The 136,041-nt window shown below is 44.1% G+C and overlaps 3 protein-coding genes across 4 annotated transcripts in view; 1 reads left to right on the top strand and 2 right to left on the bottom strand.

Annotated features, from left to right (window-relative positions):
• The window catches only part of pfkfb2a (6-phosphofructo-2-kinase/fructose-2,6-biphosphatase 2a), a 40,440-nt gene extending 5,091 nt beyond the window's left edge, over window positions 1-35,349 (bottom strand). The window contains exons 1-13 of one of the 2 annotated variants that reach the window (XM_083768413.1): window positions 35,258-35,349; window positions 24,350-24,475; window positions 22,709-22,805; window positions 19,220-19,286; window positions 18,565-18,639; window positions 18,153-18,209; window positions 16,095-16,219; window positions 12,821-13,028; window positions 12,303-12,449; window positions 10,140-10,244; window positions 7,220-7,349; window positions 4,306-4,368; window positions 2,304-2,368 (exon numbers count right to left, since the gene is read on the bottom strand). In XM_083768413.1, the coding sequence (XP_083624539.1) occupies window positions 2,304-2,368; window positions 4,306-4,368; window positions 7,220-7,349; window positions 10,140-10,244; window positions 12,303-12,449; window positions 12,821-13,028; window positions 16,095-16,219; window positions 18,153-18,209; window positions 18,565-18,639; window positions 19,220-19,286; window positions 22,709-22,805; window positions 24,350-24,461 (1,251 nt within the window). In that variant the 5' untranslated portion in view covers window positions 24,462-24,475; window positions 35,258-35,349. Of the gene's footprint in view, window positions 1-2,303; window positions 2,369-4,305; window positions 4,369-7,219; window positions 7,350-10,139; window positions 10,245-12,302; window positions 12,450-12,820; window positions 13,029-16,094; window positions 16,220-18,152; window positions 18,210-18,564; window positions 18,640-19,219; window positions 19,287-22,708; window positions 22,806-24,064; window positions 24,095-24,349; window positions 24,476-35,257 lie in introns of those variants that run through there. The other variant, XM_083768414.1, reaches the window with a different exon arrangement.
• A 10,616-nt stretch (window positions 35,350-45,965) lies between these two features.
• Window positions 45,966-121,156, bottom strand: dlgap4a (discs, large homolog-associated protein 4a; the record flags this gene model as incomplete). The annotated part of the gene is made up of 17 exons (XM_083768410.1): window positions 45,966-46,304; window positions 47,550-47,702; window positions 48,566-48,657; window positions 52,826-53,089; window positions 54,042-54,241; window positions 56,970-57,067; window positions 58,733-58,865; window positions 59,389-59,887; window positions 83,875-84,112; window positions 105,400-105,553; window positions 110,649-110,726; window positions 115,525-115,796; window positions 116,159-116,347; window positions 117,806-117,978; window positions 119,022-119,346; window positions 119,891-120,190; window positions 120,878-121,156. 17 exons carry the CDS (start codon window positions 121,154-121,156, stop codon window positions 46,068-46,070), a joined length of 3,684 nt encoding a protein of 1,227 aa, XP_083624536.1. The 3' UTR covers window positions 45,966-46,067.
• On the top strand, window positions 95,264-95,965 carry LOC310861301 (dnaJ homolog subfamily B member 9-like; the record flags this gene model as incomplete). The annotated part of the gene is made up of 1 exon (XM_083768702.1): window positions 95,264-95,965. The coding sequence occupies one exon, from the start codon at window positions 95,264-95,266 to the stop codon at window positions 95,963-95,965; it is 702 nt and encodes a 233-aa protein (XP_083624828.1).
• Window positions 121,157-136,041: the final 14,885 nt, after the last annotated feature.

Consider the following 136,041-nt stretch of genomic DNA (forward strand, 5'->3'; position numbering starts at 1 on the left):
ACAATAAAAAGGTCAGTGCAGTAGAGTAGATGAGTCATAATTATTATGGTATCCAAAATATAGTCTCGTGTGCAGGAAGGACAAAAGGGAAGTAATCTGAATGATCCAATGTAATTATGCTGAGAACATGTGACTAGCCTGTGTGTGTGTGTGTGTGTGTGTGTGTGTGCGCGTGCGCACGTGTGTGTGTGTGTGTGTGTGTGTGTGTGTGTGTGTGTGTGTGTGTGTGTGTGTGTGCGCGTGCGTGTGAGTGGGTGGCAATGCTACTGGAAAGCAATTCATTGTTATGGTTGACGTACGCAGACATGACACTGTTTATATGCTCACTGCCTGGGGAATCTGTTCAACCCATTAAGACCTGAGGCCCATTCTACAAATTTAGCGTACTGTGACCTGGAAACTGTGATCCATGCTTTTATCACCTCTCGACTCGATTACTGTAATTCCCTGTATGTATCATGGCCTGACTCAATCCACTCTGTCCCCCCTACAGATGGTCCAAAACTCAGCTGCAAGACTTTTGACAGGAACCAGAATGCGCGAGCACGTACCCCCAGTTCTGGCCCAACTGCACTGGTTACCAGTGAAACACAGAATACATTTAAAAATTCTACTGCTCGTTTTTAAAGCCCAAAATGGCCTTGCACCGGAATACATTTAATTGTGACCTGGATTCTGCACCTCCAGGGTACTCAGGTCAACCTCCCAATTGCACCTTGCTGTCCTCTCAACGAGCCAAAAAAACAAAGGCGACCGGGCCTTCTCAGTAATTGCCCCCAAACTCTGGAATAGTCTCCCACTACACATCAAATCCAGCCCAACCATCGTCCATCGACAGTTTTAAATCCTCCCTAAAAACTCACCTTTTCTCCATTGCCTTCAGCTCCTATAGTCCTGTGAATGTTTTAACCTTTTTGGAATTAGTAGGCTATTTTGTTGTTTCATGTTCTTTAAAATGTTGTTATATTGTATTTTTCTTATATGAAGTATTGCTAAACGTTTATTTAAAATTTGTATTTTATGATGACATTTTTATATGGAAAGCACTTTGGGTCAACTTCTGTTGTTTTTAAATGTGCTATATAAATAAAAGTGACTTGACTTGACAAATGTCTTCTAAATACAGTTTTCTGAAAAACTACATCAGCGCTTCTCAAAACCATTTCATGCCAAGGACCCCCAAAATGATACGCATTTGGCCGCAGACCTCCATCACAAACTATTTTGTTCCAGGGACCTCCACAAGCAAAGTATTGGAGGATGACTTAATATAAAACTATTTTTTGATTATTACTCCTTCAGATTTGATCAAAATGTCCCGCAAATCGGTACACGAGATCTCTATAGTCATGTGATCAAGACTTCCCCTTTGTCCTTCCTGCACGTGAGACTATATTTTGGATACCATAATATGACTCCTCTAAGTACGGAAACTGTGCCCGCATATTTCCACTAGGCTTTTTTCTAGTGAGTTTTTATGTGACATTTTAATTATTTGTTTTAATTTAAACATTAATGTGTTTTATATAAACAGGTAGTGACTGAAATATAAATCATGTAATAATAATCTCCTAATAAAGTAAATAGAGGCCTCATATAATCTACAGTAGATGTTATAAAAGTGCACAGAGTGCGCAGCGCCAAGAGTTACTGGGCTCAACTCTTACAAAGGAAGTTGTGTTTCACAAGAATGTGTGCCGAGGAATGGATGGAGCTTAGCTGCCCTGATCTGCCCTGCCAATGATCATAGACATAGATCACCAGATATGGATCATAGATCACGAGACATGGATGAACTTCCAAGAGGAACAACTCATTTTTTTGATGTGCTAAAGTTAAGAGCTGATGATTCACAAAGAGATGTTGTTGTGTTGTTTTTATTTGTTATTAACCCATTCTGAACGAGCACCCATTTTGGTGTTGGCATCATGTTATGCTTTAGCTATTGAAAAATAGCAGATCTACAAGCTCATAGCGCGCCACCGAGTGGCACGCTACGAGCTTGTAGGTCTGCTATTTTTTTTTAAATCGAAGAACGACTGACATTTCTAGAATCTGATCTCAGGTCAGAATGGGTTTAATCAGACCAGTGTGTGTCCAGTGGAAACCTCGTATGAATCTGATCTCAGGTCAGAATGGGTTAAACTGTGCTAAGAAACTACACTAAAAAGTTGTGTCCCGCACTGACAAATAAGCAGATCTATGAGCATGTACTGTACATCTGTTTTTTTTTTGTTAGTTCTTTTTTCGTATTGTGTAAAAAGTGTAAATCAAGTGTAAGAGTAATGCAGGCACAGACTCACTAGTGGTCGGTCTCTGTGGGTGTTGACCGCCTCCACTTTCAGGTCAAACATGTCCACTTTACAGCCTGGCAGAGACGGAGGACAGACAGGGGACAGACGGGGGGACGGGGGACAGACAGACAGGGGGAAATAGTCACAGTCCAGGTAAGGAAGGAGCAGTGTTGTTTTGGGCAGCACATTTCTATTTTAGTTTTAGTCATAGTCTCTTGAATAGTTTTCACTTAGTTTTAGTCACATTTTAGTCACCTGGAATGTTCTAGTGTTCAGTCTAGTTTTAGTCGACTACATGTCATACGATTTTAGTCGACTAAATCTACAGTTGATTTAGTCGACGAAAATGTGTTATACAATCTCGCTGCGACGCGTTGTGAGATTGTATATCTGCTATTTTCAGCATGCAACCCAGCATAAAACTGGATCTCTTGTCCACTAGTCCCTTCCTAACATTTTAGTCTAGTTTTTATTTGTTGACGAAATTGTCAGTATATTTAGTCTTAGTTTTAGTCATCATAGATTCGTTTTTATTAAGTTTTTATTTAGTTTTAGTCAGTGAAAAAAGGTAGTCGACGAACATTTTTCATCTTAAGTTTTAGTCGACGAAAACAACACTGGGAAGGAGGTAGGCGGACAGACAGACAGACAGACAGACAGACAGGCAGTAAAAACAACTATAAAGCGACTAATGAGGTGTTTTTATGTCCTTCAGGTTGCTGATGTCTTACCATAAGCCACGGGGGTGAGCTTCAGAACCGTGTTTCTTACCATAAGCCACGGGGGTGAGCTTCAGAACCGTGTTTCTTACCATAAGCCACGGGGGTGAGCTTCAGAACCGTGTTTCTTACCATAAGCCACGGGGGTGAGCTTCAGAACCGTGTTTCTTACCATAAGCCACGGGGGTGAGCTTCAGAACCGTGTTTCTTACCATAAGCCACGGGGGTGAGCTTCAGAACCGTGTTTCTTACCATAAGCCACGGGGGTGAGCTTCAGAACCGTGTTTCTTACCATAAGCCACGGGGGTGAGCTTCAGAACCGTGTTTCTTACCATAAGCCACGGGGGTGAGCTTCAGAACCGTGTTTCTTACCATAAGCCACGGGGGTGAGCTTCAGAACCGTGTTTCTTACCATAAGCCACGGGGGTGAGCTTCAGAACCGTGTGTCTTACCATAAGCCACGGGGGTGAGCTTCAGAACCGTGTTTCTTACCATAAGCCACGGGGGTGAGCTTCAGAACCGTGTTTCTTACCATAAGCCACGGGGGTGAGCTTCAGAACCGTGTTTCTTACCATAAGCCACGGGGGTGAGCTTCAGAACCGTGTTTCTTACCATAAGCCACGGGGGTGAGCTTCAGAACCGTGTTTCTTACCATAAGCCACGGGGGTGAGCTTCAGAACCGTGTTTCTTACCATAAGCCACGGGGGTGAGCTTCAGAACCGTGTTTCTTACCATAAGCCACGGGGGTGAGCTTCAGAACCGTGTTTCTTACCATAAGCCACGGGGGTGAGCTTCAGAACCGTGTTTCTTACCATAAGCCACGGGGGTGAGCTTCAGAACCGTGTTTCTTACCATAAGCCACGGGGGTGAGCTTCAGAACCGTGTGTCTTACCATAAGCCACGGGGGTGAGCTTCAGAACCGTGTTTCTTACCATAAGCCACGGGGGTGAGCTTCAGAACCGTGTTTCTTACCATAAGCCACGGGGGTGAGCTTCAGAACCGTGTTTCTTACCATAAGCCACGGGGGTGAGCTTCAGAACCGTGTTTCTTACCATAAGCCACGGGGGTGAGCTTCAGAACCGTGTTTCTTACCATAAGCCACGGGGGTGAGCTTCAGAACCGTGTTTCTTACCATAAGCCACGGGGGTGAGCTTCAGAACCGTGTTTCTTACCATAAGCCACGGGGGTGAGCTTCAGAACCGTGTTTCTTACCATAAGCCACGGGGGTGAGCTTCAGAACCGTGTTTCTTACCATAAGCCACGGGGGTGAGCTTCAGAACCGTGTTTCTTACCATAAGCCACGGGGGTGAGCTTCAGAACCGTGTGCAAAGGGCACTTCAAGTAGGGCAGGTCATCTGTAAGCGACACAAAATGTGACTCAGTTATGCCAGCAGACGTGGTCAGATGTTCCACATGACGTCACTGTTGGGCAGAAACCTTGTATTTCCAAATAGTTCAACTGTTTATGTTGCATGTGTACTTTATGTGTACTTTTATCGTACAAGATTGCCCCACAAATGTAGTGTGCCATTGTCCACTATTTTGGCATTTCTTCCATTTAACCCATTCTGACCGGGCACCCATTTTGGTGTTAGCATCATGTTATGCTTTAGCTATTTAAAAATAGCAGATCTACAAGCTCATATCGCGCCACCGAGTGGCGCGATACGAGCTTGTAGGTCTGCTATTTTTTGAAAAATCGAAGAACGACTGACATTTTTAGAATCTGATCTCAGGTCAGAATGGGTTCATCAGACCAGTGTGTGTCCAGTGGAAACCTCGTATGAATCTGATCTCAGGTCAGAATGGGTTAAACTATGCAACTTTGTCTAATGTGTATGGTCGAGTACCTGCATCGAGTGATCTTGGTACATAGAATTTGATCTATTGAAGATTCTGACCTTCAAATGTACATCATTTTTGTTTGTGATTGTATTGCTGTATTGTTGTATTGTTCTTTCTGCTTTGGCAATGTAAACGTATGTTTTTTCTCATGCCAATAAAGCCCTTTGAATTGAATTGAATTGTATGGTACAGTATGGTCATACAATATGACTTACAATTGGGGTGTTGTATTGTCTCCCTGCTCTTCTATTGAGACATGTCAAAGGTCATGTCTCACCTAGCTAGACACAGGATCTGACACGAACTTTGACCCGATGGTCAACTTGGTCAAGGCTCAATTCACCCCCTGAGCAAGTAGGCCGGCTCTATTAGCTTAATCCATTCTGACCTGAGATCAGATTCATACAAGGTTTCCACTGTGGACACACACTGGTCTGATTAACCCATTCTGACCTGAGATCAGATTCATACGAGGTTTCCACTGGACACACACACACTGGTCTGAAATAACCCATTCTGACCTGAGATCAGATTCTAAAAAATTTCGTTCTTCGATTTAAAAAAAAATAGCAGACCTACAAGCTCGTATCGCGCCACTCGGTGGCGCGATATGAGCTTGTAGATCTGCTATTTTTCAATAGCTAAAGCACGACATGATGCCAACACCAAAATGGGTGCCCGTTCAGAATGGCTTAATCCATTTAGGACTGACGTCGAAAATGTAAAAATGTCTTCTAAATTCTGACAGTTTTCTGAAAGATGTTATTCTATCAGTGGTGCTCAATATTTCATGTCAAGGACCCCAAAAATGTATTTGACTACCACCGACCCCCCATCTGAAAATATGTCATTCCAGGAACACCCTCAGAAGATTCGAGTTAAAAACGTTGGCTCTGAAAGAATATATATTCAAAGATTCGTGCCAACATTTTCACGGTTTTTCAAAAATAGAAGACCTACAAGCTCGTAGAGCTTGTAGGTCCAAAAGGGGGTTAAGTGTGTCTGTGGGTTTTCCAAATATTGAACCAATGAATAATAATAATAAGTACATTGTTGGACCCATTGGAAACCGACAATTTCCTAGTAAGTAACAGTTCTGGACATACAGTATAAGGTTTCTACTCGTCGGTGACAATAACCAGATTTATGTATTGTCGTATTATATTTGACCTTTTAAATACAAATTACACTTTTTCTCCCCGACATTAACCCATTTTGGGGCAGGAACCCCTTTTGGTGTTAGCATTATGCTATGCTTTAGCTATTTAAAAATAGCAGACCTACAAGCTCGTAGCGCGCCACTCGGTGGCGCGCTACGAGCTTGTAGGTCTGCTATTTTTGAAAAATCGAAGAACCACTGACATAGAAACATAGGCTTTTTCAGAAAACTGTCAGGATGTAGAAGACATTTTTAGAATCTGCTCTCAGGTCAGAATGGATTAAGGGCACATGCACAGTGTGTGCCATCAGAGAAGTGTGTCGTCAGCTTAGCTGTGTAGGCGAAACCCTGCAGACTGTGGTTTTAAAATATAGCTTTTAAAATACTCCAAAAAACACACAACCCACTTCCTGTGTCCTTCCTTACTTGGCAAAAAAAGAAAACCTCAGGACAGCACTCTGACCAACACTGAGACTATTTTGAGAACACCCTTATTTTCCAGTTTGTACGTACAGCAAATTAATTGTGTTTGTCACTCCGTTTCATCTGACAAAATATGTTATGTCGTGGTGGAAAATGACTGAATGCTCGTATTTGTTTTTGTTTTATCTTGTGTACATGTGGGGAAAGCATTCTGTTCTACTGAGGCTGTGTGCGCCAATACAAGGTCAACATTCAAACAGTAAGCCTGATATGGTATTAGGACAGCTTCCCCATTTAATTTTCCTCAAGGGCCATATTTTGACTACGGTACCAGGCTGGGGGCCGAGTCGGCACGCGCGAGGTCGAGGTCTTGCCCTGAAATTAATGATCAGGGCAAGACCCCAATTGACATGCAGAGGCTACTGACCCCAATTTAATGCCATTTATAGCTGGGACCCCCCCCCCCCCCCCCCCCCCTGTAGGTCTGCTATTTTTGAAAAATCAAAGAACGACTGACACAGAAACATAGCTTTTTCAGAAAACTGTCAGGATGTAGAAGACATTTTTAGAATCTGATCTCAGGTCAGAATGGGTTATTTGAAAGTGAAAAGTGGGTAACTGGGTCTCTGTGGGTTTTATAAACTACATCCATTGAAAATGGGTTCTTTTTTCCATTTCCTGAAATGTCACAATTGTTTTTGGACGCACAAGGTTTCCACCAAACAGCGATAATGATATTCAACATGCATACATCAAAGACATGGGTTTGTAGATCTAACCTGCGCTCTTGTCCAGGAAGTAGGCCAGCAGGCAGCGCATGACGGCCTGGTGACAGATGACCAGAACGTTGCCCTGTCTCTCCAGCTCCATGATGACCGGCTCCAGCCTCTGGACCAGGTCCTGGTAGGACTACAGAGACAAGAGGTCTACATAAGGTCCTGGTAGGACTACACAGACAAGAGGTCTACATAAGGTCCTGGTAGGACTACAGAGACAAGAGGTCTACATAAGGTCCTGGTAGGACTACACAGACCAGAGCATATAGAGAGCAGTGGTTTTCAACTGATTATGAACCAGGGACCACCACCCTGACTGAGAATCAACCTGGGGACCACCACCCTGACTGAGAATCAACCTGGGGACCACCACCCTGACTGAGAATCAACCTGGGGACCACCACCCTGACTGAGAATCAACCTGGGGACCACCACCCTGACTGAGAATCAACCTGGGGACCACCACCCTGACTGAGAATCAACCTGGGGACCACCACCCTGACTGAGAATCAACCTGGGGACCACCACCCTGACTGAGAATCAACCTGGGGACCATTGTTGTGTTGGGAGGGGGGATACGGTCGTGGTGTGGGGGAAAGAAATTGACCTTCCATATTAAACTCATGTTGCTGTTCATTGTAACTTACTATGAGTAAGCAGACACTTGCGATTGATTATGGGCACATTTCCTTATAATGGTGACTCAACCAGGCAATCCGGTACGGTTTCCCTTGAGATTCTAACTCACTTTTCTGTGGAAGTTCTTGACATCCGTCTTCCCAGTAACTGACAACATTGACGCGTCATCATTTGTCACCAGATCATTTACTGCGTTGTTTCTCAACTTTCTCTAACCCTAACCCAATACAATAAATTCAAATACGAATCTACATTACCTACATTACCTACATTACTAAATGCATGGTCAGGGACCACATGCAACAACTTGACGGACCACCTGTTGAAAACCCATGATATAGAGAGTATGCACATGCATGATTTTCCCATCAGGACACTCCCCCCCCCCTCATCTAGGAAAAACTATGCAGGGCATTTCTCGACAGAAAGTAGCTCACAATGTTTCTATGGTGGATTTTTATGAAACAAAAACTTTGCAGATAGAGGATAATTCAAGCTTTTCGTACAGCTGCAATGTTGGTGAGTTTAACGTTGTTTAATGCAATCAGACAGGACTTTTCTGTTTGGATGAATGGGCTGTCAAGGCCAGAAAGTAGTTTTTTGCCACTCAGTGGGCGTTCCCGCATAACTTCCAGGTACGATGATGTCACACGCATACCCTCTATAATCAGCAGGGAGTGGCCTACATAAGGGGTTCCCAAAGTCCTCTCATACCCTCTATAATCAGCAGGGAGTGGCCTACATAAGGGGTTCAGCATACCCTCTATAATCAGCAGGGAGTGGCCTACATAAGGGGTTCAGCATACCCTCTATAATCAGCAGGGAGTGGCCTACATAAGGGGTTCAGCATACCCTCTATAATCAGCAGGGAGTGGCCTACATAAGGGGTTCAGCATACCCTCTATAATCAGCAGGGAGTGGCCTACATAAGGGGTTCAGCATACCCTCTATAATCAGCAGGGAGTGGCCTACATAAGGGGTTCAGCATACCCTCTATAATCAGCAGGGAGTGGCCTACATAAGGGGTTCAGCATACCCTCTATAATCAGCAGGGAGTGGCCTACATAAGGGGTTCCCAAAGTCCTCTCATACCCTCTATAATCAGCAGGGAGTGGCCTACATAAGGGGTTCCCAAAGTCCTCTCATACCCTCTATAATCAGCAGGGAGTGGCCTACATAAGGGGTTCCCAAAGTCCTCTCATACCCTCTATAATCAGCAGGGAGTGGCCTACATAAGGGGTTCCCAAAGTCCTCTCATACCCTCTATAATCAGCAGGGAGTGGCCTACATAAGGGGTTCCCAAAGTCTGGGTCGCGGGACACCCCGACGGTGGGGGTCGCAAAATATTTGTTTTACTCATTCAACAGAATGAGTGAAATACATGATTACAAATATATTGTATACATAAAGTGTTACAAAACCCCTACATAGACCCTAGGCGGACAAATACGCACCAAATGTGCACACAAAAATGACCTCCGGGTATGGTTGGGGTCACAGGACAATGGATACATTATTTTGGGATCGCGGGCTGAGAAGTTACGGAACCCATGGTCTAGAATAGATCAGTGGTTCTCAAACTGTGGAACCCATGGTCTAGAATAGATCAGTGGTTCTCAAACTGTGGAACCCATGGTCTAGAATAGATCAGTGGTTCTCAACCTGTGGAACCCATGGTCTAGAATAGATCAGTGGTTCTCAAACTGTGGAACCCATGGTCTAGAATAGACCAGTGGTTCTCAACCTGTGGAACCCATGGTCTAGAATAGATCAGTGGTTCTCAACCTGTGGAACCCATGGTCTAGAATAGATCAGTGGTTCTCAAACTGTGGAACCCATGGTCTAGAATAGATCAGTGGTTCTCAACCTGTGGAACCCATGGTCTAGAATAGATCAGTGGTTCTCAACCTGTGGAACCCACATGGTCTAGAATAGACCATGTGGGTTCCCACATGTTTTTGGAGGGTGCGTAGATGATGATAGCTCATTGTAGTCCTGTGACTGTGTCTTTTTTCTCTGACGTCAATTGCACCCAAACACCTGAACTTTGAACAGTCAGTAGATTTTCTGTGGTCTGGGGTTTTCTGAATAATTAGCCTCAAAAAGTGGTCCACTGGCAAACTGATTTGCCTGTGGAAGGTGATCAAGATCTGGATCTATCCATTAAGAAAATGCATTTCAAACAATATTAACACATTGATTGCCCGGTATAATCTTGACAGAAAGTAGCTCATAATATGGCTACGGTGGAACGGTGGTAGTGGTATTTAAACAGTCCCCTTACCTCTCCTCCTGGGTAGCGGTAGTGGTATTTGTCCTGGTCCCTCAAAGCAAACTCCTCTGGGTATTTCTCCTCGATGGTGTGGTAGGTCATCTCCTCACACACACCCTGGAACACACATCAACAGGACTCTGTCAAAGCCACACACACACACCCTGGAACACACATCAACAGAACTCTGTCAAAGCCTCACACACCCTGGAACACACATCAACAGGACTCTGTCAAAGCCTCACACACACACCCTGGAACACACATCAACAAGACTCTGTCAAAGCCTCACACACCCTGGAACACACATCAACAGGACCCTGTCAAAGCCTCACACACACACCCTGGAACACACATCAACAGGACTCTGTCAAAGCCACACACACACACCCTGGAACACACATCAACAGGACTCTGTCAAAGCCTCACACCCTAGAACACACATCAACAGGACTCTGTTAAAGCCTCTCACACACACCCTGGAACACACATCAACAGGACTCTGTCAAAGCCTCACACACACACCCTGGAACACACATCAACAGGACTCTGTCAAAGCCACACACACACACCCTGGAACACACATCAACAGGACTCTGTCAAAGCCTCTCACACACACCCTGGAACACACATCAACAGGACTCTGTCAAAGCCTCTCACACACACCCTGGAACACACATCAACAGGACTCTGTCAAAGCCACACACACACACACACACCCTAGAACACACATCAACAGGACTCTGTTAAAGCCTCACACACACCCTGGAACACACATCAACAGGACTCTGTCAAAGCCTCACACACCCTGGAACACATCAACAGGACTCTGTCAAAGCCTCACACACACCCTGGAACACACATCAACAGGACTCTGTCAAAGCCACACACACACACACACACACCCTGGAACACATCAACAGGACTCTGTCAAAGCCTCACACACACCCTGGAACACACATCAACAGGACTCTGTCAAAGCCACACACACACACACACACCCTGGAACACACATCAACAGGACTCTGTCAAAGCCTCACACACCCTGGAACACACATCAACAGGACTCTGTCAAAGCCACACACACACACCCTGGAACACACATCAACAGGACTCTGTCAAAGCCTCACACACCCTGGAACACACATCAACAGGACTCTGTCAAAGCCTCACACACCCTGGAACACACATCAACAGGACTGTCAAAGCCTCACACACACACCCTGGAACACACATCAACAGGACTGTCAAAGCCTGGGAGGTGGACCTTATCGTATTTCTGTACAATGTATGAATTCCCCAAATGCTCAAATGTAAGATAACTTCGCCATATCACAAAGAAAGTGGGAGAATTTACTAAATTCCCATGGCTGCCAGTTCGGGATCTGGTTTGGCTTTTCAAAATAAGTCAGGAAATCTGGAAATCTGGCCCTAGATCTGTACATTAAAAACACTGGTCGCCTCTTTCAATTATTATTATTATTATTATTATCATTTCCCAATACAGGAGCAAATTAAATAATAATAATAATAATAATAATAATAATGTTATTTACAGTATATAGCATCTTTCATACATAAAATGCAACCCAAAGTGCTTCACAACAAGAAGCGGAATACCAGAAAACAAAAAGCAAGTCAGTACAAGAAAATAGTATACAAATGAATAAATAAAATAGCAATACAATAAAATAAATCGCCCTTTTAAGGTGCAGCAGTAGTACCCTAAATAATAGTCTGAACGTTGTATTTGGAATTAGAATATGCACATTATTTGAGTAAGTAAGCAGCCTTGCCGAGCCATGAGGCCCATAGGGGCAGGAGCCTATCTCCTGTTTCTGTAGCGTGAGGCAGCTTGATGTACAAGTACACCCCCTGGACATGACGCTAGTATGTCGCAGGGACTTACCCCCCAATCCAACCCTTGATGCTGAGTGTCAAGCAGGGAGGCACTGGGTCCCATTTTTAGAGTCGGCCGGGTCATACCAAAGACCAAGGACCCAGTGCCATTATTTGAGTGATAACACGTTATATATTATCTGTTTTGCACAGTGAATACAGGAGTGTCTTGAGACCATTTGAGAAGCAGTGGCCTCACCGCATCGATCTCATTGAGGATCTTCCACTGCTCATAGGGGACTCCCAGCTCCTCTGTATGTATGAGCCTTTACTCACCGCATCGATCTCATTGAGGATCTTCCACTGCTCATAGGGGACTCCCAGCTCCTCGGCGGTCTGGATGGTCCGTCTCAGCTGACTGGTCCACACCTTCAGGTCCGACAGGCGGTGCTCGTCCACAAACTCCCTCAACGCCGTGGCAAACTGACCGTGATAATAATAATGAGTTATGAAAGGTTACTGTAAAGTGCTTTACATATTGGAGCAGCAAATAGCAATACTAGTTAACCCATTTTGGACCCCATTTGGAAAACAAATTAATCGACCTCAGTCCAAAATGGATTAAGGCCCTGAGTTCTGTCTGGCTTTAGGGCCCTGGTTGTTGTCCGTCCGTCTCTCACCTGCTTGCCTCCATCGGACAGCTGTCCGTCTGTCTCACCTTCTTGCCTCTGTCGGACAGCTGTCTGTCTCACCTTCTTGCCTCTGTCAGACAGCTGTCCGTCTCACCTGCTTGCCTCTGTCGGACAGCTGTCTGTCTCACCTGCTTGCCTCTGTCAGACAGCTGTCCGTCTCACCTGCTTGCCTCTGTCGGACAGCTGTGCGTCCCCTCCGATGCGCCCCTCCACGTTGTGGTGGGACTCCCCGTGGCGACACAGGTAGATGGAGTGGGAGTGGACGTGGATGTTCATCAGGTAGTAGACGATCTTACTCTGGATGTAGTCCTGGACGCGGTTCACCAGGAACCTCCGGCCCACGTTCATCACCTGGATGAAGGACAGCTTCCTGCAGGGAGAGAGAGAGAGAGAGATACTGATCACCTGGATGAAGGACAGCTGCCTGCAGGAGAGAGAGAGAGAGAGAGAGAGAGAGAGAGAGAGAGAGATACTGATCACCTGGATGAAGGACAGCTGCCTGCAGGGAGAGAGAGAGAGAGAGAGAGAGAGAGAGAGAGATACTGATCACCTGGATGAAGGACAGCTGCCTGCAGGGAGAGAGAGAGAGAGAGAGAGAGAGAGATACTGATCACCTGGATGAAGGACAGCTGCCTGCAGGGAGAGAGAGAGAGAGAGAGAGAGAGATACTGATCACCTGGATTAAGGACAGCTGCCTGCAGAGAGAGAGAGAGAGAGAGAGATACTGATCACCTGGATGAAGGACAGCTGCCTGCAGAGAGAGAGAGAGAGAGAGAGATACTGATCACCTGGATTAAGGACAGCTGCCTGCAGAGAGAGAGAGAGAGAGAGAGATACTGATCACCTGGATGAAGGACAGCTGCCTGCAGAGAGAGAGAGAGAGAGAGATACTGATCACCTGGATGAAGGACAGCTGCCTACAGGGAGAGAGAGAGAGAGAGAGAGAGAGATACTGATCACCTGGATGAAGGACAGCTGCCTACAGGGAGAGAGAGAGAGAGAGAGAGAGATACTGATCACCTGGATGAAGGACAGCTGCCTGCAGAGAGAGAGAGAGAGAGAGAGAGAGAGATACAGTGTTTCCACACCTGAGCGGAAAACGGCCAACGGAGGAGAGCGTTTCCGGGAATCTGTCCGTCGTGGCAGTCAGCCGCGGAGTTGGAGCTTCTTTTCCATCCACCAGCTGTCTAAAAACTCTGAAAAGAAGCTGTGGACAGCTTCTTCTGTCCGCGGCTCTTTAATAAGTGTGGCAGCACCTAGAGAGAGAGATATATAGAGGGCTTTGATTTGAACTAATTTCACAATTAGAGGGTATAGCCTCCACTCGAGTGGGACAGGGATGGATTCTCTGGGATGTTTCAGAATCAGAACGACAGACATTCCTGGTTCAGATGTAACGGCTGGAGTCTGGAGGGGGTGTTACAGAAAATTACAGTCATCCAAAAAGAACTACTTTCAACCACATTCTTACCGTCTTAACACTCTGTGTTTACCGTTTCCTTTCGGAGTATATCCCTAAATCATTATGTCATTCCATGATGCTAAGGCTACTGTTTTTGTTTTTAGTTTTCTTTTTAGGTTCAGGAAACCCCAGGGATCATTGGAGGTGTTTCAGGGGCCCATGAGCCCTGAAGGCTCATGCATACTACAGTTTTAGGTGATAAGCTGCTACTCATCTTTTGGGTGGGAACGTTTTCACCTAAATGGTGGTTTCGATACTAGGCGCTCATAGTCCATCACCTAAACAGTGGTTTAGGAGGGCCCCGCCTCCCCCCGGAGCTCATAGTCCATCACCTAAACAGTGGTTTAGGAGGGCCCCGCCTCCCCCCGGAGCTCATAGTCCATCACCTAAACAGTGGTTTAGGAGGGCCCCGCCTCCCCCCGGAGCTCATAGTCCATCACCTAAACAGTGGTTTAGGAGGGCCCCGCCTCCCCCCGGAGCGAGCCAGGGTGAACGTTAGTACAAATCACACCCGTGTGAAGTGAGGGGCCTCTTGTCGTCGTACATCATCCAATAAAAATGTAATATACTTCATGAATTCATTTGTCAACTTATGTTATTATGATTTTAACCATGATGCAATGTTTTTTTTTTAAATCATCTTTTCACCATGATCATGTAAGATGACCTTGATGATGAATTTATGTGATATATACACACACCGGTATATATACACACCACATATGACGTAAATTCTCCTTTCATTGTCAATGGCATTTAATGTTTGTGTAGATCAGATCACTTTAAATAAAACACATGAGTTTGAAAGGAAACTCCACCACACAGAAAAAATAAAACATTCTAGTACAAATAAACGTCTGTCTCCCCCTACTGGACAACGCATGGATGGATGCCAATGCTGGGCAAAACCTACAATCTGTTTAACACGTTACCCATTCTGACCTGAGATCAGATTCTAAAAATGTCTATTACATCCTGACAGTTTCATTATTAACCCATTCTGACCTGAGATCAGATTCTAAAAGTGTCTTCATTTAAAAAAAAATAGCAGACCTACAAGCTCGTATCGCGCCACTCGGTGGCGCGATATGAGCTTGTAGATCTGCTATTTTTCAATAGCTAAAGCATAACATGATGCCGACACCAAAATGGGTGCCCGGTCAGAATGGGATAAAGTCCAATAACCAGAATTTACTTTAGCCTTACGTAACTCTGGCTTTGAAAATGAAATCTGTGAAAGGGCCTCTTCTTATTAATAGAACTTATTTTTTAAACGTTACTAAGTTTTGCCAACATATCACAATTTGTAATAATGATTAATTAATTCTTTATTTAATTTATTTAAAGTGGTTTGCGAGATCACAGTGATTTTTGACAAACTGCTTCTAATCCGTTCGCCGTCGAGTCCAAGTGGAAGTTTCTGCCGAATGTCAAGAAATTCTCTCAAAGAGATCCTGAGATAAAAGTTAGAAATGATGGGGTGGCCGTTACACGAATATACTGTATGTATGCACGTACAGTATTCATGCATACGTATGCATGCACAGACATAATGTCAGAAAACATAATGTCACAGCTGTCCACAGGCAGAGTTAATGTTTAACCCATTTTAGGTGGGAACCCCTTTTGGTGTTTTAAGTAAGTTTAGCTATTGAAAAATAGCAGATCTACAAGGTCATATGGTCTGCTATTTTAGAAAAATCGTGGTGCAAATCTTTGAATATATACTCTTTCAGAGTGAACGTTTTTAACTCATATCTTTGCTTCTGGGAGGAGGTCCCTGGAACAACATATTTTCAGATGGGGGTCGGCGGCCAAATACAGATATTTTTTGGGGTTCTTGACATGAAATATTGAGCACCACTGATATAGAAACATTGGCATTTCAGAAAACCGTCATGATTTAGAGGACCTTTTTATTTTATTTCGATGCCTAAATGGGTTAATAATAACGTCTAAGAATGAGTGTCTTACTTGTCGTGTTCATCGGGATCTAAGGGTTGATATGTCACTTTGTAGCATTCTATTCTCTTCAGGAAGTCTTCCATCACACTCTCTCTGTCTCTCTCTGGGTAGTCTGGACTGGACACCTTCACGTCCTGACCGGGGGAAAAACACGTATACGGACATTTATCATGTCGTATATTAACCCACTCTGACCAGAGATCAGATTCATACGAGGTTTCCACTGGACACACGCTGGTCTGACGAACCCATTCTGACCTGAGATCAGATTCATACGAGGTTTCCACTGGACACACGCTGGTCTGACGAACCCATTCTGACCTGAGATCAGATTTAAAAAAATGTCAGTTGTTCTTCGATTTTTCAAAAATAGCAGACCTACAAGCTCATATCGCGCCACTCGGTGGCGCGATATGAGCTTGTAGATCTGCTATTTTTCAATAGCTAAAGCATAACATGATGCCAACACCAAAATGGGTGCCCGTTCAGAATGGGTTAAGATACTGTCAGATACTGACGGGGGGAAAAACATGTATAAGTACATTTATCATGTCGTATATTAAGATACTGTCAGATACTGACCGGGGGAAACACATGTATAAGTACATTTATCATGTCGTATATTAAGATACTGTCAGATACTGACCGGGGGAAACACATGTATAAGTACATTTATCATGTCGTATATTAAGATACTGTCAGATACTGACCGGGGGAAACACATGTATAAGTACATTTATCATGTCGTATATTAAGATACTGTCAGATACTGACCGGGGGAAACACATGTATAAGTACATTTATCATGTCGTATATTAAGATACTGTCAGATACTGACCGGGGGAAAAACATGTATAAGTACATTTATCATGTCGTATAAGTGAAGGTGGGGGCCACATGCGGCCCCCACCTTCACTTAATGTGGCCCTCACAGGCTCAGGTTAATAAAAATAATATTGGTTTCAGATGTTTAAAATTCCACAACATGCAACATTACATGACCCGCTTTAATTACTTCAGTCTAAATTAGTAGCTCATTGCTCAACACAAGTATAATTAAAGGCATTTCAAATTACATAAAAATGTTAATTTCCAGGATTTCAATTCAAAAATAGCAAAAATTCAAGATTTCAATTCGAATATAGCAAAAGATATAGCCGATCTACAAGCTTTTGAGCTTGTAGATCGGCTATTTTTGCTAAGACAGTAATATATGGCCCTAGGGAGTGAGTGTGGAAATATAGTGGCCCTCTCCATCGTCAGAGATGGGCAAAATACATTGAAAATGTATTTTGATACAAAATACAAATACTGGGTCAAAAAATGTATCTAAATACAAAATACAAAATACATCTTCCATCCCAGCGAAATACAAATTACAAAATACAGAAAAAGTATTTCAAATACGTATTTCAAATACATGTATTTCAAATACTGCCCATCTCTGATGGGCAAAATACATTGAAAATGTATTTTGATACAAAATACAAATACTGGGTCAAAAAATGTATCTAAATACAAAATACATCTCATTTCTTCCATCCCAGCGAAATACAAATTACAAAAAGGTATTTCAAATACGTATTTCAAATACATGTATTTCAAATACTGCCCATCTCTGTCCATCGTCAAAGTAGCTCACACCTGTTGTTACGAAGGAACGTAGTGCCTCTCTGACATCACAGCCGGGACGTCAGGGTGACATCACCCCTGACATCCCAACACACATAAATATGATTGCCTACCATAGACTGGTGCCTACGCAAGTTACCACGGATTAAGCTGAGACGGACCCAGATCACGTAGCAGACCTCGGACACTATATCAAGATCTGCTACCGACCGCCGGTTCTACACTTGCGCTCAAGGAGAGAGATTTCTGTCTCTATCTCCTCGGCATTATCCCCGACCAGACACGGCCATATCTGGGTCTCGGTTATACCCGTCGTATACTAAGATACTGTCAGATACAAGTCATAACTAAACGATTAGATTATTTAACGATGCTGTAAAAAAAATAACGGCCAAGCGATTGTTCTAGAAGAGTAAATGTAATATTATGATTTACCAATATATTTGTAGCGATTACTTCAGGGTCATCACATATCGACTCCACGAAAAACACCTGCAAAAGAAGGAAACAGTCTTGTTTAACACATTTTTGTTGTTTTAAACATTATGTTATAATTTAGCTATTGAAAAATAGCAGATCTACAAGCTCATAGCGCGCCACCGAGTGGCGCGCTACGAGCTTGTAGGGCTGCTATTTTTGAAAAATCTTAAAAATGTGGCTCAAAAGTGATTTTTTTAAACTCGGGTCTAAATGGGTTAATACATTTACAAACATAATTCGAATTTGATTAAGTTTATGCAGACGATACTATTGGAGATGTGTAAAAGCTCGTGCTACACGGGAACAGTTAGTCATTATTATGATGTGTAAGTGATTATAAAAATATAAAAAAACGCTCCATTCAGACCTTGTATTCATGTTCCTGTGCAAAATGACGGATCATTTCTCTCCGTTCCCTGGTTGTGTTTGTCGCATCGAAAACCTGACAGAAGAACATGAAACATTCTAGTCGGGATTATTTTTGTAAAACCATTTTACAAAATGGCAGATCGACAAGCTCACAACACACCAGACGTGAGCTCGTAGATCAGCATCTTTTGCCATTTGTCTGTGGACATAAAGTGCAATTTTTCTTTTGGTTTTTTTTGTGAAAATGTTACTACTGTGACTATTATTAGTATATGGTTTTGCTTGTTTTTTTTAGGGGGGGGGGGGGGGAGAAAAAAAAGGCATGTAAGCACTTTTATTTTATTATTTTACTTGAATATTACATTGTTCAGTAGAAATAAGACACATGAACTGTTTTGTTTGAAAACCTGTAAATATATTTTTATTGTTATTATTTTAAGTTAACTGACAAAAGGGTAGACGTAAGCCTAGGTTCAGTCTATACCTTTTTTTTTCCAGAATAAGAAAAAGAAACTGATGAACTAAGAATGTTTTTTGTATGGAAAAAAACAACAACTAATAAACTAAAACATATAGGGCTTTGTGTGAACAGTGGTGAACCGACATATAGGGCTTCAGTGGTGAATAATAGTGCACAATGATGGTGAACTCACAGCGATCTGCCCTCCCTCTTCATCCAAGTAAGATTTGACGTCCTGCAGCGCCACCAGGGCACACTGTCTGTAATTACAACAACAATGGCATGAGATCTATGAAACACATGGAATGTTAGGAAAGTGCCCCATCTTGTGACAGAGCAGAGGTACTACAGATACATGTTGGCATTTCGATTGATTGAAGTATTTATTAACAGTTTGCAGAATTTCAGTACATTTCAAGCACAACTCAATACAAAAACTGTTGACAACAGTGAGTGGACGACCCAATAAACACTTGTTTACAAAAGGGTCCACCTTGTTCAATTCATCATAACATTTAGAGACGTACAAATATACACTTCTATATAGCCAAAGAACAGGACAAACAAGATGCCTTCTTCATACCCTGAAGAAGGCAACTTTTGTTTGTCGAAACGTTGGTAAATAAAAGTATTTTTGGCATCGGGACGACGAGTTGTCTCTCCTTTCTATTTTAAAAAGGGAAAATAAAACCTATACAGTGAGGGGGGAAAAGGGGTGGGCGGTGGGGGGGGATTCAGATTTTACGGGGGCCAGTTTCGAATTGCAGCCATCCGTAGGAGCCCTTTGAGAGCGGTTTCGAAGGAGTCAAGGGATTTGCATCTCTTAATGACTGTTGGGGTGTTCCACATTTTGGTGGCACAGGAGCGTAAATAATTTAGTCCCTTGTTTGTGCCGAATCTGGGTTGTACATGGTTCGTTGCACTCCCTCTGGTGTTGTGGGTGTGGACTTCGTTTACATTAAGGAAGTATTTAGACAGGTACATGGGTATCTTGGTGGTGTATCGAATCCTGTGAACCAGACCCAGTGCAAGATGCTGTACTGTGTACTCTGACAGTCTTTGTCACCAGAATGCTATCTGGAACTCAGAATCAATCTATCTATTGTCACATCACATATTTCACATTACAAGTAAGGTGGGTGTAATTCTTGGCTCATCATTGCAGTTAAAAAAAGATAGAGAGAAGATCATATATAGTGCATAATACATGTGTATGACTGATCTGCATGATACAATGTGAGTGCATAATAAAAATAAATAAATAGGTCATGAATGTGCGTGTATAAATATAAATTCAGGTCAGTCTGTGCGGTATATCATCAGACTTAGCTCTTGTTCAGCAGTCTTAATTGCTGACAAGTTAAGACTCTGTAAAGAACACCTGCAGTATGCAGACACATTCTCACCTTGAGTTTCCTTTTTCATATATTCTGATCTAAATAGTGCAAATGAACGCACTCAGATCAGCTAAGACGAGGAATGTTATGTGTCTGAATGCTCCATAAAGCACCCTGGACAAACACATCCCAGACTCTTCTCCCTCCCGGCTCCCAAACGGTGGGACAAACTCCCCAACTGCAGACTCACTTTAACCCATTCTGACTTGAGATCAGATTCACACGAGGTTTCCACTGGACACACACTGGTCTGATTAACCCATTCTGATCTGAGATCAGATTCTAAAAATGTCAGTCGTTCTTCGATTTTTTTCAAAAATAGCAGACCTACAAGCTCGTATCGCGCCACTCGGTGGCGTGATATGAGCTTGTAGATCTGCTATTTTTCAATAGCTAAAGCATAACATGATGCTGACACCAAAATGGGTCCCCGGTCAGAATGGGTTAATGCTGTAATCTGCAGACGCTAACTCTTCAAACTCCAGCTCAGCTCCGTAGCACCCAACATAGTTATGATGACGACCAATTGCAAACATAACGTGGTCTGACCATAATGTTGAAAATGTATTTTAGACAGCATGTTATTTAGATAGATTGAAGGTCTGCTATTTTTTTTTTTTTTTTTAATCGTGAAAATATTTATTTCAGAAAACTGGAGGATTTCGATGTCAGGCCTAAATGGGTTAATAATTTGATAGTACCGTAATTTCCGGACTATAAGCCGCGGCTTTTTACCCATGATTTGAACCCTGCGGCTTATACAACGGTGCGGCTAATCTATGGATTTTTACAGCTAACGCAGAGCCATCTCAGGCTCTGAGCTAACGTAGCTGCGGCTTATAGTCCGGTGCGGCTTATAGTCCGGTGCGGCTTGTATATGGGATTTTCCCTAAATTTGGCTGGTGCGGCTTATATTCAGGTGCGGCTTATATTGAAATTACGGTATATTGTTTAGACACTCGCGTGACAGCATTACGTTTTACTGTCTCCCCTCGAGGCTCTACTACACACATCCTCCTAATACCTTCTATACCATTGTCTTAAAAATCGATTAGCTTTGTTTACACAACATTTCAATCCCACTCACAGTTATGCTACATTTGCCTTATAATTAATAGGATTTTTATAGAGCTTTTCCAAGTGCTCAAAGCGCTTTACAATGATTCATTCATTCATTCATACATTGGAAGGTGAAGCAGCGAACAGTCGACGCCGCGACGTCCTCACTTCCCACATTCACACAACAATGGTGGAAGCTCACACCCACCGACTCATTGGAGGCAATCCAGGGTTCAGTGTCTTGCCCAAGGACACTTTGACATGATGTAGACACTGGTACAGGCCGGGATCAGAACCGCCAACCCGTGGCTCATTGGATGGCCCTGCTCTACCTCCTGAGCCACAGCCGCCCCGTTTAGAGGCAGAATACGAAATCTAATAGGCTATAAAAATGGGAATGCGTGTCCGGGACGGGAGGATAATATTCCCAGAAACCTGGCCGTGGATATCCATGTCGTTAAATAGAATAGCTGCAGTTCAGTCGCTTTTTTACTTTGGAAAAGAATAAATCACTGGTAACGACAGAGTAAAACAATGACACATTTATGCCTGCTGTCTGGTAGGCATCAGTCTGCCCAGAAAAGGAAAAGTCATGGAACCTTCTGAGAGCTTCCTCAATTATCAAATTATTAAAGATAATTGACTTCGTCCAGGCTGACTGCTCCAACGCGCATGTGTTAACTTGGGTGTCTGCTAAATTGTATATGTAAACTGTACAAAATGAGGCTCCGGGTCCTTGAAAAGGACTTTGAGTTGTGTTTTGATTGATCGATTGAAATATTTATATAGATAGACGACCCAATTAAGCATTACACTTGTTTACAAGAGGGTCCACCATGTTCAATTCATCAAAACATTTAGAGACGTACAAATAGACACTTCTATATAGTCAAAGAACAGAACAGGATTTCATCATAAAGGAGGTAAAAAGGGAAAAGAAACATATACAGTGAGGGGGAAAAGGGGTGGGCGGTAGGGGGGGATTCAGATTTTACGGGGGGGGCAGTTTCGAATTGCAGCCGTCCGTATAGGTGCCCTTTGAGAGCGGTTTTGAAGGAGTCAAGGGATTTGCATGTCTTAATGACTGTTGGTAGGGCGTTCCACATTTTGGTGGCATAGGAGCGAAAATAATTGAGTGCCTTGTTTGTGCCGAATGTGGGTTCGTTGCACTCCCTCTGGTGTTGTGGGTGTTGTGGGTGAGACCCAGAGACAAGCAGAGGACTCACTTTCTAATCTGCATGGCCTCTTGGTTGTCATGTCTGAAGAAGTCGTAGGACTTGTAGGACTGCACCATTTCTCTCCTGTAAACCCCCAGGTTAAACACTGTAAGAGAACAGAGCGAGACAGAGAGGCCCACTGGGTCAGTGAAAAGACTAAGACCTGCTGGACTCCTAGCCCAGTGGTTCTGGGCTAGGAGTCCAGTAGGCCCACTGGGTCAGTGGAAAGAGTAATAAGACCTGCTGGACTCTAGCCCAGTGGTTCCCAAAGTGTAAGACCTTCTGGACTTCTAGCCTAGTGGTTCCCAAACTTTTTAGCCTGTGCTTGTGACCCAACAGAGAAATTAGATGTTTGCCCGGGACCCCAAATGAGTGAAAATAGCAGATCTACAAGCTTACAACGCGTTGTACGTAGATCGGCTATTTTTACTACTTCTTCAACATTAGTTTTATGGAATGTCATTGATTGTTCCATATGTTTTTAAGTCATGATTTCTTTTGGGGTTTTTTGGTTTTTTTTTTTTTCTTATTTCTTATTATTAAAAACAAAATGTAGGAAACCCAAAGGGACCCATAACAATGTGCCTGCGACCCAGTGTTTGGGAACCACTGCTCTAACCTACATGCATTTGACAATGAAAAGACCTGCTGTGATGAACAATAATGTACTGACAGAGGAGGCCAAACCGGTTCCTCTGCATTACCTACCTGTGGACTACAGTGTACCTGTAAAGCAACCTTTGTGGTTGAACTTGACACTCACAGATACTCTTCCTGCACCAATATCTATGTTATGGACAGTGTATACTGTATGCCAGTTGATGCTCATAGGGGTTAATTATTATATAATAGTCCAATCGCAATTATTTCGTCATAATCGTTAATCGTGTAAGCTTGTAGATCAGCCATTTCTGCCATTTCTTTTTTACCTTTTGAATAAAATGTATACAAATACCAGTCATTTATTTCTCAGTTATTTGCCATATCTGCACTGTGCACTTTTTATTCATATTAAATGTTCGAATTTCCAATGCAATAACACAATTCAATCGTTAATCACAATTATTTGTGAGACAATTGTCAACTTAAATATGTAATGGTGACAGCCCTTATTTCTAAACCTCATTTACATTATTATGTATGGAAGGAGATGCTGTATATACATATACATACGTATGTAGATTCTTCATTTTTTTCCTTCCCTTTGCCATTGTGTCTACACTGAGGGTATTATTGTATTATTGAGGTAGAGTGTGTTTGTGTGTGTGTGTGTTTCTCTATACTGTGCGTGTGTGCGTGTGTGTGTGTGTCTCTGTACTGTGTGTGCGTGTGTGTGCGTGTGTGTGTGTGTGTGTGTGTGTGTACCTTTGGTAGGAACTCCTATCCAGTTGAGGTAGCGTGTGTGTGTGTGTGTGTGTGTGTGTGTGTGTGTGTGTGTGCTGACCTTTGGTAGGGACTCCTATCCAGTTGAGGTAGCGTGTGTGTGTGTGTGTGTGTGTGTGTGTGTGTGTGTGTGTGTGTGTGTGTGTGTGTGTGTGTGTGTGTGGGGTAACCTTTGGTAGGAACTCCTATCCAGTTGAGGTAGCGTGTGTGTGTGTGTGTGTGTGTGTGTGTGTGTGTGTATGTGTGTGTGTGTGTGTGTGTGCTGACCTTTGGTAGGGACTCCTATCCAGTTGAGGTAGCGTGTGAGTTTCTTGGACATGTAGGTCTTCCCTCTGGCCGGCAGGCCGATCATCACGATGACCGTAGGAGAGTTAGTCATGTAGGAGGCCCAGGCTGCACACACACACACACACACACACACACACACACACACACACACACACACACACACACACACACACACACAATTAATTTAATTCACATTAGCCAGTCTACAGTACAAGCTCACAACGCGTACAGTAGACCCCCGTTGCGATGGTTACAAGGATTGTGATGCTCATGTACAGACAGACGTAATATTATCAAAGTATTCTGAGGCACCCATTGGTGCCATGGCGTCCACTTTGAGAAACAGTACAGTACAGTACAGTACAGTACAGTACAGTACAGTACAGTACAGTACAGTACAGTACAGTACAGTACAGTACAGTACAGTACAGTACAGTACACAGTATAAACATGCGTCCTCACATGTGCAAGAGGACATTCCATTCCATGTGTCATGTGAACACAAACACACACACAAATGTAAAGGGATGCCAGCCCCCGTCTCAACAAAGATGTCTTTTCATGGTTATTAATTAATGCACAGCAGTTCAAAATGAGTTCACATGAAAGCACTCGATTAAAAGGTTGTTTTTATTGTGTTGGGTACAGGGCCGCAGGCAGCAGCATTTGGGACCGGGAGACTTCTTGTGAATTAGGACATTATGCTGCGACATTAACCCATTCTGACCTGAGATCAGATTCTAAAAATGTCTTCTACATCCTGACAGTTTTCTGAAAAAGCTATGTTTCTATGTCAGTCGTTCTTCGATTTTTCAAAAAAATAGCAGACCTACAAGCTCGTAGTGCGCCACTCGGTGGCGCACTATGAGCTTGTAGATCTGCTGTTTTTCAATACCAAATAACACCAAAAGGGGTTAAGAAGGCTCAGGACAAAAACACATTTGTGAAGCAAATAACATGATAAAAGTTTAAATTAGTCTTTTATTGTGTTATGTGAAAACATGCGCACACGCACGCAGTGTTGTTTTAATGTGCTACTGTCTTGTCTCTTGCAAAATAGGAATGTAATCTCAGTCAGGCTTTCCTAGTTAAAGTTATATAAGAAATTAGAAGAAAACATGAAAGGAGGCACAAAGAAAAGATGTGGTTAAAGTCTTGTAAAACTCCAGCAAGCTGGTTAATATTTAGACATTTCCATCACATGATCCTCAAATCATCCCCACCAGCCTGTTAATCTTTCTCCTTGTGTTCATGACTAGAATATGAAATATGGAAAATAGTATGGAAGAAAAGAAATATAAAATAATAAACCAGGGACTGTGGTATACAGTAATTTTAGAACAGTTATATGGTGTTGAGAAGGTGGTGTATAAGTGCTCCTTTGGTTTAGTTTTTTCTTTATTTTTCACAAAATGTTATTATTTTAGTTTATTTTGTGTTGTGTTGTGATGGAAATCATTGCGTAATCATTGCGTTTCTCTCTCATAATAAAAAAACGACTTTCATGGTGCATATCTGAACTCCATGTATTGGAATAAATTAATTTGAATAGCCATTAGATCAATATGGCGTCCCACTAAGCACTAGACGTTGATTAGCTGTCTGGTTTAGAGATAGCCTTAAATTAGCCAAGCTACAATAGTCTCGGAAATACAGACATGTACAGTTACAGTTAGCTTGCTCATCCTCTCCCACCCACTCCCCCATCCCTCCCCCAACTCTTTCTGGACAAGCATACTGTACATGTACAAATTGTACAGTACAATCCAGTACAATGAGTCCCTTGTTACTGAACAAACACCCTGTAGCAATGAGTACATCATATACAGTAGAGTAATTTAACACTCATTTTAACTCGTCACTTACCTAGATGTTATTTAACCCATTCTGACCTGAGATCAGATTCATACGAGGTTTCCACTGGACACACACTGGTCTGATTAACCCATTCTGACCTGAGATCAGATTCTAAAAATGTCAGTCGTTCTTCAATTTTTCAAAAATAGCAGACCTACAAGCTCGTAGCGCGCCACTCGGTGGCGCGCTACGAGCTTGTAGATCTGCTATTTTTCAATAGCTAAAGCATAACATGATGCTGACACCAAAATGGGTTCCCGTTCAGAATGGGTTAAAAAGTAATACATGCACACATGCATGAATTATTGTATTTATTTGTTTAGAAATTGTAAAAACAATACAGAAAACCTGTCCATATAAAAAGGAAAATGCCACGAGGAGGCAATAAAGCCCAAACTAAGGGCTTCTACCTACAGTATGTATAAAACACAAAATAGAAAATGAGTAGAACATGATTTGTTCTACTCATGTAAATCAGACAATATAGCATGATGAAAACGAGCCCTCCTCTTCCTTCAGCGTTTAGGTCATGGAACGGTACGGCGAATATAGTAAACAGGATGTTGACGCAGTGAAACTGGTACATGTGGTCCCATAGGTGAAACTGGTACATGTGGTCCCATAGGTGAAACTGGTACATGTGGTCCCATAGGTGAAACTGGTACATGTGGTCCCATAGGTGAAACTGGTACATGTGGTCCCATAGGTGAAACTGGTACATGTGGTCCCATAGGTGAAACTGGTACATGTGGTCCCATAGGTGAAACTGGTACATGTGGTCCCATAGGTGAAACTGGTACATGTGGTCCCATAGGTGAAACTGGTACATGTGGTCCCATAGGTGAAACTGGTACATGTGGTCCCATAGGTGAAACTGGTACATGTGGTCCCATAGGTGAAACTGGTACATGTGGTCCCATAGGTGAAACTGGTACATGTGGTCCCATAGGTGAAACTGGTACATGTGGTCCCATAGGTGAAACTGGTACATGTGGTCCCATAGGTGAAACTGGTACATGTGGTCCCATAGGTGAAACTGGTACATGTGGTCCCATAGGTGAAACTGGTACATGTGGTCCCATAGGTGAAACTGGTACATGTGGTCCCATAGGTGAAACTGGTACATGTGGTCCCATAGGTGAAACTGGTACATGTGGTCCCATAGGTGAAACTGGTACATGTGGTCCCATAGGTGAAACTGGTACATGTGGTCCCATAGGTGAAACTGGTACATGTGGTCCCATAGGTGAGACTGGTACATGTGGTCCCATAGGTGAAACTGGTACATGTGGTCCCATAGGTGAAACTGGTACATGTGGTCCCATAGGTGAAACTGGTACATGTGGTCCCATAGGTGAAACTGGTACATGTGGTCCCATAGGTGAAACTGGTACATGTGGTCCCATAGGTGAAACTGGTACATGTGGTCCCATAGGTGAAACTGGTACATGTGGTCCCATAGGTGAGAGATACATGTGGTCCCATAGGTGAAACTGGTACATGTGGTCCCATAGGTGAAACTGGTACATGTGGTCCCATAGGTGAAACTGGTACATGTGGTCCCATAGGTGAAACTGGTACATGTGGTCCCATAGGTGAAACTGGTACATGTGGTCCCATAGGTGAAACTGGTACATGTGGTCCCATAGGTGAGAGATACATGTGGTCCCATAGGTGAAACTGGTACATGTGGTCCCATAGGTGAAACTGGTACATGTGGTCCCATAGGTGAAACTGGTACATGTGGTCCCATAGGTGAAACTGGTACATGTGGTCCCATAGGTGAAACTGGTACATGTGGTCCCATAGGTGAGACTGGTACATGTGGTCCCATAGGTGAAACTGGTACATGTGGTCCCATAGGTGAAACTGGTACATGTGGTCCCATAGGTGAAACTGGTACATGTGGTCCCATAGGTGAAACTGGTACATGTGGTCCCATAGGTGAAACTGGTACATGTGGTCCCATAGGTGAAACTGGTACATGTGGTCCCATAGGTGAAACTGGTACATGTGGTCCCATAGGTGAAACTGGTACATGTGGTCCCATAGGTGAGAGATACATGTGGTCCCATAGGTGAAACTGGTACATGTGGTCCCATAGGTGAAACTGGTACATGTGGTCCCATAGGTGAAACTGGTACATGTGGTCCCATAGGTGAAACTGGTACATGTGGTCCCATAGGTGAAACTGGTACATGTGGTCCCATAGGTGAAACTGGTACATGTGGTCCCATAGGTGAGAGATACATGTGGTCCCATAGGTGAAACTGGTACATGTGGTCCCATAGGTGAAACTGGTACATGTGGTCCCATAGGTGAAACTGGTACATGTGGTCCCATAGGTGAAACTGGTACATGTGGTCCCATAGGTGAAACTGGTACATGTGGTCCCATAGGTGAAACTGGTACATGTGGTCCCATAGGTGAAACTGGTACATGTGGTCCCATAGGTGAAACTGGTACATGTGGTCCCATAGGTGAAACTGGTACATGTGGTCCCATAGGTGAAACTGGTACATGTGGTCCCATAGGTGAAACTGGTACATGTGGTCCCATAGGTGAAACTGGTACATGTGGTCCCATAGGTGAAACTGGTACATGTGGTCCCATAGGTGAGACTGGTACATGTGGTCCCATAGGTGAGACTGGTACATGTGGTCCCATAGGTGAGACTGGTACATGTGGTCCCATAGGTGAAACTGGTACATGTGGTCCCATAGGTGAAACTGGTACATGTGGTCCCAGAGGTGAAACTGGTACATGTGGTCCCATAGGTGAAACTGGTACATGTGGTCCCATAGGTGAAACTGGTACATGTGGTCCCATAGGTGAAACTGGTACATGTGGTCCCATAGGTGAAACTGGTACATGTGGTCCCATAGGTGAAACTGGTACATGTGGTCCCATAGGTGAGACTGGTACATGTGGTCCCATAGGTGAAACTGGTACATGTGGTCCCATAGGTGAAACTGGTACATGTGGTCCCATAGGTGAAACTGGTACATGTGGTCCCATAGGTGAGACTGGTACATGTGGTCCCATAGGTGAGACTGGTACATGTGGTCCCATAGGTGAAACTGGTACATGTGGTCCCATAGGTGAAACTGGTACATGTGGTCCCATAGGTGAAACTGGTACATGTGGTCCCATAGGTGAAACTGGTACATGTGGTCCCATAGGTGAAACTGGTACATGTGGTCCCATAGGTGAAACTGGTACATGTGGTCCCATAGGTGAAACTGGTACATGTGGTCCCATAGGTGAAACTGGTACATGTGGTCCCATAGGTGAAACTGGTACATGTGGTCCCATAGGTGAAACTGGTACATGTGGTCCCATAGGTGAAACTGGTACATGTGGTCCCATAGGTGAGAGTATTTTGCCAGTCAACCAGAATCAAGCGACTATCCATTTTAGGAAAGTGGAATAGGGCTTGCAAACCTCGCACCTTTGGTATGCAAATTGGGTGGGTGCACCATTTTGAGTGATGAGTCACTACTATGGCCAACGGACAGACAGACAGAGACAGAGAGAGGGAGAGAATAATAGATCCATAATATAGAGAGAGAGAGAGAGAGAGAGAGAGAGAGAGAGAGAGAGAGAGGGAGAGAGAGAGAGAGAGAGAGAGAGAGAGAGAGAGAGAGAGAGCGAGAGAGAGAGAGAGAGAGAGAGAGAGAGAGAGCGAGAGAGAGAGAGAGAGAGAGAGAGGGAGAGTCACACTCAGGCGGCAGTGAGATGAATGCGCCGGTGAAACGTTGTTAGTCCATTATCTATTTCTGATTATTAATTATTACCTTTATGGTGAGAAGCCTACTTGTTGTATTTCACACAACAGTATTGGCTACTCAAGTATGCTTAATAAATCCCATTTTGGCGAACTGAAATGGCTCTAGCACTGACTGTGCACTAAACACTCAAACACCAACTGTATACACTTGATGCAGATCTAATATGTAGGGCTTGTAGGCCATCACAGTCACAATGGCGCCGGTAGGCGTGACAGCCTACCGTGACGCCAGCCTTGCAAGGCCTATTGTGCAAGTGTCCACAGAAGCCGTCCCTGAGCTATGCTAACAGACCCATCACGACACATACAGTACTGCAGTACTGAACAAGCCTTGGCCTGACTCACATTCCACACTACATACTGTACATGACATACTGTACACATCCAGGGCCAAAACATCTCTACAGCAGGTGAGAAGCCGTTTGTACTATAGCGTTGTTGTCGTCAGGTAAAAACCTCTTATCCCACTATTTTAACTGCGTTTTATTTTTGATAAATAAATGCCCTACGTACGTGATCATACTACAGTGTCAATCAAAAGCAAGGTCAAAACGAGCTTGTGGATCTGCTACATATGAGGTTTTCACCCCCCCCCCCCCCCCCCCTCATGTTTTATTTCTCAGCTATTAAAAAATAGCAGACAACACATGCCAATTATCTAATGTAATCCTGGGCGCTACACTTCCTCTGCCAGCGGACTGACCTCATGCCTCCTTCTATGCATGAGGAGTCCAAGCTGCTTCTTTTCACCTGACGGGGGGGAATTTCCCCGGCCGGACGTAGCGTGTGGAAGGAACGCGTTATTCTGACCAGTTCCTTTCCCCTCCATCATCAGGCGCCCCGGCTGGCCAGGGGGAGGTAGTTTTAGAGACCAGGATTACTGCATGTTTTTGTGAGGTTACCTACCCTAGGGGACACGGGGAGAACATGTGAGGTTACCTACCCTAGGGGACACGGGGAGAACATGTGAGGGTACCTACCCTAGGGGACACGGGGAGAACATGTGAGGGTACCTACCCTAGGGGACACGGGGAGAACATGTGAGGGTACCTACCCTAGGGGACACGGGGAGAACATGTGAGGGTACCTACCCTAGGGGACACGGGGAGAACATGTGAGGGTACCTACCCTAGGGGACACGGGGAGAACATGTGAGGGTACCTACCCTAGGGGACACGGGGAGAACATGTGAGGGTACCTACCCTAGGGGACACGGGGAGAACATGTGAGGGTACCTACCCTAGGGGACACGGGGAGAACATGTGAGGGTACCTACCCTAGGGGACACGGGGAGAACATGTGAGGGTACCTACCCTAGGGGACACGGGGAGGACATGTGAGGTTACCTACCCTAGGGGACACGGGGAGAACATGTGAGGGTACCTACCCTAGGGGACACGGGGAGAACATGTGAGGGTACCTACCCTAGGGGACACGGGGAGAACATGTGAGGGTACCTACCCTAGGGGACACGGGGAGAACATGTGAGGGTACCTACCCTAGGGGACACGGGGAGAACATGTGAGGGTACCTACCCTAGGGGACACGGGGAGAACATGTGAGGGTACCTACCCTAGGGGACACGGGGAGAACATGTGAGGGTACCTACCCTAGGGGACACGGGGAGAACATGTGAGGGTACCTACCCTAGGGGACACGGGGAGAACATGTGAGGGTACCTACCCTAGGGGACACGGGGAGAACATGTGAGGGTACCTACCCTAGGGGACACGGGGAGAACATGTGAGGGTACCTACCCTAGGGGACACGGGGAGAACATGTGAGGGTACCTACCCTAGGGGACACGGGGAGAACATGTGAGGGTACCTACCCTAGGGGACACGGGGAGAACATGTGAGGGTACCTACCCTAGGGGACACGGGGAGGACATGTGAGGTTACCTACCCTAGGGGACACGGGGAGAACATGTGAGGGTACCTACCCTAGGGGACACGGGGAGAACATGTGAGGGTACCTACCCTAGGGGACACGGGGAGAACATGTGAGGGTACCTACCCTAGGGGACACGGGGAGAACATGTGAGGGTACCTACCCTAGGGGACACAGGGAGAACATGTGAGGGTACCTACCCTAGGGGACACGGGGAGAACATGTGAGGGTACCTACCCTAGGGGACACGGGGAGAACATGTGAGGGTACCTACCCTAGGGGACACGGGGAGAACATGTGAGGGTACCTACCCTAGGGGACACGGGGAGAACATGTGAGGGTACCTACCCTAGGGGACACGGGGAGAACATGTGAGGGTACCTACCCTAGGGGACACGGGGAGAACATGTGAGGGTACCTACCCTAGGGGACACGGGGAGAACATGTGAGGGTACCTACCCTAGGGGACATGGGGAGAACATGTGAGGGTACCTACCCTAGGGGACACGGGGAGAACATGTGAGGGTACCTACCCTAGGGGACACGGGGAGAACATGTGAGGGTACCTACCCTAGGGGACACGGGGAGAACATGCAAACTCCACACAGAAAGGCCCTTTGGCCAACCCCGCCTCGGGTATGGGCACTGATGACGCGGAGGAGGATCTGCTATTTCTGAAGACAAATGTATGTACTGTACCACGATGGGGCGCTGCTGAGGCTGAGAGGGACAGATACTGTATGTAAAAATATACCTTGTCGTCTGCACAGAGACCACAAGGTTGCTCAACGGAGACGCACAAGTCAATAAAGTTAAAATAGTAAGAGGTGCTCCTGGATCAGACGGGATAAAACATCACATAACAAAGGAGACCGTGCAGGCGTGCACTCATAGTTACCCCATTCTGACCTGAGATCAGATTCTAAAAATGTATTCTACATCCTGACAGTTTTCTGAAAAAGCTATGTTTCTATGTCGTCAGTCGTTCTTCGATTTTTCAAAAATAGCAGATCTACAAGCTCATAGCGCGCCACTCGGTGGCGCGCTATGAGCTTGTAGATCTGATATTTTTCAATAGCTAAATCATAACATAATGCTAACACCAAAAGGGGTTCCCGCCCAAAATGGGTTAAAAAGAGGTAAACCAACATGTTTCCACCTCACTCGGTCTTAGAATAGAACTATGTTAAAAAGTTATGTTTAATGACAAAATCTCATATTATTTTATGGGGGTCTCTCCTTGGTCAAGTCAATGTGGGGGTCCTTGGCATGTTTTAGAACCACTGGTACAGTACAGGATAATAACTAATCCAATTCACATACAGTAGATTAAAGATTATTCAGAGAGTAACTGTTGGGTTAATGTTAAACCTAGATTATATTATGAGACATTAGCCTTTAAAAAAAGAGTCAAAGACACCCATGATGTCTGCTATGGGAAGAGAAGGCACGCCTCGTTGTGTCATGTGGCATCAAAGGTGACCTTCCCACATGCTGATGATCAGAATCTGTTTCTTTAACCTTCAAAACCAACAGGAGGGTACAGAATACTAGCGATAAAAAGGAGAGAGAGAGAGAGAGATTAAAACTGCAATTCAAACTGCTGCAGACAAGAAAGCGTGGTAAAAACAGCAAAATATCCCCAGCTTGCCTATAGCACCATCCCTGGAGAACGTTGCCACCTCACGTAATCTCAGCCGGGCCACTAACCCATTTTGACCTGAGATCAGATTCTAAAAATGTTTTCTTTTTCTGAAAAAGCTATGTTTCTATGTCAGTCGTTCTTTCGATTTTTCAAAAATAGCAGACCTACAAGCTCGTAGCGCGCCACTCGGTGGCGCGCTATGAGCTTGTAGATCTGCTATTTTTCAATAGCTAAAGCATAACATAATGCTAACACCAAAAGGGGTTCCCGCCCCAAAATGGGCTAATCAACACACACCCATGGCCTCCACTTCTTTGAGACATGCACCGCTGTACGTCAGTCAGAACACGCATAACTAGATTCAGCAATAGCTTCTTTCTAAATCCATCCAGCATAAATTATGCTGCCTGCACCTTGCACTTTAGTTAACATCCTGTACCTCTACCTTGATGAATTACATACAGTGTATTATGTACATGACACTTCATTTATGGACTTTAAAGTGATATGATAGTAGTATATGCCTCCTAAGACGAATGCTAGACCTCTCCTCCAACAAAGGTCTTCTAGAAATACCCGCGACCAAGCAGAAAACAAAGGGTGACCGGGCATTCGCTGTGGTAGCTCCCACCCTATGGAATGCCTTGTCCCTGGCGTTGGAAAAATGCTGAGTCAGTTGACGGTTTTAAGAGTCTCCTAAAGAAACTCACTTATTTGGTAAATATTTCTCCCGTGTACCTTTGACCCAATTCATTTTATAGCCCTATGTTTTTGTTCTGCTGTATTTGTTTTAGTTCTGCTCACTGCACCACTGTATTATTATATTATTGTCACAACTGTGTGATATGTTCCTTGTTTTTTTGTTCCTTGTTTCCTTGTTTTTGCTTCTATTGTTTATACTGTTAACTGTTCAGCACCTTGTAACTTTGTTTCGAAAGGTGCTTTATAAATAAAATGTACTTACTATAATGGACTTTATATATATATATGGACTATATATCGCTTTTTATATTATTTTAATTGCGTGTTGTGTCTTGTGTTTCTATGCAGTGAACAGTGTTTGAATGCTTGCATACAGTGCCAATAAAGGGATTGTGATTTCCGAAAACAATATCAGAAGAAGAAATTAATCAGAATCTTTGAACTGCCAATGTGTTACGATGCGGTCTGGAGGTTCAATAAGTAACAAAGACATTATCCCAGATGATGTGTTAACATTTCACCTTGAACGGAGCACACACACGCACACACGCACACACACACACACACACACACACAAATAGAGAGTATGCACATGCATGATTTCCCCATCAGGACACGCCCCCCTCATCTAGACTGAGTGTGAAAACATTGAGCAGCATGATGAGTGTTGGAGTTTGGAAGCGCTCCAACCGTCCTGCGTACCACCCGTTTCTAAATTATCTTAGAAAAATAATCAAATGCAGGGCATTTCTTGACAGAAAGAAGCTCATAACGTTTCTATGGTGGATTTTCATGAAACAAAAACTTTGCAGATAGAAAGAGGATAATTCAAGCTTTCCGTACAGCTGCAATGTTGGCGAGTTTAAATCAGACAGGACTTTTCTGTGTGGATGAATGGGCTGTCAGAAAGGCCAGGAAGTAGTTTTTTTGCCACTCAGTGGGACGATGATGTCCAGGTATGATGATGTCACGCACATACCCTCTATACGAACAACAGACTTACAGCATTTCTTCTCGTTGGTCCGGGGTTCGGTTCTCTGGGGTTCGGTTCTCTGGGGTTCGGTTCTCTGGGGTTCGCTTCTCTGGGGTTCGGTTCTCTGGGGTTCGGTTCTCTGGGGTTCGGTTCTCTGGGGTTCGCTTCTCTGGGGTTCGGTTCTCTGGGGTTCGGTTCTCTTGCCTTCGGAGCCGTTTTCGAGGACGGTGCTTTTGGGCTGCTGCTGCTGGATGGCAGCCATGTTGGAACCACTGGTCACCTCCTCTCCTGTGACACACACACACACAGAACCACTGGTCACCTCCTCTCCTGTAACACACACACACTGCTGCAGAGGAACCAGGAGACGGTCAGTTAGGTCAGAAACTCTCTCTCTGAGAGGTATGTTCTACTTGCCCCAAAAATAAATAATAAATGGTGCATTTATATAGCGCCTTTATCCAAGGCGCTTATAGATTGTGCATTACATTCACCCATTCACACACCGATGGTACCAACCAGCACATCGGGAGCAATTCAGGGTTCAGTGTCTTTGCCCAAGGACACACGACATGTAGACAGGAGGAGGAGCCGGTATTCGAACGGATCATTGGACGACCTGCTCTACCTCTTGAGCCACAGCCGCCCGCCCATTATATATAATGACAGGTAAAAATGTATATGAATGTCTTATTTTAGGTGTAGCAACAGTGGAAACAGCACATTATAGGTAAACAGTGTTCTTATGTTAAATTCCACAGACCAGAGAGCTGTGGCCACGTGGTGGTTGCGTCCCCTCTCGAGCAAACACCTGTTCATCTGGATTAACCACCTAAGCCTGGTGTTTGTTGTTGTTACAACTAGAGGAAATACTAGCACATCTACGAGCTCCCAAACGACAGCAACGTAATGTTGCTTGAAGCTGCAGGACATCTCCATAACCGGCTGTGTAAAATGTGATGTGTAATGTCGAACATCATATTACTTATTACATAATATTTGTAATTCAATAACGTAACACGTCATTTGTGGTTTTGCTACAATACACAGTAACTTCGTCAGTGTTAAAGGCATAGTACAGTAGCCTACTGCATGTAACTTTAACCTGTGTTACAAAACAATAAATATATATTTTAAGTTGACAATAATTTACTGGAGTAGTGTGGTGTTGGTAACACACTATTTGTGTTTTCACTGGTTGATTTGATAGACAGGGAGGGATGTTTTTGGTACAAGTTGTACCAAAAACATCCCTCCCTGTCTATCAAATGTTGGTGTTTTCACTGTGTTGTTTTGGTTGTACCGTACAACCAAAACAAAACAGTGAAAACACCAAAATACAATGAGAGGATTGATTGACGTATTTATTATTAACAGTATTTGCAGAATAGGTAGCCTAGTACATTTCAAGCACGACTCAATACAAAAACTGTTAACGACACCATAAAGTGTTACACTTATGTTTACAATAGGGTCCACCATTTTCAATTAATCCGAAACATGATCAGGACAAAGTGTAAACACCACCACGCTGCACCATGTGGCTATATACAGTAGAGACGGAAATGATTTTTTGCTATGGAGTTTGTGTTCATTACTATAAGGGTCTCACATCTCTCCATCCCTCCAGCTAAACAGATGCATTTTCATGTCGTTTCTTCGTGTCAGACAGACTCATCACATCCAAGTTCGGTTGTTTTATCCTGTATCCTGTCTGTGTGAGACTGTGAGTTGAGTTCACTCTCCTCCTGATTTGGATCAAATTGCGTACATCCTTGTTTATGTTTACTAAAGAGTTTGGACTCGGGAGAGATCGCTATAATCGCTACAGAAGCCCCATAGCTGAACCTCACATCCATAGACAGCCCACAGCCTAATATACACCATTGGTTCTCAACCCCTACAATAGCAGATCAGATCTACAAGCTCACAACAAGGCATCACAACAAGCCAGATATAACTGCTATTTTCGGCAAGCACAACTAAAACCACCAATGCATTATTATGTGCATAATGTTAATGTATGGCTCTTTTTATTATACATTAGCAAAGAATCCGATATCCTTGTTTTAGCCATTTTAATCTATAATAAACCACTAATGTTGTTAAAAATAGAACACATGGACAATAAATATGCGAGCAAGGTGGCAGGCTGAGCAGAGATGTATTAAAGGAAATGCTTGACAGCTAAAAACAACACAAATAAAACGCCAAATATAACGTTTAACTCACCAGTATATGTTTAGGGTGGTGGAATAATGTGTTCTGAATGAGACTAGTGTCTCTTTGCACTGCTGGAGTTCCTATTTGTCACAAACCATCATCATCTTCTTCGTCATCACACCACCCAAAAAAAAAAAAAAACATTCTAGACTTTAGCTGCGTGCCGGACGGTGGGTCGCGCAAAACCGAGAAATAGCCGATCTACAAGCTCACAACGCGTCGCGCTGCGACGCGTTGTGAGCTTGTAGATCGGCTATTTCTTTCTCGCCCTTCCTTTAAGCTCCTCCCTCCTCCCGGCGTCTTGTCCATAGAGAGGTCTTGTCTACGATCCCATAACCCGGGAGGTTCTGTCGCACTGTGATTGGTCAGCGTGGGTTGCCATGCAAACGCGTACAGGAGGGAGGGGGTTTGATACTTTGATCTGAAAATGTAAATTATTATCTATGGAAATAAAATACAAGATCACGTTGGTGTGTTATTATTGTGTACGTTTTTCTTTTTTTTTCCCCCTCCAAAAATGTAATAATAAATATCACAGTGAAATAAATACAATCTACAATGAAATAAATAAATAAAATCACAATTATATAAATTATATATTCTCATATTGTGTGTTTTAATTTATTTATAATAGCAATTGTGAGACTGGAGCATTATAATCAGCCTCCCATTGTGTCGTGTTCCAGACTGCCTATTTATTCTGCTAATTATTTTGTTCATTCACTTATAGTAGCCTAATAGACTTTATCCTGCGCTGGTTTTAAGGTATCCTGACCCGATAATATACAATATTTTAGGCCAATACAAAAGACATACCAAAGCCTGTCGGCTGCCTGACTACCTCGCATCAGAGGGCGCTGTTTTTCCTTTTTTTGACGATGGGTTATCCCAGCCAGGTGTGGTCAAATAGCGCCATCGTGTGGTAAGATGAAGGTGGGCCTACTTTTTAACACTTTGTGAGGAATGTATTGTATTGTAATGTAAATCATGCACAAATGTCACATTTTACACAACGGGTTATGGAGATAATACCAGGAAGCTATCATTATGTCCTGCAGCATTATGTTGCTGTCTATGGGAGCTTTCATACAAGCATCGGCAAGCATCTAAAGCGCGTTATGAGGTTTTGTAGATCAACTATTTTCACAAATATTTATCTGTAGGAATTGAGTCAAACAAAATGTAATGCACAATTATTGGAATGAAAACAGAGGCATCATGAGAGCTCAACGTATTTCAGATCAATCTGAATCTGGATTAATTATTCAGAATGCAATTTATGTTAAAAACAATAATTATTTCTAATATGTTAAAACTAACTAAAAGCTGCGACCTGGGTTAGAAACCTGCAGAGGTGGACAGTACAGAAAGACTGACTAAAACTAAATCAAAATGTGCATGAATTACATGTAAAATTATGTCCCACAAATTGCATTGCAATCACAATTCTTTATTATCTGAAAAGAAAGAATCCTCACAGTGTCGCTATACCTAATACACCAGAACATTAAACAACGCCCCACCTTTCATTCAGTGTGCTTGCTTTGTAAAACAACACCCAGCCAGTTTAAAAGATCATCTAGAATGATGTCATTTTTTTCTGATACAAGGTCCATCCATAAATATAAGCCACCTTCCATATATTCTTTCTTTTCTTTCTTTTTTTTTCTTTTTTTTACAAAAAAACTAATTTATAACAACTGCTATATCTTCTCAATTAGATCCATAATACTCCCATTCTTTAAGATCTATAGGGAAATAAAATTAAAAAATAAATATATGTGGGATAATCTTCCCATGTCACTAATATACAACACCAATAAAATAATTTATAGACGTGAGGAAATTAAGGGTTTCTCTGTCGAGCCACAGCGCCATGCGGTGACGTATATTCTAGGCTTTATTACCACCTTCTAAGTCAAAGTTTGTTCCGTTTGTGTAGCCCTTTTTTTGTAACAGCGGAAGACCTGGTAAACTATTCAGACCTCATGGTAAACAAGCTGTTATGAAGATCCCTGATCAGCTCATGATCTCACAACCATAAAAAAAACCTTCCACCATTTCCAGAAAATAACAGATCTACAAGCTCACAACGCCGATATCGGCTGTGTGTGTCCAAATTCTTTTGAAAATAGGGTTTAATTGTCTTAACTCATCCAAGTGGTATACTGTATATAGACCTATGTTGGGGAAATAAAGGGATCCAGCTTTGAAATTATATGGAAAATAATTTCCATCCTTTGTCAGACACTATACATAATACAAGATAGAATAATTTCTTGTATTTCAATTTGTATTTATTCCCTCATTTTCAGGTTGGTATTGGAATTGTGGTTGGGGGTTAGGCAGAGGTGTAATTTCAGGGGGAAAAAAATCTTCCTATAGAAAATCTTCCTAATAGTTCTCACTAATGCTCATTATAAGATGGCAGCATTACTGTCTTCTCACTGTGAGGAGGGTTGTGGACAGAAATGTATTGATGGATTGAACAACATGGTTTCTAGTTCAGCATGCTAAAGGCTGTAGTTTATTTTAGCTTGGAATCTCCATCAATGTCACTGAGACACAGTGAGCAGACGGACATTGTGCTACATCACAAGGAGCATTAGTGACGACCAATATTATGAGATGATATGGTTGAAACCCATTGTGAGCTTGCAGATCTGCTGTATTTACTGTAGTACGCCAAATACCAGTATAGTACATTTTTTCAAAATGTTTCATTCATAAATAAATACACAAAAATCCTAGTGTTGATTTACGAATTAAACATTTTGAGAAAACGGTTCACCTTTTCCCAAAATAGAGACTCCAGGTTCAATGTGATGAATGAATGTATGGTTGTGTGTGTGTGTGCGTGTGTGTGTGACTGTGTGTGTGTGTGTGTGTGTGTGTGTGTGTGTGTCACGTCATATGTACATGAGTCGAGAAGCACCCAGCACTGATGTAAAAACCAGAGTAACCTGCAAAACATGGTCAAAGAGGTGGAAAGAGAAAATATGCATAAAATAACTGAGTTGAGGTGAAACGTGAACTCTAGGGGACGACGTGGCAATTGCAATCTCCAAAAGACACCCCTGGGGTTTATAGGGATAGATTTACATAACGCCTTTTTCCATTTTAAATATATCTTTTTCTGTTACAGAGATATATGTGGATCTATTCACAGTCGTTGATGTCTGAGGCCTCTCAAAATGCAAAATCACATGAAACTCAACCCATTCTGAACGGGAACCCATTTTGGTGTCATCATGTTGGCATCATGTTATGCTTCATCTATTGAAAAATAGCAGATCTACAAGCTCATATCGCGCCACCGAGTGGCGCGATACGAGCTTGTAGGTCTGCTATTTTTGAAAAATCGAAGAACGACTGACATTTTAAAAATCTGATCTCAGGTCAGAATGGGTTTAATCAGACCAGTGTGTGTCCAGTGGAAAACCTCGTATGAATCTGATCTCAGGTCAGAATGGGTTAAAGATGGAATGCCGTGATTGTTTGCCCTCCTTAAACATGATCATCAGGTCACTCTGTCTTTAAAACATTTAGCCTATACCGATGTTAGTCTTCTTAGATGTAGTACATTTCGGTCCATCTTACCATAATCCATAAATATGTTGCATAAGCATAATATATAGTCTATACACACACAGGAATAGCATTTTTACAGCGGGCGACAGCCTGGCATATCTTCCATAAGTGCGTTATTTGTCTATGGGACTGCATGGCGATAGCAGGCGAAGAAGCCATAGTAGAAAAGTGGGTGGAGGACTGTCGCCCGAAAACATGTAAATAGTTTATCTTTGGACAACATGGCGATTCTATCAGGTATGCGACTCATTTGAATTTGCACTTTTTCAGCATCACTTCATCCTACATTTGGGTTTATTTTTGGAGCAGTTCTTGAGGCCTATTCATACATACTATTCATACTGGTGATTAGTAAAGAGAGATGCGTTTGGGGTGAGCAGTGAGTAGCTCTGTGGTCACCTTATCAGTCCTAAAGAGTATGAATAGGCCTTTATACATGCCACAATGCTATTGAGACCCTATGGTATAGTTTCAATGTAAAACAGAACTAGTGGCATTGATGTCTGAGTCCCACTTCTGGTTTTCTACTAAAATAAGATCTGGAGCTTTTCTGCATTTCTCTCCTTTTGACAGATAAGCACGTGTATACATAATTATACCATCATGTATATGGATTTCTCCCAAACAAAAACATCATAAGTGTGGTTATGTCTGGGGGTGATATTGAGATGTTCAACTTGTGTGGAAAGGAATCAGATTTCAGCAACAATCATGAATAAGGTAACAAATAAGACACATATGGTTTGTAAAATGGGCCATGCATCAGTATATCACACATTAACATCCAATGAGTCTAATGATGATTCATTCATAACGATTAATGTTTCCAATTCACTTCTCTATATTTGTTAACATTAACAAATATAGTAGCAATGAGTGCAATATAAAACATTGATGACCAGAACATATATAGCAAAGGGGATGTTTAATGAATGTTCTCTTTGGACAATGAAATGTACAATGTGTCCATTGTATAGGATGTGGTACAAATAAAAACTAATACAAAAAAAAATCAACAACCCAGCTCTATGTCAGACAGCATTATTCCCAGTTCTAATTCACCTACGTTTTGATTTAAAAAAAACAGAGTGGTGGATGTCCAGTCCAACCACCCCCCCCCCCCCCCCCCCCCCCCCCCCCCCCCCAATTCTCATATTCAGATATGAAAAGATATGGGCGAAGATGGTTTCAACTTTTATTTTTTTTATATCTAAAAACACACACCAACATACTGTAATGCTCACATCTATGTAAGTTCTATAGGGGGTGGGGGGGGCTAAAAACTAAGTGTAATCTCTCTCTCTGCTTCCTAAAACGACACTATATAAATGCTACCCAAAGTGAGAAGAACACATGCAGCTGGTGTGTTTATGGGTTGAGTTAAAAAAATAAAACCTTTGGTCAGTGCCATGGCAATGGTCGTGATCCAATAAATTATAAACCCCATTTGTTTAGGCACGATAGCCAGTCATATGCAGCACCATGAGTTCCAAAGTCCAAACTCACAGATTTTTTTTCTTCTTTTTTTTTTTTAAACGTACGAACACTAAAAATCTAACATCAGTGAAAATGTACCGTGGTCCTTTCATCCCACCATGGACAATGTGCTTCTGCGGACAACAGGGAGCAGAGTTCAACCACTTTAAAGACGGTCTGAAGCTTACACTGATCCAGTGGCTATAGCACTAAAAGGGTCTAGTTCACCTAAAAAATGCACTTTACAGTATGTTCCAATCAATTACACATTGATTTCATGGACATTTCTTTAGTTCATTTCGCTTTCCTAAGCCAATCATTTGATAACCGGGGTCATCATCGGTCAGTAGGAGACTCCTCCGCCAGTCATCAAATTATTAGCTTAAGGAAAGCAAGAAAAACTAAAAAGCATCCATGAATTGAAGGCTTCATGGGGTGTGTAATTGATGTGAAATAAGTTTTCTGTGTGAACTCCTCCTTGAAAGGGTAATTTTGTCGTCGTTTTGTTTCTTTAAATCAGGGCCCTATGTTTTGTTTTAGATAACTTGGACCACAAACAGTGGGTGTTAAAACCCATTCTGACCTGAGATCAGATTCATACGAGGTTTCCACTGGACACACACACACTGGTCTGATTAACCCATTCTGACCTGAGATCAGATTCTAAAAAATGTCAGTCGTTCTTTGATTTTTCAAAAATAGCAGACCTACAAGCTCGTAGCGCGCCACTCAGTGGCGCGCTATGAGCTTGTAGATCTGCTATTTTTAAAAGCTAAAGCATGACATGATGCCAACACCAAAATGGGTGCCCGGTCAGAATGGGTCAAAACGGATTGGAGTTGGTCCTTGTTGGCTTCTCTGGACACGCTGGACACGTTCCAAAGGGTGCAAGCAGGGACCAAAAAATGGCCACTCATATCCAACTCTTCATTTGTGGTCCGAATGATCTAAAAGTTCCCCTTTAACTTAGCCACAGCCTCTTCCTCAACCATAAGGGTACTTAGTTTTTGTCAACAAGAATCATGTAAAAACCGTAGCTGTTGAGGTCAAGACATTTGTCCAAAAAAAAAAACTAGTGGTTAAATAATAAATAGTGGATGGTTTTGGACAGTTGGCTTTGAGCGCTCACCCTGAGAATTACACCCCACCCCCCATAAAACAAAACATATCAAAAGGAACCAAGTAAATAAAAATTAAGCAGCCTTATACAGTAGGAAGTCCTGCAGAAGCCATTGTATCGTCGTCTACGACATCCGTTTCCGTTGAAACTGGCAATTTAGTTCAAGTCAATTGAACACTCGGCGTCTTAAATCACGTCTCCCCAGTTGACTTTGAATTCTAGTTTCTTATTCATTTATTATTGCTAATTCTATTGCCAATGCCAGTAACACCCTCCTCCTCCCTCCCAACCCCAATTACACGTATACTAACACAGTTGTGTTGTTGTGTGGGAATGCTTTAAAAAGAGTGTGAACGTTTTGGTCCCCTGCATTACAACGGATGCAGTGAAAAACGTTATGGTCATTTTCCACTACTAAGAACATAAGTGAACTGTGCCGTAAAAAATATATGTCCATACGATACGCTTACGAAATTGGGTTTCAGAGTAAAGGTTCTCGGAACCTAATTTTGGTGATTCCTGCTTCAGGAGTGCTGCAAACCCAGAACACAGAAGTGATACACAGAAGTGATAATGATGTTCAGTCCAGGATTAGGATCTGGAAGTGGTCCGAGTAACCCTTCGTAGTGGAAAAGAACCATTTTAGACAAGAATGCTTCAAATCAAATAGAAGTGGGATAAACCTGGGGGAGGCGAGGTGAATGGAAAAGTACAGGAGCGTCGAGTCAAAATGAGCAAAAACAAAAAAATCATATATTCCTCCTTGACTACCCCAACCTCTCTCACAACAACCCCAACCTCTCTCACAACAACCCCAACCTCTCTCACAACAACCCCAACCTCTCTCACAACAACCCCCCACTAGAAAAATAAGCAAATATAAGACCACGGGTCAAGTGGTCTTCCGCGGAACAAACAGCGTAGTGTGTTTGTGAAAAGAATGGATTGTGGATTTATTTTTTTCATTCTTTTTCTTTTTTTTTTATGATTGCATCGAGTGCTTTATAGTATTATCATGACAGTACAAGTTACTTGGGTCTATAATGAAAAGGATAAAAAGAAAACTACCGTGGTACTTTGAACACCGACCGTTTTTTTAGTATTCCTAATTAAGATGATCCACTTGGGAAGATGAAAGATGCTAAATTACCAGAGGATTGTGATTATTTATTTATATTTATGCTACTGCCGGTTCCTCTGGATTTGAAAACCCCCAGAGTGCGTCGTCAACCATCAACACCATCTCATGTTTCGTACACCGTTCTCAAACTTTTACATTTCAAGGACCCCACCGGAACTGAGAGCGTACAAATGGAACAAAAATGGACCTTCATTAATTGTATGCTCAATAAATGGTTTCATTTGTATGCTCAGGAGTTACAGACTCATTATGGGGGGTCCCGGAAACAGTTCCGTAAAGCTTTGCACAGGCCACGCCCCTACCCGATGACTGGCAGCCTATCGCTTGACTTAAGACTGTTGCACGATGGCATGTCGCAACGCCAAAAACAGATCTATAAGCTCGCCATTTTGGACCGCAATCGTTTCATGTACTTAAGATTATTTTTCCTCAATAATAGGGGGATAATGTCTTGTCATTTTTTGTATACATCCATGAATCAGCTTAAAGAAAACTAACACAATCGAATTGTTTATAATAAACTAATAATTTGTTTGATTAAACTGTTGCGGCCGCTATAGTAGTGAGCTTGTAGATCTGGCATTTCTGATGCTGTGACTCTCCCCTCATACGACAACGTATAAATAAATCAAGCGAAATACAAACAGGAAGACTCTGTGGACATCGAGTTCACCTGCAACGTGGGTCCTGAGTGTGTGTGTCTGTGTGTGTGTGTGTGTGTGTGTGGTAGCTCAGCTCGTGAACCAGGCGGTCCGAGGCGGTAGGCCTGTAAGAGTTAGGACAAAGGAAGGAAGGAAGGTAGGAAGAAAGGGGACATGGATTTTCTTCGTGTCTTTAAGTCCAAGACACTCGCACATTTAAGACAGTGTTACTCTTGATATATTTAGGGGGAGATAATAACAATAATAATATAATAATAACTGTGTCAATAGTAATAACAATAGTATTAAACATCTGTCTGTCAAGGGCCTTTATTTTGTGGGGTTTCTTTCTGTTCCGTGGTAGGGGTGAGAACAGGGGGGGGGTGCATTGTCCCGAACACCGTCTGTCTCTGCCCCCCTCCCTCCCATTATGTCCCCCCACCCATGTCCCGTCTGCTTGGGGCCAACCCCCCGCCATGGGGGTCCAAGCCATGGAGACTAGCCCCCCAATCCCACCCCCCTTTTGTGTTTTATTGTTGTGTTTCTGGTCACGCAAGGTTTGGAGTGAGTACGAGAGAGGAGGGAGGGGGGCGAGGAGGAGTGGCTAAAGGGTTTAGGAGGAGGAGTTAGGGGCGTGTCCTCCTCGTCTCAGAGGCGGGTCTGGGCCTCGGGGACGTAGATCTCGATGCTGTCGGCGCTCTCCGTGGCAGAGTTCTGTCGCACCGAGGCGGCGCGTTTGGCCGCCATCAGACGCTTGCGGGCCTCCTGGCGCTGCTTGTCGGCCGCCGTGGAGTCCACGCTGCTGCGCTCCTTGGCCCCGCCCGCCGACAGCTTGGGACGCCCCGACTTCTTTGGCACGGACGACGGGAGCGTCTTCTTCTCCTCCTGAGAGGAAGGAGGAGAAGGAGGAGATGCTTCACTTAAATCCTCATTATCCTTGCCAATATTAAAAAAAACATCTAAAGAAATATCTTATTTCTTCCTCTCTGTAGATTACATGTTTTACTTTGATGCGTTGTATTTTCTTTTGTGTTGTTTGTTGTTGTATTGTTTATTTCCGTTATTTGTGCAGTCTGTGTTTTTGCACAGCTGCCCCCCTTTGCCAATTTGTAGACTTTGATCGTTCTTTATGAACTTTTAATCTGTTTAAACCAATGACCTCTTCCATACAGGAAAGGATTCCAAAACAGCCAGCTGGATTCTTCCCTTCCTTGCATTGTATTTTTGTTCTTTGATTATGTTATTGTCTATGTTTTGTACTACGTGCTAAATAAATAAACCTAAACCTAAAAGGAGAAAATAAATAAATAACACCGGGTCATTTTGAATGTAGTTGGGAACTGTTTTCCCTCACAATGTTTTCTAAATCTTTTGTACTGCTGTACCCTGAACAAGACTCTGTCGTGAAAAGACCTGTACAAATCAAGGGTACACTACAATTATTATGAATCAACAGTGAATCAACACAATCTATAGTCCATTTCACAGTATTCACACTAGCGTGGACGTTTCCCAGACTTGAGACGGAGGGGCTGCATGCATGAACACAAGATGTCTGACACACTACAGAACAGACATAATGAGGCAGATTTCACGCTGCCAGCTCCTTTGTGTTAAGGACACAGTTCAGTGCAAAACAGCTCTATGAGGGAATGTGAGAAACCAATCATCTGTGTCTAAAGTCTCAAACTAAGATCGAGGTCGTTTCGAGGAAGCAATCTGATTGGTTGAAACGTGGATCAAACCAGCACCATTCACCACCTAATGAAAACAAAGAATTCAGCTGCTCTGTTCTCCCAGAGCGCTAGCAAACTCGGTGGCTATAGGCTAGCTAGTTTCTTGGGACATTTGTGGTCGTAGTGACTACATCTGTCATTAAGAATATATATTCTTTCAGCGATTTTCTTATTTTTAAGGGTAACTGTTTGCAATATTGAGGGTGTGGTTTAACGTGATTATTGCCACTTCAGTGATGCTTGCGGAACTCGACTTCGTCTCGTTCCTTACCGCATCACTGTCGTGGCAATAATCACGTTAAACCACACCCTCTCGTGTAATATTGCTTAATTCCAGAATGAGACTCAATAAAGTACGTAAACTAAAGTGTGTGCCGTGGGAAGGTTCCACTACCTTCTTCTGTGGTTTGTCAGGAAGCTGCCAGTTGTTGGCTTTCAGTTGGTAGAGCTCATCAAACTTCAGGCTGATGTCTTCTATAGTGAGCTGCAGGAGGTCCCAGAACCCGGCCAGGTCCTGGGCCGTGGGGCGCGGGTTGGACTCCAGATCCTAAACAAGAGGATTTTTATTAGTCCATTTTATTAAGACGTCACACAGGAAAAACAAGTTACATCATGTTCATTATGAGAAACGTTGATGTGTCCTTTATGTTGGCATATAGATATTACAACAATACATGAGGAGTATGAGGAGTTATCAGATAGTTATGGACTTACAGTATGTGAGAAAGCTATGGAGTTATATCAGAAGGTTATGAAGTGTGGTCACAGTTAAAGGTGGGAGTTGTATCAGATAGTTATGGAGTTCATATTTAAAGGTGGGAGTTGTATCAGATAGTTATGGAGTTCATATTTAAAGGTGGGAGTTGTATCAGATAGTTATGGAGTTCATATTTAAAGGTGGGAGTTGTATCAGATAGTTATGGAGTTAATATTTAAAAGGTGGGAGTTGTATCAGATAGTTATGGAGTTCATATTTAAAGGTGGGAGTTGTATCAGATAGTTATGGAGTTCATATTTAAAGGTGGGAGTTGTATCGGATAGTTATGGAGTTAATATTTAAAGGTGGGAGTTGTATCAGATAGTTATGTAGTTCATATTTAAAGGTGGGAGTTGTATCAGATAGTTATGGAGTTCATATTTAAAGGTGGGAGTTGTATCAGATAGTTATGGAGTTCATATTTAAAGGTGGGTGTTGTATCAGATAGTTATGGAGTTCATATTTAAAGGTGGGAGTTGTATCAGATAGTTATGGAGTTCATATTTAAAAGGTGGGAGTTGTATCAGATAGTTATGGAGTTCATATTTAAAGGTGGGAGTTGTATCAGATAGTTATGGAGTTCATATTTAAAGGTGGGAGTTGTATCAGATAGTTATGGAGTTAATATTTAAGGAGTTATAGCAGATACTCACCAGGTTCTCGTCACAGAGGCCTCTGAATTGCTGGAACTTCTGTGCCATGAGAAGCTGGGCGCTGCCCACCGCACTGCGGATTGTCCCCAGAACTACAAACACAAACAGAGATAATGAGAAGCTGGGCGCTGCCCACCGCACTGCGGATTGTCCCCAGAACTACAAACACAAACAAGTAAAGTAAGTAAGTAGCCTTGCCGAGCCATGAGGCCCATAGGGGCAGGAGCCTATCTCCTGTTTCTGTAGCCATGAGGCCCATAGGGGCAGGAGCCTATCTCCTGTTTCTGTAGCCATGAGGCCCATAGGGGCAGGAGCCTATCTCCTGTTTCTGTAGCCATGAGGCCCATAGGGGCAGGAGCCTATCTCCTGTTTCTGTAGCCATGAGGCCCATAGGGGCAGGAGCCTATCTCCTGTAGCCATGAGGCCCATAGGGGCAGGAGCCTATCTCCTGTTTCTGTAGCCATGAGGCCCATAGGGGCAGGAGCCTATCTCCTGTTTCTGTAGCCATGAGGCCCATAGGGGCAGGAGCCTATCTCCTGTTTCTGTAGCCATGAGGCCCATAGGGGCAGGAGCCTATCTCCTGTTTCTGTAGCCATGAGGCCTATAGGGGCAGGAGCCTATCTCCTGTTTCTGTAGCCATGAGGCCCATAGGGGCAGGAGCCTATCTCCTGTTTCTGTAGCCATGAGGCCCATAGGGGCAGGAGCCTATCTCCTGTTTCTGTAGCCATGAGGCCCATAGGGGCAGGAGCCTATCTCCTGTTTCTGTAGCGTGAGGCAGCTTGATGTACAAGTACACCCCCTGGACATGACGCTAGTATGTCGCAGGGACTTACCCCCCAATCCAACCCTTGATGCTGAGTGTCAAGCAGGGAGGCACTGGGTCCCATTTTTACAGTCTTTGGTATGACCAGGGATTGAACCCCAACCTCCCAGTTTCAGGGCGGACACTCTAACCACAAGGCCACTGAGCTGGTACAAACACAAACAGGGACATGGAAAAATAAAATAAAAAAATTCTTCCCCCCACATTCTTGTCATCAGGCACAAACATCATTATGTGGAATGTACTAGTGTACCTCATTGGTGACAACGAGAGCTAAACCTCTTATAAGCTAAGTTTTATAGACCGTTAATCTGCTCACAGTTACCGCAGGAACAGGCCCTGGATGGAGTGCTAACGAATGGAACTTGGTGTCACATGGACGGACCACATCAGGAACCTGGACCTCTTACGGGGGCCCAACGCGGGGCACGGAAAGAAGGATCAGGGTGTCTGGGCACCGCTGTCAGGCACGAGGAACTAGTGGCACGCAAACTGACAGTGTGGGAGAAAACTGACAGTGTGGGAGAAAACTGACAGTGTGGGAGAAAACTGACAGTGTGGGAGAAAACTGACAGTGTGGGAGCAAACTGACAGTGTGGGAGAAAACTGACAGTGTGGGAGCAAACTGACAGTGTGGGAGAAAACTGACAGTGTGGGAGAAAACTGACAGTGTGGGAGAAAACTGACAGTGTGGGAGAAAACTGACAGTGTGGGAGAAAACTGACAGTGTGGGAGAAAACTGACAGTGTGGGAGAAAACTGACAGTGTGGGAGCAAACTGACAGTGTGGGAAAAAACTGACAGTGTGGGAGAAAACTGACAGTGTGGGAGAAAACTGACAGTGTGGGAGCAAACTGACAGTGTGGGAGAAAACTGACAGTGTGGGAGAAAACTGACAGTGTGGGAGCCAACTGACAGTGTGGGAGAAAACTGACAGTGTGGGAGCCAACTGACAGTGTGGGAGCCAACTGACAGTGTGGGAGAAAACTGACAGTGTGAGAGAAAACTGACAGTGTGGGAGAAAACTGACAGTGTGGGAGAAAACTGACAGTGTGGGAGGCCAACTGACAGTGTGGGAGCCAACTGACAGTGTGGGAGCCAACTGACAGTGTGGGAGCCAACTGACAGTGTGGGAGCCAACTGACAGTGTGGGAGCCAACTGACAGTGTGGGAGCCAACTGACAGTGTGGGAGAAAACTGACAGTGTGGGAGAAAACTGACAGTGTGGGAGAAAACTGACAGTGTGGGAGGCCAACTGACAGTGTGGGAGCCAACTGACAGTGTGGGAGCCAACTGACAGTGTGGGAGCCAACTGACAGTGTGGGAGCCAACTGACAGTGTGGGAGCCAACTGACAGTGTGGGAGAAAACTGACAGTGTGGGAGAAAACTGACAGTGTGGGAGCCAAACTGACAGTGTGAGAGAAAACTGACAGTGTGGGAGCCAAACTGACAGTGTGGGAGAAAACTGACAGTGTGGGAGAAAACTGACAGTGTGGGAGAAAACTGACAGTGTGGGAGAAAACTGACAGTGTGAGAGAAAACTGACAGTGTGGGAGCCAACTGACAGTGTGAGAGAAAACTGACAGTGTGAGAGAAAACTGACAGTGTGGGAGCCAACTGACAGTGTGAGAGAAAACTGACAGTGTGAGAGAAAACTGACAGTGTGGGAGCAAACTGACAGTGTGGGAGAAAACTGACAGTGTGGGAGAAAACTGACAGTGTGGGAGCCAACTGACAGTGTGGGAGAAAACTGACAGTGTGGGAGAAAACTGACAGTGTGGGAGCCAACTGACAGTGTGGGAGCCAACTGACAGTGTGGGAGCCAACTGACAGTGTGGGAGAAAACTGACAGTGTGGGAGAAAACTGACAGTGTGGGAGAAAACTGACAGTGTGGGAGCAAACTGACAGTGTGGGAGCCAACTGACAGTGTGGGAGCCAACTGACAGTGTGGGAGCCAACTGACAGTGTGGGAGCCAACTGACAGTGTGGGAGCCAACTGACAGTGTGGGAGCCAACTGACAGTGTGGGAGCCAACTGACAGTGTGGGAGCCAACCCAACCCAGGCCCGGCACAGCCAGGAGGGGAACAAGGTGCCCCACATATATAGACACACTGCGGCACAATTAAGACTAAAATGGTACAACCAAAGATCCATATCGGCTGCATCCCTACCGGCCGTTCAAGTCACTTTTGCACCTCCTATTAAAGTTCTCAAACTTGCCAAGTTGCCATAATATGCTAAAATGTTTTATAAAATCAATCGGATTATCACACGATAGCTGAAGCGTCAGGTTTTTGTCATGTTGCACTGAGCTGTCTCGTTAACCCAGCTGTCTGCGATGAATAAAACCTAATCAATAATCAACGTCACCAAACGATCCATGGTGATATATAACTTAAACGCTACACTTCAGAGGAAACTAAAGCGAGGGAGCTGCAGCAGCTATTCGTGTTTACTCACTGTCGGGAATCCATTAGAATGATTGGAAATGGAACATTAATAGCCTGTGAGTTACATACATCCTTTACTTCGATAAGTCTGTTGTGCTCCGTTCTCACTTTCACACTGAAATCCGGCGCCGCCATTTAGTGGCGTTTTTTCTTTTTGTCTGGCGTCGGGCTTAACATTATGGTAATTCTTAGGGTCGGGCCGAGCCTCGGGCCGACCCAGTTAGGGTAGGGGCAGGCCATAATTTTTGGGCCCGTTGAGAACTTGACCTCCTATTTGCATAAAAGAAATGCACAAATAATTAAAATCTGTTGATAGCAACGGGAATGGAGGCTTTAAGTCCATGTGGCTTCTAAAGCCATTCTTCGTTACTCATTCATATTTCAGACACTGCCGAGGTAGATTCATGCCTGAGAGACCAAGAAGAATCAAGAGAGAGAGAGATGCGTCCATTACAGCTGAACCCAACCTCACTCTCCCACTATAATGAGATGCTGCTACTGCTGCCGTCTATCAGCGGTAATGAGGCCGTCAGGATCTGTCCTTTCTGTTCTCTACTTTGACAGGAGACTGTCTGACCCAGAGCCCCTCCTGTGACATCTCTCCCATCTCTCTCTCTTCTGTTCTCTACTTTGACAGGAGACCGTCTGACCCAGAGCCCCTCCTGTGACCCAGAGCCCCTCCTGTGACAACTCTCCCATCATTGTGGATCTGGGACATTGTCGTCCATGATTAAGGGGACACAGAGAAAATGTGAAGGCAACTGTAACTGCAGAACTACTATGGTTGTCTGTACTCTGTAGTACAAGAATCAGTCCCAGACTGTATGACTGGAAGCATTTGAAAATGGTGGGAGACACAGTGGCAACATGTCTCTTCCCCTCCTCAGACTCTAATGGAGCTCTTACCCTCCTCAGACAGCACCAGGTCTTTGGTCTCTGCCTCAACATGTCTCTTCCCCTCCTCAGACTCTAAGGGAACTCTTACCCTCCTCAGACAGCACCAGGTCTTTGGTCTCTGCCTCCATCTGTTGACACCAGCCCTCCATGCGGGCCGTCTCTGCCTGCAGCAGCTTCAAGAAGCAGTTCCCGTCCCGGAAGCAGGTGGGCGTGGCGGACGCCGATGGCGACGGGTCGGCACCGGTGCCGCCGTTGTTGTTGTCAGGCGGACAGGAGCCCACGCAGTTCCCCGTGCCCAGGCTGGGGTCCGGAGGGGGCAGGGAGGACGGGTCCAGGGCCGGGTCAAGAGGCTCTGGAGGAGACATGGTTAGATTAGTTTAGTCACAATAAATAACTCAAACTAGAATTGTAAAAACATGTAAAGGACCACCATTTTTAACCTCGTCTCCATATAATTGGTCCTCACTAATGCACATGAACTTATAGAGCGTCGCAGTCCCGCCCCCCCTCGAGAGACCCGGAAAATAAATTTTCCTCATAGACTTTTCAGAAAGTATTTATGTAAAGACGTTTACGCCGCGGACAAAGACAACTCTTGTCGTGAAAATCATGACAACAAACAAACATTTTCGGGGCAAACAAATAATTAGAAAGTAGAAAAAAACAGCAGGTTACAACACTTTTTGTTGTTTTTATTCTTTGTAATTATTTGTTTGGTCCAAAATATTGTGTGTTGTCATGATTTGTCACGATAAGAGTTGGCTTCATACGACGCTTAAAAGGTCTTTAAATAAATACGTTTTGAAATGACTATGGGAAAAATGCATTGGGATTCATTTCCTGGGCCTGGTGTCGCCATGAAAGGGGGTGGTAAAAAATTCAATGGTAAATGGTGCATTTATATAGCGCCTTTATCCAAGGCGCTTTACAGAGATTGTGCATTACATTCACCCATTCACACACACATTCATACACCGATGGCAGCGTAAACCATGCAAGGCAACCAACCAGCACATCGGGAGCAATTAGGGGTTCAGTGTCTTGCTCAAGGACACTTCGACAGTAACTCTGGGGGAGCCCGGGTTCGAACTGGCAATATTACGGTTACCATCCAGGCACTCTACCCCTGAGCCACCGCCGCCGGGTGGGACTGCGACGCTCTATAGAATCTCATGCCAAATAAAAATCTTGAAACTAAACTAAAACTATGCAACTAACCGAGCAAACACACTGAAATTGATGAACCAAAAAGGTCAAAATGAAATAAGAATGAAAACCCAACAAAGATGCAAAGCTGGACTAACCTTGCTGCGAGGAGCAGCTCCCTCTGGGGGTCTCCGTGGTGGGGGTGCTGCCGTCGTTCTCTCCGTTGGGCGTCTGATGGGCGTTGCTGCAGTTGATTTCGGACGTGGGCAAGGCGTCGTCCTGGAGGTCATCGTCCTCCTGGGGGTCGGGGTCTGTCTCCGTGCTCTGTCTGGACGCCATGCTGCTGACACGGCTCAAACTGGACCGCACACACACACACACACACACACACACACACACACACACACAGTGGCATTTTAAGGACTAAATTACTGATCATTCAAAAAAGGTTTCTGAGAATGATTTCACATTCAAATCGGTATGAGCCGTCTGCCCCGCTCTTTATTAAATATTCACTATTAACCATTGACAAAGAAAACGTTTTTCAGACCTGTTATTATTATTATTATTTATGTTTAAATTAAATAAAATGCATACAAGACATTCCGTCTTTTTTTCACAATTTCTTCCGTGTTACTTCTGACATTCACTCCTACCCCACAAGGCAAAGAGATAATTTTGAATTACCCTATTGTCGCACGTCCAAACATCAATCTTTCATCACATTTAGAGGCCCTCGTCTATGGAACTCCCTAGATGCTTCACTTAAATCCTCATTATCCTTGCCAATATTCAAAAAACATCTAAAGAAATATCTTATTTCTTCCTCTCTGTAGATTACATGTTTTACTTTGATGCGTTATATTTTATTTTGTGTGTTTGTTGTATTGTTTGTTTCCGTATTTTGTGCAGTCTGTGTTTTTATTTCTTTATTGCACAGCTGCCCCCCTTTGCCAACTTGTAGACTTTTGTATTGTTCTTAATGAACTTTTAATCTGTTTAAACCAATGACCTCTTCCTACAGGAAAGGATTCCAAAACAGCCAGCTGGATTCTTCCCTTCCTTGCATTGTATTTTTGTTCTTTGATATATTATTGTCTACTTTTTTGTACTACGTGCTAAAAAAGCCCCAAATATAAATATGTTGGGGGTGTCACGGACTGAAAAGGTAGGGAAACCATTGGCTAATGGGTTTTTGAAATAGCATGTCACTGAGGCCTCTTTTAGACGGCGACCATCTCCATATAACACGTCAAAGTCCCGTTGCGTTCTCATTTTTTTGGACCATTTACATGAGAACGCACACTTGAATGAACACGCTACAAAGTGCATGCATATATATGCCAGGTCGCTAGGTGGCGCGTGTCCTTGTGGGGTCCGTGTGACGCAGCGCTTATATAAACCATAGACATAAGTCACACATGCGTAGAACTACTTCCGTTCTTCTTCTACAAAGAAAGTAAACAAACGTCGCGTCCTCATCACACCTCCAGCAAACCGGACTATCCGACATGGTTGTTGTTGTTCGTTTCCCCTAGCAACTGACGCATGCCTATGACACCATGTAAAAACGTAGGACACGGGGCGAGCCGACCAGAGCTGACGTAAGCCATGATGTCACAAGTTTTGCGGATCCACCGTTTTGCCTGTTTATATGGAGACCATAGGAAACGGCGTTCTAAAAGATTTCCACTCTGGGAGGTGGTTTCACTTCGTTGCGTTTTCACCTCCTGTGAACACGGTTCTCGTCTAAATGACAGCAGCAAACGATACTTTATTTTGCCGTTTTTTATGAACACCATCCTCGTGTAAATAGCACCTGAGATATCACTGTGCTAGCAAGAACATCATGCTGAAACCATCTACAGGGGAAATTAAATTAAATGCTGAGTTCATCATTTTTACACCACAATGGTTTCAAGCCATTAGTGAGTTGGACCAACAGGAAATAGAGCATGAAAGGAGCTGAGAGGACAGACGTCTACTGAGAAGGACACAGAAAAGTTGACGGACAGACGGACAGACGGGTTAAACTACACTGCACTAGTGTCGTTATGTTCATGATCATGAACATTACGTGCGATGGTGATTGGGATTATTTCTACTGTATGACAATTCATTTAATTTAAATGTTTGGGAAAATGACAAAATGTATGAAACATATGTGATTTGATTAAATTCCCCAAATAGGTACTGTAGCCTACACCCGGTACAGATTGGTTAAAATAGATATAAATAAATATGTCATATTTCATTTCATCCAGCTGTTTTTCTACAGAGGAATGAAAGGGATTTTGAACGATTATGCAAAATGATTGCCATTAGCTCCAGGCTAATAATTATGTAATAATTGTGAAGCAGGCTCTAATGTGATTACATTAAAGTCCAGTGCACAGTCCGGGGCAGACTGTCACAACGTTGGCTTGGCTCTGGTCAAAACAACATCATGTCAATGTGGGAGAGCCCTCGGCCTCCATGACCTTGTCTGGAGCCTGTACCATGCAGTCTGTCTCTAGCATGTTGGAGCCTGTACCATGCTGGTCTGTTTCTAGCATGCAGTTTGTCTCCACCATGTCGTCTCTACTAACGCTGCTACGCCTCAGAGCCAGAGGCAGATAGTGGTCACACCATTAGACTGACCCATGGCAGATTTTCAGGGCCGATTTCAGAAATAGTAAATTGTACATATATATCCAATGGGGTTCTCCCAGGGGTCTAGCGCATTGCAAGTTTGCAACAGGGATAGACTCCTGCACATGCGTGTTATAGGCTGATACAGACATTAAGCCACTCCCGGCCTACTTCTTTATACTTTGGCCATTCAAAAATAGCAAATAAGCCCAAATATTATCGTTTTTTAAATGTGTGCAAATTTCTATATCTATATGTTTTTTAAACTAACCTTTAACTGCTTTGCTTTTGGGGGTCCCCTGGAACAACATATTTAGAGATGGGGGTCCTGGCCAAAAATACATATAACTTTGGTGTTCCTCGACATGAAAAAGTTTCCCCCCCAATGTACGAATGAACAACAACTGTAAGCGCTTTGAGTAAAAAGCACTCCACGTAATCTGGACATGACTCACGGCCTGCCGTTTTCCACCTGCACTCCAATAGAATGGCACGTCAGAGGGGCGGTGAGGGGGGGTCTCAGGTCCTCTCTGGAAGGCAGAAGGCAGTCCACCTGTCAATCAATCAATCAATCACAGACGACAGCAAGTCAAGTCACGTCACGTCAATCTAATGCAGTTGAACCCCATATATACTCGTTTGCCGCGTCGCACGAGCATTTCTATTTCAGCACAACAGAAACCAATGAACTGTGTCGGAGCGAAACTGGACTGTAGCAACGAATGAAGGCCGATGACGAGACCAGTCTCACTCAGGCGGCAGGGAAGCTCTAATGGATATGCAAATAAGGACTGCAGTTCTCATTAACCCATTCTGACCTGAGATCAGATTCATACGAGGTTTTCCACTGGACACACACTGGTCTGATGAACCCATTCTGACCCGAGATCAGATTCTAAAAATGTCAGTCGTTCTTCGATTTTTCAAAAATGGCAGACCTACAAGCTCGTATCGCGCCACTCGGTGGCGCGATACGAGCTTGTAGATCTGCTATTTTTCAATAGCTAAAGCATAACATGATGCTAACACCAAAATGGGTGCCCGGTCAGAATGGGCAGTTCTCATTAATGGCCTAGAAGGTGTCGCTATTTCCCCCGAAATGCTGGCTGCAGAACAATTACTGCTCCATTGATCACAATGGGGATTTGACGAATGACTTTGACTTTACACTGATTTTATTAACCTAATAATCATTGTCATAAATATTCTATGCTTTCAGTCGCTAGTTTGAAGTCTTCTTTCAATTAACATTACATATAATATTAATTTACAAAAACTAATTTAACACTACAAATTGTTTTGTAAATTATAGTCGCATAAAGTATTGGCTGGAAGTGCCCTTCCAAAAAATATGATCTACAAGATCATAGCGCGCCACCAAGTGCTTCTGGGGGTGGGGGGGGGGGGGGGGTCCCTGGAACAACATTTTTAGATGGGGGTCGGGGGGTTCTTGACATGAAATATTGAGCACCACTGATATAGAAACATGAGGTTTTATTATTATAAATATTGAGCACCACTGATACAGAAACATGAGGTTTTATTATTATAAATATTGAGCACCACTGATACAGAAACATGAGGTTTTATTATTATAAATATTGAGCACCACTGATATAGAAACATGAGGTTTTATTATTATAAATATTGAGCACCACTGATATAGAAACATGAGGTTTTATTATTATAAATATTGAGCACCACTGATATAGAAACATGAGGTTTTATTATTATAAATATTGAGCACCACTGATACAGAAACATGAGGTTTTATTATTATAAATATTGAGCACCACTGATATAGAAACATGAGGTTTTATTATAAATATTGAGCACCACTGATATAGAAACATGAGGTTTTATTATTATAAATATTGAGCACCACTGATATAGAAACATGAGGTTTTTCAGAAAACTGTCATGATTTAGAAGACATCTTCTGACCTGAGATCAGATTCATACGAGGTTTCCACTGGACACACACTGGTTCTGATTAACCCATTCTGACCTGAGATCAGATTAAAAAAATGTCAGTCGCTCTTCGATTTTTCAAAAATAGCAGACCTACAAGCTCGTATCGTGCCACTCGGTGGCGCGATATGAGCTTGTAGATCTGCTATTTTTCAATAGCTAAAGCATAACATGATGCCAACGCCAAAATGGGTGCCCGTTCAGAATGGGTTAAATTTCCATGTTAGGCCAGAATCTATGGTCTGACCTGGATTCCAATGGAGGACAGTTTCCTCTTCTGGGGCTCAGCGTTGGGGGTCTTCTCTATGACGGGGCCCAGGCTCAGGGTGTCATTCTGGGGCTGGGTGGAGGTGGAGGAGCTGGTGGTGGTGGTGGTCACACTGGAAGGAGTTATTAGAGTTAACTAAAACTAACAACATTAGTTACATAACTAGAAACTAGAATTGGAAACACCTTTTAGTGAAGTGAAATAGCAGAAAAGAAAAACACATAACTAAGTGAAACTGTATTTAGAATATTATATATATATATATATATATATAAGAAAAATAGCAGATATAATCTGCTACTGTATATTTATTATTTTTTACAAAATAAAACTTTTTTTTTTTTAAACTAAACTGAAATTGAAAACCAAAAGTCAAGACAAAAATCTGAGTGGTGCAACTCCCTTCTCCCCCCCCCCCCCCCCCCTCCTCTCCTCTCTCTCTCATTAGCAGGCAACAGTGCAGCACTCTCTCTCTCCGTTTCTGGCACAACAGCGCCCCTACTGGTACTCATAGTCATATACTGGTGCTCATGACCACATAGTCACATAGGTGAACACGGACATTGCTGTTCCTTGGAGTTTTTGCACCACTCAAAACAATAATAGCCAATAAAAAATACAAAACTATAACATACCTTGTGGTGGAGGTGGTGGTGGTAATGGAGGAGGAACAGGTGATGGTGGGAGGAGGAGGAGGAGTTTCACAGGGGGAGGGGACAGTGATGGTGGGCGGAGCTTCACAGGAGGCGGAGACAGTGGTGATGGTGGGCGGAGCTTCGCGGGGGGCAGGGACGGGGGTGGCGGCGGCAGCGGCGGTGGGGGTGGTGGGGGGGACAGAGGAGGAGAGGGGGCCGGGCACCAGGAGGGGGGGCGGGGGCGGGGCCTGGTGGTGGGCGGGGCCCTTAGCCAGACTGCCGGTGCGGATGCTACAGAGGCTGTCGGAGGAGGAGGAGGCGTTGTTGTTGCTGTCGCCCGATTGGCTGTTGCTGTGGTGGCGGCGCTCCGGGTAGGTGGAGTCCTGGGCCGACTCGGTGCTGCTCTGGAGCGTCACCGAGATCAGAGGCTTATTGGAGGAGGAGGAGGAGGCGGAGCAACGGGGCGGGATGGGGGGCGGGGCCTTGCTCCTGCTGCCGACTAGAGAGAGAGAGAGAGAGAGAGAGAGTGTGAGGCCTCATACATACGTATCAAATTAAGCACTTTCACCCTTTGGGTATAGGCGTGTCGTAGCCGAACTCAATCAGCCCCACAGCCCACGCCAGAGGTCTGCGGACCGGTCACTGCTGACCGCGCCAATGACCCGAACCCTCAGAACAAGAGGTGACCACCATGCCATTGCGGTGGCATATTCATATTAGAGCTGCTCAAACCATTGACATTTTTAAATCCATTCTTAAAAACACACCTTTTTTTTATTTTGACCTAGTATTTAGGCACTCCTGTAGTACAGTACTATCCATGTCTCACGCTGGTTTTAATATGCTATGTTTTTCTGCTTGATGTATTCTGCTTTAATGCTTTTGTTGTGAAGCAACTCATACATACATACATACACACAATTTTCAAGAAAAGCGGAAATAGCAGATCTATAAGCTCAGCAGATCCGCCTGATCTAGAAGTTGCATAATAAAAGGACGAGAACACACAGACAAAGTAAAACAGCAGAGCATTGTGCTGCACACTGAGCCCACAGTGATAATAATATAACTTCATAAACATCACACAGAGCCTAATAAAGTAATAATATAACTCCATAAACAGATCACACAGAGCCTAAAGTAATAATAATATAACTTCATAAACATCACACGGCAGAGTGGTGGAAAAACACTTTTTTCCCCCTGCTATCTCAGGCTGTCAGGCGCTTTTGACAAACGGACACACAACACAGTTACCTGCTGTGTGCACTGACGTCAGTCCGTCTGTCCGTTCCAATGCTGTGTGCACTGACGTCAGTCTGTCTGTCTGTCTGTCCCCATGCTGTGTGCACTGACGTCAGTCTGTCTGTCTGTCTGTCCCCATGCTGTGTGCACTGACGTCAGTCCGTCTGTCTGTCCCCATGCTGTGTGCACTGACGTTTGTCCGTCTCCCCATACTGTGTGCACTGACGTCAGTCTGTCTGTCGGGCCCCATGAAGCTTCCCCTCTACTCTACCCTGCCACTCCTATAGCACTGCTCCACGCCACCCTTTCCCAAACAATGGTTTGGGACACATTGTTGACCCACTTTTTATGGGTCACGAGTGAATAGAGAGTATGCACATGCATGATTTCCCCATCAGGACACGCCCCCTCATCTAGACTGAGTGGCAGAACATTGAGCAGCATGATGAGTGTTGGAGTTTGGAAGCGCTCGTTGGAAATCATTCAACCGTCCTCCTGCCGTAGGTACCACCCGTTTCTAAATGTCACATAATGCAGGAGGCAGCAAAATGTTGTGTTATTGAAAAACAAGCACTTCCAAACTCTGACATTTAGAGAAATAATCAAATGCAGGGCATTTCTTCTTGACAGAAAGTAGCTCATAATGTTTCTATGGTGGATTTTTATAAAACAAAAACTGAAAAAAAGCAGATAAAGAGGATAATTCAAGCTTTTCGTACAGCTGCAATGTTGGCGAGTTTAACATTGTTTAATGCAATCAGACAGGACTTTTCTGTTTGGATGAATGGGGCTGTCAAGGCCAGGAAGTAGTTTTTTGCCACTCAGTCAGTGGGCGTTCCTGCATAACTTCCAGGTAATGTAGCTACCACCACTCCTCTCTTGTCAGCCACTTGTGATTATATTATTGAGCTGGTGTGTGTCACAGTTTTCCTTCCACTGTTGTTGTTCATCGGGGCGGAGGGACGGGGGGGATTTATGTTGTTGACGTATATGTTTTAACCCATTCTGACCTGAGATCAGATTCATACGAAGGTTTCCACTGGACACACACTGGTCTGATTAAAAAAAATGTCAGTCGTTCTTCGATTTTTCAAAAAATAGCAGACCTACAAGCTCGTATCGCACCACTCGGTGGCGCGATATGAGCTTGTAGATCTGCTATTTTTCAATAGCTAAAGCATAACATGATGCCGACACCAAAATGGGTTCCTGTTCAGAATGGGTTAAGGCGTGTGAATGAACATCTCTCTGTGTAGTGGTTGCTTTATACAACAATATATATATTTTTTTAGAAGGATTTAGCACAAAAAAATATATTTATATAACTCAAACCTTGAATGGTTAAGACGGGAACATGACGCATGCACAAGGCGTTGCCTATAGCAACGGCCCTGTCAAAAGATGGATTACAGCGATCCCGTTTTTATTATCATTAATAAGGTACATTGTGAATTTGTGTGATTGGATGACTGTGAAACTGAGACGTCTCTTACAAAGTGATTTATTTTTCTTAATTTGATTCATTTCTTGAAAAGGCCTGGTCAACGAGGGGGAGGGCCAATTTACGTGAAAAATGGCGTTGTCTTATTTTGTTCATATACTGCACATATGTTTATGTATGTGGTATATATGGCAGGATGTAACAGGAACAGGGAGGATTGTTAATGTAAGTGCTTCACAGAGTCGAACATAATCAACGCAAGTAGCACTAAAGCAACGGACGGAGGGTGAGAGAAATGTCACCCCTTTGCGTCAGCTCCATCGAGTCATCCGTCGGCGCGTCGGTCCTGGGTATACGAACAGTAGGGCTGCGAATCTTTAGGTGTCCCACGATTCGATTCGATTCCGATTCTTGGGGTGACGATTCGATTCAAAAACGATCTTTTCGATTTTTCCGATTCTCGATTCAAAAAAGATTTTTTTTCGATTCCATTTAATTTTTATTAAAAACAATTAAATAGAATTTTAGCATGATCTACTCCAGTCTTCTGGCATGAAAGCAGAGTACATTTAGTAAAAAGCTTGTATAATTGTAAAGGTTTTATCAGCTGAATGATTTAAACACACAAAGGTTAAATCCAAGAGTAAGAACATGTCTCATTTATTTAGCTTGCACAAATTTGAACCAGTACAAAAGTTACAAAATCTCTTCTCACTCAATACCAGAACAATACATTAGTATTAAAACAGGTGTCAAATAAATACAATTGGCAGGCTTAGCTTAGCTGGTAGTAAATGCACTATGCATTTTTTTTTAAATGAGAATCGATTCTGAATCGGACGGCATTAGAATCACGATTCTAACTCGAATCGATTTTTTTTGACAGGCCTAACGAACGGGTCCGCAATCCAACGCAGCGCAAGGAGCGCAGTAAGTGGTCCTCGACGCAAGCAGAGCAAAAGTACGCCTGGCGTCCTTTGGCAGCAGAGAGCAAGAAGGCTTTTCCTCCTCTGCTCGACCTCCTCTTTCTTGAAAGAGGATGACACTTCTGCCGGCACATTGAGTTGTAAACGTAACATGACCGGCATGGATAATATATCACATTGAAAGTTAAACAGGATAACATGACATCATCATCGTTAATATGTTTTGGGCCAAATGCCAGGGATGCTTTTTTTGACCCAGTCCAGCCCTGGTGTTCAGACGAGAACTCCGCGGAATTACAGCGGAGAACAAGCTCCGTTTGTATGATGTATCGTCTCCTAATCCTATGTTTCCATTTGGTGACAATTTGGCCGTTTACAGACACGACCAACAAACCGTGTTTTCCGTTGCAAATGATCATCCACTAGTAATGAACGTCATGTCTGGCTTCCTTTGACAATGAATGGTAGACTGCATCGTTTAATCTGTCCTGTGTGAACGCAAACGCAACATATTTATATGTAGCCTAAATAGTACATGAAAGCCATTAACCCATTCTGACCTGAGATCAGATTCATACGAGGTTTTCCACTGGACACACACTGGTCTGATGAACCCATTCTGAACAGAGATCAGATTCTAAAAAATGTCAGTCGTTCTTCGATTTTTCAAAAATAGCAGACCTACAAGCTCGTATCGCGCCACTCGGTGGCGCGATATGAGCTTGTAGATCTGCTATTTTTCAATAGCTAAAGCATAACATGATGCTAACACCAAAACGGGTGCCCGGTCAGAATGGGTTAAAAGAAAAAATCCTATGGAATTTTACACAGCTGGTGCCAAATGATTAATTGATTACATCACTAGCAAAAGACGCAAAACTGGGTCAATTCAATTAGAATAAACAAGTTTCAAGCTTGCAAGGCGTTGCACGTGAGCTTGTAGATTGGCCAGCGCAGGCAGTGGTATATACTTACAGTTATGATGATATAGTGTAAAACTCATATACAGTTATAACTACATCTCAACTCATAACAAAAATAAAGTGGCACTTGTGTCAGTACTTTTTGTACAATCCAAATCTGTCATAGCTGCCATCTAGTGGATGATTAGTAGATTGCACATTACAGACCGATGTAAGCCTACAATAGTGACGCAACTCACGCAGGGACTCTGTAAGGAGTAAGGACTGCATTTTTGAGCGGTGCAACCACTCCAAGGAACAGCAATGTCTGTCCTAACCTATGTGACTATGAGTACCAGCAGGGGAAAAAGTGGCGCTGTTGTGCCAGAAAGAGAAAGAGAGATAGTCTTGCACTGTTGCCTGCTAATTACAGAGAGAGAGAGAGAGAGAGAGAGAGAGAGAGAGAGAGGGGAGTTGCACCACTCAGTTCACACAGGTGTGATTTTTGTGTGCGTTTGACTTGGACTCAAGGCTTGTAGTTGTTTTCTTGGATATATGTCACACCACATGGGATGAGCTAAAATGGTGGCATGACACAGAAATACACATTTAAATTCATTCATTCATTCCTTCATACTACCCTAGAATAAAAAAGGATTTATAACTAAAACCTCATTCCTAAAGCACCAGCTATAAACACATTTCAAAATATTTAAAAGTTAACCACTTGAACCCTGGATGCATTTAATATTCTGGGCACGTCATAATAGACAAACATTTGTAAAAAAAAAAAAGAAAAAAAAAGGCAGATGTCCAGCGAAGCTGACATTCTACAAGCATCTAGATGGGCTTTGGGGTGTGGTGTTGACAGGGGAAAGGGGGAGAACTCTGTCAACAACGGTATGCATGTTTTAAGTGGCTTAATGACACATGTAACAGATAACTACAGGTCTGGGAGCTTTACTTTCATCGTGTCCTTATGATGAGAGTGATAACGGTGTGGTGAACAATTGGTCCTCTGTTAAATACACCACCGTCACAGAGCCTCGCCTTACAGCGCTGTCGGACCTGGTTCTACACGGATACCAATGTGACTGACCCGGTTCCAACGGTCACAGATACCAGTGTGACTGACCTGGTTCTACAGACACCAGCGTGACTCAGACAGACACTGGAGACTGCCCCAACCTGGAGACATGTCTGCCCGACAAGGAGGCCCAATGAGAGGGGACTGAGAAGTGATCAGACAGGGTACCAGGCTCCGACCCAGGGCCCGGCAGCAGGCTCTGACCCAAGGCCAGCAGCACACAGTAGAATAACTGTGTGTGTGTGTGTGTGTGTGTGTGTGTGTGTGTGTGTGTGTGTGTGTGTGTGTGTGTGTGTGTGTGTGTGTGTGTGTGTGTGTGTGGTTCTGTCATCAGTGGCTGATTGCAGGGTTTAGGAGGCCGGAATGGGGCAACTTTGGTGCAATAACATGAAGGGGGAAAATGTGGGAAAAGCCACAGGATTTCTGTAAAGGGCTGAGGCAATGGGGACGCTGGGGAAAATGTGTGTGGATTCTATTTAAACGGCTGACTAACTGAGTCTGAGTGGCTCGCTAGCTGGCTGGCTGGCTGGGTGGGTGGGTGGCTGGCTGGCTGGCTGGGTGGGTGAGTGGGATCAACATGTCTGACAGGGCTGGGAAAAAGGGAGAGCAAACAAATTGCATCCTGGACAAATTGCTTCAATCAGTGACTATTTTTCTTGCGTTTGTTTTTTTCTGTTTTTTTTCCAAGGAACAGCAATGTCCGTGTCCACCCACCTATGTGACCACCTACAGTATGTGACTATGAGCACCAGTATGAGGACGAGACCACTCAGTTCACACGGGTGTGTTTTTATTTTACATTTAGGAGTAGTCTCTTTGTCGATAAACGTTTCTAGTTTCTAGTTTCTCTCCCAATTTAGTTATGTCTAATCGTACCCTACTGTCTCTCGTCAGCAGGGAATGTGGAAGGGGAGGAGTGAGGGCTCCTTACAGGCAGGTACTGTAATGTCCTGTAAAATACTTGATGCCAGAAATGTAAACATGTTAAACAAAGTGTAAACATTTAGCTTAGCCCTCTTTTGTCACACTACACGACGTGCCACACAAAAACAACCAATCTCCAAGGTCATTGTGTGTGTGTGTGTGTGTGTGTGTGTAGAAACTGTAGATGGTCTGTTTTAGTCAATTTGGGGGAAAACCCTGGAAAGTTTTCCACCTACAATGAGTTGACACACAAACTAGGGACAGGGCCCGGCTGAAAAAGATGGTTAAGGCTTAAGGGTAATCGAGGCTGGCGGTTTAGAGCGAGTCAAGAAAAAGTAATATGCGTCTCTGCTCCAACAGTAGCAGTTCCAGTCTGTAAATGACTAGCTAACACCCTGTAATCCTGAGGGAGCTGGCCCTGCATCGTTAAACCAGTGACTCACTCACAGCCCCACCAGTAAGGGCCTCGTCACATTACATACCACCAAATATACACAAACATGGACGGCTCTACGCTGATCCTGACCTTCCAGCAGACATGGTGACACTTGTCAGTTTGCACTAATAGCTGTTAAGTCTCAGCAGAGAGAGAGAGCCGGGGGGGGGGGACAAAACAAGGACATATTTATACTCTGGCAATGAGATACACATTCCTGGAATGCCAGCATCGTCGACGCATGACATCCCCCAGAGTTAATTAATGTGTCGCTATGGGCTGCAGAGTGTGAATAGACATTCGTTGTGTCTGCAAGACAACAATTCTCTCTCTCTCTCTCTCTCTCTCTAAACCTTAGACATTGAAGGCTATGCTTACAAAACCTACAATAAATCAGAAATTGTTGTTGCTCGTCTATATTGAAGATTAGCCCTATGTGACTTATGAACATGTCACGTGAAGCGACATGTTTATCCCTCTGCTAATTTCAACTGTGCAGAGCATTCAGAAATGGAATCACGCCTTAACACCATTTCCCCCAGCCTTAGCAAAAGCGCAAAATCCATTGCTCCATCTAATTTTAGCTGGCTTCATGTCATCTACCTACACTACAGGGCTTGATGCCCAGGTTGTTGGATATAAGCTGTCCAGACAGTGTACTCTGGATGGCTGGGACAGATCCAACCGCTCACCCACTGTACTTCCTTGTGGCTTTGTCACAATCACTGACTTAAACCTAGCAGGCCACTTACTTTATTTTATTTACTTAAGCCATATATTCAAGCCGATCCATAACGCGTTGCATTGCAAAGCTTTGAGTTTGCACATCTGTCATGAGTGGAAATGTTTGAAGATGTACTGGGCATGTGGACAGTACAGCCCAACAGGTGAGGTCAGCTGACCAATTGCTTCCGACTATGCCCTCAACAAAGTACAGGACTAGAGGTGACCAGGCTTTCTCAGACTGCCCTTGCGGATTAGGTCCGCTCGCTCCTTTGGGAGCTTTCATTTTTTCTCCATGGCTTTTAACTCCATTTGATTCTTGATTCTAATTTTTGGTTTTGCTCTACTGTACTTCAACTGTGTAATTTGTTGCTCTTTTGTTTATGTTGTATTTTTGTCTTATTTTTCTTTTACCTGATCCTGTACAGCACTTTGGTTGACCCTTTGTAAATGTGCTTTACAAATAAAGTTTGATTTGATTTGATAAAATTTGGGACACATCAGCATAATACACATGCATATAATTGCAGATACAGATGTAAAAACAAAAAAAGGCAAATATTGTCTAGACATGCATGGGTCAGGCTCTGGCTAGTGGCTACCACCTGCCTGCCTTGCTGCTTGGTCCTGTTGGTTGGCACTAGTCAGAGCTTGGCAGGCAGCCCTGACCCCGTCCTGGGATTGAACCCGCCACCCGGGCACTTTCTATTGGCAGGCAGCCCTGACCCCGTCCTGGGATTGAAACCCGCCACCCGGGCACTTCGTATTGGCAGGCAGCCCTGACCCCGTCCTGGGATTGAACCCGCCACCCGGGCACTTTGTATTGGCAGGCAGCCCTGACCCCGTCCTGGCATTGAACCCGCCACCCGGGCACTTTGTATTGGCAGGCAGCCCTGACCCCGTCCTGGCATTGAACCCGCCACCCGGGCACTTTGTATTGGCAGGCAGCCCTGACCCCGTCCTGGCATTGAACCCGCCACCCGGGCACTTTCTATTGGCAGGCAGCCCTGACCCCGTCCTGGCATTGAACCCGCCACCCGGGCACTTTCTATTTGTGGGGCTTTGCAAGTTCTTTCATGTTCATGAGAGTTTCCTCACACACACAGCAGAAGACATGCCTGCTCAAACAGTTCTCCTGCCAGCGGCAGGTCCCTCTGGGCACTGCTCAATGGCTACACAGCAGAGTGAAATACAACTTAACTGTGAATAGAAATATTTGGCCTTTGGGGCGCTCAGCTGGCAAGGTTTGAATAATCCACTGGGGTGTGTTCGTTCGTAGACGCTTTGTCAAGGATCTATACATATACAGTATATCATCATATCATCATCATACTATAATTCAGTCAATGTCTGTCTGTCAGAAACACCGCCGTATCTCCTCACCGTCTGCACCAATCGCTCCCACTTTTCACACAGGCATTGACCATGATAATATGGAGGTCCTTTTTCCAATTTAACAAATTATAAATTAATAATGAATTTATTAGTGAATTAAAAATGCGAAAACGCACCCAGGGCGCAGACAGTCCCCCCCGCGGGGGGCAATATCTCACAACGGGTAAGAGCTAGTCTATACAATTGACCGTGTTTGGCGAAGGGAAGCCAGGCAGGGAGGGTCACTGTGCGACGTACTCTGGGGCAGCACAGGGAGGACGGAGGCTCCAGTCTACATCCTCCCAGTGGGGTCTCCTCACTGGTAGGTGAGTCGGATACAGCCTGGTTAATAAACCAGACCGAATCAGCCGTTGGCAAAAAAAATTACGGTCTGGAGAGGCTCAATTGTACGCCCATTTCCTACACCAGAGAAATGGGGCGGCCAATCGGGACACGGTATGCAATATGGGCGGGCTTTGGTACAGTGACTTTCAATGCTTGAGACCTTTGACTGACAGTAGCTCTGACCAATTGCGTCAAAGAGAAAATGTTTCAACCCGCCCCCCCTGGAAATGAAATCCAAGCTGAGCCTCCCCAGACTAATATCCCGCGGTCCGTGCGATATTAGTCTGGTTTATTAACCAGGCTAAGTCGGATACAGCAGTGACAAACACACAAAACATGTGTAGGGATGAAATTATTGGCATAACATCTAAATTCGGATAAAAAGTAACCCCAAGAAAATAAAATAGATGACATTCAAGCAAGTAAACACATTCATCTTGTCATTCTTGTGCCTTCTAGAGGAAGTAAATGGTGTTTTACAAAGGGTGCAGTACCGGTACTTAGTTTAGACAGTTTTTGGTTTAGACTAGTCATTGGTTAGACCAGTCATTAGTTCTACAACTACAACCTATCTCAACCTAAACCTAACCTCCCACGGGGCAGCACACCTAAACCTAACCTTAACCCATGTCTAACCAATGACTAGTCTAACCCTAACCTCCCACGGGGCAGCACACCTAAACCTAACCTTAACCCATGTCTAACCAATGACTAGTCTAAACTAAGTATGCACCCGTTTTACAGAATGGTCCTCTTGGTCATTTCCATGTGCAGAGCACCAATGGGTTTATTTTGCTCCCACAGCTCTCAACGTCTATTACAGACACAACAACACAGGCTCATCATAATGTTAAGTAAATTGCTTCATGTGTGAACAGCAATGTAGTGGCGGCCTTTATGATGCACTCAGAGGCCATCAGCAGGGCTGTGTGAGAGCGATCAGATAACTGGTAATGGTGCAGCACAGCTGGTCAAAACACACACTGTTTTCATGTGTGCACTCATGGTCCTGACATCCATTAGGACAGCTGCGTCAGCTCCCTAACTGTTTTACGGACACAGCAGGGCTCTGGGATTTGACCGCTTTGATTAATTACTAGTACAGTACTACTATATGATGATTTGCCTGTCTTCAATTTGTTGGAAGCTTTGCCCTAAAGAATTTCACGCACCGCTTCATACCTGGCTTGCGGATGGGTTCTGTTGATTACCATTTGGGCACGTCCTTGACAATTTAGTTTTAGTTTATTAAGTTAGCTGTCCCCATTCTGGTAGACAAAGCAGGAAAGGGCGCACAGTCGCACACCAGTGTTGGTGAGGTGCTGGCTTAAGGCAGTAGATAAGTAAAAATGAGAAAAAGGCACACTCGTAGCCACAATGCTGTACATTTATTATTATCCAACGTTTCAACCTTTCTGCCTTCTTCTGGGGCTGGGCAGCCTGGGCATCATAATAGGCGAGCATTCTGTAAAACAAGCTCGTCTACAAGCTCGTATTGCACCGTGAGGAAGTAGACCGCTATTTCAGCAACAAAATGTGGTGTAGAGGTAACGAATCGGAGGGAACCAACGACAGAGACCTGTGGGACACCGGTCAATGAGGTAGATACTTAGTGTACAGTAAGGTTGAAGGGGTTAATTAGGCTGGAGAGAGAACCTGTATCAGATTATCAGGTTAATTAGGCTCGACAGTGAACCTGTATCAGATTATCAGGTTAATTAGGCTCGACAGTGAACCTGTATCAGATTATCCAGACAGACTCATTGACTGTATTTCCAAGCCAATGAGCTACTGATTGAATGAACACAACACAACAGAACAGAACAGCATACTGTACATGGACAGAGCTCATGGCTTACATTTAAGATATTTCCCATGAGAGGCATTGCTCTGCTGTTAATTATCCTGTACATCAGATGTGGACAGAAGCAAAACATATTTGCCTGTTTTGCACAATGTTACTTGCACTAATGTTCATAGATGAGATTAGTTACTGCAATCAGATACCTTTTATAAATATGTCTAGAACGGTCTATAAATAAGTGCACTGGTGTCCCAAATAATCCCAAATTATATTCTTGCGCTGTGATTCAGGCAGAGTGCCAAAACATGAACATAATCACTGTTGTGCTGATATACTCCGGAGTGCAGCTGTCGGATTATGGTTTATTAATCCCCTGGGGGGGGGGGGGGGGGGGGGGGGGGATTCTTGCCGTTAGGCCCGTTACTGAAGCAGAGTGTACAAATTAAAAAGCGTAGAACAATGAACAATACATAAACCATATAACAAAATAGATAGCATTAACTAAACGCTCACTATACGTACATGTGTATACTCCAGTCCACATACAGTATACTCCACTTGCAAACACTCCCACGCAGCAATATTCCAGTGAGGTGATGGAAGACACAGCCCTGTCCTAGTTTACCTGCTTTACTTCAACATACTGTACATACATACAGTATACACAGTATGACCGAGAGAGAACCTGGCTGGTTGCTCAGTCCAGAACTCACAGCTGGTGACGAGTGACAAATAATTTAGCCAGGCGAGACACACTTGTGCCAAGAGGGAGCAAAGAGAGACAGCCGAGGCACAACTCTGGGACAGATGTATGTACAGTATGTTGATGTCCTTCCCCATCTCCAAGATGGGGAAGAACATCAACATACATACATACATACATACATACATACATTTCAGAAGTTTTAGCAGTTTTTAAGGACCCACTTTTAGGCCAGTGCACCAGAGCAAACTCTTGCCTTTTTTTAAACCCTACCCATTTTAACCAAATACATACATACATACATACATACATACATACATACATGTATGCGGTCTAGCTTAAACTTGGACTCAGGGGGGTGGACGCCTCTGCCTTGCATAGTCCCCAGTGAATAGGCATGTTGCCCTTCACTGGTAACCCTATTTTGGACTCATTTTAAATATATGAAGGTATTGCGGGCAGGGATTTTTACAAAAAAGCCTCCCCTTTTAAAATACATACACACATACATACCTACATTTCAGAAGTTTTAGCAGTTTTTAAGGACCCACTTTTAGGCCAGTGCACCAGAGCAAACTCTTGCCTTTTTTTAAACCCTACCCATTTTAACCAAATACATGCATACACACATACATATATACATACAATACATTGTGGGGGAGGACGATAGTGGCTGACAGGACTGTCTCAGCACATACTGTCAGGAAGGAAAAGAAACCCACTTCAAAAACACCTCACGAAACCAGAAAAACCAACAACCAGTTCCACAGTTCCACAACCAACAACAAAGGACAAGTTAAAAATACCAAAGACCACACACACACACAGCCATGTCATATTGGTCATTTGAATGTGACTGGCAATTCATTCTTATAAAACATAGGGCATATAGTATGAATAGCTGGTACTGTAACTCTGGCCAATTTTTAATGATCAAATATAGATTCTATCGACTTTTCACTGACAACCCTGACAGACAGACACACATTATCTTCTGGCAAAGCAAAGGTTTTGCACCAACATTGTTTTTATGAATCATTGATTTTGTTAACCCATTCTGACCTGAGATCAGATTCATACGAGGTTTCCACTGGACACACACTGGTCTGATTAACCAATTCTGACCTGAGATCAGATTCATACGAGGTTTCCACTGGACACACACTGGTCTGATTAACCCATTCTGACCTGAGATCAGAATGATTCTAAAAAATGTCAGTCGTTCTTCGATTTTTCAAAAATAGCAGACCTACAACTTAGCTCATAGTGTGCCACCGAGTGGCGCGCTATGAGCTTGTAGATCTGCTATTTTTCAATAGCCAAAGCATAACATGATGCTAACACCAAAATGGGTCCCCGTTCAGAATGGGTTAATAGAACAATAGTTTGTTCATAGACGTAACGTTTATTAGTTATTACGTAAGCACTATTGCACACAACAATACAACACTATTGATAAACAAACACTTTGCATTCCCACTGTAGAACTTTGCATTCCCACTGAAGAACATTACTGGTCATTTCAACCTGACAAGGTGGAGCTGAACGTCTGACCGTACAAACTATATCTGCATTTAGGGCTGTGTCACAACTCACAATCATGACATTGTATTTGACGATAAATTGTCAAACTAATAATTGTGATTAATGAGTTAATTGTGTTTTTGGCATTGAACTTTGACTTTTAGGCTTTGTAAACAAAATTGCACTGGGCAGATAATATGACAAATAAAATAACTTCAATATACACAGAAATTACTGAACTTTACTACCCATAATCCTTGAAAATAACGTACTATGGGCAAAACAGAACAGACCATATTATTTATCAATTTAATGCGTTCAAAGAAAATTGCCGGTCTACAAGCTCACAATATGTTGTGATGGGTCCCAACCCTATTTTTTAACGTCTTTCACAATGTATAAAAATAATTGCGATTATCTGAAATAATTGTGATTACGCGATTATGTAATAAATAATTGTGACATGACAGGCCTGGGGTTCCTATATTCCCACAGGACACCAACATGAAAAAGTAAATGACTCGGTGTGCCTGCCAATGGAAAAGAGATTTAAATACAAATCAGGGTTAAAGGACAACTTTAGTTTTTTTCAACCAAGGTTCATGTTTTAGGTTGTTATTAGAGAAACTAAAAGGTGAGTGTTCATTTTCTTTCATTTGCTGCTTTCTTTCGTTTTAGGGATTTTAGCAGTTTTTGACAGGGGGGCGGGGGCATTCGAGCATGGGGCTAAATATGTATTTTTTAACACAATTTTATGGTGATTTATTTTTTTATGGTTTACTATAGTCCTAATAAACGCCAGGAAATTACATCTGGCCACAAAAGATCACGGGATCTATTGAATGTGACAAACTGACATAATTGAGCCTATACACACAGTATAAGCCTTCCCCCCAGTAGGCTACCTTTACATTCAGTAGATCCTGTGATCTTTTGTGGCCAGATGTAATTTCCTGGCGTTTACTAGGACTATAGTAAACCATAAAAAAAAAATCACCATAAAATTGTGTTAAAGAATGCATATTTAGCCCCATGCTCGAATGCCCCCGCCCCCCTGTCAAAAACAGCTAAAATCCCTAAAACGAAAGAAAGCAGCAAATGAAAAAAAGATTAACACTCATCTTTTAGTTTCTCTAATAACAACCTAAAACATGAACCTTGGTTGAAAAAAACAAAAGTTGTCCTTTAAGGCTTCACTACTCCTCCCATACAGTACAGTACATACAGCAGCTATATGCTTATGCTCTCACCCATCCTTAGGGATCCTACCTTCTTATGAAACAGTTTCATCACCCACTGAGTCAGAACGTCTTCTGAGTCAGAAGTGATCTCATCAATGGAAGTGACAAGCAAGAGTGTAATACCATGCTGGGTGACTCACAGCCTGTCTGTGCACGGTGCTCAACACACGCACACACACACACACACACACACACACACACACACACACCATGTGGAATCTGCACGGCTGCTAGAGGATTACAATCAGCATAACCGCTACGGCGGCTACGACGTGCAATTGAACTTTAATCTGATGACACCCATCAAGCAAGAAATAATTTATAGTTTCACTAGCACCAGTTGCACATGAAAACAATAAGGGCGCTCGGGGTGGCGCAGTGGTTAAATCCACCACGGTGAATCCGACTTTTTCGTAAGTGTCTTTATATACGAAAACACAACTGGCCTGTTTTAAAGGGAGGGAAGCCGGGCGAGGACAGTGATAATTGTCAATACAACGCTGCACTCCTATAGGCTGGGAGGCACATCTCAGCAGGGCGCCTGGGAGGAGTAGGACGAAGGCTCTACAAACTCCCGGTGGGGGCCCCCATACTCCCGGTGGGGGCCACCATACTCCCGGTGGGGGCCCCCATACTCCCGGTGGGGGCCACCATACTCCCGGTGGGGGCCCCCATACTCCCGGTGGGGGCCACCATACTCCCGGTGGGGGCCCCCATACTCCCGGTGGGGGCCCCCATACTCCCGGTGGGGGCCACCATACTCCCGGTGGGGGCCACCATACTCCCGGTGGGGGCCCTCACTGGCAGTAGAATTATATACAACAGCTTTGACAACACACCAAAGTGTGGAATTATTTGGCATAATGACTAAATTGGGGAGGAACAATGTGTAAAAAAAAAGGCAAAAACTAAAATGACACACAAACACAAATGTACACCTCAACATGTAGGCCAAAATAAATTGTTTCACTATCATAAGACCCAAGATGATAGGGCATATGGTTGAAGCTATTTATCTCAGGTCTTATGATAGTGAAACAATTTATGTTAGCCTATACATGTTAGGAAGAATTTCCTATTGTACACCTACTTAGTTAAATGGACAGGTGCGTAGGAAAGAAAATCAACATCAGATACCTGATGTCGGTCAGTTGAACCAAAACAGCATTTTATAAATTATTAATATTTTGTCTGTGCTGATAATCTCTCACATAATGCAATACAAGTGCGTCAACAGCAGAGATGTGCACACACAGACTCGTTGTCTAAAAGCTTCCTTTGAAGAATCACAAAGCAAAGCACTGGGCCTTAAGTATCAAGTGGGCAGTGAACTAATACATTATGGATGGTATCCTCAGGTCTTAACACATGCTAGTCAACATCACTGCGTCAGAGAGAGAGAGAGAGAGAGAGAGAGAGAGAATACAGAGGGTGCAATGTGTTCCAAAATTAGTATCTCCACTGGAAATGGTATCCGTCAAATTAAAGCCAAATAATTTAGCTTTTGTGGACAATGGGTGTAATGAAATGACTACGGCTTCCAATTTAGCGTACAAAGAACAGAACAGAAAGTAGGACATGTTGGAAAAGTCAGCTGATATCTTTGCTTGCATGGTGGCAGGCAGGGTAGCTGGGTTCTGACACGCTACAGCAAAACACCGATCTGACAGCGTGTGAAATGTTCCAACGTTATCTACATTTTCATCACCCTTGTGCTGGCAACAGTCACATGGTGTACGTACCACAAGTGTACAGCTGTCCATTTGTGTAGAATAAAGGCTAAATAATTCTGTAAACGTGAAAGGCTTTTTTTTCCATCTGGTTGTCAACAGATTCCAACAGATTTATAGAAACCTGATCTAGCTTTTAATTGAGGTGTAGAGTAGACTAAATCACTATTTCTCAACTTCTCAACCACCAAGGGTTCAAATGGACCCTTATACTAACTCTTGAGAGTACAAATGGAACCACATGGACACTAAGGGTCCATTTGGTAAATAAAATACCATCTAAAACACAAATCTAAAGTGCATCACTCTATAGCCAGTAGCTGATTCCATAAACAATATGTTCACACTTGTTTATAGGACAGTTTAGATTGAGACTGCCTGACACACAGAGGCATCTCATTCCAAAGAGAAATACCCGTATATGTAAATAATTATTGCCACAACCTTTTGGCAACTCTTAATTGGTATCTCATATACCATTTGGTTTGCCCTAGTTTCATAACGATGAATCAATCACCTTAGCATTACTCCTATAAAAAAGTAGTCAGGGAGGCATAACAAATATTGCATATCAATTATCAAACTGAGGTCTGTGAAATGGAAAAGGTTGGTCTCTGTTGTGGTGACTGTGGTGTTGCTAGGTGCTGTGTAGATCTAACACTAGATAATGTGTTATTACACATTTGAATAGTGCAAAGTTCCATAGATGGTCACTCTCTCTCGCACACATACAAAGTGCCATCCAAGTGTCAAAAACACAATGAAGGAAGGGGCTTTCCTCCACAGTAAAAATGCATTAGGCTGGCATAATCAATGGCTTACTATGTCTTGATCATGAAACCGACTAATGTCTAATAAAGAATAATCGATATGTTGATGCTTTGCATGCCTTGCACCTACTGTATTAGAAATAATAAATCCAACACCCAACTTGTCCTAAGTGGTGATACCTTTTTTAGTTTACTCTGCAAGCTTATATGTAGGCTAGTGTATGTAAGCAGGGTATTATGCAGCTAAGTCAGATTTAAAAACCTTAAGCCTTTTTTTAATGCCACAGAAAGATATTCAATATGTGTGAATTACACACAACGACACCAATAACTCAAGCTTCAGGGTCAAGTGAAGTGTGTGTACCCTAAAAATATTGGTTCCTTTACTTATTGCAAAAGAAATCTGCTCTGTAGAGCTGTGTGTAAGAAGAGACTTATATTTTTGGGGCGTAGCTACTAGCAACTCCAGTCCAGGCTAACCAACCAGTCTTATGTTGTAACAATCAACACGTTTATAGCTAACGTTAGCAATAAGGTTAACTATAGCCGTGCGGCGTGCGGCTAGCGGAGGTGGACTGTAAAGGCTAGCATTAACAGGAGTTCAGTGTTTAAAATACAGCTACAATAGTAACGTTACTGAAGCGTCAATGAAGCCATAAATCTGTCATGTACAGACAACTTTGTAATATAGCTTTAAATAATGATTAGAAAAAAAAACATGGTCTATTATAGAGACGTTATACACTTAACAGTCCTCGTTCCATATAATGAACCGTTAAGTGTATCTGATCTTTTGTGGTTGGTTAATTAACCCCACACATAATAACACCCCACCACACCACACCACACACCAGTCGGCTACCAGGCGTTTAGCTTTAGCTGGTTGTCGCTTAGCCAAAAAAAAAACTGATCTACAAGCTGTCAACGCGTCGCCCCGGCGACGCGTTGACAGCTTGTAGATCTGCTCTTTTTTGGCCAACACTCGCCTCGCGTATTTTAAGGGGCGATTCCTCCTCTCTCTCACACACACACACACACACACACACACACACAGTGACACACACACACCGCTCGAGCTCTCCATCCACGTTTACCCCCACTAGCGATGTTATCGACACGGCCGTCGCTTGCCGACAAAATTCAATTCTAAACACCGTTAAAGAGACACGAAACGGGTTATGAAAGCCACCTTACTGTGTCAGAGATTAATCCCGGTTTTATCCGTTCTTCTTTCTTCTTCCACACACAGACTGAGAGCGGTCTGTTAACTGTAGAGAAAAGGCTCGGGAAAACACGCCCTTCACCGTGACGCTCCGGGGCCACGCCCCACTCGCACGCCATTGGAGGGCCGAGACGTCAATCTTGGATGAAGACGAACTCGATTGGTCAGGAGCTTTATTAACTCCCTCCTGCGTCATCACTAATCAACCGAGGGGCAGTTTACTTAGCTTTGGGGTTCCTGTTCACTGTTCAGCGCCCCACACATCCGGCCGAGCCAGAGACCAGCCCCTCTACTGTATCCGGTGTTTTTTTCACGCACACACGAATTACATGGCTTCGACTTTTCCGTATCCGCTGCCAAAGTGAATCGATCCCAGTCTTGAAGTCTTCATTCCTCTGTTGACGTTGATTCATTGCTTCATTTGCTTCATTGCTTCATTTGCATATGCGTGTGTGTGTGTGTGTGTGTGTGTGTGTGTGTGTGTGTGTGTGTGTGTGTGTGTGTGTGTGTGTGTGTGTGTGTGTGTGTGTGTGTGTGTGTCAATTTGGAGGAGGCGTTGTTTCCTTTATCCATGATTTATGTCTGCTGCCCTGTGTCCGACATGTCAGCTGTAGGCTACTGTATGTAACAATGCTTTGCCGTCCATGCACGTTGTAACTGGCTGCTCTCCCAACTGTCAAACTGCATGCACTGGCAGTGTTTATGTCCTTTGTACAAGGTATTCCTGTGTCCGTGTGCGTGCATGTATGTAGGCCTATGTTAACACCCAAGCGGCAAAAAGGGGGTTCATGTGTTTGGTCCGACGGAGCATTGGTTCGAACAACAACCTACCTCAAACCCTCACCCTAACCCTAACCTCCCCCGGGGCAGCACACCTAAACCTAACCCCAACCCCTCACCCTAACCCTAACCTCCCCCGGGGTAGCACACCTAAACCTAACCCCAACCCCTCACCCTAACCCTAACCTCCCCCGGGGCAGCACACCTAAACCTAACCCCAACCCTCTCCCTAACCTCCCCCGAGGCAGCACACCTAAACCTAACCTCAAACCCTAACCCTAACCTCCCCTGGGGCAGCACACCTAAACCTAACCCCCAACTCTCTCGACCCCCAACACAACCCCGGACCAATGCTCCTTCGAACCAATGCTCCGTCGGACCATAGTATGCCTCCCCAAAAATGGAATAGTTTGTTTGGTATATCCATCTTTTATTCCAACTCGTATAGTGACTGGCAAGACTAAAAACAAACATGGGGGACCATAACAAAGTGATCCCGAAAGAGCCAGAACCACCAAGCGGAACATTTTGTTTTTTGCTTTTTATCATCCGGTCTAAACCACACCTAGACCCGTAGACCGGATCACATGGCGATTTAGTCACAGACCAGGCTTTACTCCAAGATGGAAATCCTGGTGACAACAATACAAATACAAATTATGCTAGTTTTGTGGATCCCTTTGTGAAAAGATGCAGAGATGGAAAGTCATACTGTGCATTTTCTTTTTTCAGTTAAACAAAAGTTATAAAAGAACAAAGGCAAGTGCTCTCAAATGAGCTCTATTCATACTTTGTTCTAACTACGCTGTGAGTTTGTAAGTTGGCTCTAAAGCATAAATTGGGCTTTTGAAAGGGTGAGAACTCAGAGGTCATGCTCACACAGTCAGTAATAGATCATAGATGAAAGGATAAGCCCTGAGGTGAACTACAAGCACACTGAGGATGAGCATAAGGATCAAAGTTAAAGGCCTTGAATGAGTCAGAACATACACATTAAAATACTATTAGTTCCATGTAATCTGTGAAGACAGATTCAGACCTCCGCAGTTGAATCAAATTAAAAATATTTTATAATTTCTTTCCTTTTTTTGCCGATGGGTTCAGAGATTGATTTAAATGTAGTGGCAAATGACGGTATAAGGGAAACTTTTTATCTTGCCAGTGTTATACAGTTGTTTCAATGATCATCAACAACATCAACATTATGTTGCTGGACCCCCTCGAAAACGAGATGATACATCTCAAGGGAATATCCTTTCTCAATAAAGGTTCATATATATCAACAATGCACTTGCCAATAATGGAAGCTAAAGCCCCTCTGCCTGGGGCAATGTTCTGGTCTCCAGACTCCAGCTCATTCATTCATTCATTCATTCATTCATTCATTCATTCATTCATTCATTCATTCATTCATTCATTCATTTAAAAGACTGCTGTTCAGCCTCAGCCACTCTAACCTTTCCTGCCCTTTCACTTGTTGCGGTTGAATCATCTTTTCAGAGACACTGATGTGGTTTTACTGATAACAAGAATGGCCTGCAGGCCCTGAGGGTGTACAGCTGAATAGACCTGCAATATGAACTACATAGCCGCTATTCTCTATACATAATGAACATGCTCTCTGCCTTTTCCATTCATAAAGGGCGTGTAAGTGATGTGTTTTTGTAAAGACAAAGTATTTTTGTTAAAAGTTAAAGATCTATAACAGGGGTCCTCAATAGGCGGACCGTGGTCCACGACCGGACCGCGGACCACCTCTCTGTGGACCCGGGACAAATACAAAATAAAACTTGACAAAAAAAAGTGCCTCAACACAATACCTCTCATTTGCTGTGAATTTTTGGAGGGGAATATTTGTGAAACATTTTATTTCCATACTCTGCACCCCAGTATTGGTTGGTTGGGATGGGGAACCGATTTGTATAAGCTTGCCTTGGTGTGACTGTACTAAACAGGCATAGAGCCCCGCTCTCCGCTGGCCCATGCCATGTTCATGGGACCTTAGTCTCTTTCAAAAAATATTAGTGGACCTTCAGCATTTCTAGTCAAGGACCTCAGAGTTAAGGCCTATTCATAGTCTGGATTTTCGGTGGTGAGGTGACCGTGTAAAAAGAGAGAGAAGGGCTGGAGCGGTGGCGGTGGTTTGCTCTTCACCGCGGCTCAGTGACGTCATGTTGTAGTTCGGTGGTCACCTCACCACCGAAAATCCAGACTATGTATGAGCCTTTAAGGATCCATTTGGACCGCTGGCGATCCCCGGAGTCCATGTTGAGAACCAATGATTTATAGTAGTCAAGTCAAAGGCTATTATATCACTATCACAATAATAATGTCGCAAAGGGCTGCATATGAAAACAGAACAATATTAAAAGCACATTTTAAGGAGTGTTCAAGTATACAGCTGTACTGCCCGTACATAATAAGTAACAGTAAGTAAACATAGCTCAATGTACATACAATTTACACACTATACTCATAATTATGCACACACATAAAACACTGTAAACAAAGGATAAAACTGACGCACAGCCTTAATGTCTATAGGCCTATCATGTACAGTGTACCAGCTGCTATGCTTATCCACCTTACAGTATGTCTAACTTCATACAGTACACACTACTGTACGAAATATATTCTGTAGTATACCTTTGTTTGATTATTTTCCCCCTTATCCCCACCTCCCCCTTTCTTTGTCTTACTCTTTCTAAAAAAATATATATATAATAAAAAAAAAATATATATATATACCGGTAGGCCTACAGCTCCATCTCAATTAATTAGAATATTGTGTAAAAGTATTTTTTTCCCCCCTAATCAAGCAGTTCAGTTTATTTATTTTGGTCATTAAAAACAGATTAATACAGTGCCTGCTTTGTTTGTTTTTTGCAAAAGAAACATTGGCCAAAAAGGTGTAGGCTGAAGCCTAAGCTTATTGTGCCTGCCCTTCTAACATAAAGCTTTCATAGGTGAAATAATACAACAAAGCAAACAACAGAAAGGAAAAAACAAACAAACAAACAAAACAAAAGAAGAAAAACAAAAACAAAGAAAGAGGACGAAACAGTTAACAGGAACAAGACAAAAACAACAAAAAGAACATCATATCAATGTTCTATAAGCTTGTCAACATACTGAAGCACAATGTACTCTAAAAAGATGGCTGTGTTGAAACCATTGTTAGTTGGTTGTCAGTGGATCATTACCAGCAGATAACATGGCCTAAATCATCACTGTGTTTTGTCATGTTCAGAGTCTCAACACTATGATATTTTAACCTCTGTACATTGACAAGCTTTATGTCGATGCTGATATTTATTTTTTCTTTTCCAGGAGCACACTCCTGACACTTGCCCACAGAGCCAAAACTACTATAACTGGTGTACTGGGTTACTGTTAGGGCTGTAAAAAAAAAAACGATTCGAGTTAGAATCGCGATTCTAATGCCGTCCAATTCAGAATCGATTCTCATTTTCCAAAAATCGATTTTTCATGCACAGGTACTACCTGTGCATGCAATGCATTATGGCCTGGGTTTCTGCATAGTGCATTTACTACCAGCTAAGCTAAGCCTGCCAATTGTATTTATTTTACACCTGTTTTAATACTAATGTATTGTTCTGGTATTGAGTGAGAAGAGATTTTGTAACTTTTGTACTGGTTCAAATTTGTGCAAGCTAAATAAATGAGACATGTTCTTACTCTTACTCTTACCTTTGTGTGTTTAAATCATTCAGTTGATAAAACCTTTACAATTATACAAGCTTTTTACTAAATGTACTCTGCTTTCATGCCAGAAGACTGGAGTAGATCATGCTAAAATTCTATTTAATTGTTTTTAATAAAAATAAAAAACTGCTTTAGAATCGGGAAAAAATCTTTTTTGAATCGAGAATCGGAAAAATCGAAAAGATCGTTTTTGAATCGAATCGTCACCCCAAGAATCGGAATCGAATTGAATCGAATCGTGGGACACCTAAAGATTTGCAGCCCTAGTTACTGTGCTTAACTGACCAGTCAACTGGCCTGACCTGAACCCCACAGAGAATCTCCGTTGTATTGTCAAGAGGAAGGTGTCAGACATAAGACATAAGAACAATACAAATACAGTTACGGCTATTATGAAAGCAAACCTGGACTTCCATGACACCTCAACAGTGCCACAGCAGGCTGATCACCTCCATGCCACGCCCCATCGATGAAATAATTTGTTCAAAAGTAGCCCAGACCAAGTATTAACTGCATACATTGATATACTTTTCAGATGGTCGACATTTCTCGTTTCTCGTAAAATATTATGTAGTGGTCTCGTAAAATATTCAAATATTTTGAGATATGATTTTTTGATTTTTTGAGCTGTACACCATAATCATCAACGATAAAACAAAAAAATGTTTTAAATACTTGAAATTTCACTTTTTGAACGGAAGAAAATTTACTTTTACACAATATTCTAATTAATTGGGATGGAGCTGTATATATAAACGATGGAAGCGTGTTGCAAAAAAACAAATTTCACCCACTGTTTTACAGCTGTAAAGCTTTGATGTGACAATGAAGATGATTCTGAACTGTAATGTGGTCTACACCTTCGCATGACTGTAGTGTAAATCTTCGCAGTCAGGTGGAGTCCTTGTACTGTATGTCCAAAACTACTCCTTTTCTATCATTAATATGAAAATAATAATAATAGATTATTGTGAAAACAGCAGATCTACAAGCTCGCAACGAGCCGCATCGCAACACGATGCGAGTCTTGTAGATCTGCTATTTTGACTGCTTTTGTGTGACACTGTAGTATGACGAAGTCGGACTAACTTTAACTTATGCCCCCTGACGACACCGAAACGAGGAGGAGGCGTCACACCCGCTTTATCCGGCCTTCGCCAGGCACAAACATTCCTTTGTCCCGGTCTTCATTCGCACACTGAATGCTGCTGTGGGTAGATCTAGGATATAACCTTACGATGAGCACTTTTCACTTTTTACTGTATTATCTCGTGCCTATGTCTATGCACATGCACTTTTATGACCTGTCGCATAGCACTTTAATGCCTGCACTTTAATGGTTGTGTGCACCTTTGTACTCTGGTATCCGCTATGTGAACTGTTTGTTGTCTGTACTGTTTCATTCATTGTTTATTGTACTGTCTATGCTGCAACCCAATTTGCCCTTCGGGGACACTAAATAAACTTGAACCTTGAACCTTGACGGTATGACCGGGGAAGCATTTGAAAATGGCGGGAGGCAAGGCAACAGTCTGGCCACGCAAGACTACTTTCTCGGTGAAATGCTTTTTTGTGTTACTCACTGGAGCAGTACACGTGTCCTCCTGCGATGGTGGGCGGGGGGGAGCTGGAGCTGAGCGAGGCAGTGTCGTCGTCCTGGGAGCACCCGGCCTGGATGGCGCGCAGGTAGCTGTGGCTGCGTGAGCGGAAACACGTGGGCGCCGGAAGGTCCAGCGCCTCCACCGCCTGGGAGGCGGAGCCCGTCCCCTCGCAGTACGCCGGCATGGAGGCCAGCGAGCGCCCACAGCTCTGCCCGCAGACCTGTGGATCACATGACGGGGCACTGAGGTTTGACATAATGCTGCAATGGAGCAGAGATGGCGTGTGACCTGTAGTAGTCAGTTAACAGAGTGCATTTACTTGAGTACTGTATTTCAGTAACTTAGCCCATTTACGATGGGAACCCCTTTTGGGGTTCTTGTTGCTATGTACACTACATAGCAACATAACATTTTTTGGTAATTTTATAATAAATATTTGAACTTTCCAGAAAACGTCTAAAAAAGGCGTTTTTAGAATCAGCCTCAGTCCTGAAAGTATGACTGCGTTCCACTACTGTACATTTCAAAGACAAACCTTTGATTCCACTACATTTCTAAGAAGGGACAAAACCTACTTCATGAATTAACCACGACTAACTTTACTTATACACTTTCAAGTATAATGAAAATCTTTCTCGCAATGCATTGTCAGCTTGTATATTCGCAGGGCATGTACAAAACTTTTACAAATATTTTATTTTATTTAAGCCTAATATATCCCCCGGCCACCCTGCAGCTAGATGTTGGCTTTTCATATGGGAGACCCGTTTTCGAATTCCAGGCGTTGCACAGTTCTCGTTTTTGCAACTATGCTTAAACCTAACCCAGTGAAACTATGCCTAAACCTGTCCCTAACCCTATCATCAGTAAAGCTATGCCTGCTAGGCCGAGGGAGCCAACCAGGTAAGGCGGGTCTATCCTCCCACTGAGCATTGTTGTAGTCTAATAGACGTCTAAATGGCAAAACAATTGGTCTAAAAACGGGGGTAAAAATAGTCTAAAAATTAAAGTGCAGACCTTGATTAGCCTGGCTACCAGTGGGCCGCGACCGTAAGGTGCCGCTCAAGTTATGATATGATTTTCTTTTCTTTTGACAGGCAGGCAAAGTGAGTGATAAAATAAACCCTCTTCTATCTTGAATCATTTTGTCAGCATTCTTGTGAGAGCAACAAAGGGTTGTGTAGTTGTGTTTGTATCATTTATGTTGTTCTGTAAAAGTGTTTGTATTAGGGCTTGTTTGTTTGTGTGTGCCTCGACGGAGCGGGTTTAGTTTCTGCTATCTGCGTGCTGGTTGTGGTGGGCCGGTCTGGGCCAAATTCACACGAAAATGACCGGGCCAAATCTTTGTCCCAGTCCAGCCCTGTGTGTTATTGACACCTCTTCCGCCATTGGACTGGATTTGTCACCTTATATGACCACTGAAAGAGAGCACTTAGGTTGTCTTGGAGGTTCTTAGAACTATAATTTCACTATTGTGTTCTGTCAGAGATGCTGTGAAAAAAGGCCCAGCCGGATTGGCAAGGCAGGGCGTGTGAGTGTGACACAACATTCTGCCTCATACGGCTCCCCGTTTCACTTCAATGTATTTCTCATCCACAACCTGACCGACCTGGCGGTGGATTAACCGCCTCCAAAGAACTCGAAAATATACAAGCACGTTAATTTCCCCTGTTCCTACTTCACTGCATGGCTACCCCGTTGAGCTCATGAGAATTGATTTTAAAGTGGTATTGTTTGTTTGTAAATCACCGATTGGCACCTCCTTGCATTTCTGACCTTCTGAACCCTAGCTTATTATACGCCTCCCTGTAATCTTAGATCCGCAGACAAGCTGTTGTTCAAGGCCCCAGAACAAGATTTATAACAGAAGGATAGAGTAGGGCTTTTGCTGTAAGTGTGGAATTATTATTACACTTGTGGAATAAACATCCACTGGAAATTAGACTGGCTACTTCAATATCCACTTTTCAAACACTTCAAAGGTTTAAAAACCCTATATTAAAAACTCTCTTCTAAAAACTCTCTTTCAAAAAACGTAATCGGCCCATTTTGCGTCCGTATTTTGTTAAATAAATGCAGAGAGACTATAGTATACAATCTACAGACAATAAGCTACAACAGTATGAAACTAAACCAAACAGCATCAGTGTAAGACTAGACGGTATAGACGCTGATGCTATTGTGTTACACGTCATGCCTGTAAATCTGCAACGTCGGCATGCAATGCACCGTAAAATCACACACAATGTGCTGCATACACAGAGCGCCTTTTGTTTGTGTAGAAACGAAGGCAAAGCCGGCCTTAGCCACGTGACCCCGCCCCCAGGGCAGCTTCAACCGCTTCCATTTCAAGGATCCTTATGCATGGGTTTATTTTTATTTTTTTATCCCACGATTTTGTAACCCATTTTCCACCCCTGTGTCAATTATCTAATCGTGATCCTGGGCTCTACACACCCTCCAACCAACCTAGTCCCCATATATGGGGGACAAGGGGAGAGCAACGGACTTGAACTCATTCTTCCTTTATGCCGGAGTGTCCAAGTTGCTCCTTTACACCTGACAGGGGGGGAGTTTCCCTGGTTGGACGTAGCACGTGGAAGGAACACGTTATTCCAACCAGTTCCTTTCCCCTCCATCAGGCGCCCCGGCTGGCCAGGGGGAGGCAGTTTAGAGACCAGGATTACTGCATGTATTTTGTGAGGGTAGCTACCCTAGGGGACACGGGGAGAACATGTGAGGGTACCTACCCTAGGGGACACGGGGAGAACATATGAGGGTACCTACCTTAGGGGACACGGGGAGAACATGTGAGGGTAGCTACCCTAGGGGACACGGGGAGAACATGTGAGGGTAGCTACCCTAGGGGACACGGGGAGAACATGTGAGGGTAGCTACCCTAGGGGACACGGGAGAACATGTGAGGGTAGCTACCCTAGGGGACACGGGGAGAACATGTGAGGGTAGCTACCCTAGGGGACACGGGGAGAACATGTGAGGGTACCTACCCTAGGGGACACGGGGAGAACATGTGAGGGTACCTACCCTAGGGGACACGGGGAGAACATGTGAGGGTACCTACCCTAGGGGACACGGGGAGAACATGTGAGGGTAGCTACCCTAGGGGACACGGGGAGAACATGTGAGGGTATCTACCCTAGGGGACACGGGGAGAACATGTGAGGGTACCTACCCTAGGGGACACGGGGAGAACATGTGAGGGTAGCTACCCTAGGGGACACGGGGAGAACATGTGAGGGTACCTACCCTAGGGGACACGGGGAGAACATGTGAGGGTAGCTACCCTAGGGGACACAGGGAGAACATGTGAGGGTACCTACCCTAGGGGACACAGGGAGAACATGTGAGGGTACCTACCCTAGGGGACACGGGGAGAACATGTGAGGGTATCTACCCTAGGGGACACGGGGAGAACATGTGAGGGTAGCTACCCTAGGGGACACGGGGAGAACATGTGAGGGTATCTACCCTAGGGGACACGGGGAGAACATGTGAGGGTATCTACCCTAGGGGACACGGGGAGAACATGTGAGGGTAGCTACCCTAGGGGACACGGGGAGAACATGTGAGGGTACCTACCCTAGGGGACACGGGGAGAACATGTGAGGGTAGCTACCCTAGGGGACACGGGGAGAACATGTGAGGGTATCTACCCTAGGGGACACGGGGAGAACATGTGAGGGTATCTACCCTAGGGGACACGGGGAGAACATGTGAGGGTACCTACCCTAGGGGACACGGGGAGAACATGTGAGGGTACCTACCCTAGGGGACACGGGGAGAACATGTGAGGGTAGCTACCCTAGGGGACACGGGGAGAACATGTGAGGGTACCTACCCTAGGGGACACGGGGAGAACATGTGAGGGTACCTACCCTAGGGGACACGGGGAGAACATGTGAGGGTACCTACCCTAGGGGACACGGGGAGAACATGTGAGGGTACCTACCCTAGGGGACACGGGGAGAACATGTGAGGGTACCTACCCTAGGGGACACGGGGAGAACATGTGAGGGTATCTACCCTAGGGGACACGGGGAGAACATGTGAGGGTATCTACCCTAGGGGACACGGGGAGAACATGTGAGGGTACCTACCCTAGGGGACACGGGGAGAACATGTGAGGGTAGCTACCCTAGGGGACACGGGGAGAACATGTGAGGGTATCTACCCTAGGGGACACGGGGAGAACATGTGAGGGTACCTACCCTAGGGGACACGGGGAGAACATGTGAGGGTACCTACCCTAGGGGACACGGGGAGAACATGTGAGGGTACCTACCCTAGGGGACACGGGGAGAACATGTGAGGGTACCTACCCTAGGGGACACGGGGAGAACATGTGAGGGTAGCTACCCTAGGGGACACGGGGAGAACATGTGAGGGTAGCTACCCTAGGGGACACGGGGAGAACATGTGAGGGTATCTACCCTAGGGGACACGGGGAGAACATGTGAGGGTACCTACCCTAGGGGACACGGGGAGAACATGTGAGGGTAGCTACCCTAGGGGACACGGGGAGAACATGTGAGGGTACCTACCCTAGGGGACACGGGGAGAACATGTGAGGGTAGCTACCCTAGGGGACACGGGGAGAACATGTGAGGGTACCTACCCTAGGGGACACGGGGAGAACATGTGAGGGTAGCTACCCTAGGGGACACGGGGAGAACATGTGAGGGTAGCTACCCTAGGGGACACGGGGAGAACATGTGAGGGTACCTACCCTAGGGGACACGGGGAGAACATGTGAGGGTAGCTACCCTAGGGGACACGGGGAGAACATGTGAGGGTACCTACCCTAGGGGACACGGGGAGAACATGTGAGGGTAGCTACCCTAGGGGACACGGGGAGAACATGTGAGGGTACCTACCCTAGGGGACACGGGGAGAACATGTGAGGGTACCTACCCTAGGGGACACAGGGAGAACATGTGAGGGTATCTACCCTAGGGGACACGGGGAGAACATGTGAGGGTATCTACCCTAGGGGACACGGGGAGAACATGTGAGGGTACCTACCCTAGGGGACACGGGGAGAACATGTGAGGGTAGCTACCCTAGGGGACACGGGGAGAACATGTGAGGGTAGCTACCCTAGGGGACACGGGGAGAACATGTGAGGGTAGCTACCCTAGGGGACACGGGGAGAACATGTGAGGGTAGCTACCCTAGGGGACACGGGGAGAACATGTGAGGGTACCTACCCTAGGGGACACGGGGAGAACATGTGAGGGTACCTACCCTAGGGGACACGGGGAGAACATGTGAGGGTACCTACCCTAGGGGACACGGGGAGAACACTTATGCATGGGTTTGATGTCGTCGCTGTCGGGTGGAAAACCTCATTATTATTGTCCAAAACTGTTACTTTTCAGGATTCAAATTCAGAAATAGCAAAAAGTAGCAGATCGACAAGCAACAAATAAAAAATGCATCGCTTCGTGTCGCATTTCAAGACGAGTTTAGCGCTTCATGTGGATCTGATACTTTTGATGCTTTTCTGCCGTCGCTCCCGTCCGTCGGTCGCTAAAGACCGACCGATGGATGAGGGTACAAAAGTCCTACCAAAACGGACCTTTTTCCGTGCCAAGGTTCTGTATCTTTGTCCTGCATGGCATGAGGTTGAAAAAACGTATATGTGAATATATGTAACTTATCCCATTCTGACCTGAGATCAGATTCATACGAGGTTTCCACTGGACACACACTGGTCTGATTAACCCATTCTGACCTGAGATTGGATTCTATAGAAATGTCAGTCGCTCTTCGATTTTTTCAAAAATAGCAGACCTACAAGCTCGTATCGCGCCACTCGGTGGCGTGATATGAGCTTGTAGATCTGCTATTTTTCAATAGCTAAAGCATAACATGATGCCAACACCAAAATGGGTGCACGGTCAGAATGGGTTAATGTACTATTTGCATAATTTGTAAACCCCTGAATAATCTTCAATAAAGTATATATAAAAAGGAAAAAGCGATACATGGGGGATGATCAGTGTCATGTGATTTACTGTCCTTATTGTTCATAACAGAAAGTGTGGGTGTGGGAAGTCCGATGATCTTGGAAGCAATACGGGAAAAGTTTGTTTCTGTTAGGCATGGACAGTATGGTGTAGAAAGTTAGAAACAGTACAACAGAACAGGTTGAATAATACTTTTGTACAATAATAACAGACGATGAGGAGCAACAGATCAGATTATTTAAACAAAGTATGTGATGTTGTTGGGTGAAGGGCTAATACAGTCATATACCGAGTGGCGCGATACGAGCTTGTAGGTCTGCTATTTTTGAAAAATCGAAGAACGACTGACATAGAAACATAGCTTTTTCAGAAAACTGTCAGGATGTAGAAGACATTTTTAGAATCTGATCTCAGGTCAGAATGGGTTAAGTGTTTGTGGTCTATTATTACTAGAGCTCTAGAGGGGGAAGAAGGATGGGACCAAGTACATTACATCAGATCTTCAGTCAGCTGCTGCAGGATCTCTGTATACAATGTTGTGGCAGATACTGTAAGTTATGACGCTGTCTGAGGAGTATATATAGTGGAGAGACTTTCCCAAACAATCTGGCTGAGTCGGCATAATCTCACTGAAGATGATGATGATGATGAGACTTCTAGACTTCTAGTAAAACAGGGAGTGAAGAAAAGAAAGCAGTAGTGGTGATATTTAGCTGTGATTATGTCAACAGCAGTACTGCCACTGGTCATAGCATTCATAATGCATTCACAATTGTACCTTCATCGTTTGGAGAGGTAAATGCATGCATGCCTGCCTGCATGCTGCTGCATATTATTTGTCTTCTCTTTGTAGTATAATAAAGGTCATTTTCAGGTTGAAAACCGACAGCGACATCTTTGTCAACACCAACTACCTCAATCACACGGTGCTCAGGCCTGAACTGAAGCCCAAGGAAAACTACTTCACGCTTCACTGAGGCCCAAGGAAAACTACTTCACGCTTCACTGAGGCCCAAGGAAAACTACTTCACGCTTCACTGAGGCCCAAGGAAAACTACTTCACGCTTCACGGGCCAAATGTCTTGGAATTACAAGCCAATCCGAGACAGTAAGTCGTCAAGAGAGTGTCCAGAGAGATGTACCCAGAGAGATGTAAGGGTCCCCCCTTCTGCTATGGAACCGGCTATGTGTTCTCCGGGGTCTTGACTGCCAAGATCTAAAGAGCCTCTCTGGTTACATCCCCACGGCACGAAGGACCTCAGCCTTCACTGGAAGAGAGCATCCATAGACTCTTTTATGTTTGTTGGCAGCCAAGTCTATGGACTTTTATTTGTTTAGGGCAGCGGTTAACCCATTCTGACCTGAGATCAGATTCATACGAGGTTTCCGCCGGACACACACTGGTCTGATGAACCCATTCTGACCTGAGATCAGATTCATACAAGGTTTCCACTGGACACACACTGGTCTGATAAAACCCATTCTGACCTGAGATCAGATTCTAAAAAATTGATTTTTCAAAAAATAGCAGACCTACAAGCTCGTATCGCGCCACTCAGTGGCGCGATATGAGCTTGTAGATCTGCAATTTTTCAATAGCTAAAGCATAACATAATGCCAACACCAAAATGGGTGCCCGGTCAGAATGGGTTAAGGTGACTTTCCACCAAAGAAATCTTTCCAACAATTTTTCAAAAATAGCAGACCTATAAGCTCGTAGAGTGCAACACAATAGCATTTAATTCAGCACAAACCAGTCGGTCGATGCAACATTGTTTTTGCGCATTGTTCAGGTTTGTTTTTGAAGTGTAGTTGCTTATTTTGGGCTTGCTTTCAAGATTATTTTTGAAAATAGCTGATTATAAGAAAATGTCCTTCTGCACACCTACAGTGGACAGGTGCGTCGGATAACTGGAACTGAGAAGTAGAGAAAAATAATCCCGCACACTGTCTTCACGTAGTCAGATTAATTGAGCAACGTTTTGGTCGTCAGACCTTCATCAGGCATAAAGAAGAACAGTCAGTATTCAGTATTTTAGCTGTGACGTGAGCGCCCCCTCCTGAGATACTTCCGGGTCCTTCTTTTGTGTCGCTTTTGTGTCCCCATGGAGTTATACTGTGACGCTCCGTCAGACTAAATCTGAGACGAAAACAACCACGAAAGTCTCATTTTACCGCTTTCCTAGAAACAACAAAGCTGCTGCTCTCCAAAATCTGGCTGTGACAGGCCGTCTGCCCCACATGGAATACTATCGCCATTTTATTTGATTGTGTCAACTAAATCCTCATTAATGCAAACTAGATTCAACATACTCAAGCCTGCACACATTCTAAATATCCCCCGAAATATTTTACCGAGCAAATGGACTGTTGCCACCTTCAATAATAATGATAATAATAGTCTTTATTGTCTCCACATCATATATTTTTGTTGTCATGGACACTTGTACAAAACATTAATAATTACTACTCGAGTTGGAAGCATTAAGACCCATTTTAACCCTCTATATGGCTTCCTTTCTGAAAAATAACGTCAATTTAAAAAGATTCACGCGTTTAGATATTCTATTTACAATGGGATGCGGACGGGAGCTGGTGCCACTTGGACCCGGACGTAACGTAGCACTACAAAATGACGTCGGACTTAAATACTGAATTAGTACAGCTCTGGGATCAGCGCGGGGGCCAATCAGATTCACCGCGCCAATCCGTTACCATGGAGAGGGACTGCCCACAGGGGGGTACAGGTGGTATATTCTTTCCATGATAAAAGGAATACCTTTAACCCATTCTGACCTGAGATCAGATTCATACGAGGTTTCCACTGGACACACACTGGTCTGATTAAGGTGTACTGACTGAGGCAACAAAAAAATATTGGACAATTATACAAATAAAGCATGTCCCTGGAGGGCATAATATCCAATAAGTGTATTAGGGGTCAGACCTAGTAAATGGTCTGTACTCAAAAACACCAAAAAGACATCAAACACAATGACAGCTTTTAAAAGACTGTAACAACGGGACATAAAACGGCACAAAAGTATCGAAAACTCTCTAAAAAAAAGGTAGAAAAAACCCCTCAAAATCACAACATCACATTCAATAGGAGGAGTTCATCATTTAAACCTTTTGGGGCTAGGGTGTCGCAAGTTAAGATCCAATGTGCCTCACGTCTCTTGACCCATTCTGACCTGAGATCAGATTCATACGAGGTTTCCACTGGACACACACTGGTCTGATGAACCCATTCTGACCTGAGATCAGATTCTAAAAATGTCAGTCGTTCTTCGATTTAAAAAAAAATAGCAGACCTACAAGCTCGTATCGCGCCACTCGGTGGCGCGATATGAGCTTGTAGATCTGCTATTTTTCAATAGCTAAAGCATAACATGATGCTGACACCAAAATGGGTGCCCGTTCAGAATGGGTTAAGGAAGAGGTCATGGTTTCCACCTCTTCAGAGGTGGCAGAGGAACGAGGAAGCGTATTATATCATGTTTCATGACATTAAAATGAACGGCAAACCGGGTATTCCCTGTCGTTTCCGCCAACAGCTGATGAAATCACCAGTTTCACCAGCTATAGTGGTGAAACACGGTTGCTTCTTTCTTTTGGGCTTGTTTCCATAGACCTGAGTCGCTTGTTTCACTCACCGGAGTCTAGTAGTACCAAAACAAAACACACATACTATTTTTGCCTAGCTTTGCTTTGGAGTTAATTGATGGTTGAGATTGAGAATATGGTATGATATCTAGTTCAAATGTGCGACTGGCCTGCTTCTGCTTCTGCTTCTACACCAGTATAGTCAGCCGACAGCCCTGAAACATGATGAGCAGATATACCTGTAGGTCCACTCTAGAGTATTTAATTACCCCACTCATCACTACCACACAGATATCGGTGGCTACTGAGGTCAGCAGTGGCGTTTTATTTATTTTTTCTTAATTTGTAGTGTGTGGACCATGCGGTGACATTGATCAAATCTTGATAAAAACGCTTCTATATTATTTAGGCCCCCACAATCTAAAGCTATGTTTCTATGTCAGTGGTTCTTCGATTAAAAAAAATAGCAGACCTACAAGCTCGTAGCACGCCACTCGGTGGCGCGCTATGAGCTTGTAGATCTGCTATTTTTCAATAGCTAAAATGTGCTGCACAAGGTGCCCTTTTTTCACTTGAGCACCTGCCCCTCTAAATGTCTGTGCACGCCACTGGAGGTCAGCAACCGACCAAACATGGCCAGTTCTTCATTAATGGGTTCCGAATTGGTTTGGAGAGTTGCATGTATGGTTTTACAGTAAGCTTCTCCCCGTCCGTCTGGCCGGCGCCCGCCCAAATAGCAGCTATACTAATGAGGGAAGATACTACGTCCATTTTCAAACATACTGATCTTAATGTACACTAAACTTCATCAGGAATATAAAACGATTAGTCTCAAGAGCCTCTTTCCTGCCCCTGTCTCGGTTGGATTATTCACATTTAACCAAAATGCATATAGCTCATCGTGTTAAATGCTCTCTCGCTCAGCTCTAGTAGATTGGACAAGTTTTTTTTTCTCTTCAATGATTATCCCATTCATCACATCCACTCTGTCTCTCCTTATAGGTGCTGGCGTTGCTCAAACTATTTCATTATCTTAATGAGCCGTTCTGTGCCAAGCCCAGCGAGTGTTTGTGCAACAGACAGACCATAATAGCTCCCGTTTATGAAGCATGTATTTATTTACCTGTCAGCAAAAGCTACAGGCAGTATTTCCAATTGCCAGTACTTTTACTCCTACTCCGCTACATCTCAGATGCAAATATCATACTTTTACTCCACTACATTTATTTGAAAACTTTAGTTACTATAGTTATACTTTCTAGATTTGTATTATTATTACAAAAAACATAGGGTACAGTAACCACTTCAACCCTATATATACATTTGATTTCGGCCATTTGAAAATTGCAGATCTACAAGCTTGCGATGCAACGCATTGTGAACTTGTATAGATCTGCTATTTTCAAAAGATTTGTATACATTTGAAAACTTGAAATGAGACATTCTGCATACTTTTACTGTTGGTACTTGCCAATACTTTTGAACTTTTTTTTTTTACTCAAGTAAGTAAAACCTTTGAGTACTTTTCCCACCACTTGTAGCTTTGTAGCTGACAGTGTGAACGCAAAACCCAGAGTACTCGGGCTGCTATGTGGAACTTCATATTTGGGTAGAGTCACGTCATATTGATGAGGTCATAATATTCATTATTAATGATGTCACCATATTAGTTCATATTTGGGAAAGAGCGAAGGACATCAGATCTTTATGCTCATTAACAGGACCGATATATTCACACTCTTTAACAGCAGGCTGTGTGTTGTGGAAGCAGCACCATGGCCCCCAGGATCCGGTCCTGGTTTCTGCTGGTACTCTACGGTCTGCTCATCTCGGAGCGCCTCCTGGCGATGAAGAAGAGAGACTACTACGACGTACTGGGCGTGCACAAGGACGAGTCCGACCGGCAGATCAAGAAGGCCTTCCACAAGCTGGCCCGGAAGTACCACCCGGACAGAAACAAGAGCCCCGGCGCCGAGGCCAAGTTCAGAGAGATAGCGGAGGCTTACGAGACCCTGATGGACGGCAAGAAGCGGCGCGAGTACGACCAGTTTGGTCACGACTCGCCCCCGCCTGCTGGAGGATGGGGGGGCAGAGGAGGAGGAGGAGGAGGAGGAGGAGGCAGCGACTACGACTTCCAGCATCACTACCAGTCGTTCAACTTCGACGACTGGTTCAAGGACTTCGACGCGTTCAGTCACCACCAGCAGCAGCAGCAGCAGCAGCAACGCCGGCAGAAGAATCACGTTCAAGGGAACGCCAAGAACAACAAACACAAAAGCCAGCGGTCGTCCAAACAGGGCGCCGCGTTCGGTGGACTTTTCCAGGAGTTGTTCTCGTTGGACGGTGGGCGTGGTGGTGCCCCCCCCGGCGCTGGGAGACCGTCCCATGGCTCAGGGGAGCAGCAGCAGCAAAGGCAGTGCCGTACGGTGACCCGGCGCAGTGGGAACATGGTGTCTACTTACACCGTATGCTCCTGAGACTGCTGGGAAACCAACCCATTCTGACCTGAGATCAGATTCATAACGAGGTTTTCACTGGACACACACTGGGTCTGATTAACCCATTCTGACCTGAGATCAGATTCTAAAAAATGTCAGTCGTTCTTTTTCAAAAATAGCAGACCTACAAGCTTGTATCGCGCCACTCGGTGGCGCGATATGAGCTTGTAGATCTGCTATTTTTAAATAGCTAAAGCATGACATGATGCTGACACCAAAATGGGTTCCCGTTCAGAATGGGTTAAAGTTGTCCTGAAATGGCTTTTTTTGCTACATTTTTGCTATGTTTATAGCTCAGAAACCAATCACAGTGCCATGCAGCCGACGGTCCTGTTCCCTGTTTCCCCGAGAGGTGTGAACTCTGAACTCTATAGAGATGGAGAAAATGTAATTTTTATTGACACTGAACCCCTGATTGCTCCTGATGTGCAGGTTGGTGCCTTGCATGGTTTCCGCTGCCATCGGTGTGTGAATGTGTGAATGTAATGCACAATCTACGTAAAGCGCCTTGGATAAAGGCGCTATATAAATGCACCATTTACAGACAGACAGACAGACAGACAGACAGACAGACAGACAGACAGACAGACAGACAGACAGACAGACAGACAGACAGACAGACAGACAGTGTAGTCTGCTGTAGTGTAATCAAAGCCATAAATAGATGCTTGGTTTTTGGTCGCTAACTCTTATTGCTGTATACTTATTGAAGCCGTGTCATGTTTTCCAGATGGAGACTGCAGGTTGGGAACTGGGGACACTGTTTGATTTAAGGCCAGTCGTTGTCAACCTTTAGACTTTTAAATCTCTGGGATCACAACTACACTACTATCAGAGTATTGTACAGCAGTGATTCTCAACTATTTAATTTAGCATTTCAATATATGCATAAGGCAACAGACCCCCCCCCATTTGATATATTTCAGGACCCTTACCATTTGGTTCCATTAGTACACCCCCCCATTTGATATATTTTGGGACCCTTAACATTTGGTTCCATTAGTACACCCCCCCCATTTGATATATTTTGGGACCCTTAACATTTGGTTCCATTAGTACACCCCCCCATTTGATATATTCTGGGACCCTTAACATTTGGTTCCATTAGTACACCCCCCCATTTGATATATTTTGGGACCCTTAACATTTGGTTCCATTAGTACACCCTCCCATTTGATATATTCTGGGACCCTTAACATTTGGTTCCATTAGTACACCCCCCCATTTGATATATTTTGGGACCCTTAACATTTGGTTCCATTAGTACACCCTCCCATTTGATATATTCTGGGACCCTTAACATTTGGTTCCATTAGTACACCCCCCCATTTGATATATTTTGGGACCCTTAACATTTGGTTCCATTAGTACACCCCCCCATTTGATATATTCTGGGACCCTTAACATTTGGTTCCATTAGTACACCCCCCCATTTGATATATTCTGGGACCCTTAACATTTGGTTCCATTAGTACACTCACAACCCATAGGGGTCAATTTGGACTCCTGATGGTGCACAGACCATTGATTGATTTGGGCTAATATGTGTGTGTTTTTTAGCGGTGCAACCACTTCTACATCCAGCATGCAATGTCCGTGTGCCTGTTTGTTTGTGTGTGTACCTGTGTGAGCACGAGTGGTGTGCGCATGCGTGAAATTGGAACGAGAGAAGTATGTGACATGGCTGCCACCTGCTGGACGCAAACGATACAGAGAAGAAATTGGAACGATACAGAGAAGAAATTGGAACGATACAAATTGGAACGATACAGAGAACCAATAGACGGGAGTTGCACCACTTGGTTCACACTGGTGTGATTTTTTTTTATCATGATGGCTTCTTCCAAACAAGAATCTTCACAGGTTAGTGTACAAATAGGTCCATGGATGAAAGCCACTATTATTTAAATGTCCGTTTAATTTTGTTCACATGGATTCATGATGTGCTTATGGTTGGGCCATGTGCATTTTCAGAGCACGTTTATTAATGATTAATCAATCGCTTGTGTTCTTTCTGGCTGGGATTAATGGAACTAACGCATATTTGAAGAAAAATGCCATGATTTAATTTTTGCTTTATTTGCTTTCTTTTTTGCTTTATTTGCTTTAAAGGATAATTCCATGCTAGAAGGCTTTCTTACCTTTATTTGTATAGTTGGTACATCCCCACCAAAGATGTCCAGGTGTTATTTTGTGCAAAAGTCCATTATTGGCTATTTCCCCTAATATAAACCCTCAATGGGGGTTGGGTTTTTGTGCTAATTTGCTTATTTTCCATTGAAATAAGTAGTAAAGTGTGTCGCTTGGGATACTATGCCCTATACAATTCAATGCAGTTCAATTAGATTAATTGAGGGCTTTCAGAGCCGTATATTGATACGAATAGTTTGACTGTTCAATATCACACGCAGCCGTTACTCTCGACAATTAGCAACAACACCACCTTTCCTCATCCTGTCGTCCCTTCACAATTAAAGTGTCTCCCCTTTACCCCCCAATGCTGCACATTTTACCATGTTATTTACATAAAATAGGTGTAACTTTACTAACATTAACATTGTGGGAGAGAGCAAGGCAGCGAGAGAGAGAGAGAGAGAGAGAGGGCCAAGAGTGGCGGGGGTTGACTGAGGGGACTTCAGTGCACTGTACACTCTTGCTTCGTGTCCCAGGTTGGCTTGGTGTGGAATGTGCTAATTTGTCCCCTATATTCAAAGTCTGATTTCCATTGATTGTTGGCTGTGTTTAGCATGTATATGGCTGTGGAGTTTTGGTACAAAATCAAAACAACTTGTCTAATATTTTGGCATGTTTAAACCTCCAGGAAAATCCGTGTTGAGGTTCTTGATCCACTGTTTTTCATTCAAATGTCTTTGTCCTACTGTCCAGTTGAGATTGTGTTGAAGTCCAGGTATACTTTTAGAGCTTCAATGCCATGTGCCATGTCATGTTGAACAATCCTTTTAGTTGTCTTTTTTGCATTGTTAATATTGTATTTGTGTTGTCTCAGCCTTGCAGCTATTGTTTTACTCGTTTATCCGACATATTGTAAGCCACATTTTTCACATGTGATTAAATAAACAGTTGCTGGTGCTGGCTGTTATCTGTTGTTTAATCTCCAACGTGCGTTTTGTAGTTCTATTTTTAACTATTTGTTTGGGTTTGAAGTATTCTGGTCTCTGGCGTGCTGGTGTGTTGATTCCTTTTAGCTTGCTTTTTTTGGCAGGAGAATTCTCGGTTGTCATTGTTGTTGTCGTCTGTTGTCATTTGTTGCCATGGCTAACAGTTCCCACCTGATGCCGTGTGGGAGTTCTGATTGGTCCAGAGCGTACTGAATAACTTCTAGCTTGCATAACGTCTTAAGACAAGGACTCAAGTCTAAGATGAACAGCTCATCAGAGATAGTGTTATCTCCTTTGTATCCTCCAAAGAGGATGATACGATCTCCCACAATGCAACAGCACATACCACACATTGGACATGGTCCTTTCCCCTTGGGCTCAACCTTCTTCCAGGAGAAGGTCTCTGGACTGAATTTCCACAGATCATTGAAGTTCTGGTTACCGTTCCAGCCACCAAATATGTACAGCTCTCCATTGTAGATGAATGCTGAATGACACCAGCGTCCTTCTGGTAGAAGTTGAGCAGAAGGTGTGTCCAGCCAGGCGTTGGTCTCTGTGTCAAACACTCTGATGGTGTTGTTGACCCCCTGGGACCTCCTGCCCCTGAATACAAACATCTTGGTACCAATGATGGTAGCAGAGTGACTGTGTAAAACAGGAGGTGGAGTTCCTCTGGTGTTAATTAAAGTCCAGACCATTGTGCTGGTGTCCAACTTGTACATGTCATTAGTGTATCCAGTCAGCTTGGTGTATCCTCCATGGATAAACATGACTTTTTCCAACACACAGGCTGAGTGGGCATACCTCCCCTTTGGAACAGTCCCAGAAACCCTGGGTTGGAACCATCTGTGGGAGTCAACATCAAAAGCATAAAGCACATTGTAATACTGCCCTACCCAAGTCCCTCCCCAGATGTAGACTGTATCTTCAACCAACACAGCTGTGTGGCCGTAGCGCTTGGATGGAACCTTAAGGTGACCGTCACCTCTTCCAGGTTCCACTGGAGGTAACTTCTTCCAGCATAAAGACACTGTGTTGAAGACATGGACATCCATCTGTTCCATGTTGTTGAAGGTCCTTCCATAACCGTAGCCTCCAAAGGAATACAGTTTGTTCCTCACTGCTACAGCAGCATGATAGACTCGCTTTGGTCCTCCTGCTTTGGAAACGGTCCAAGACAACATCACCCTGTCTGTCTGTCTGTCTGTCTGTCTGTCTGTCTGTCTGTCTGTCTGTCTGTCTGTCTGTCTTCTCTCTCGACGTCTACAGTCATTTTCAACACGGTGCATCATCTTATATCTTCTGGTGTGACATCACACGAGACACAAACTGTTGCCATGCACGCCTTAACGACGGCAATTAGTGCAGCTGTTCTTCATCTGCACCCTTTGAACTCTATTGCTATATTTATTACTTCAATGCGGCTACCTTGGGGCCTATGGATCTATGGGTCTATGGATCTATGGGTCTTCCACACGTATAGCATAGTATAGTATATATGTATAGTTTATAATATAGTTTCATTATATAGATATTCCACTGTTACATTCTTAGTTTACGCATGTTTCATGATAAATGCTTTTCATGTGATGTATTCCCCTGCTTTTTTGTTCTTGCTTAATGTAAGTCACTCTGGATTAAGAGCGTCTGCTAAATGCCTACATTGTAAATTGCTACAGCGTTCCCTAACACTGAGCTGTGTTGTATTTTGAGGCTGTGTGTGTGTGCGTGTGCGTGCGTGCGTGGAATGTGCTCAAGCTGACTGGCTGAGCACGGAATGTGATATATGGTGATAACGGTGCCGCTCACGTCACGCGGGTGTGATATTTTTCTCCATATCGCTGTGTGAGAGACAGTCCACTGAGCAACTCAAAGTGAGGCTGAATGACAAGCATTTTGCATTCTGGCTCTTTGAGGGGAGCTAGCGCCCCCTATGGCCAGCTTGGTGTGTTTGTGTGTTCTCAGGGGCGGCCTTAGGAATCTGGAGGCCCGTTTCAAGACCAAATATGAGGCCCCCACATACCTATGACATCATTATTTTGTTGAGGCCCCCCTGAGGGTGGAGGCCCGTTTCAATTGAAACTGGTGAAACATACTTAAGGCCTCCTATGGGTAGGGGAATAGCCAATAATGCGCTTATGCATAAAATAACACCTGGACCTCTTTGGTGGGGACGTAACAACTACAAATAAAAGTAAGATAGCCTTCTAGCATGGAATTCTCTTCAAGCAGCCACCACTCTTTAAGCAGGTTTGTTGACGTGTCATGATCACTGACGATAAAAGGTGCCTCTCACTTCACACAAGTGTGATTTTGATTCTTACTGCTTTGGCCGAGTCTGGACCAGGTCTAACTTCTTCTGCCTTCATTGATAGTACAGTAGAGAGACAGCAAACATTATTAACCCATTCTGACCTGAGATCAGATTCATACGAGCAGGCGCGGAGACTCCGGGGGTGCCTGGTAGCTAGCGCACCCACTGGCAAAATAATAAGCCAATAAATAAGCCAACATGCACCCAGTGAAACCTCCCCTCCCCCTGGTCACATAGAGCACCGAAGTCTGACGTCACTTTCAGTAGAGGGAGTCAGTCCCCAGGTTCATGTATTTGTTTAGTTGCATTGAAATCGCCATAGGAGGATTTTTAGATCGCTTCATATAAGAACTGTGTTTGAAAAATAAACATGTCATCCCGGCCGCTTCACTCATATGGATATGAAGAATCAACTGACTGAGAGAAAACGCTAATGTTACTGCTGCTGAATTAGTTAGATTTTCGCTAGAAGCAGACTGTATCATATATATGAGTGACTGACTGTTGCAAACGATACAGAGACACCTCCCTGACAATAACGCCGAGACAGCTTGTTTATTTTTGGACCACAACGCTTATAGTAGACGATATTAAGATCACCCCATGTTATTCTCCATAGAGAAATTACTTCTGCGAACCAGGGGAATCGAAGGGATGAGCGAGTTACGTCAGGACTTCGGTGCTCTATTGTCACGTAGTCACACACCTTTACGGTGGTGGGGGGGCGCTTGGGCCAAGAGGTGTTGGGCCGCCCATCAGTGGCTTTTGTTCTGCTGCCATGTAGAGAGTATAAATGTTGCATACAGTACAGTACAGGGCAGGCTTTACTTCCATTTGACTACTATGATGAAGTCACCTCCAGCCAAGAAGAGATTCGTCCAGTCCATGCTACAATTCGGCGCCGCCGGCTAAAACACACCCTAACTAGTCCTTAATATCTACGGAAAACCCACCAATAAGCCCTTATCCAACACAAATTAACACATTTTTCTCAAGCCGCACAATTTCACTGGAGCGCAGCGCTTATATGCACGCAGACAGCACATGATATATACAGGCCTACGCATGTCCCGTCCCAAACACTGAGGACAGTGAGGAGGTAAAGTAAACTTGTTTATAATGTGGCAAGAAAAATAAATTCCAATTACTTTTCGTTGCGCACTCACCATGAATCCAAGCAGAGGTCCTCACAACAAGTATAGGTAAAACACCGCCGCCACAGTCCCAATGGCCCGTCGCGCAAAAAGTTGATATCTGACTTTGGCTATAATCAGCCAAATCTCAACCGATTGGTATAATTCCAAATTGGTATACACTCAATGAAATTTATATTTTCCATTTTTCATGGGCGAGCCACTCACTGACGTTATATGAAGATAACGCCCCTGCACACGAGGTTTCCACTGGACACACACTGGTCTGATTAACCCATTCTGACCTGAGATCAGATTCTAAAAATGTCAGTCGTTCTTCGATTTTTCAAAAATAGCAGACCTACAAGCTTGTAGCGCGCCACTTGGTGGCGCGCTATGAGCGGGAGCAGGGGTTTAAAATTAGGGCTGTCAAAGTTAACGCACTCAAAGTTAACGCAATCAACTAGTTAACTCACAATCCTTTTAACGGCACTATTTTTTTTGATGCGCGATTAACGCACAGTTTGACAGAATGGTTGAGAGACGCATGGCAATTTTACACTAAAGAGTTGAATAATTGCTGAATTACTTAAAGATGGAGTGCCACAATTTTTGTATTTTTCCAGTTTTTCATGTGTCTATGAGGTGACAGTACTTAATTAGACAGACTGGAGTTGTTTTTATGTGCAATTGTGTATTGACTTTGTATTTAGGGTTTCTTCCTGGAGGCTGAACCCTTGACAGTCAAACGGGCCAATGAAGTAAACAGTAATATAGTGACACCACACTATCAGCCCCTCCCCTAACCCCTCCCCCTTTATCATACAACTACAGCTGTGGGTGCGGCTTCAGTTCAGGTGGATCACCACCCATCACCACCCACCAGGCAATCCAGGCATACTTAATGAACTGGTGGGCGTGTCCACATAAAAGCATGATTTTAACAAATACTGTACACTTTTTGGAAAAAGTTCTTCCCCCTTATATTGTAATAATACCTGATGATCATGTTTTAGGGTGGAAAAAATTGTGGCACTCCATCTTTAAGTTAATTTAAGTCTACACAATTAGAAAACTTAGAAAACATGTTATTTTGATGAACATGGCCTGTTATCTCTAGTAATGGTACCATTGGCCAACATCAATACAGTTCTTTAGTTTGGGTCTGGAAGGCTAAATGTCATCAAATGGTGGTCCGTGGCTCAAATGCAGAATAAATAATGGGCCTTGATAAGAAAAATCTTGAAAACCACTGATTTAAGGTATATTTAGAACAGATAAAAAATATGCTATTAATTTGCGATTAATCACAGTTAACTATGGACAATCATGCGATTAATCAGATTAAATATTTTAATCGCCCTAGTTCAAATACAGGTGCGTAGATAGACCTGCCCCATCCTATTCAGCTATTATTAACCCAGGAGGAAAATGTAATTTATTCTTTAAATTGTTTTGTTTTTGTTCCTTTCCTAAGACAATTTTGCTGCTGCTCTGATGCACAACTATACTATATTTCTAATGTGATTAAATCTGTCCTAAAATCTTACAGCTAGGTGTGTTGTCATGCTCATTTCAGCACGGCTGGAGAGCCTATTTCAACCAATTGCTTGGTCAGAACAACTACCTTATAGTAATATAAATATTTCATTTTGTCTTTTTCTCCTTTTTTGGGCGACTCCTCTGTGTACCACCAGAGGGGGCTCAAGTACCACTAGTGGTACCTCCTCTGTGTACCACCAGAGGGGGCTCAAGTACCACTAGTGGTACCTCCTCTGTGTACCACCAGAGGGGGGCTCAAGGACCACTAGTGGTACCTCCTCTGTGTACCACCAGAGGGGGCTCAAGTACCACTAGTGGTACCTCCTCTGTGTACCACCAGAGGGGGCTCAAGTACCACTAGTGGTACCTCCTCTGTGTACCACCAGAGGGGGCTCAAGTACCACTAGTGGTACCTCCTCTGTGTACCACCAGAGGGGGCTCAAGTACCACTAGTGGTACCTCCTCTGTGTACCACCAGAGGGGGCTCAAGGACCACTAGGGGTACCTCCTCTGTGTACCACCAGAGGGGGGCTCAAGGACCACTAGTGGTACCTCCTCTGTGTACCACCAGAGGGGGCTCAAGTACCACTAGTGGTACCTCCTCTGTGTACCACCAGAGGGGGCTCAAGTACCACTAGTGATACCTCCTCTGTGTACCACCAGAGGGGGCTCAAGTACCACTAGTGGTACCTCCTCTGTGTACCACCAGAGGGGGCTCAAGTACCACTAGTGGTACCTCCTCTGTGTACCACCAGAGGGGGCTCAAGTACCACTAGTGGTACCGGTACCAGTGGCTGGGAACCCCTGGTCTGGAGCGGTCAGAACTCCCACACATCAGGTGCATCATGGGAACTGGCAGCCATGACAAATAATGACTGGGGAGAACAAAGGGGGTAAAATGCAGTGGCGTGCACAGATAGACACCAGGGGGTGCTAGAGCACCCCCTGCCCTTTTGGCAATTTTGCTCTTAAGAAAAAAAAAAAAAAAAAAAAAAGTATTTTTTTTCTTAATTTGTAGTGTGTGGACCATTGATCAAATCTTGATAAAAAAACGCTTCTACTATATTATTTAGGCCCCCACACAATCTAAAGCTATGTTTCTATGTCAGTGCGGTTCTTCGATTAAAGAAAAATAGCAGACCTACAAGCTCGTAGCTATTTTTCAATAGCTATAAAAGCACCAAAATGGGTTCCCGCCCCAAAATGCGCTTGAGCACCTGCCCCTCTAAATGTCTGTGCACGCCACTGGTAAAATGTATTGGCTATACTCTAAAATAAAAGATAAAATAGACACGGTGGTCTCACCTGAGAGCCCACCCCTCTGCCCAGGGTCCCAAAGCCCTGGCTGAAGTCGCTGTCCCAGTGGCGGGGAGGGGGGTGGGGGTCCACCGGGCTCACCAGGCAGTCCAGGTTATCCAGGCTGCGGTTGGTGTTCAGCTCCTTCAGGGACGGCAGGGTGCTGAGGACGCAGGAGGAAAAGCAACGCGCTCAAAACAACGGAGAAAAGCACTGGAAGAAGTATAGTACTCAAATGTTGTACTTAAGTAAAGTTATTTATATCACAAGGCAGACATATAATACACTAATGTATGTTTTTTTTCTAAATGTACTTGAGTTAAAAAGTTACAAATTAGAAATAATCAAGTAAAGAAAAAGTACCTCAACATTTAGCTCTGGTCCATAGCCTTCTACTGCTTCTACGATTCTGCCCTGCCGTATAAGGCTATGGGACTTTCAGTTTTAAATCTCAAATCCAAATCAGACCAGCCTCTCCTCTTTGGCGTAAATAAAAAGAACGTTTTGGCTACTCACCAAAACAAAGGCGGGTTGTGTCATTAGAAAGCCTACTTTCCTTAGTGGACGCACTCTGAGCCCCCCCCACCACACGTATAAACGGTACTTTTTGGCCAAAAGGGGATTTTGTTTCCACCGGGGAAAAAAAATACTTTTAGTTTTTAGTTTTGGTGAGTAGCAAAAACGTTCTTTTTATTCACGCCAAAGAGGAGAGGCTGGTCTGATTTCGATTTGATTTCAAACTGAAAGTCCCATAGCCTTATACTGCGCAGGGTAGAAGCAGTAGAAGGCTATGGGCCAGAGCTACTCAACATTATACTTAAGTACAGTACTTGAGTAGCCTACTACCGTTACTGATAACCAGTGTTGGACAAAGTACTCAAACCCAGTAGTACTTGAGTCAGAGTAATAGATACGTCACAATATTACTCAACTACAAATAAAAGTTGCTCTGTCAAATTATGTCGGATACTTAAATATTCAAAATACAAATTACAGTAAATTTTCTTTTTTAATATCAATGCATTGCTATATTGAAATTTAGACATTGAAAAAAATCTATATTAGTGAAAATAGCAGATCTATTCAGGTATAATAGTTCCATTACTGATACCGATTGTGATAACTGAACATGCGTGTAGGTGTTGAGACCCGGTACCGATCCAAGTGTGATATGTCATAACTGAAAAACATGAATAATAGAAATTAAAAGTAACAATTTGATAAATTGTTAGTGCAGCCACAATTTGTGAAACAAGACATTTAAATAGTATATTAATAACATTTTAAAACAGTAGCTCAACCTCTAGGCTCTTCATAACAAAACATTCAAAATTAAATTAAACTATACGATTAGCCTACATATATTTTTAGGCTCTATAGTATCAAAGGCATTTCCAATATTACTGGTATCAGATCACCTCTAATTATGACGGTGTCGCTTGCTGACAGAATCTGCTTTTCGTCGGCAAGTGACGCCGTCTTGCAATGCAGAATACATTAAAGGGATTGTGACATTAAAAAAAAGGTTTTGGAATTGTTCTTGTTTTTTTTTAGGTTTTCTAATCTGAATTGCACCCAAAAAACATGAACTTTTAACATTCAGTAGATTTTCTGTGATCTGGGGTTTTCTGGCTCAAACAGGTGCTCTGATTTGCCGGCAGTAAGTGACATCACTTACTGCAAATCCCATATATGTCAATGGGATTTGCCAGCAGATGTCACTGTTTCACTGTGTTGCCTGTTTTCATTGTAGCTCAAAAGGCCCAAAAAACCCCAAAGAAAACTTCAGACCACAGAAAATCCACTGAATGTTCAAAGTTCAGGTTTTTTGGGTGTAATTGAGGTCATAAAACCTAAAAGAAAAAAGAAAAAGAAAAAGAAATGAAAATGAATGTCATAAAACCTTTAAGCTTAAAGGGCCACTCACACCAAGCATGATACATAATATAACTACTAATTGTGTCAGTGTCCACTGTCCACACTCATGAAGGATAACATGTCGTGAACAGTGACCCAGAGATCTCCGTGGCAGGGATCATAAATATGTACGTACACTGACAAATATATGTTCATGGCAAAGACTTGGTCTTGTCTGTGACATATTATTTTAGATTTTCTATTTTATACACCATTAATGTTCTTATTTTCATCATTACGACCCAAATACCGAATGCAAAGTCTCCATCGTTTTCTTCTGAATACGTACGACACTATGGCATATTAGGAGTCCAGCTAGTACTAGCGGTTTCCAATTTTTTTTTTTTTGCAAGCACCCCCTTAACGCTGTTAAGTGTACAAATGGAACCAATGTAGTTACATTTGAACACTCATGAACAGAATATGGATAGAGGCTAGATAGTTGTAGCCTAGCGCTGGTCCATATAGCGTTAGAAGGAGTTCTCCTTAACGCTATGTTACTTTTCAGCCGTGGCCATTGCTTCTAACACTATAGACCAGAGCTATAGTTGTAGCATACCTGAGGTAAAAAAACAAACAGCTAGCCTATCAGTTAGCGTTAGCTATTCATAATAGTCTCCTCATCTCCGTTAATGAAGAAAAGGATTGCATTCCAGAGGTCCTTCTAATATGTTGAATGGCTGCCAATGCCGTTCATGATAATGGCTCTGAATGTGATCCAAGTGAGACTGTTAACGACTACCGTTGTGATAGTTGTGGACGCTGCCACTTCACATATAGAACAGTTTCCTAATCAAGTCATTTATAGTTATGGTTATTGTTATCGTGCTTGGTGTGAATGGCCCTCGAGAGGAAGAGGGGGCTGTCTGGATCAAAGGTTTAAAGGAGTAGTTCACTGAAAAAAGTAGGTCTACTTATTTTCTATTAACTACACACCCAATGAAGCCTTGTGGAATTCATAGATATTTTTTAGGGTTTTTTTGCATTCCTGAGCCAATAATTCAATAACCCCCATTCTGGGCCCTGGGCCCAGAATTTTTTTGGGGGGGCCCGCATAGTGCTCGTGCACGAAATGTTGGGTTTTTTCAGGGTTTTTCGTATCATATCATCATATTTTTTTTTACCAACAGCCAATGAAGGTCCCCAAGAGCCCTTTCCATTGCATCAAACCCAGTATACCGTGCAGTCCAGTTTCCCTGAAGGGCCCCTGAGGGCCAAGGGCCTCTGAGTGGCCAGCCCAATGGCTAATTTGGCCTTGGTCTCCGGAGACTCTGCTGTTAATTATTGGCTCAGGAATGCAAAGATTCATGGGGTCTGTAATCGATAGAAAATAAGTACACCTACTTTTTTGGGTGAACTACTTCTTTAACGAATGATGTTGTGTGGGAGGGGTTACCATGGCAGGTCAGAGCATTATGAAGAAGAACAAGGTAGAACTGGCAACAGGGTGTGAACACAACACACTGGGTATGTGGGGAGGTTAGGTCAGTGTTTACTGGGTACGTGGGGAGGTTAGGTCAGTGTTTACTGGGTACGTGGGTAGGTTAGGTCAGTGTTTACTGGGTACGTGGGGAGGTTAGGTCAGTGTTTACTGGGTACGTGGGTAGGTTAGGTCAGTGTTAGCCTCGGTACCAGGCTTTCATTTTTGTTGGTGCAAAAATTGAAAGCCTAGAGGAACGCATTGGCCGCTCTGGTCTTAAAGTGGAGTCAACCCTTCCGGGTGGGCGTCGCTCCAAATTATGTGACGTAGCGCTGCACTAGGGGGGAGAGGAGGGGCCGGGGGTGACGGACAGATCGATGAGATCCAATCAGGGCGTGCGCAAATCTGAGCCGCGACCCGCCCCTCTAGACCAGAAACCTAACACGTTAGCTCAGGCTAGGTCAGTGTTTACTGGGTACGTGGGGAGGGTTAGGTCAGTGTTTCCCAAACATAGGGTTACAGAGGCCACATCGTGGGTATGTGGGTAGGTTAGGTCAGTGTTTACCAAACATAGGGTTACAGAGGCCACATCGTGGGTACGTGGGGAGGGTTAGGTCAGTGTTTACCAAACATAGGGTTACAGAGGCCACATCGTGGCCCACTGTGGCAGGGTGTCAGCTTGTAGATCTGGCAGATTGGCTATTTTTGCTACATTTGAAATATAATGGAGCATTTTGGGCCTTGAGCTGAAAAGGTTTGGGAACCCCTGTGGGGATTAGAGAAAAACGGTGGTGAGTTTTGCTAGCCTGGAATCAAGACTGCTCCGCTGCGTTCGGGTGAGCTGCTAGCCTGGAATCAAGACTGCTCCGCTGCGTTCGGGGTGAGCTGCTAGCCTGGAATCAAGACTGCTCCGCTGCGTTCAGGGTGAGCTGCTAGCCTGGAATCAAGACTGCTCCGCTGCGTTCAGGGTGAGCTGCTAGCCTGGAATCAAGACTGCTCCGCTGCGTTCAGGGTGAGCTGCTAGCCTGGAATCAAGACTGCTCCGCTGCGTTCTGGCAGTCTATTTTTTACTCATTCTGCTTCTCAGTCTGGCCAAGGTCCAATTTGACGCATATTTCCAAACGTCAACAACTAGTCAAGAATTTACTTGAGTTTTCATTTAAAGCCCCCCCCCCCCCCCCCCCCACAGACCAATGGCCTCTGTGTTCATCCCGCTCCTTGGAAATAGATATTATCTTTAACAGACTGAGTAGGAAATAGATATTATCTTTAACAGACTGAGTAGGAAATAGATAGGATCTTTACCAGACTGAGTAGGAAATAGATATTATCTTTAACAGACTGAGTAGGAAATAGATATTATCTTTAACAGACTGAGTAGGAAATAGATATTATCTTTAACAGACTGAGTAGGAAATAGATATTATCTTTAACAGACTGAGTAGGAAATAGATATTATCTTTAACAGACTGAGTAGGAAATAGATATTATCTTTAACAGAATGAGTATGAAATAGATATTATCTTTAACAGACTGAGTAGGAAATAGATATTATCTTTACCAGACTGAGTAGGAAATAGATATTATCTTTAACAGACTGAGTAGGAAATAGATATTATCTTTAACAGACTGAGTAGGAAATAGATAGGATCTTTACCAGACTGAGTAGTGATAGATAATAGATAGGATAGATAGGATCTTTACCAGACTGAGTAGTGATAGATAATAGATAGGATAGATAGGATCTTTACCAGACTGAGTAGCGAAGTGAGAACAAAACAATTCACCGAACGTAGCAGATAAGTCTAGAATCCTATTGAGTTGCGGTGGTCGGGGCAAAGAGGGAGGGGGGGGGGGGTGAATGGGAGGAGGCCCACACAGGTTTCTCTGTCTCAGGATGATGATGTAACATCTCACTGACCTCAGGTGCTGCACAGAGCATGTGCCCTGCAGCGGGGACCACAGGAGATCCCCACGCAGAGCATAGACGCGGGCCGGCCTGCCGTTGCAGGGAGGGGGCCTGTGGTACCGACGGGGCCTGGCCGTGGGAACGCAGAAACACAGAGTTTAGGGGGCCTGTGGTACCGACGGGGCCTGGCCGTGGGAACGCAGAAACACAGAGTTTAGGGGGCCTGTCGTACCGACGGGGCCTGGCCGTGGGAACGCAGAAACACAGAGCATAGACGCGGGCCGGCCTGCCGTAGCAGCGAGGGGGCCTGTGGTACCGACGGGGCCTGGCCGTGGGAACGCAGAAACACAGAGTTTAGGGGGCCTGTCGTACCGACGGGGCCTGGCCGTGGGAACGCAGAAACACAGAGCATAGACGCGGGCCGGCCTGCCGTAGCAGCGAGGGGGCCTGTGGTACCGACGGGGCCTGGCCGTGGGAACGCAGAGACACAGAGTTTACCATCTGTTGGCTTAACCCCTTCACCCCTACTTCCCTCAGCCATGCCTCATACAGAGTAGACGTAAAGGATGTTAGCATTGATTTTTGGGGGGGAAAAAATCTAAAACCTCAAAAATGGAGTTTCCTCCCGACAGCAACGAATACTATGGCTGGTTAAATGTGTTAATATTCTCTCATCAGGCTTGGTGTGCAGGTAGAGTCATCAATTTAAATGTGTTAATATTCTCTCATGGTGTGCAGGTAGACTCATCAATTTAAATGTGTTAATATTCTCTCATGGTGTGCAGGTAGAGTCATCAATTTAAATGTGTTAATATTCTCTCATGGTGTGCAGGTAGACTCATCAATTTAAATGTGTTAATATTCTCTCATGGTGTGCAGGTAGAGTCATCAATTTAAATGTGTTAATATTCTCTCATGGTGTGCAGGTAGACTCATCAATTTAAATGTGTTAATATTCTCTCATGGTGTGCAGGTAGACTCATCAATTTAAATGTGTTAATATTCTCTCATGGTGTGCAGGTAGACTCATCAATTTAAATGTGTTAATATTCTCTCATGGTGTGCAGGTAGAGTCATCAATTTAAATGTGTTAATATTCTCTCATGGTGTGCAGGTAGACTCATCAATTTAAATGTGTTAATATTCTCTCATGGTGTGCAGGTAGAGTCATCAATTTAAATGTGTTAATATTCTCTCATGGTGTGCAGGTAGACTCATCAATTTAAATGTGTTAATATTCTCTCATGGTGTGCAGGTAGACTCATCAATTTAAATGTGTTAATATTCTCTCATGGTGTGCAGGTAGACTCATCAATTTAAATGTGTTAATATTCTCTCATGGTGTGCAGGTAGACTCATCAATTTAAATGTGTTAATATTCTCTCATCAGGCTTGGTGTGCAGGTAGACTCATCAATTTAAATGTGTTAATATTCTCTCATCAGGCTTGGTGTGCAGGTGGACTCATCAATTTAAATGTGTTAATATTCTCTCATGGTGTGCAGGTAGACTCATCAATTTAAATGTGTTAATATTCTCTCATCAGGCTTGGTGTGCAGGTGGACTCATCAATTTAAATGTGTTAATATTCTCTCATGGTGTGCAGGTAGACTCATCAATTTAAATGTGTTAATATTCTCTCATGGTGTGCAGGTAGACTCATCAATTTAAATGTGTTAATATTCTCTCATCAGGCTTGGTGTGCAGGTAGACTCATCAATTTAAATGTGTTAATATTCTCTCATCAGGCTTGGTGTGCAGGTGGACTCATCAATTTAAATGTGTTAATATTCTCTCATGGTGTGCAGGTAGACTCATCAATTTAAATGTGTTAATATTCTCTCATCAGGCTTGGTGTGCAGGTGGACTCATCAATTTAAATGTGTTAATATTCTCTCATGGTGTGCAGGTAGACTCATCAATTTAAATGTGTTAATATTCTCTCATGGTGTGCAGGTAGACTCATCAATTTAAATGTGTTAATATTCTCTCATGGTGTGCAGGTAGAGTCATCAATTTAAATGTGTTAATATTCTCTCATGGTGTGCAGGTAGACTCATCAATTTAAATGTGTTAATATTCTCTCATCAGGCTTGGTGTGCAGGTGGACTCATCAATTTAAATGTGTTAATATTCTCTCATGGTGTGCAGGTAGACTCATCAATTTAAATGTGTTAATATTCTCTCATCAGGCTTGGTGTGCAGGTGGACTCATCAATTTAAATGTGTTAATATTCTCTCATGGTGTGCAGGTAGACTCATCAATTTAAATGTGTTAATATTCTCTCATCAGGCTTGGTGTGCAGGTGGACTCATCAATTTAAATGTGTTAATATTCTCTCATGGTGTGCAGGTAGACTCATCAATTTAAATGTGTTAATATTCTCTCATCAGGCTTGGTGTGCAGGTGGACTCATCAATTTAAATGTGTTAATATTCTCTCATGGTGTGCAGGTAGACTCATCAATTTAAATGTGTTAATATTCTCTCATGGTGTGCAGGTAGACTCATCAATTTAAATGTGTTAATATTCTCTCATGGTGTGCAGGTAGAGTCATCAATTTAAATGTGTTAATATTCTCTCATGGTGTGCAGGTAGACTCATCCTTTTAAATGTGTTAATATTCTCTCATGGTGTGCAGGTAGAGTCATCAATTTAAATGTGTTAATATTCTCTCATGGTGTGCAGGTAGAGTCATCAATTTAAATGTGTTAACAGTTTGACTGTTTTTTACGATTAACCCGCATTTTAATCAACCCCCCTTCACTGCCGAGATTGTTGTATTACCTTTAGAGCATACGCTGAATTATTTGGGCTTTTAATCCGCGAAAATCCATCAAAAAAAGCTCCCGTGGTTTGTTATGATCTGTGTGTAGCATCCACCATCTTGGTGCACCCGGAAGACGCACACAAGATTGGTTTCAATGAGGCGTTGCACCCAATGCATTTCCATTGGCCTCAATTTCCCAGAAGCCCTAGCAGCCCACAGCATGTGACGATTTCCGGTTTCGTCATCACAGCGAAGGCATCCAGTCTCATACTCCGCGACGAAGACGGATTTTCTTTTGATTCATTACATTACGGCGGATTAAACACATAAAACAAAAGGCGGGTATGTCCGATACGGCAGCGACATTAACCTGGAGTAATCCATTCCCGGCACGGAAACTGTTAATATTCTCTCATGGTGTGCAGGTAGAGTCATCAATTTAAATGTGTTAATATTCTCTCATGGTGTGCAGGTAGAGTCATCAATTTAAATGTGTTAATATTCTCTCATGGTGTGCAGGTAGACTCATCAATTTAAATGTGTTAATATTCTCTCATGGTGTGCAGGTAGACTCATCAATTTAAATGTGTTAATATTCTCTCATGGTGTGCAGGTAGACTCATCAATTTAAATGTGTTAATATTCTCTCATGGTGTGCAGGTAGACTCATCAATTTAAATGTGTTAATATTCTCTCATGGTGTGCAGGTAGACTCATCAATTTAAATGTGTTAATATTCTCTCATGGTGTGCAGGTAGACTCATCAATTTAAATGTGTTAATATTCTCTCATGGTGTGCAGGTAGACTCATCAATTTAAATGTGTTAATATTCTCTCATGGTGTGCAGGTAGACTCATCAATTTAAATGTGTTAATATTCTCTCATGGTGTGCAGGTAGACTCATCAATTTAAATGTGTTAATATTCTCTCTTGGTGTGCAGGTAGACTCATCAATTTAAACGTGTTAATATTCTCTCATGGTGTGCAGGTAGACTCATCAATTTAAATGTGTTAATATTCTCTCATGGTGTGCAGGTAGACTCATCAATTTAAACGTGTTAATATTCTCTCATGGTGTGCAGGTAGACTCATCAATTTAAACGTGTTAATATTCTCTCATGGTGTGCAGGTAGACTCATCAATTTAAATGTGTTAATATTCTCTCATGGTGTGCAGGTAGACTCATCAATTTAAACGTGTTAATATTCTCTCATGGTGTGCAGGTAGACTCATCAATTTAAACGTGTTAATATTCTCTCATGGTGTGCAGGTAGACTCATCAATTTAAATGTGTTAATATTCTCTCTTGGTGTGCAGGTAGAGTCATTAATGTTCTTCCTAGACCTGAAGAGCACTGTTGTAGATTGTTATACACGGTATATAACCAGATGCTGCCCCCTGGTGGCTGCCTTTATATGACTCACCACTAAATCAATTTTGAGTGTTGCAAAACTCCAAGGAACAGCAATGTCCCTATGTCCGTCCCTATGTTTAGAGCACCAACAGGGGGTGCTGTTGCACCACTCACTTCAGACTGGTCTGATGTCCCTGCTGTGGCTTCTATTGATCAGATTAGCTGGTTTGGTCACTTTGGCAAAATAATCACTCCAAGTGCAGAGTCAACTCTCCCTATTCTGAGGAGAACAGACGCCAAAACTAGCACATCTAGATCGACTATAGATCAAGATCTGTCAGCTAGGGCAGGGGTTCTCAACCCACGAGTTGAGAACCCCTGAGCTAGGGGGTCCTTGGGCTGAAAAAGAGGGTATTTAAAGCACTATTTCACTTGAAAACATAATTTTAACGTAATTTTAACTTGTGTGAGCACCCCAGTTTTTAAGTTGCTCGGTTCAACATTCAGATATTTGATATGGCCCCTTCCTATAATGTAACCATGTTAAACACACATTCCTTATGGTTCCTTGGTCTTGGTTCCTTGGTCTGTACAGTACATATGCTGACCCCATAATATGGGGTCAGCATATGTACTGTATGTGTATGCATTATAGATATACAGACCCCAGGGTGCACACACAAAAGCCAGCGTTGGTACTATGACCCCATAAGTGTGTCTTAAAGTGAAATAGCCCTTAAAGTGCTTGCGGAGCGTGACTCACTTGCGTGGCGGTGGGGGGGGTGGAGGAGGGTGCTGCTCGCTCAGGGAGCGCTGCGTGGCCTTCAGGTAGCTCTGGCGGCGCGCGGCGCTCTTGGGCGAGGGTTTGGGGCTGCCCTCCGAGTCGTCCTCGCTGTCCTCCACGTCCCCCATGGCTTTGACGTAGCTGCCGCTACGCATCCTCCGACACGGGATCTCCGTGCCACCGCCGCCGCCGCCGCCGCCCACCCGGCCCCCGCCCCGACCCAGGGTCCCCGCCCACTCTCCCAGGGGAACCTGGGAAAAACGGAGAGAGAACACGTGACGTGATTCTGACCTGAGATCAGATTCATACGAGGTTTCCACTGGACACACACTGGTCTGATTAACCCATTCTGACCTGAGATCAGATTCTAAAAATGTCAGTCGTTCTTCGATTTTTCAAAAATAGCAGACCTACAAGCTCATAGCGCGCCACTCGGTGGCGCGCTATGAGCTTGTAGGTCTGCTATTTTTCAATAGCTAAAGCATAACATGATGCTGACACCAAAATGGGTGCCCGGTCAGAATGGGTTAAAGAGCTCCAGAGACATGGAGACTCCGATTATAGAGATATACAGTATTGGTAGGGTAAAAATAAATACAATAAAATGTCTCACCTGGAGGTAATTGCACGCCAGGTCCTGGTGACAGGACTTGGACTTGAGCAGAGTTCTGTTGACCGTGGCCGAGCCCTTCTGCAGAACCTGCCTGGCCTGGCTGAGGGTCATACTGGACCAGGACCCCCGCTTCACCAGGGGGTCCTTCTTCCCCGAGCGGCTCCTGCATTCGTCCTCCTTGGAGCCCACCTGTCAATCACAATGATTAACGTCGTTCTGACCTGAGATCAGATTCATACGAGGTTTCCACTGGACACCCACTGGTCTGATTAACCCATTCTGACCTGAGATCAGATTCTAGAAATGTCAGTCGCTCTTCGATTTTTCAAAAATAGCAGACCTACAAGCTCGTAGCGCGCCACTCGGTGGCGCGCTATGCGCTTGTAGATCTGCTATTTCTAAATAGCTAAAGCATAACATAATGCCAACACCAAAAGGGGTTCCCGTTCAGAATGGATTAAATAAACACCTGTCCATCACAATGATTAAATAATCACCTGTCCATCACAGTGATTAAATAATCACCCATTCATCCTCCTTGGAGCCCACCTGTCCATCACAATGATTAAATAGTCACCTCTGATGAAACCTGGGAGGCCATTATGGGTCGTGTTCATTCTTCATCAATATGTGCTAAACATGGGGTGTTGCAATGTAAATTTCTCCACCGGGTGTAGCTGGACCAAGGTTCGGTTAGCCAGGATTTATGATAGTGTTGATCCAACGTGCGATAGATGCCACCAGGCTCCAGCTAATCTTCTTCATATGTTTTGGACCTGTCTTTTTGGTCAGATATATTTGATACTATTTCAGATGTGTTACAGTTTCCCATAGAGCCATCCCCTATTATTTCCCTATTTGGCGTCCTTCCTGATACTATCCCCCTGCCTAAATATCAATCTGACCTTGTCGCTTTTGTGACGCTTCTGGCAAGACGTCTTATTCTCATGCATTGGAAAAAAAACATACCCCCCTTCACATTCCCGTTGGATATCTGACATACTGTATTTTTTTAAATTGGAAAAAATTAAATATACATTGCGTGGCTCAATCTCCAAATTCAGTAAAACATGGCAGCCTTTTCTGTCTCATGTTGACCGCCTTACACTTGTGCCCCCGATTGAACCTGATTGACCCTGATTGACTGTCGCCTGACTGGCCAACCTGTCTTGTCTGGATGATGTTTGTGACCATGATCTGCTACGTATATTGACTATATTGGAGTTTTATTTTTATTTATTTTTTATATATATATTTTATATATTTTGTTTCAAATATATATATTATATAGTTTGTGTTTTGTTATTGTGTGTGCTTTAGTTTTTTTGTATTTGTCACTCTGTTTTTATTTCTCAATTTACTTCTATAATATAGAAGTAAGTATAAGGCATGTTCATTCTGGCGAGATGAGGCATATTCTGCTGGCAGTGGTCACATATTTGTAAAAAAACTAAAAAACTAAAAAACAAAAAGTCACCTGATCGCAAATATTTGTGATACTATATTACTCACAATCGTTCCAAATCCTCTTTATATTATCTTTTGAAAAGCCACGGAAAATCAGGAAATCTGACAAAATCTCCATGAATTCCACCTCGCCATGAGGTGAGGGTGACTACCCCCCCCCCCCCCCCCAGCCCCCCATACCTGCATAGCCTGACAGGCCAGGAACTTGAGGTCTCCGCTGCTCTTGGAGGTCTTCAGCGTGTGGCTGTGAGAGGCAGAGATGGTGTGGTAGCCTTGTGGGAGGAGTCTGGGCGGAGCCTGGCTGTCCGACACCGCCCTGCCCAGGGTCATCATGCTCAGGGGGTTGCGGTAACCTTATAGTCATGTGACAATTAACGCTTGATTTGTGTAGCAACTTTTCCACAACAAGGCAATTCAATGTGCTTTTTTTTTTACACAAGGCTTTGTGCATGGCATGCTATGTTATGTTATTTACAATTTACAATTTAGGCATTTAGCAGACGCTCTTAATCCAGAGCGACTTACATTTAAGCAAGAACAAAAGCATGGGAATACATCACATAAAAGCATTTATCATGAAACATGCGTAAGCTAAGAGAGTAACAGTGGAATATCTATATAATGAAACTATACATACACTATACATATAAACTATACATATTTACTACTATGCTATACATATGTACTATGGCGTGCTATGACTATATACAATACAATTATAGTGCTGTCTACATAGCATGCTATAAGTCTGTGTCAAATGCTATCTAGGTCGCAGTTTTCTATGAACCCTTAGATCTCCATATGGAGCTGACCCTCACCCGTCCTTCCTCTTCGATGTCTCCCTTTTGACTGATATCTGTCCATTCAAACTCGGGCCCGCCCCAAAGTAGTAGTATTAGTAGCCTAGTTCTCAAGAGGCCCGGAAATTAAGGCCCGGCCCTACCTGGGCCCTCATCAAACCCTGTACACTCAAGACACTGCCCCCGCTTCCACCTATATTATGGAGCTGACCTGTTCTGACATTCCATATGTTCATCTGGCCTCATCAAACCCTGTACACTCAAGACAACAGTACAGAAATCATTTTAAAATAGTTCAACTATCTACATCTACACGTTGTGAGCTTGTAGATCAGCTATTTGAACTATTTTAAAAGGGTTTTTTTTAATAGTAAAAAAATGGCAAATAAGTTTAGGGATAAGGGTTAAGGGGTGGCGCAAGAAATAGCCCCCCATGCCAAAGCGCCAGCCAGCAGTCTGCTGTCACTGCGTGCACGCGACCTTGCCTCAGGGCGTCTGTGTTGTGTTGTGTTGCGTTGTGTTGCGTTGTGTTGCGTTGCGTTGCGTTGCTTTGCGTTGCGTTGCGTTGCGTTGTACAACAGCCTACAACAACTCACCTACGGCGATGGTTCCAGCTTTGGTGGCATCACATGTGTCCATGAGGGCGTCGTCGGAGTTCCAGAGGGCCAGAGCGTTGGCCCTGCATTGGGCCCTCTGCTGCTTGGGCCCCTCTGTCTTCGTGGCGCGGTCTTTACTCTTACTTCTGCCGGTCGTCCTGCCGCCGCCCCCGTCCTCGCCACCCCCCGTGGTGACGCCGCCGCCGCCCACCACCCCCCCGGCCGTCCGCCCGTTGGCGTTGCCCGTCTCCAGGGACTGGGATTTGGCGAAGAGCTTCTGCACCGAGTGCATGAGGTGGCGGATGCGCCCGGGACTCTCGCTGCGCTGCTCGGACATGAAGGGTTAATGATAGTTTTAAAGGGACATTTCACTTTAAAAAAAAACTAGTCTACTCAGGCTTATGTGATCACCAAGCAGACCATTTTTAAGAAACACAGAAATACAGCGAGAGGGCATTGTGTTTCTTCAGGTAAACACCACCATGCTGAGTGGAGTAGTTGATTGGTAAAACAAATACTAATTGTTGTTTTAATGTAAGGGCCGTTTTTTTTTTAACCCATTTTGGGCGGGAACCCTTTTTGGTGTTAGCATTATGTTATGCTTTAGCTATTGAAAAATAGCAGACCTGCTATTTTTGGACGACGGACGTAGAAACATAGCTTTTTCAGAAAACTGTCAGGATGTAGAAGACATTTCTTTAATCTGATCTCAGGTCAAAATGGGTTAACAGAAAACATAACAAAAACCTAATAAAAATCAATTAAACCTAAGGCTTTTCACAAAATGGAAACAAAATTAAACTATCAAACCTGTTAAAATTGATAAACATGAAGTAACAAAACAAAATACAAAGAAACTCTCCAGCGACCTGCTTGGACATGCGCCCCCGGTGGAACTGCAGGGTGCTGAAGCCGTCGTGCTGCAGAGGCAGGTGTCTCTCCAGGTGGTCCAGGAGGTTGGAGGGCAGCCGGTTCATCTTGGCCGCCTGGGCAGAGGAGATGGTGGCCGACCCGCTGGTGATGATGGGGGTTCCGCTCAGACCCTGCAGACCCAGGCCCAGGCCCAGGCCCAGGCCCTGCATGGACATGGAGGTGGGCAGGGTGCCCGTCCGGCTGATCGGTCCTCCAGAACCAACCCCACCAGACAGACAGCTCTGTGGGCAATCCACCTGGACGGATGGTTCGATGGATGCACGGATGGACGGATGGATGGATGGAGGGGTTGATAGACATTCGGCCCCATTTAGACTGCGGTCAAATCCAGCCTGAATCAAATCTGCATGTGTCACATCCAGATCGGAATCTGATTTGTTTAAATACGTCTAAACACAAACACATAAAGTCTTATGGAATCCTTTGTTTTGCGGTTAGATCAGGTCACTGCATTCAGACTGAAATGCGGTAACCTTCTCCTGAAATCAGATTTAAATCAGATTTGAAACCATGAGGGAATTCATGACAATCGTGAACTTGGTGACAAGTTTTAGGTTTTTGGTGTGGTGTTATAGGTATGGGCATAAGGTTTTTGGTGTGGTGTTATAGGTATGGGCATAAGGTTTTTGGTGTGGTGTTATAGGTATGGGCATAAGGTTTTTGGTGTGGTGTTATAGGTATGGGCATAAGGTTTTTGGTGTGGTGTTATAGGTATGGGCATAAGGTTTTTGGTGTGGTGTTATGGTTAGGTATGGGCATAAGACACACACACACACACACACACACACACACACACACACACACACACACACACACACACACACACACACACACACACACACACACACACACACACACACACACACACACACACGCACACACACACACACACACACACACACACAACACACACACACACCGACCTGGTCTCCCTGGGAGGAGAAGTGCAGGCGGGGGAAGGTGGAGCTGTTGGAGACCTGGCTGAACGGCAGCAGGCAGTCGGGGGGCAGCGGCGTGGGGCTGCTGGGCGCGTAGTGGTGGAGGTGGGGGTCCAGCGTGGCGTAGTGGTTCATGGTGGGCCTCAGCAGGAAGGAGCTGTGGGGGTCCGAGGAGCTCAGGGAGCACAGGTTCTTCTGGGGGCCCGTGGGCTCACAGCAGGAGTCCGACAGGTGGCGGCTGCGGTTGGTGCCGAGGCCTTTCATGGTGGCTGACGGCGAGGGGAGAGAGGGGTCAGCACCGTTAGGGTGCTGCCCTATAGCAGCAGGACCACGCAGAACTCATCCTGAAATGAAGACACACAAATACATCCTTATTATTAACCCATTCTGACCTGAGATCAGATTCATACGAGGTTTCCACTGTACACACACTGGTCTGATTAACCCATTCTGACCTGAGATCAGATTCTAAAAATGTCAGTCGTTCTTCGATAAAAAAAAAAATAGCAGACCTACAAGCTCGTATCGCGCCACTCGGTGGCGCGATATGAGCTTGTAGATCTGCTATTTTTCAATAGCTAAAGCATAACATGATGCCAACACCAAAATGGGTGCCCGGTCAGAATGGGTTAAGCCATTAAAACCGGGAAAGCGTCTGTGTAACCAGTGGGGTGCACAGATAGACACTAGGGGGTGCTAGAGCACCCCCTGCCCTTTTGGCAATGTGCTAAAAAAAAAAAAAAAAAAAGAAGAAAATTCTTTTTTTTCTTAATTTGTAGTGTGTGGACCATGCGGTGACATTGATCAAATCTTGATAAAAAACGCTTCTACTATATTATTTAGGCCCCCCCCCACAATCTAAAGCTATGTTTCTATGTCATTGGTTCTTCGATTAAAAAATAAATAGCAGACCTACAAGCTCGTAGCGCGCCACTCGGTGGCGCGCTATGAGCTTGTAGGTCTGCTATACGTCACATCATTTGGAGCGACGCCCACCCGGAAGGGTTGACTCCCACTTTTAGACCAGAGCGGCCAATGCGTTCCTCCAGATTTTCAATTTTTGCACCAACAAAGTGAAAGCCTGGTACAGGGGCTACACTGACTGTAACTAAAGGACACTTTATTCCTTTTTACCTTCCATAACCGAGAAAGAAAGATCACACTCATCATGTGATTTTAAGAATGAATGTGATGTGACATTCCGTGCTCAACCAATCAAATCATCACTGTGATAATAATAATAATAATGAATTGCATTTTTATAGCGCTTTTCCAAGTGCTCAAATCGCTTTACAACGGTTCATTCATTCATACATTGGGAGGTGAAGCGGCGAACAGTCGACGCCAGCGTCCTCACTTCCCACATTCACACACCGACGGTGGCGAGCTCACACACCGACCAACCCATTGGAGGCAATGTAGGGTTCAGTGTCTTGCCCAAGGACACTTCGACATGTAGACAGGAGGAGCCGGGATTCGAACCGCCGACCCACGGATCATTGGACGACCTGCTCTACCTTCTGAGCCACAGCCGCCCACAGACACACAGACACACAAAGCGGCTGTACCACAGGCGCGCTGCTGCCCAGCAGAAGGAAGGCCTGGTTGGTCCCCCATTGTGTACATGGTTGGTATTTGGAACCTAGGATGTACATGGTTGGTATTTGGAACCTAGGAATATATTTTCAGATCTGAGGGTGTGGGTGGTTTTTTTGGAGGGTAGGGTAGGGTAGGTAGGGAGGGGCAGTTGTGACGGGTGCCCCAGACAAACAAGGCACCGCTCACTTCACACAAGTGTAATTTGTTTTTGCCGTTTTATGAATTTGTCCGATTTTTGAGGGGCCCTTCCTATACACAGGTTTAATGTTTGTCTTTAGTTCAAAGTTTGTTTAGTAAACGCATTGACAATGAAGGGAACATTTACGCCATAATGTGTCATTTACGTCATATTGTCTCTTTATTGTTAATGGCGTTTAATGTTTGTGTTGGCACCGTTTGTTTTACATCACCTAATCAACATGACTGAGTTAGACTTTAATATATTAGCGCCCCTCACTTCACACGGGTGTGATTTGTATTATTTATATTTCCTTCTTTATCGTAGGCACGCTTTTATCATGTCGGCGTCGTGGGGTTGTTATTGTTGGTTGTCATGGCTGCCAGTTCCCACCTGATGTCGTGTGTGAGCTCCGACTGCTCCAGACCGTACTGAATAACTGCTAGCTTACATAATGTCTTGAGGCTCGGATTGAAGTCTAAGACATACAGGTTATCAGGTGGGATTAGTCCTCCAAAGAGGAAGATACGATCTCCCACCGTGCATGCAGCAGGATATCTCATACATCGTTCCCAGTCCTTTCCCTTGGGCTCAACCTTCTTCCAGGAGAAGGTCTCTGGACTGAATTTCCACAAATTAATATTGTACCAGCCACCAAATATGTACAGCTCTCCATTGTAGGTAAATGCTGAATGATAGCAGAGTTCTTCTGGATGAGGCTGTGGAGATGGTGTGCTCAGCCAGAGGTTGGTCTCTGTGTCAAACACTCTGAGGGGGTACTGGTACTGGTACTGGTCCCCATAGTCCCCAAATACAAACATCTTTGTCCCGATGATGGTGGAAGAGTGAAAGTATGTAGCAGTAGGTTGAGTTCCTCTGGTGTTAATTAAAGTCCAGACCATTGTGCTGGTGTCCAACTTGTACATGTCATTAGTCCATCCAGTCAGCTTGGTGGATCCTCCATGGATAAACATGACCTTCTCCAACACACAGGCTGAGTGGTAGTACATCTCATCTGGAACAGTGCCAGAAACCCTGGGTTTGAACCATCTGTAGGCGTCAACATCAAATGCATAAAGCACATTGCAGTAAGGCCTCCCTCCCCAGATGTAGACTATATCTTCAACCAACACAGCTGTGTGGTCAGAGCGCCTGGATGGAACCTCTAGGTGGCGTCCTCCTCCTCTTCCTGGGGTCAGCTTCCTCCAGCATAAAGACACTGTGTTGAAGACGTGAACATCAATGGGATCACTGTCTCCTCCAAAGCAGTACAGCTTGTCCTGCAGCACCACAGCTGCATGGTGACATCTCTCTGCTCCTCCTTTCAGACGGACAGACCAGCGGATCATTCTAACATCAGGTTGTTCTTGCTTCTCTGGCCCACAATGCAGTTCTGTCTCTCCGTCTCTGTCCCAGAATGCAGTTCTGTCAACCACACGCTATCTCTTATATCTCTACAGTGGTACCAACGTCATGTGACGCCTCTGGCCAATCCGTGAAGCCGGTGTGTTGCGTCAGCCAGACATACAGTAGTCTATCTGTGTCCGTCACTCAGGGAAAAGGCTCCAGTTTTCAGTGTGACTCTGTGTGTGTCTATCATAGAGTAATGAAAGGATAGAGACCGAACCGGAGCGTTGATATATTATTGATTTCAGTTAATTACTAGTATTACAATGTTAATGTCTTCTCTTTTTTTGATGTCCAATGTATTTGTATTTAATTCAGAATTCCAATTTAAAAATGGCAAAATGGCCACATTGCATATTAATGTCGTAATGGGGAGAAAAATGGCAAAATAAATATTCAGGATTTTAATTCAAATATAGCAAAAATAGCTGATCTACAAGCTCAAAACGCGTCGCACTGCGACGCGTTTTGAGCTTGTAGATCGGCTATTTTTGCTACGACATTAATATGCAATGTGGCCCCACTGGAGTGAGTGTGGAAATATTGTGGCCCTCTCTATCGTCAAAGTTGCCCACCCCTGGTATACACGCTGACTTTAATAAGACAGTGTTTGCCCGCTTCCTGCAGCCCACACACTGTTGCTACACATACTACCGCAGCATTGGAACACTCACACACTCCTTACAACCTGACCTGGCCCGCTGGAACACTCACACACTCCTTACAACCTGACCTGGCCCGCTGGAACACTCACACACTCCTTACAACCTGACCTGGCCCGCTGGAACACTCACACACTCCTTACAACCTGACCTGGCCCGCTGGAACACTCACACACTCCTTACAACCTGACCTGGCCCGGTGGAGACCTGTGAACATCCACACACTCCTTACAACCTGACCTGGCCTGGTGGAGACCTGTGAACACTCACACACTCCTTACAACCTGACCTGGCCCGGTGGAGACCTGTGAACATCCACACACTCCTTACAACCTGACCTGGCCCGGTGGAGACCTGTGAACATCCACACACTCCTTACAACCTGACCTGGCCTGGTGGAGACCTGTGAACACTCACACACTCCTTACAACCTGACCTGGGCCGGTGGAGACCTGTGAACACTCACACACTCCTTACAACCTGACCTGGGCCGGTGGAGACCTGTGTGAACACTCACACACTCCTTACAACCTGACCTGGGCCGGTGGAGACCTGTGTGAACACTCACACACTCCTTACAACCTGACCTGGCCTGGTGGAGACCTGTGAACATCCACAGGATTTGACACACAGACACACAAAGCGGCTGTTCCACAGGCGCGCTGCTGCCCAGCAGAAGGAAGGCCTGGTCGGTCCCCCATGGTGTACATGGTTGGTATTTGGAACCTAGGAATATATTTTCAGATCTGAGGGTGTGGGTGGTTTTTTGGAGGGTAGGGTAGGGTAGGGTAGGGTAGGGTAGGTAGGGTAGGGTAGGTAGGGAGGGGCAGTTGTGACGGGTGCCCCAGACAAACAAGGCACCGCTCACTTCACACAAGTGTAATTTGTTTTTGCCGTTTTATGAATTTGTCCGATTTTTGAGGGGCCCTTCCTATACACAGGTTTAATGTTTGTCGTTAGTTCAAAGTTTGTTTAGTAAACGCATTGACAATGAAGGGAACATTTACGCCATAATGTGTCGTTTACGTCATATTGTCTCTTTATTGTTAATGGCGTTTAATGTTTGTTTTGGCACCGTTTGTTTTACATCACCTAATCAACATGACTGAGTTAGACTTTAATATATTAGCGCCCCTCACTTCACACAGGTGTGATTTGTATTATTTATATTTCCTTCTTTATCGTAGGCACGCTTTTATCATGTCGGCGTCGTGGGGTTGTTATTGTTGGTTGTCATGGCTGCCAGTTCCCACCTGATGTTGTGTGTGAGCTCCGACTGCTCCAGACCGTACTGAATAACTGCTAGCTTACATAATGTCTTGAGGCTCGGATTGAAGTCTAAGACATACAGGTTATCAGGTGGGATTAGTCCTCCAAAGAGGAAGATACGATCTCCCACCGTGCATGCAACAGCATATCTCATACATCGTTCCCAGTCCTTTCCCTTGGGCTCAACCTTCTTCCAGGAGAAGGTCTCTGGACTGAATTTCCACACATCAATATTGTTCCAGCCACCACATATGTACAGCTCTCCATTGTAGGTAAATGCTGAATGATGGCAGGGTCCGTCTGGATGAGGCTGTGGAGATGGTGTGCTCAGCCAGAGGTTGGTCTCTGTGTCAAACACTCTGAGGGGGTAATTATCCCCCCCAAATACAAACATCTTTGTCCCGATGATGGTGGAAGAGTGAAAGTATGTAGCAGTAGGTTGAGTTCCTCTGGTGTTAATTAAAGTCCAGACCATTGTGCTGGTGTCCAACTTGTACATGTCAGTAGTCCATCCAGTCAGCATGGTGGATCCTCCATGGATAAACATGACCTTCTCCAACACACAGGCTGAGTGGCAGCTCCTCTCATCTGGAACAGTGCCAGAAACCCTGGGTTTGAACCATCTGTAGGCGTCAACATCAAATGCATAAAGCACATTGCAGTAAGGACTCGATCCTCCCCAGATGTAGACTATATCTTCAACCAACACAGCTGTGTGGCCAGAGCGCCTGGATGGAACCTCTAGGTGGCGTCCTCCTCCTCTTCCTGGGGTCAGCTTCCTCCAGCATAAAGACACTGTGTTGAAGACGTGAACATCAATGGGATCACTGTCTCCTCCAAAGCAGTACAGCTTGTCCTGCAGCACCACAGCTGGATGGCGACATCTCTCTGCTCCTCCTTTCAGACGGACGGTCCAGCGGATCATTCTAACATCAGGTTGTTCTTGCTTCTCTGGCCCACAATGCAGTTCTGTCTCTCCGTCTCTGTCCCAGAATGCAGTTCTGTCAACCACACGCTATCTCTTATATCTCTACAGTGGTACCAACGTCATGCGACGCCTCTGGCCAATCCGTGAAGCCGGTGTGTTGCGTCAGCCAGACATACAGTAGTCTATCTGTGTCCGTCACTCAGGGAAAAGGCTCCAGTTTTCAGTGTGACTCTGTGTGTGTCTATCATAGAGTAATGAAAGGATAGAGACCGAACCGGAGTGTTGATATATTATTGATTTCAGTTAATTACTAGTACTAGTCCTTACCCGTTCTGAATATATGAGCAGCAAATGATGTTCAGTGTGGGTAATGTGTTAAATGCTGCAGTACAATCATAAGTATACCATTGATACAATTGGTATTGTGGCTGCTTTGGAGAGGTTATCCTTTAACATGAATAATCAGTTGGATAAATATGATTTGAAGTGGAACGTGTTCCTCAGTGATGTTGCAGGTCCTTTGGTGTGATCCATGGTCAGGCAATGCCCTTTTGCTTGTTTATTGTATTAATATACATAGTCCTTACCCGTGTATGGACTATTGCCCCCCATAAATATATTTAATTGGTCTTCATTTTAACTTGTATAATATATTTGTGTCTTTTTTGTGTGAATAAAAACAGCACTATAACATGAAAATATTTGTATAAATGCATGGTAGGGAAATGTTTTCATGGCAAGGACTGTAAAATGTACACTTATTAGCCCACAGACCCCCATTTGAAAAGTATGAAAGACCCCAGTTTTACATGCAGCACAGAAAGTATGGGCTGTGGCACAGGTATTCCCAAATGTACAGTGTGGGTCTGTGTCCGTCCCAACATGCATTTCACTGGTGACACTGGTGACACGTGATTTGCGGGGAGATGAGTTGTTCAGTACCCCCCTGGTGGCCGCGGGGGGTACTGCGCCCTGGTTGCGGTTGGATTATTATTTCATATAAATGGGTGATGTAAAAACAATATCTGTACAGTAAATACGACAGTTGCGTCGGTAAAAAGTAGCCTAGCTGGATTGTGGGAGCGTGCAGATTTATTTTGGCATGGAGAGATGTGTGCTAATAGTGTGGCTCGGTCGGAGATAGACCACGGACAAATAAACGGGTTTTTATTCACTAATAAATTCATTATTAATCTTATTGGAAAAATGGCTTCGTTAAGACCTCCATATGATTATGGTCAATGCCTGTGTGAAAAGTGGGAGCGATTGGTGCAGGCAATGAGGAGATAAGTGTTTGTTTCTGACAGACAGACAGACAGACAGACAGACAGACAGACAGACAGACAGACATTCGCTCGTTTATAGTATGATTTCAATGTTATTGTCTTCTCTTTTTTTGATGTCCAATGTATTTGTATTTAATTCAGAATTCCAATTTAAAAATGGCAAAAGAAATATTCAGGATTTTAATTCAAATATAGCAAAAATAGCTGATCTACAAGCTCAAAACGCGTCGCAGTGCGACGCGTTTTGAGCTTGTAGATCGGCTAGTTTTGCTACGACATTAATATGCAATGTGGCCCCACTGGAGTGAGTGTGGAAATATTGTGGCCCTCTCTATCGTCAAAGTTGCCCACCCCTGGTATACACGCTCACTTTAATAAGACAGTGTTTGCCCGCTTCCTGCAGCCCACACACTGTTGCTACACATACTACCGCAGCATAGGAACACTCACACACTCCTTACAACCTGACCTGGCCCGCTGGAACACTCACACACTCCTTACAACCTGACCTGGCCTGGTGGAGACCTGTGAACACTCACACACTCCTTACAACCTGACCTGGCCTGGTGGAGACCTGTGAACACTCACACACTCCTTACAACCTGACCTGGCCCGCTGGAACACTCACACACTCCTTACAACCTGACCTGGCCTGGTGGAGACCTGTGAACACTCACACACTCCTTACAACCTGACCTGGCCTGGCTGAGACCTGTGCCCAGGTAGGGGCCCTTTTTTCTATACTAGTTTTAAATACATTTAAATTAAGTCTGTAACTCTGAGTGTACAAATGGAACCAAATGGACCTTTACAGGTCTGTAACTCTGATAGTGTACAAATGGAACCAAATGGACCCTTACAGCTCTGTAACTCTGAGAGTGTACAAATGGAACCAAATGGACCCTTACAGCTCTGTAACTCTGAGAGTGTACAAATGGAACCAAATGGACCCTTACAGCTCTGTAACTCTGATAGTGTACAAATGGAACCAAATGGACCCTTACAGCTCTGTAACTCTGAGAGTGTACAAATGGAACCAAATGGACCCTTACAGGTCTGCAACTCTGAGTGTACAAATGGAACCAAATGGACCCTTACAGGTCTGCAACTCTGAGAGTGTACAAATGGAACCAAATGGACCCTTACAGGTCTGTAACTCTGAGGCCCCTTTTCCACTATGGGGTGGAACCAGAACTATCCAGAACCTGAACCTATTTTTTTTAGTTCTGAGTTTGTTTCCACAGCGCACAGCGCGGTACGGCACGGTTTCAGACCAGGTTCTCAGAACCTTTTTCCGGCCCTGCTTTTGAGGTAGTACTAACACTGAGTTCTGGGAACCTATGGGCGGGGCCAGCAGCGCTGCTGCTCTCGATTGGTTGAGCTGAGGTGACAACACTGAGGAGACCGGAGCGAGGCGAAGCGCACAGCCAGTCAGCCACACAACACAACACCGCACATTTTAAACTTCTGAGTGCGACACAGCGCCGCGGACACACAGAAAAATAACCTGGAAAAGCCCACAGAAACGCTATGGCCACGAGAGAGGGAGAGAAAGAGCGTGTGTGTGCGTGAGGGAGAGAGAGAGCCATAAAGCTGTCGCGACGAGTTTGCTTGCAGTTGTTGTTCTACCGCTAACAGCTAGGCTAACTGCAGAGAGGGGTGTCCGGGGGGGTGTGTGTGTGTGCGAGGAGAGAGCCATGATCTATTCTAAATTGTCAGAACAGAAGCACAATATTATGAGGCTAATGCTACTGGAGATTAGTAGAGTATATTGTTTTATACACGGACAGTAGTGTGCACTAGACTTTTTTTTTTCAGGGCAAGGCATTAGGCATATCATTACTAGAAATGAGCTGTACACAATACTAAACACTGGAATAATTAAATTCAACTAGCACAACGGTTAAATGATTTGTATTTGCACATTTCTTGATATTGACATTACAACTGGACTGGATGTTATGGCACAATCTGCTCAAGAGGCACTATAATTGCAACCCACACTCATGTTAAATGCTATATTCAAAAGGTGGATTATCATTTAGCATCATATGAGCTATACGAGATTTATTTTTCTCTTGCCGTTTAAGCAAAATATTGTAGACGGGTAAAGGTTGGAGAACAACTGGTCTAATGCATTTAAAACGGGTGTTTTACTGTTTTCCCACTCCCCACATGGAATGGGGCAAATATAGCCTATATAGCGGCAAATATAGCCTATATGCAGAATGTATGCTGCATCCACATGTTCATACACTACAGTATGTGCATATACAGTATATGCATTATGTATAGGAAATATATGTGACAGCTGTGGCATATGTGACATGTGGCATATAAAAATATGTTCATATTATTGGTTTAGAAAAGTACAATAAAGCAAATAAATTTGAAAATAGACAATCTACAAGCTCACATGTGTCTCATCGAGCTTGTAGATTGTCTATTTTCAAATGGCCGAAATGTATTTAAGTACAATACTATATACATAGGTACTTTCCACCACTGTTGAATATAATAACCAGTCATTATTTAAACATGAATATCTCTGTATTCCGGGACCCCCCCGGCCGTGCCAGGGGGGGGGGGGGGTGTCCCTGCTGGCCGAGCTACTCAGCAGTGGGGGAATAGGGGGGGGGGGGGGGGGGTTCTGGTTATATGGAAACGGAAGCAGAACTTGGTTCTGGAACTACACATGGTTCTTGGTAGTTCTGGGTCCTGGAAAGTTCTGGTTCTGGTTCTGGTTCCACCCCATAGTGGAAAAGGGGCCTGAGAGTGTACAAATGGAACCAAATGGACCCTTACAGCTCTGTAACTCTGAGAGTGTACAACTGGAACCAAATGGACCCTTACAGGTCTGTAACTCTGAGAGTGTACAAATGGAACCAAATGGACCCTTACAGCTCTGCAACTCTGATAGTGTACAAATGGAACCAAATGGACCCTTACAGCTCTGTAACTCTGAGAGTGTACAAATGGAACCAAATGGACCCTTACAGCTCTGTAACTCTGAGAGTGTACAAATGGAACCAAATGGACCCTTACAGCTCTGTAACTCTGAGTGTACAAATGGAACCAAATGGACCCTTACAGGTCTGTAACTCTGAGTGTACAAATGGAACCAAATGGACCCTTACAGGTCTGTAACTCTGAGTGTACAAATGGAACCAAATGGACCCTTACAGCTCTGTAACTCTGAGAGTGTACAAATGGAACCAAATGGACCTTTACAGGTCTGTAACTCTGATAGTGTACAAATGGAACCAAATGGACCCTTACAGCTCTGTAACTCTGAGAGTGTACAAATGGAACCAAATGGACCCTTACAGGTCTGCAACTCTGAGAGTGTACAAATGGAACCAAATGGACCCTTACAGGTCTGCAACTCTGAGAGTGTACAAATGGAACCAAATGGACCCTTACAGCTCTGTAACTCTGAGTGTACAAATGGAACCAAATGGACCCTTACAGCTCTGTAACTCTGAGAGTGTACAAATGGAACCAAATGGACCCTTACAGGTCTGCAACTCTGAGAGTGTACAAATGGAACCAAATGGACCCTTACAGCTCTGTAACTCTGAGTGTACAAATGGAACCAAATGGACCCTTACAGCTCTGTAACTCTGAGAGTGTACAAATGGAACCAAATGGACCCTTACAGCTCTGTAACTCTGAGAGTGTACAAATGGAACCAAATGGACCCTTACAGCTCTGTAACTCTGAGAGTGTACAAATGGAACCAAATGGACCTTTACAGGTCTGTAACTCTGAGAGTGTACAAATGGAACCAAATGGACCCTTACAGGTCTGTAACTCTGAGAGTGTACAAATGGAACCAAATGGACCCTTACAGGTCTGTAACTCTGATAGTGTACAAATGGAACCAAATGGACCCTTACAGGTCTGCAACTCTGATAGTGTACAAATGGAACCAAATGGACCCTTACAGGTCTGTAACTCTGAGAGTGTACAAATGGAACCAAATGGACCCTTACAGCTCTGTAACTCTGATAGTGTACAAATGGAACCAAATGGACCCTTACAGCTCTGTAACTCTGAGAGTGTACAAATGGAACCAAATGGACCCTTACAGCTCTGTAACTCTGAGAGTGTACAAATGGAACCAAATGGACCCTTACAGCTCTGCAACTCTGAGAGTGTACAAATGGAACCAAATGGACCCTTACAGGTCTGTAACTCTGAGAGTGTACAAATGGAACCAAATGGACCCTTACAGGTCTGCAACTCTGAGAGTGTACAAATGGAACCAAATGGACCCTTACAGGTCTGTAACTCTGAGAGTGTACAAATGGAACCAAATGGACCCTTACAGGTCTGCAACTCTGAGAGTGTACAAATGGAACCAAATGGACCCTTACAGGTCTGTAACTCTGAGAGTGTACAAATGGAACCAAATGGACCCTTACAGGTCTGCAACTCTGAGAGTGTACAAATGGAACCAAATGGACCCTTACAGCTCTGTAACTCTGAGTGTACAAATGGAACCAAATGGACCCTTACAGCTCTGTAACTCTGAGAGTGTACAAATGGAACCAAATGGACCCTTACAGCTCTGTAACTCTGATAGTGTACAAATGGAACCAAATGGACCCTTACAGCTCTGCAACTCTGAGAGTGTACAAATGAAACCAAATGGACCCTTACAGCTCTGTAACTCTGAGAGTGTACAAATGGAACCAAATGGACCCTTACAGCTCTGTAACTCTGAGAGTGTACAAATGGAACCAAATGGACCCTTACAGCTCTGCAACTCTGAGAGTGTACAAATGGAACCAAATGGACCCTTACAGCTCTGTAACTCTGAGAGTGTACAAATGGAACCAAATGGACCCTTACAGCTCTGTAACTCTGAGAGTGTACAAATGGAACCAAATGGACCCTTACAGCTCTGTAACTCTGAGAGTGTACAAATGGAACCAAATGGACCCTTACAGCTCTGCAACTCTGAGAGTGTACAAATGGAACCAAATGGACCCTTACAGCTCTGCAACTCTGAGAGTGTACAAATGGAACCAAATGGACCCTTACAGCTCTGCAACTCTGAGAGTGTACAAATGGAACCAAATGGACCCTTACAGCTCTGTAACTCTGAGAGTGTACAAATGGAACCAAATGGACCCTTACAGCTCTGTAACTCTGAGAGTGTACAAATGGAACCAAATGGACCCTTACAGCTCTGTAACTCTGAGAGTGTACAAATGGAACCAAATGGACCCTTACAGGTCTGTAACTCTGAGAGTGTACAAATGGAACCAAATGGACCCTTACAGGTCTGTAACTCTGAGAGTGTACAAATGGAAGCAAATGGACCCTTACAGCTCTGTAACTCTGAGAGTGTACAAATGGAACCAAATGGACCCTTACAGGTCTGTAACTCTGAGAGTGTACAAATGGAACCAAATGGACCCTTACAGCTCTGTAACTCTGAGAGTGTACAAATGGAACCAAATGGACCCTTACAGCTCTGTAACTCTGAGAGTGTACAATTGGAACCAAATGGACCCTTACAGCTCTGTAACTCTGAGAGTGTACAAATGGAACCAAATGGACCCTTACAGCTCTGTAACTCTGAGAGTGTACAAATGGAACCAAATGGACCCTTACAGCTCTGTAACTCTGAGAGTGTACAAATGGAACCAAATGGACCCTTACAGCTCTGTAACTCTGATAGTGTACAAATGGAACCAAATGGACCCTTACAGCTCTGTAACTCTGAGAGTGTACAAATGGAACCAAATGGACCCTTACAGCTCTGTAACTCTGAGAGTGTACAAATGGAACCAAATGGACCCTTACAGCTCTGTAACTCTGAGAGTGTACAAATGGAACCAAATGGACCCTTACAGCTCTGCAACTCTGAGAGTGTACAAATGGAACCAAATGGACCCTTACAGGTCTGCAACTCTGAGAGTGTACAAATGGAACCAAATGGACCCTTACAGGTCTGCAACTCTGAGAGTGTACAAATGGAACCAAATGGACCCTTACAGGTCTGTAACTCTGAGAGTGTACAAATGGAACCAAATGGACCCTTACAGGTCTGTAACTCTGATAGTGTACAAATGGAACCAAATGGACCCTTACAGGTCTGTAACTCTGAGAGTGTACAAATGGAACCAAATGGACCCTTACAGGTCTGCAACTCTGAGTGTACAAATGGAACCAAATGGACCCTTACAGGTCTGCAACTCTGAGTGTACAAATGGAACCAAATGGACCCTGGACTGTGTAACTCTGATAGTGTACAAATGGAACCAAATGGACCCTTACAGGTCTGTAACTCTGATAAGTGTACAAATGGAACCAAATGGACCCTTACAGGTCTGTAACTCTGATAGTGTACAAATGGAACCAAATGGACCCTGGACTGTGTAACTCTGATAAGTGTACAAATGGAACCAAATGGACCCTTACAGGTCTGTAACTGTGATAGTGTACAAATGGAACCAAATGGACCCTTACAGCTCTGCAACTCTGAGAGTGTACAAATGGAACCAAATGGACCCTTACAGCTCTGTAACTCTGAGTGTACAAATGGAACCAAATGGACCCTTACAGCTCTGTAACTCTGAGAGTGTACAAATGGAACCAAATGGACCCTTACAGCTCTGTAACTCTGAGAGTGTACAAATGGAACCAAATGGACCCTTACAGCTCTGTAACTCTGAGAGTGTACAAATGGAACCAAATGGACCCTTACAGCTCTGTAACTCTGAGAGTGTACAAATGGAACCAAATGGACCCTTACAGCTCTGTAACTCTGAGAGTGTACAAATGGAACCCAGAGTTATGGGGTTCCTTGAAATAAAAAAAGGCTGACAGCACACTTCAGTAGAGTTTCAGAAGGAACCTTCTCTATGCCCTTGGAATCTCTAAGTGGCTCAGTCAGGAAGCTTGGCAAAAAAACACATGTAAAGCTTTTCCCAAAGAGAAGTGACAACGGTGCACAATCAGTACCGATGCAGATAGGCTGATAACATGAATTACATTAGGCTGTGTGTCCTCTGCCAATGAGCAGTACATTAAGTAAAAGTATCAATACTGCAATGTAGAATATACTATACAAAAGTATTGGCATCAAAATGTATACCAAAAGTAAAAGTATACGGAGTGTTCCTTTTTCAAGTATTCAAATGTATAACAATCTTTTGAAAATATACAAATAGCGGGCCCGGGCCAGCCTAGCGGTCTGGGCACCTATAGGCTGCTAATCCAGCCTGACAGCGTGTTCGACTCCCGATACCGATGACCTTTGCTGCATGTCACTCCCCATGTCACTCCCCATGTCACACCCCATGTCACTCCCCATGTCACTCCCCATGGCACACCCCATGTCACACCCCATGTCACTCCCCATGTCACTCCCCATGTCACACCCCATGTCACTCCCCATGTCACTCCCCATGTCACACCCCATGTCACTCCCCATGTCACTCCCCATGTCACTCCCCATGTCACACCCCATGTCACTCCCCATGTCACACCCCATGTCACACCCCATGTCACTCCCCATGTCACTCCCCATGTCACACCCCATGTCACTCCCCATGTCACTCCCCATGTCACTCCCCATGTCACTCCCCATGTCACCCCCCATGTCACTCCCCATGTCACACCCCATGTCACACCCCATGTCACACCCCATGTCACTCCCCATGTCACTCCCCATGTCACACCCCATGTCACTCCCCATGTCACACCCCATGTCACACCCCATGTCACTCCCCATGTCACTCCCCATGTCACTCCCCATGTCACACCCCATGTCACTCCCCATGTCACTCTCCATGTCACACCCC

The sequence above is a fragment of the Protomyctophum parallelum genome (genome assembly GCF_964188405.1).
Source record: "Protomyctophum parallelum genome assembly, chromosome: 7".
Lineage (NCBI taxonomy): Eukaryota > Metazoa > Chordata > Actinopteri > Myctophiformes > Myctophidae > Protomyctophum > Protomyctophum parallelum.